We start from the raw sequence: 137,154 nt of genomic DNA on the forward strand, positions 1-137,154 counted from the left end.
GGATCCCAGGCACGTACCTATGCACTGCTCATCAAGTCATGCTGTGGCAAGTGTCCCACATAAAATAGAGGAAGATGGGCACAGATGTTAGCCCAGGGCCAGTCTTCCTCACCAAAAAGAGGAAGATTGGCAACAGATGTTAGCTTAGGGCTAGTCTTCCTCACCAAAAAAAAAAAAGGTTCTTTAGGGAAATGAGAATGAAAAATTTGAGAAACAGTGCTGGAGAGTCTTTTGCCAAATTGGGAATGCCTAAATTAATTCCATTTTAGTGATAATTCAAAATCCCTGGATGAAACAGAAAATCATGGCAATTATATTTCTAACCAACGTATCTGTGAATGGCTCCCATTCTTTGACCTTTGTTTCTCCTAGCAGAAGTCACTAAAATTGTTCCAGTGTAAGGAAAATTCTAGGATTAATTAAAAAAAAAAGTTTATGAATTATTAAGTTTACAACACATACAGAAAATACAAACCAAGAAAGTAAATTTATTTAAATTACTAAAATAGCTTTTAAAGTCATTTACAGATCAGCTGCTACAATTATTTTTCTTGAAAGATATAAGTAACATTAATTACTTTAAAATTATTTTGGTCAGTGAAACATTTAATAAAAACATTTGCTTCTCCATATAATATATATGTATAAAATAAGCCTTCTTAAAAACTTTTGTTTTAGAATCCTCTATAAATCAGATGACCTGTCTTTTGACGGTCAGGAAGGAATTACAATAAGGGGTCTAAATTTATGAATACTGGTAGTCCTAGTGGGAAGAAACTAGACCAGACTCTACTACCAGTCATGGGACCCTCAAAAGGTAAATGATGAAGCCAATGACTCGCTCTAGTACTCTAAAAACAGTATTTTCATTTAAAGGTTTGTAGACAATAAGAAAACAAGGTGGATCTAGAATTTTAAGATTCTAAGAAACCAAAGCAGTTGATAGATAAGAAAGCTGTTATAGATGCAAAGTTACAACTGAAATACTATAATAGTAATGTACAGTAGTACATTTTAACATTCTTCATATACGGTATAAAGTTTACTTTCTTTTTGGCTTGAGGCACTCAATAAAATCTATCAGGTACATAGTAAATCTTCACATTTGTTATAAGGGCGCCATTCAAGGACTTAGACTACTACAAGTGGACACGCAGAAAATTAAATCCTTCTTCAATAGTGCAAGAAAGCTGGTTAACAAATGGTTTACCAATTCCCGAAATTATATATCTTAACTCAAAACAATAGCTTCAGGATATGTCCAAAATAAACTGCTCTGAATTTATCTACCCTTAAGAGTCAAATGGACAAATATACAAAACTTCATGATATACATGCTTCAAAATCCTTAGGAGAACCAAAAATTTCTTAAAGGGGAAAAAAAACATGTGAAAAACAAATCCCAAGAGAATTCACTGAGAATGGAGTTCATATAACTAAGTTTGACTAAGTCTCAGTGGCTTAATTTAACATTTCATCTTGCAGACTTTTTTCTTCCCCTTTCCTTCCCCATTCCAAAATTTCTCTCTTTTCCCTTGCTTCCTCCTCCTGCCTTCCAAAAACAAAGGAAAAAAAATCCAAAAACACACTCAGATGACCTTTTATTACTTTCGTTCCTATAAGCAGAAGCTGACTAAGGAACTCACACCTAAATGATATAAAAGAGAACAAAATGGGAAAACCCACCAGTTGCATTTAGGGAGCTGTCCTACTAATGACTCAACAAACTCGGTGAAAAATCTAAGTTAAAAAACTGGGAAGATTCATAGGAAGAGACCTACTCCCTCCCACTGGTCATATCATAGCAATGATTCAGCACAGAATCTAAATAGATCCTCTATGGGACTGCATATAATTCATAGTCCTCAGACACCATTAACACAGATCTCATGGAAATAGAGAAATGATTCTCTCAAGTAACAGATTAGGTTGAATATATGATTTAGATGTTCCATGTTTACATAAGAACTTAACTTCCTTTAAAAAGAAACCAATTCTTTCAAAAAGAGCTCTGAATCTGGTCTCTGGTTAGAAAGTCTGAAAAATTCTCAGAACTTGAGACATGATTTTCTCTTGTATCATTCCTTATAAGCAGTTGCCCCTTTCCAGGGCATTTTCAGGCTGCACAGGCAGGACTAAGTGAGAAATACGGCTCCAGAGCCCACTCAATTTGTCTGGATCCATATGTTTATAGGAGTTGGGTGTGTCCGAGTTGGTGAACTTGACTTTGAGGAAATCCCTTACTTTTTCTTCAATTTCCTTTAGGCCTAGACTGGTTCCAAGTGTCTCCTCCTCCAACAACACAGTCAGGACTAAGGCTACATCTTTGAAGGCTGCATTTTCATGATCACAATACTTATAGAAGATCAAAGTGGAGCCTGCAGGCAGTGACTCGAAGCGGTGTACCACAGCTGCATTCTGGCCATTTCTGAATCCATCGCTCAGTTCCCGATCTACCTCTAGTTTGACAGCATCACTGTCTCGAGTAGCTTTGTCTGCCCCATCAATCCGGATGGCACGGACACTACGGAAGGAAGAGTAGGCATCAGCGATCTGTTCACTTAGACACCTGAGTGCTTCTTCAGCATCTCGGGCAGCAGTGAGCAGCAAGATAGCAGGCTGAGGCCGAGGTTGGGAACTATTAAGATGTTTTTCCAGGAATGTTAGGCTCCTTTTCCATAGCTTCTCATCTTGACCTTGGTACTTATCCATAAGTTGTTTCATCTGGTTCTGGAACTCCTGAACAGCAGTGGTTTCTACCTCAGGAGTACGAGTGAACCAAAAGCTCCCAGTGGCGACAGCAGCTATCAAAACAAGTGGCAAATACAACTTCATCTTGACAAAAGATGCATTTTTGGGTTGTCTAGTGACTTCTGCTCAGGAAAAAAAAAATGACAGATACAAATATTATTTTCTTAGATTCAAGGGCAAGTGACTTTTAAAATCAATATTAATCTTTATAAACATTAGATAAAAGAGAAAGAAATTTAAAAAAGGGAGCTGATAATTTACTTTCTTAAAGATATAATTTCTCACGCTTTCAAGAAAATCTCACCCAGAGGTTTTAAAGTTATGTGTATAAGTATGCATACGTCTCTTCAATATCAAAATGATAAAAAGTCTCAGAGGAAAACGTAGAATTTAAATATATGAAATAGCATAAGCAAGTCAAAAATAATATAATTTATAAAATTTATTTCTAAATTAAAAAAATTTATTTAAAAATTTATAAAATTTATTACTACTGCTAATATTTGGGAGGTAAACAATATTAAAAGATACTTCATAAAATATTTTTTAATTTAGAAACTCAGAGTTTACTTGGCTAGTTATCCAAGGTGGAATGTGTTTAAGGCATATAAAGGAATAAAGAAAAAGATGTACTATAAGTGAACATCTACCATATATGATAATAGCTAGCTGTCCCTTTAATTGCACTGATGCCTATCTTTTGTGGCATGCAAGTTAACACTGGTAGAATTTAGTCTGCAACTCATCTCTAATTATTATTGGCAATAATTATATCAATTTACTTTTATCTAGTGCTTTTCAGTTTATAAAGCACTTTCTCATATACTACTTCATTTAATCATTTAATATGTTAGCAACAGTAGTACTTCCACACCTTCTATTTATTGACTAACTGCTTTTGGATAATAATTGTACTACAGACCTTTTAGAGCAACAGTTCTCAAAGTGTGGTTGGTGGGGTATCTCGAGATCCTTTCAAGGGGAAGGTTATCCTTGAGGTTAAAGCTATTCTCATAGCACCAAGACATTATTTGACTTTTTCCACCACATTGACATTTGCATTGATGGTGCAAAAAGCCATGGTGGGAAAATGACTGATACTTTAGCATGAATCACAGGGCAGTGGCACCAAAATGTACTAGTACAGTCTTTGTATTCTTCATGGCCATTCATTCAAGGTTATCAGTTTCACTTAAGAATGTCTTTCATGAAGCAGTTAAAATTATTTATTTTATTAAAACTCAACCTTTGAGTATAAATCTTAATAGCCTATGTGAAGAAATGGAAAGTACACATAAAGCACTTCTGCTGCATAGCATACTACAGTGGTTGTCTCCAGGAAAAGAACTTTGTGCAACTGAGTTGTAAGATGAACTAGTGCTTTTTTCATGGAATTTTTACTTGAAAGAACAAGTGACAAACTGTGGTTAGTCAGACTTGAATATGTGGCAGACATTTTTTTGAAAATGAACAAAGTGAGCCTGTTGCTTCTGGGAAAACAACTGACAATATTTGTTACCAATTATAAAATTCAAGATTTCAAGTGAAAATTAGGATTGTAGAAATATTTTATCTGCCACCATGAACTTGACAGCTCCCAATACTTAAAGACTTTTTTGTCTCGAGATTGGTGGTGATATTAACAAATGTGATCTTTTTATATTGTGTTATAAAATGTCTCAACATATGGAAGATTTACATAACTTTGTGAACCAATATTTTCCAAATGACCAGCCTATGACATTCCATTCAAAGTACAAGACCAATGGATTTTAAAGTAATAGAATACAAGTTCATTAATATGATTTCGTATTTCACATTTCAAATAACATTTAGAAACTACCACTTGTTGAGTCTGAGTTTTAGAGAGTATCAAAAGAGAATATCCACAATTAACTGAAGACAATTAAAATCCTACATATCTGTATAAAGCTGGATTTTCTGCAGATACTTGAACCAAAACAATACACTGTAACAGACCAATGCAGAAGCAGATATGAGAATCCAGCTCCATTTTATTAAGCCAGACATTAAAGAGATTAGAAAAAATATAAAGCCATTTGTCGTTCTTCTTACTAAATTATTTAAAAATAAATTTATAAATCTTTTTAAAAATCTTCCCTTTTAATTTCAAGGTAAATATGGACAGGTATAGCCCATATTAAAAACAAAGCTCTTTGGGCCGGCCCCGTGGCTTAGTGGTTAAGTGCGCATGCTCTGCTGCTGGCAGCCCGGGGTTCAGATCCCGGGCGCGCACCGACGCACCGCTTGTCCGGCCATGCTGAGGCGGCGTCCCACATACAGCAACTAGAAGGATGTGCAACTATGACATGCAACTATTTACTGGGGCTTTAGGGGAAAAAAAAAAGGAGGAGGATTGGCAATAGATGTTAGCTCAGAACTGGTCTTCCTCAGCAAAAAGAGGAGGATTAGCACAGATGTTAGCTCAGGGCTGATCTTCCTCACAAAAAATAAATAAAAAAAAAAAAAAATAAAGCTCTTTGGGGTACTTATTAATTTTGCTGGTGGAAAGTGGTACTGAGACCAAAAAGTCTGAGAATCTGTTATTTTCTTGGTACTCATTCAGGATAATAAACTGGCTTAGAGAATTAAAGAAATTTGCCCCAAGGCAATACAGAAGGTAAGTGGTCCAATATAATTCAAATACAGGTCTGTGGACTCTAAAACCCATGGTAATCCCATTATGTCATTCTATGTGCTGTCTTTCTTTTGAGTAAGCTAGTCTTTTTGACTAGCAAATCACTCAGTTGATTTCAGTAGCTTTACTTATTAACTTTTACTTTTGGCCTTATGGACAATAATGTGAAGGAGAAAAACCAGATGTTGTTTCATATAGTTTGTCCTTAAAGAATTTCACTGCTAGTAAGATATCTACTTTTTCCTCTGAAGTGCTTAAAATACAATTCTTCACATAGCATTAAGTTATTTTGCTATCAAAAAATTTAAAAACAATTATGGATCACCAATATAAAGTGAGTTTAAAGACTCATTTTATAAGAACTGAATAGACAAACTTACGTTGGCTGGAGGTTGATGGAGACCAGTTTCCAAGCTCTGATTTCCGATTGCTGTCATCTAAGGATAGGAGTAATAAAGACTATCAATTTATGTTTCATAATTTAAGTATTTCCAATAGAGAAAGAGAATACAAATTCCACCAGGAGAAAATAAGGCAGAGATTAGCCAAAAACAGAAGAAAAAGCAGAACATCTGAGTGCCCATTAGGCTGACAGTTCCTTGAGACACAAGACCTATTTCTTTCATAATTATTCGCGGCATGTAGTGGTCAAGTACAAAGCATGCTTAGTACATTAGTTTTGTGAGAAAGCTTTGAAGTATTTGACCCAAATTACTTAATGGGAGTGGTGAAACTTGGGGACAAATAAGAAGATAAAGAAAATAAGCACAAGTATAATAAAAGGTAAAAGAAACATATCATATACCATCTGAAAAACTGCCATATATTGAACTCCTGCCTGGTGATGATGCTGTAAAGAGGGGAAAAAGGACAAAATATGGATTACGGATTCCTGAGCTATCTAGATAAGGGGTTTAACATAAAACTCAATCTATTTTTTTAATTGATGTCTTAATAGTTTATAACATGGTGAAATTTCAGTTGTACATTATTCTTTGTCAGTCACCATATAAATGCCCTCCCTTCACCCCTTGTGCCCACCCGTAAACCCCCTTGTCCCTGGTAACCACCAAACAGTTCTCTCCGTCCCGGTGTTTGTCTTTCTCTCCTTGGCTTATTTGGCTTAACATAATACGCTCCAAGTCCATCCATGTTGTTGCAAAAGGGACAATTTTGTCTTTTTTAATGGCTGAGTAGTATTCCATTGTATATATATACCACATCTTTATCCACTCATCAGTCGAGGGACACGGGTTGCTTCCACTTCTTGGCTATAGTGATTAATGCTGCAATGAACACAGGGGTGCATAAGTCTCTTTGGATTGTTGATTTCAGGTTCGTTGGATACATACCCAGTAGTGGATAGCTGGATCATAAGGTATTTCTAATTTTAATTTTTTGAGGAATCTCCACACTGTTTTCCATAGAGGTTGCACCAGTTTGCACTCCCACCAGCAGTGAATCAGGGTTCCCATTTCTCCATAACCTCTTCAACATGTGTTGTTTTTGGTCTTGGTGATTATAGCCATTCTAATGGGTGTAAGGTGATATCTTAGTGTAGTTTTGATTTGCATTTCCCTGATGATTAGTAGTGTTGAACATCTTTTCATATGCCTCCTGGCCATCTGCATATCTTCCTTGGGAAATTATCTGTTCACATCCTCTGTCCATTTTTTGATCGGGTTGTTTGTTTTTTTGTTGTTCAGTTGTGTGAGTTCTTTATACATTATGGAGATTAACCCCTTGTCAGATATATGATTTGCAAATATCTTCCACCAGCTGGTGGGTTGTCTATTCATTTTGATCCTGGTTTCACTTGTCTTGTAGAAGCTCTTTAACCTGATGAAGTCCCACTTGTTTACTTTTTCTTTTGTTTCCCTTGTCTGAGTAGACATGGAATCTGAAGAGATCCCTTTATGACCAATGTCAAAGAGTGTACTGCCTATATTTTCTTCCAGGAGTTTTATAGTTTCAGGTATCACCTTCAGGTCTTTGATCCATTTTGAGTTAATTTTTGTGTATGGCGAAAGAAGATGGTCTACTTTCATTCTTTTGCATGTGGCTGTCCAGTTTTCCCAACACCATTTATTGAAGAGACTTTCTTTTCTTCATTGTATGTTCTTAGCCCCCTTCTCAAAGATTAGCTATTGTAGATGTGTGGTTTTATTTCTGGGCTCTCAATTCTGTTCCATTGATCTGTGTGCCTGTTTTGTACTAGTACCATGCTGTTTTGATTACTATCGCTTTGTAGTATTGTTTTGAAGTGAGGGATTGTGATGCCTCCAGCTTTGTCCTCTTTTCTCAGGATTGCTTTGGCTGTTAAGGGTCTTTTGTTGCCCCATATGAACTTTAGTATTCTTTGTTCTATTTCCGTGAAGAATGTCATTGGGATTCTGATTGGGATTGCATCGAATCTGTAGATTGCTTTAGGTATTACGGACATTTTAACTATGTTTATTCTTCCAATCCATGTGCATGGAGTATCTTTCCATTTCTTTATGCCATCATTGATTTCTTTCAATAATGTCTTACAGTTTTCATTGTATAGGTCTTTCACCTCCTCGATTAAATTTATTCCTAGATATTTTATTCTTCTTGTTGCGATTATAAAATGGGATTATCTTTTTGAGTTCTCTGTTAGTTCGGTATTAGCACATGGAAATGCAACTGATTTTTGTAAGTTGATTTTGTACCCTGCAACTTTGCTGTAGCTGTTGATTATTTCTAATAGTTTTCTGATGGATTCTTTAGGGTTTTCTATATATAGAATCATGTCGTCTGCAAATATGAGAGTTTCACTTCTTCATTGCCTATTTGGATTCCTTTTATTTCTTTTTCTTGCCTAATTGCTGTAGCCAAGATCTTCAGTACTGTCTTGAATAAGAGTGGCAAGAGTGGGCACCCTTGTCTTGTTCCTGTTCTCAGAGGAATGGCTTTCAGTTTATCCCCATTGAGTATGATGTTGGCTGTGGGTTTGTCATATATGGCCTTTATTATGTTGAGGTGCTTTCCTTCTATACCCATTTTGTTGAGAGTTTTTATCATAAATGGATGCTGGATCTTGTCAAATGCCTTCTCTGCATCTATTGAGATGGTTTTTACTCCTCATTTTGTTAACGTGGTATATCACGTTGACTGATTTGTGGATGTTGAACCATCCTTGTGTCCCTGGTATAAATCCCACTTGGTCATGGTGTATGACCTTTTTAACATATTGCTGTATTCAGTTTGCCAACGTTTTGGTGATGATTTTTGCATCTATATTCATCAGCGATATTGGCCTGTAGTTTTTCTTCTTTGTATTGTCCTTGTCTGGCTTTGGTATCAGGGTGATGTTGGCATTGTAGAATGTGTCAGCAAGTGTTCCATCTTCTTCAATTTTTTGGAATAGTTTGAAGAGGACAGGTACTAAATCTTCTTTGAATGTTTGGTGAAATTCATTCAATTTTATCAAAGAAGCCATCTGGTCCTGGACTTTTATTTTTTGGAGAGGTTTTTAATTACTGTTTCAATTTCTTTACTTGTGAGTGGTCTATTCAGATTCTCCATTTCTTCTTGGTTCAGTTTTGGGAGGTTGTGTGAGTCTAAGAATTTATCCATTTCTTCTAGATTGTCCAATTTGTTGGCATATAGTTAGTTTTTCACAGTGTTTTCTTATAATCCTTTCTGTTTCTATGATATCGGTTGTAATTTCTCCTCTTTCATTTCTAATTTTATTTATTTGAGCCTTCTCTTTTTTCTTAGTGAGTCTGGCTAAGGGTTTGTCAATTTTGTTTATCTTCTCAAAGAACCAACTCTTTGTTTCATTGATCCTTTCTATTGTTTTTTGGTTTCAATTTCATTTATTTCTCCTGTGACTTTTATTATGTCCCTCCTTCTGCTGACTTTCGGCTTTGTTCTTCTTTGTGTAGTTCTGTTAGGTGTAGTTTAAGGTTGCTTATTTGGGCTTTTTCTTGTTTGTTAAGGTGGGCCTGTATCGCTATGAGTTTCTGTCTCAGGATTGCCTTTGCTGCATCCTATATGAGTTGGTAGGGCGTATTTTCATTTGTCTCCAGATATTTTTTGATTTCTCCTTTAATTTCATCAATGATCCATTGGTTGTTCAGTAGCATATTGTTTAGTCTCCACATATTTGTCACTTTCCCGGTTATTTTCTTCCAGTTGATTTCTAGTTTCATAGCATTATGATCAGAAAAGATGCTTGCTACGATTTCAATCTTCTTAAATTTATAGAGGCTTGCCTTGTTTCCCAACATATGGTCCATCCTTAAGAATGCTGCACGCGCACTTGAGAATGTGTAATCTGCTGCTTTTGGATGGACTGCTCTGTATATGTCTATTAAGTCCATCTCGTCTAGTTTTTCGTTTAAGTCCACTATTTCCTTATTGACTTTTTATCTGGATGATCTATCCATTGACGTAAGTGGGGTGTTATGATCCCGTACTATTATTGCGTTGTTGTTAATATCTCCTTTTAGGTTTGTTAATAGTTGCTTTATATACTTTGGTGCTCCTGTGTAGGGTGCATATATATGTATATTTGATATGTCTTCTTGGTGGCGTGTCCCTTTTATCATTATATACTGCCCCATTTTGTCTCTCATTACCTGTTTTATTTTGAAGTCTACTTGACTTCAAAATATGAAGTATTTTGAATACTGATATGAGTATGGCAACACCTGCTTTCTTTTGTTTGCCATTAGCTTGGAGTATTGTCTTTCACCCTTTCACTCGGAGCTTGTGTTTGTCTTTCGAGTTGAGATCTGTTTCCTGGAGGCAGTATATTGTTGGGTCTTGCTTTTTAATCCATCCCGCCACTCTGTGTCTTTTGATTGGAGAATTCAATCCATTTACATTTAGAGTGATTATTGATATATGAGGGCTTAATGTTGCTATTTTTTTGTTCATTTTCTGGTTCTTTTGCAATTTCCTTTGTTTCTCGTCTCATGTGTTTCCGACTACCAATTCAGTTTGGTAGTTCTGTATGATGATTCTTTTAGTTTTCTCTTTATTTATTGTATGTGACTCTGTTCTGATTATTTGTTTAGTGGTTACCATGAGGTTTGTATAAAAAAATCTCATGGATAAGATAGTCCGTTATCTGATGACCTCTTATTTCCTTAGACTAAGTCAATTTGATCCCTTTCCTCTTCCCCTTCTAAGTTATTGTTGGCACAACTTATTCCATCTTGTGTTGTGAGTGTGTGTTTAAAGTGATGAGGTTATATTTATTTTTGGTGTATAAAACTCAATCTTAATCCTATTTTCTACCTCAACTTGATTCAAATATTTCTTCTGGTGCTTCTAGCCATTTCAAATACCAGTAATACAAATTACATTAAAAAAAACTTTTCACCATTTCTGTTAATAGACAAGTAATTCTGTTTTAGATTTGTGGTTAAACAATAGATTTCAAAAATAATTTTCTCACAACTCCATCAAATCTCTACTTCCATCATTACTTTAGAAAACCAATTAAAAACTATCCCAACTCTTTCCTTTTTCCCCAAATCCTTCTTGGCATGGCTGCAGATTTTAATATCTAAGGGTTTTCAGAAGGTGGAGAGGCTGAGTTACTCATTTGTATGACCTACATTTACCAGTAATGCCATATATCACTTGCCTGGAGTTCTATAACTTTTTTATACAAAAGGACCTTTCTGGTGTTTACCAACAGCCTTCATTTGAGAAACATTGGACTAAATTGGAGGAATACAATTAGCACTGCTAAGATACAGAAATAGCCTTATTTTTGGTCATATGACAAGAAACCTCAAATGAAAAAAAAGGACGTCAGCCTTAACTCTAAAGGCATGTTGTTTTACAATTACTAATTTAGCCTAGGAAACTACATCATTTAGGAGCTTCTAAGTTAGGTCTCCAAAGTTACAACTGTTATTACTTAAAAAAAAATCCATCAGACAATGTTTATCTTGAATAACTCTTTCCATGATTGCAAAGATCAAATGAGATAATACTATATGAAAATGCTATACTATGATGATATTAATGATGAAAGATAGCTATTATGTAACATATGTAATATTTATATATCTCATAGAACATAAAATTAAGAAAACAAAATTAACACAAACAAAATTAAGAAAACAATCCCATTCACAACTGCATCAAAAAGAATAAATACTTATGAACAAATTTAACCAAGGAGGTGAAACACTTGTAGACTGAAAACTATAAAAAAACTGATGAAAGAAATTAAAGCAGATACAAATAAATGGAAAGTTGTTCATGGATTGGAGAATATTCTTAAAATGTCCATACTACCCAAAGCAATCTACAGATTCAGGGCAATACCTATCAAAATTCCAATGGTATTTTTTACAGAAATAGAAAACAACGCTAAAATTCATATGGAACCACAAAAGATCCCAAATAGCCAAAGCAATTTTGAATAAGAGGAACAAAGCTAGAGGCATCACACTTCCTGATTTCAAAATAGATTACAAAGCTAGAGTAATCAAAACAGTATGGTACTGACATAAAAACAGACATATAGACCAACAGAAGATAATAGAGAGTCCAGAAACAAACACACGCAGATATGGTCAACTGATCTTCGACAAGGGTGCCAAGACTACACCATGGGGAAAGGATAGTCTCTTCAATAGATGGTGCTGGGAAAACTGGTTATCCACACGTAAAAGAATAAAACTGGACCCTAATCTTATACCATATACAAAAATCAACTCAAAATGGATTAAAGACTTAAACATAAGAACAGAAACCATAAAACTCCCAGAAGAAACATACGGAAAAAGCTTCTTGACATTGGCCTTGGCAATGATTCCTTGGATATGACACCAAAAGCACAGGCAACAAAAGCAAAAATAGACCATGGGATTATGTCAAACTAAGAAGCACAATGAAATATGTGATCGGGATTGTGTCAAACTACAAAAGCACAATGAAATATGCGATTGAAATTATAATGAGATATCACCTCACACCTATTAGAATGGCTATTATGAAAAAAACACAAAAGAGCGAGGTATGTGGATAGGATGTGGAGAAAAGGGAACCCCTGTACACTGTTGGTGGGAATATAAACTGGTGCAGTCACTAGGGAAACAGTACGGAGGCTTCTCAAAAAATTAAAAATGGAACTACCATATGAACTAGCAATCCCACTTTTGGATATATATCTAAACAAATTGAAATTAGCATCTTGAAGAGAAATCTGAACGCCCATATTCACTGCAGTAATATTCACAATAGCCAAGACATGAAAGCAACCTAAATATCGATTGATGGAGAAATGGATAAAGAAAACGTGGTGTATATATACATACAATGGAATATTAATCAGCCTTAATAAAGACAGAAATCCTGCCATTTGCAACAACATGGAGGACATTATATTAAGTGAAATAAGCCACACACAGATGGACAAATATTCATGATACTGCTTATGTGAGGAATCTAAAATAGTCAAATTCATAGAAGTAGAGAGTAGAACGGTGGTTGCCAGGGGCTGAGGGAGGGGAAAACGAGAAGATATTAGTCAAAGGGTACAAAGTTTCAGTTATACAAGATGAATAAGTCCTAGAGATCTACTGTAGAGCATAGCACCTATAGTTAACAATACTGTATTGTATATTTAAAACTTTGCTAAGAGGGTAGATCTTATTTTAAGGGTTCTCGTCACACATACAAAAAAAAAATAATAAACAGAGGGTGGGAGGAAACTTTTGGAGGTGATAGATATGTTCACAGCATAGACTGTGGTGATGGTTTCATAGGTGTATACTTATCTCCAAACTCATCAAGTTGTATACATTAAATACATAAGTTGTACATATTAAATGTATGTCAATCATACCTCAATAAAAGGGCTTTAAAAAACCATATGAGGATGGCAAGTGAAAGAGCATATGAAACATATTGTCTTATTTTTTTATTTAGAAAAAAGAATCCATCAAGATAATGTTTATCTTGAATACCTTACTTCATGGTTACAAAGATCAAATGAGATAATATACGAAAAGCTGTTAAGTGCTCTTCTATGATGATTTTAATGATGAAGATCGGCTAAATAACAGTTATTATATAACATATATAATTTTATATAATTCATAGAGCACAAACTTAGCAGGGTATATACTGCTGAGGCAGGGCATTGTTTAAACGTAATCTCTATCCTTCTTATTAAAAATATTATTAGAGACAGTAACAAAAATCCCTAAAAAAAAAGATCTTTTTAAAAGCTAAAGCTCAAGTTTCCCAGTCTGAAGAGTATGGTAACAATCAATCACTCTATAAAAGTCAAGAGCAGAGGACACAAATCTTTCAGAGTTATTATTACTGGTTATTACACAATAGATTGTTAATAATAAATAAGCATTAATAATTACTTGTGGTATTTAGACTTAAAAAACTGTGTTCACATATTTAGGCTCAGGAGAACGACCAAGTTATAGGCACTATTATCTCTACTTCACAGGTTAAGATCACTCAGTAAGCAGAAGAGCTGGAACTGGAACCCAAGAGCTCTAACTCCAAACTCTCCTCTTTTCTCTACACCACTTTTAGAGACAGGTTCCAAAGCATGTATATTAATGAGGCGTGGACTCAGAGGTCCGACCTCTCCATAAACATTCTTCCCTAGTCTCACTGTTTTAGCACCTGGGAAACAGGAAAAACAAGAGAGTGGTTCTATCTTCCCCAAAAGGTTAGGATACACGCAGAAACCTGAACTGGGACTTGTCTACCCAGGGAAATGGTATTAACACGGGGTGACAATAAGGATCCAAAGTCCCAGGTTCTTGAAAACCTAAATCTAAAAATAATTTTTTTTCTCACTGAAGCAGGCAGAAATGTACAGTTAAGACAATGAGATATGAAATTTGGAATGCTAAGGAAAAATTTTTTTTAATGATCTTGGATTGAAGAAGAATCTATAAGGCTGTTTGAAAATCACTGCAGTCTTCTACTTTCATTGAAAATATTTCCTTCCTGTTCATCATTCTTATCTTAAAGTCCTCATGTGGTTAAAGGTTTAAAAAATTCTGTTATCTGCACCTTAATGTGCAAATTTCTGGTATATAATTTCTATATAACTCTCAAAGCCCTATATATATAGTTGATGGCTATCATCAGTATACAACCATTTAAGCAATAATATACTAACTTAAGAAAAAGTAGGAATGCAAATAGATAAAATACTAAAAATTAGCTATTACTTTAGCAACTAAAAAGATCTATTTCTACATTCTAATCAGATCTTCAATATAACTATTTTCCCTTCTGCATTGCATTTGTACAATGTCTTATTAGAGAAAATAAAAATTATGCAAACATTTTTGATAACAATGTGTACTACACTTCACTTATCAAGAAGTAATTTATCTGATATTAATTACTCAGAATATATAGTTAAGAACTAAGAAATAACATAAGAAGTCTTCAGAGACTCATCAAGTTGTGTACGTACTTAAACTCACCCACAGTCATAGTACACATACTTAAATTCACAAATTTTTACTTCCAAGAGTATCTCTCACATCTTCAAAGTAAGTTTTAATTTTTGATATTGGTTATAAACATAATCCTAATAAGCTGAATAATTAATATGTAGTTTCCTAACTATAACAGGTCAGGAAGAGCAAACTATAAGAGGAAATGACCTTCGAATAGCAGGTACATACTCACAGCAATAAAAAATGACAGCCAACAACAAGGCAAGGGCAAAAAGCTATTTCAGTTTTAGACAGCTGAAGACCTATGTGCGGTAAAACTTCACTGCTGGGAAAAAATGAATTATGATCATTACTTCTTTATTGATGGAAAAACAAAGTCACAGAGGTCATCTTGTCCAATTAGTTAGTCATTTCATAAGCAAGAGATATATGATGGGGATTTTTATTATATTATCTAAATAAAAGTAAGGGGATACCTGATGACCTTGAGATCTACTGTGGTTAGATGAGTAAAGAAGGAACAGAGATTAAGGGTCACTTAAGGCATGGATTTTTTTTTATACTGTTAAGGTTTAATGTGGACACACTGCTACAGAAATTATGACAGACACTGAATTCAAAGTATGATTGTTTCATCACATCTATTTATGGTATTTCTTAAATTCTGTCACATTTAATCTATCCTAAACCTAAACACAAAAATACAATTTGTGGATTTCAGCTTTTATTACTTAAAATAATGGGTACGCAGAGCTGCTCTAAATGGGTATTTATATACAAGTAAACAAAGTCTGCTAAAAATAAAACACAGGTATCGTCAAAAGAATAGAATTTCATTATCATGTACAAATTGTACTGCTGCTAGACAGAACTGACAACTTGTCAAGTCTAGTCTCATCATCCACTGGTTTTCTCAGACCATTATCTACACTTTACACCCAGTCCATCGCCTACCAGTCCAAGCAGATGGAAACAACTAAACTAGTAATCATAGCTGTCCTTTATTAATGAAACCACAAATAAGCTAAATGCTTATCTGAACAACTAAATATTTTTGTAAAATAATAATCAAGAAAATCAGCAAATAAGGGGCCGGCCTGATGGCATAGCAGTTAGGTTTGCACACTCCACTTTGGTGGCCTGGGGTTCGCCGGTTCAGATCCTGGGCACGGACCTACTCACTGCTCATCAAGCCATGCTGAGGCGGCATCCCACATAGAAAAGCTACAACTCTATAACTATGATACATAACTATGTACTAGGGGAGAAAAAAGAAAAAGAGGAAGACTGGCAATAGATGTTAGCGCAGGGCCAATCTTCCTCAAAAAACAAAAAAAAAACCAGCAAAAAAAATTATTTCAATAACAGTAGAGATTTATCAACTTACTTTGCATCCCTGTCCTTATTCTCGGGGTTGGTTCCACCCATTCCTGAGGGTTTTTTTGATATCCCGAGCCTGAAGCAAATACATAAATCAAGATATCATTTCACATACTTTGAAAATGTATACCATACTCCAGCGTTATAAGGTAAATTTATCAGAAAGGCAAAACAAAGACAGGGAGGAAAACAACAAAAGCAATAGGTTCAGAAATAAAAGACAATGTCAAAGGATCACATCGATGAGGATTAACCGCTTCCCACAGCAAAACAGGCAGCAAATAAATACATAATCACCTAATAGACAAAACCATGTACAAGTCCTTTGCTCTGGTCCATGAGAATGACTGGGTTCAATAAAACTTGAATTTGATTTCAATGTTATTTATAAAGAAAAAGTTAACCATTTACTCTTGCAAATAAATTACTTTTGGTAAAAATAGTTCTGAACACGTTTCCACATCACAGAGTAATTATTACATATAGTACCAATGTGTGGTGGATTAAAAGGCAAAGAAGGTAAAATGACCTAAGATCCTATTCAAACTTTTTGCTGCAGAATAAGACAGGGTTAGAATTGGTTGACTGATAAAAGAACAGATAATCAACCACTTACTTAGCACTGTAGATTGCTTATCAAGAGCTGTGAAGTCTCGATCTGAAACAGAAAACAGAGATAAGCTCATAGAATACTTGGAAATAAAAACAATGACGATGTTGCATAGACATTTTACTTGCTTACTATGGACACTAAAAACCAAAAGCAAGAATAAAAAAACTTTTCATTCATCAGCCCCAAACATATAAAATATATATATATTTCCCCCCTTTTCTAAACTTCAAAATGTTCAGGAATTGCATAATAAGAAGTCAGCTTTAGGATCAATACCATCAAAATAATGGCTAAATGTATTGAATGTCTATCAGGTATAAGTATAATTTTACTTAATTCTCACACTTTATGTGGTAGATATTATTATTCTTATTTTCAAAATAAGGAAACTGAAATTGATAATTTACCCAAGATCACACACCTAAAAGTAGCAGGGCTGAGATACAAACCCAGGCAGTCCATATATAACGGTATATACTAATATATAAGCAAATTTACGGACATTGCAAAGTAGTTATGCAATGAAAGATGCTACTTCAAGTTTTGGAAAGGTATTTAAGGATAACTGTAAAATGATACAATGAGGTAATTAGAAAATGATATTACAGGGGCCGGCCCGGTGGCGCAAGCAGTTAAGTGCATGCGCTCTGCTGTGGTGGCCCGAAGTTCGCCGGTTCGGATCCTGGGTGCACACTGACACACCGCTTGTCAAGCCATGCTGTGGTGGCGTCCCATATAAAGTAGAGGAAGATGGGCATGGATGTTGGCCCAGGGCCAATCTTCCACAGCAAAAAAGAGGAGGATTGGCAGATGTTAGCTCAGGGCCGATCTTCCTCACACACACACACACACACACAAAAAAAATGATATTATATACAATTATAACAAGGTGAATTTCCAAATCTGCCCTGAAGAAACGAATTACTTTTAACCATTGATACAAGTATCAACGTAAATTTATTTTCAATTTTATTTTTTCTATATACAAATGTAATATATGCTAGCTGTAAAAGAAAGGCATCATTCTACAAATGTGTAACTTAAAATTCATAAACATCTATTAAATGCCTACTGTGTGCAAAACATTACACGTAGGAATTCCAGGGTGAATAAGACAGACGGATATATATTCTTAGATTTATTTTCAGTCTATACTAACAAAATACTTGTTAAAAAAGTAGACACATTTTTTATATTGTCTTTCATCAGTTCTAAGAAATACTTTTTAAAAAACAATTCTGAATTAGGGCTGTATCTTATAATCAATGGTATGTCACAGTTTAACCGCATAGTTTTTCTTCCCCGGTGATACATAAAATCAATGGTATCTTAGGTTCAAGGAAATATATCTTGATCACTTAATCAGTAGCATACAAAGAACTTTCATAACGAAAAGTATTTCATTGCATGAGTGTACCATAATTTATATAGGCAGATACATTTAAGAGCTTCCAAAGATCAAAGATTTAGAATAACAAAGGGCAAACATATAAGATGATTAATTTTCCACAAATGATTTATTTTTGTGTTTGAGCAGCTTTTGAGATATAGATATATAGTGGAATTCTATGAACACAGTGATTATAAAACCAATTTCCAAAGACTTTTTCTTTAAAAATAGTCTCATATCTTAAAAAAGGTGATGTGGAAGGAAAAATAATGTCCTTGAAGATTTTACATACAAGCATATTTTCGGTTAATTAATAATTAGCACAAATTCTGGGACCTGATTTGAAAATAGAAAAAGAAAAAATACTATCATTTCTGCTTAACCTAAGAAATACACATCCATTGTAGATAATCTGCAAAATACAGGAAAAAAATAAAAGGAAAAATGTCACCAATGATTCTACCATCCTGAACAAATTGTTGTTAGCATTTTAGTAATTACTTTCTAATCCTTTTTTGTGTGTTATATTTTCTCAACATTTTATTATGAAAATTTTCAAAACTGTAAGCAAGGCTGTAAGACTTACATACCCACCACCTAGCTTACCATTAACTTTTTACTATACCCGGTTTATCACTTATTTAATCATCCTTCCAAACTTTTGCAATAGAGTTGAAATCATACTGCATAAAAAATTTTATATCCTTATTAGAATATGTCCATATAAGTAGGCTCAAACTATTACATCAATTAATTAAACTAAAAACCATCAACAAATTTATATGGCAAACAAGGATATTCAAACAAATCACAGAAAGCAGTAGTTTTTTGCTTTTTAAATTCTATTTCAAGGTTTGGTACAGAGATGACGAATTCAAGAAGCAAATTCAAGATGCAGGATGAGTTTTTTTAGCATTCACTATACCTCTTTTTCAACATTTACATTAAACTGCAAAAGAGGATCTTCAAAAACAAATAGCATTTGACCACGCACACAAGTAGTCTTTTAAGAGCGCAACAAGGTAAACATGGTTTTACTTACTTTGTGATAACTGCCAACGTGATTCTGAACATTGACTTGATGATCTGGTGGTTTGATCTAAAAAATAAAAAAGACATATAGTACAATATAAAGCATATTTAACTTTTTAAATACACATTTTACAAGAGAACAATGAGTAATCAAAAGAGCAAAAGTATTCAGATAAACCCAGGGAATTCAACACTTGGGTGCATAATTTATTTTAAAAAATAGCTTCCAAAGAGTCAGGCTGTATCTAAAATTTTAACTAATTAATTACCTGTCTTTTCCCTAACCACTTTTTAAAGAAAAAAATATATAAGGTATAGAACACAACATGAGGTAAGGGAGATAATGAAACCTTTGAGTTGGGGAAAATTTTGAAAGTTTATAATAATGGATCTTCTTGAAATCATTAATACCCATTTTTGCCTTAAATTTTTCTTGCAAGTGGTCAATATATTATCTATTTTAGTCTACTCTTCATAAAAACTTTTTTCATATAAAAGTGGAATTTATAACTAAATCTGTTTAAAAGTGATCAGATGGCAGTTTTGGAAACAGAAGCATTTGACACATTCAAGTGTGGTGCCTAAACATTTTTGTTAGTGTACTCTTATTACTAAAAAAATTTTAAGCATCAATCTCCAAAACATATTTCTTTCCAATATTACATACATGCATTAACTAATGTGTTATGTATATTATAAAACAGACAAAAACAGACATTGTTAAATGATGAAATAAAAAAATATATACATGACATTCTAATATTTTCTTCCTGCATTCCAATCAATCTTCTTGTGACTCTTCAGTGATCTCTGGCCCAGAAGATAATCTAGGAAGATCAGTATTCTTCTTAATATGCCTCACCTCTTTGTTCTTTAGCTAGAGTTTTCTTCTGCATGTAGGTCTGTGTGCTTCAATAAGAATTTATTAGAATTCTAATGGGATCACAGAGCCTGTGGTTTATGTAGTTTCAAAGAGCTATGTGCTGGTAGCAATGGCACCAAACTTTTGGCTGTATGAGTGGCTTAATTAATCTCTACTTTTAGAGCTTTATGTATACATATATGAAAACTAATAACAGCACTTAATTTGAGTGTTTTGTATGTATCAGGTATCTTCTAAGTGCTTTACACGTATGAATTAATTTAACCTCACAACAACCCAGATGAGGAAACTGAGGAACACAGAAGTTAAGCAATTGCCTGAGGGCACAAACCTAGTAGTGGAGGAGTGAAACCCAGGGATTCTGGCTCCAGAGCCCATGTTCTTAACCACTATGCTAGAATGTTGCATATCTCCTTTGGGATTTCTGTATCAAGAAAGAATGGGGAAAATTGAGGAAGAGTGGGAAATATATAGGATACCAAATGCCCATAAACCAGCTTATGAGCTTATTTTTAAAGTGGAATGATAAAGTAAAACATAGGAATTAGAGAAATTCTCAAAAGGTAGTGAGGGAAAAATGGAGAATTACTCTTCCACGGGAGTAAAATATAAAATTTTCATAACTTACAAAGTTTACAAATCCATTTAGCATCTTCTTAAGCTTCAAATTGGTAGTTTTTTCTCTTTAGTCAATTCTTTCATTGAATAAACTTAAACACAAATTCACATAAACCACCAGAACTATAATGACTAACTTGGTGTGAATTTGAACAATCCAGAGATAAAAGTAGTTATCTAAGTACATTTAAACTTCCTAAAAGCTAACTAACACTCCTGATGGTGTAGTAAGTACCAATGCCAATGTGATCAGGCTCTCTATGAATTTTTTTTTAAAAGCTACAAATAACTCTTCTTTAGAGCACAAAAATTTCTTATATTCCACAAATGTCAAAGCAGGCTAAAAGCGATTTGTTTAGATATTACATGACATTACATTCTTAATCAGATGTACGCATGGAGTCAGTAATTTTAATAAATATTAAAAAGTACACTTTTCAAAAAGTACTTTTAATAAAATATTTTATAATAGTTTTTAAAAAAGCAGATTCACAGAATATCTTCATATTTTAACTAAAAAGACAGCTCCTAAGATAAAAGTCATATTACATAAAGCAATGTTACCTTCAAAATTAAGAGAATCCCCGGATCTGACCTTAACACTGTCACTGCTGTCTCGATCATCATCTTCAGTTTCTCCTAAAAAGTAAAGAATACACTAGTATAGTCTTTATTCTAATGCTCTTAAAATCTGGATTAAAAAACAAAAACAAGTAATTCAACATTAAAATGAAGCCCTTTTAATGATCAGATATAGAATCAATACTTATTAGGCTGACTATTCTGAATCACAAAGTTCTAAATAAGCTAAACTTGAGTTTATTTATTGTATGTTCTCTGAGGCACATAATTATATCCCAAACAGATATTCAGAGTAATATCTCTAAGATTATATTCTGAGGCTTTGATTAGAGTCAAAAAGTAAACAAATGAGCATTAAATAGTGGAAAATTTTACCTGGGGGGGGCACTATATATACACACTATATGTGTGTAAATTCAGACAAAATTAGTACAAGCACGCATGTGTATTTGTATACGTGTGTGTTTGCAAAACCCATACACAAACATTTCAGTATGCAGGTGACTAATCTCAGATTCTGATGGGCTTAAAAATGGACTAAATTTTACTGTACTATTCCAACAGAGACTGCTTAAGAGAATTTGGAAAAGCAATTTTATTTTTTTTGCTGAGGAAGATTTGCTCTGAGCTCACATCCGTACCCATCTTCCTTTATTTTGTGTGTGGGTTGCCACCACAGCATGGCTGCCAATGAATGGTGTAGGTCTATGCCCAGGAACTGAACCCGGGCCACCAAAGCAGAGCATGCTGAATTTAACCACTAGGCCACGGGGCTGGCCCTGGAAAAGTAATTATTTTAATACCATAATCAAAGGCCAGCACATGCCAGAAACTGAAAATATTAGCTTTGCTTAAAAATATTAATTCAAACAGACAAAAGATGCTTAAAATGCACACAAAGCCTATCATCACTCATTCTGTCCTATTTTACCTGTCCACCTAACAGTTCAGATAAGCATGAACATATTTTCTGAAGAAAAAGACACTATTTTCTGCTCTCATTCTTAAATACTTATCAAAATTGCTTCTCACCTTAACAAGAAAAGATTTAGAATATATTGCATGATATTTTAAAAGAAAATACCTTCTTCAGAGAAGTTGACCTTCTGTTGGACACTGGTGGCATCTACAAGAGAAAAGTATACATGTTGTATATGACATCAAAAGCTAAAACTTAGGAATAAATAAGAGCATCTAATTTAGGAAAGTGAACATAAAAACATACCAACTAAACTTTTTTTTCTGTTAAATCATAAAAAAAGGAATCTATTATTTTCCTCGAGGGTATTTCAGAAATAAGTCTGATACAAATTAGAATCAGAAAGAGTTCATTCTTCCTTCAGTACAGAATGAATTGTACTTTTAGAGTACTCTAAAATGTAACCTGTGTTTGCAGAAAACATTAAATTCTACATTGACAAATATTCCAGTCCATATAGGTTTCCTATATTCTCATTCTCCTATTTGTCAGATTCTCTATGCTCCCTTTTTTTTTTTTTAATTTTTAAAGATTTTATTTATTTATTTATTTTCCCCCCAAAGCCCCAGTAGATAGTTGTATGTCATAGTTGCACATCCCTCTAGTTGCTGTATGTGGGACGCGGCCTCAGCATGGCCGGAGAAGCAGTGGGTCGGTGCGTGCCCGGGGTCCCGAACCCGGGCCGCCAGCAGCGGAGCACGGGCACCCAACCGCTAAGCCATGGGGTCGGCCCTCTACGCTCCCTTGAAAAGCCTACCATACAGGGAGAACTGACAACCAGTTCTTTAATGCGTGGGATATCCAAAAAGGAAGTAAGAAAGGTAAAGAAACTCTCTTTCTAGTTCCAGCAGGTGCATACACATCACTATTTCTCAGAACTAGAGAATCTGGACAAAGATAAATGAGTGAGAGGTACCAAACAAACTTCAAATGCAGTATTTTTACATGGGCTATTCTGAAATTTCTTTATTTAAATAAAGGGAGATAACCCAAATGCAGGCATTGCACAACTGGGCTAAAATATTGCTGAATGATCATATGAGAAGAAGTAGCATGAATGAGACTCCGTCCTCAAAGCTGAAAATTTTTGTTTCTTTTCAGCTTTTTCCTCTATTGATTTCAACCTCTATTTGTGTTTCAAAGGAGAAAACAAGTATTGTGGAAGGCAACTGCCAACACATTATATGGTGAATTTGGAAATATCTTCTTCAAATCAGTTTAATTACATTGGTATAATACTAGTTAAACTACTCCTACTCAATAGTGGCAAGTTCAAACCTCTGTGAAATATACTTGCCAACATTTTTGCTACAGAAAAAAACTAACACTGAGAAAACTGCAGATAATACTATGTCACTCTTAAAAAACTAGAATCGGGTATATTATGTGCTATTTTAATCTACGATCCTTAGGGAAACTGTCCTTTCATTTTCTCTTTTTTCAAGTAGAAAAATGGAAAGTCCAACTTGTCTTAGTGCCGTTCTCTTAAAATATTTTTTATTAGTATTTCCATTCATACAAAAAGGTATTGTTTCCTTGCTGAAATTTAATTTTCTAAATGCATAACTATTATCGCATTTTTTTTGTACAGCAGTTTACTTCATTCATTTACACAACTATTCACATAGCATGCAAACAAAAGATGTTTTCTTAAGAGTCGATGGTCATGTCTTAGTTATTATCTTAATAATATTAAGTCCTTAATATTTGTATGGTGCTAGTTAGTTTTCAAAGAAATCTTCATGTCTGTTATCTGATTCCCATAATGTCATAAGGGAATACTCTCATAGGTAAGGCTCATAGATACTAAGTAACTTGTTTAAGGGTGTCAGGACTAATAAGTGATAAAAAAGGACGACTTCTGATTTCCAGTCTACTACCCTTCTATCACTGCAGCAGTCGTGTTCATAACAGCACAACTGTAAATACTCAATAATTTTTTTTATTAAGATTTTCTTAAAGCAGTTTTAGGCTCACAGCAAAATTAAAAGGAAGGTACAGAAATTTCCCATACACCTCCTGCCCCCACACATGCACAGCCTCCTCCACTATCAACATCCCCCACCACAGTGGTACATTTGTTACAACTGATGAACCTACACTGATGAACTACATCATAATTACCCAAGGACCATAATTTACATTACAGTTCACCCTTGGTGCTGTACATTCTGTGGGTTTGGACAAATGTATAATGACATGTATTCATCATTGTGGTATCACACAGAGTATTTTCAATGCCCTAAAAATCCTCTGTGCTCCCCCCATTCATCCTTCCCCGCTCTGAAACCCTTTTGAACCACTGATCTTTTTACTGTTTCAATAGTTTTGCCTTTTCCAGAATGTAATATAGTTGGAATCACAGTGTGTATCCTTTTTAGATTGGCCTCCTTCACTTACTAGTATGCATTTAAGGTTCCTCCATGTCTTTTCACGGCTCGACAGCACATTTCTTTCTAGTGCTGAATTATATTCCATTGCCTGGATGTACCACAGCTTATTTATTCATTTACCTACTGAAAGACATCTTAGTTGCCTCGAAGTTTCGGCAATTATGAATAAAGCTGCTATAAACGTGTGTGCAGGTTTTGTGTGGACATAAGTTTTTAACTCCTTTGGGTAAATATCAAGGAGTGTGACTGCTGGATCCTATGGTAAGAATGTGTGTAGTTTTGTAAGAAACTGTCAAACCATCTTCAAATATTGTACCATTTTGCATTCCCCCTCGCAATAAACAAGAGTTCCTGTTGGTCCAGGTCACTGTCAGCATTTGGTGCAGCCAGTGTTCTGGGTTTTGGCCATTCTAATAGGTGTGTAGTGGTTATGTCATTGTTTTAAACTGCATTTCCCTGATGACATATGATGTAAAGCAACTTTTCACATGCTTAATTGCCATCTGTATGACTTCTTCATTGAGGCGTCTGTTAGGGTCTTTGGCTCGTTCTTTTAATCAAGTTGTTTTCTTATTGAGTTTTAAGAGTCCTCTGAATATTCTGGATAACAGTCCTTTATCAGATGTGGCATTTGAAAATATTTGCTCCCAGTCTGTGGCTTGTCGTCTCGTTCTTTTGACATTGTCTTTTGCACAGTGGAAGTTTTTAATTTTAATGAAGTTCAGCTTATCAATTATTTCTTTCATGGATCATGGCTTTGGTTTATATCTAAAAAGGCATCACCATACCCAAGGTCATCTAGGTTTTGTCTTATGTTACCTTCTAGAAGTTTTATAGTTTCATGTTTACATTTAGGTCTATGGTCCATTTTGAGTGAATTTTTGTGAAGGATGTAAAGTCTGTGTCTAGATTCATTTTTTCACACGTGTATGTCCAGTTGTTCCAGCACCATCTGTTGAAGACTGTCTTTGCTCCAATGCCTTGCTTTTGCTCCTTTGTCAAAGATCAGTTGACCATATGTGGGTCTACTTACGGGTTCTCTATTCTGTTCCATTGATTTATTTGTCTTTTCTTTTGCCAATACCACACTGTCTCAATTACTGTAGCTTTATAGAAAGTCTTGAGGTTAAGTACTGTCAGTCATCCTATTTTATTCTCCTCCTTCCATATTGAGTTGCCTATTCTGGGGCTTTTGATTCTCCATATAAACTTTAGAATCAGTTTGCTGATATCCACCAAATGACTTGCTGGGATTTTGATTGGGATTGCAATCTATAGATTAAGTTGGGAAGAACTGAGATCTTGACAATACTGAGTCTTCCTATCCATGAACATTGACTCTCTCTCCATTTATTTAGTTCTTTTTGATTTTACTCACAGTTTTGTATAGTTTTTCTCACGCAAATCTTGTACATATTCTCTTATATTTATATTTTATTTCATTTTGGGGATGCTAATGTAAACTGTATTGTGTTTTTAATTTCAAATTTCTCTTACTCATTGCTGGTATATAGGAAAATGATTGACTTTTGTATATTAAACTTGTATCCTGCAACCTTGCTAGAACTGCTTATTAGTTTCAGGAGTTTTTTTGTCCATTCTTTTGGATTTTCTATGTAAGATGATCTTGTCATCTGTGAACAAAGTTTTATTTCTTCCTTCCCAATCTGTATACTTTTTATTTCCTTTTCTTGTCTTATTGCATTAGCAAGAACCTCCAGAACAATGTTGAAAAGGAGTGGTGAGCAGGGACATGCTTGCCAGTGTCTGATGTTAGCACAAAAGTTTTAGTTTCTCACCATTATGATGTTAGCTATAAGTTTTTTTTTGTGGATAGTCTTTATCAAACTGAGAAAGTTTCCCTGTATTCCTACTTTACTGAGAGTTTTTATTATAAGTGGGTATTAGATTCTGTCAAATGCTTTTTCTGCACCTATCAGTTTCATCATGTGATTTTTCTTTTTTAGCCTGTTGATGTGATGGATTACATTAATTGATTTTTGAATGCTGAACCAGTCTTGCATATCTGGGATAAATCCTACTTGGTCTTAGTGTATAATTCTTTTTGTACTTTTTTGGATTCGATTTTCTATTTATTCATTCATTCATTTATTTATTTATTGGTGAAGAAGATTAGCCCTAAGCTAACATCTGTTGCCAATTCTCCTCTTTTCGCTGAGGAAGATTGGCCCTGGGCTAATATCTGTGTCCATCTTCCTCTACTTTATATAGGATGTCGCCACAGCATGGGTTGACAAGTGGTGCATAGGTCCGCGCCTGTGATCCGAACCTGCAAACCCTGGGCTGCCGAAGTGGAGCATGCAAACTTAACCACTATGCCACCGGGCTGGCCCCTGTTTTCATCTTTTTAACCTAAGCTGCAAAGAATGTACAGATAAATATTTAAATACAATCTCATGATGAATCAGCAGCATCTATTACAACATAAGTTTTAATCTCGTTTCCCTCTTTTGTTATTCAGCTTCCTTTATTTTAAACTTCTTGGCTGCTACATGTTGAAAGTTAAAGCATTTTAAAATTTTAAAAAAAAGGAATTACTCTTCCCTATGCTCATGGAGAAGCTTTGAGAAATTAAAATCCTATTTGGAGCAACAATACTCTTTATAAAAAGAGTTATTAAAAGAAATTATAAAAGCTGTGGCTTTAACAAATACATAGACAAATGGCAATAATTAAATGTGCTTTTAAGGAGGTGTTACTTTTCCAACAACCTCAGCCAATTAGGAAAAGGTGCTTTCAGAAGTCCTAGATCTTTATGTTTGTTGTAAGAACAGATCACTTACAACTACCTCCTCTGGTGGACACCAACCACTAATTGTATCACTTTCTCCTGTTTTTTTTTTTGGTGAGGAAGATTAGCCCTGAGCTAACATCTGTTGCTAATCCTCCTCTTTTCGCTGAGGAAGATCGGCCCTGGGCTAACATCTGTGCCCATCTTTCTCTACTTTATATGGGACGCCACCACAGCATGGCTTGACAAGCGGTGTGTAGGCCTGCGCCCGGGATCCGAACCTGCAAATCTCCGGCCGCTGAAGCTGAGTGCATGCACTTAACCACTACATCACTGGGCTGGCCCCTGTATCACTTTCTTTTGCTTGGCCACAATTTTTAAGGAAAATACAAAGTTTCAGGTACATTTCTACTATAGACTTTCCTATTCCTAGAGACTTAAGGAATGTATTGGTGTGAGAAGTGAAGGGTACTCAAGGAAATATAAACTTTGCTTACTTTGTGTTTTGTCTGAGGACAAAGATATGAGGATTTCATAAATGCTTTCTCAAAGGGAAGACTAGATGGAATACAGGAGTCACTGTGTCTCCTGTCTTCTCATGCTGTCAGTACAACCCAGTATGGAGTGTTACAATAAATCTATATCCAGGCAAGTGTGTAACTCTCTGAATTTACTCTTAGAACAAACAAATGACAATCTGGGTGATTTGCTATCTTTAATCCTGCCATTGGTATAAATCAAGGGTCAGTAAACTTTTTCCATAAAGGCCCAAATAGTAAATACTTTAGGCTTTGTAAACCACATAAGGTCTCTGTCATAGATCTCTCACAAATGTAAAAATCTTTTCTTAGCTCATACGCTGTACAAAAACAGTATTGCAGGTCAGGGCCGGCCCTGTGGCTTAGCGGTTAAGTGCGCGCGCTCCACTACTGGCAGCCCAGGTTCGGATCCCGGGCGTGCACCAACGCACCGCTTCTCCGGCCATGCTGAGGCCGCGTCCCACATACTGCAACTAGAAGGATGTGCAACTATGACATACAACTATCTACTGGGGCTTTGGGGAAAAAAAAGGAGGAGGATTGGCAACAGATGTTAGCTCAGAGCCGGTCTTCCTCAGCAAAAAGGGAAGATTAGCATGGATGTTAGCTCAGGGATGATCTTCCTCACAAAAAAAAAAAAAAAAAAAAGAATGGTACCTTTAAGACTATTCAATGCCAATCATGCTTTTTATTTATTTATTTTTTTGTGAGGAAGATCAGCCCTGAGCTAACATCCATGCTAATCCTCCTCTTTTGGCTGAGGAAGACTGGCCCTGAGCTAACGTCCGTGCCCATCTTCCTCCACTTTACATGGGACGCCGCCACAGCATGACCTGACAAGTGGTGTGCCACTGCATGCCCAGGATCCGAACCCGGGCCGCCAGCAGTGGAGCACGCGCACTTAACCGCTATGCCACGGGGCCGGCCCCCCAATCATGCTTTTGAGAAGAGTCAGAGTGCGGCAGCAGAAAGGAAGAGTAAAGAATTACTTGGGGATATCACTAGTATTCAAGCTCCATGAATAGCCATTTTATATACTCCAAGATGTACTAACATTACTATAAAAAGAATCAGAGGGTGTCATTCTCTACATTAATCTCACAGAAATTTCCTTTAAACTGGAAAGCACTTTAAGTTAGTTTTTATTATAATGTACTTATAAAAATGATTTCTAAATTTAGAATAGAAAGTAAAAGTGCTAGATTATTTCAGTTCCAGGTTCTCTTCCAATTAAGAGTCTATGACTTGAAAACCTTGTTTTTTCAATTTTTAAATAGAGCACGTAAGAAACTCTGGTGGGTAAAAGTACACGATAAGCTGCAAACTGCAAGGATCATTTTCAGTACGCAGACATTATAAATCCTTAAGTCTCTAAAGAAATTAGCTTGAACTTAAGTAAAAGACGAATTTAAAAGAAGTTGTAACTATTTATAAAGAAAAATGAAGCTTCTTTCCTCTTGATTCATCTCCAAATTTAGAAAAGAATTGTAACTTAAAACTAAGTCCAACCACAATCAATGTAGGTTCACTTAAAGCCACAGATCTTGGTATCTCATGTTCTACACCAAGGCAAATACTGAAAAGAATTTAAACCAGTTCAACAAACATAGCAAAGGACACTGAGCTTACTATAAAAAACACCTCAAATTCACTTTGTAAATGAAGAAAAAACCTTAATTAGTAAGTTGATATCCCCTTTCCCTCAATCGTGTGAATTTAACAGAGTCTAATATAAACTAAAATGTATTGGTTATCACATGTTCTTACACGAATTTAAACAATAACATAACGAAAAACATCGTTTCAGACAGAATAAAAACCAAGGCTATTAAGAAAGGCCACAGTCATAGGGACACAGTGTCCCGCAAGCTGAGATAACGAACAAAGTAACACTCTCGAGGCAGTGACCAAACGTGCATGCTCCTGTATTCTACTGATAATCAGAACCCTCAAAGAGAACCCGTAAGAATTAGAGGCAAACAAACCTAATTCAGTCGTTTTAGTATTTCCATTTGTTTTGCATGCCGAATTTGCAACAAAGAAAGCAAGAAAATGATTAGAGCTTAAAAGGAAATGCGTTATATGGTTCTTTACCACAGGTTCATCATCAAAACCTTAACAGATCTTTATCATTATAATACTTAAAAGGATAGCTATCTATCAAAAAAACCCAACCTAATTCTTTCTTAAAGGAAATGACTGACGAGGAGTAGAAACCTACTGTGAAGATAAATAAGCTTCCTTTTCAGTTCCCATGATAAACCATCCTTATGGGCCAAGGGACTCTACAAATGAAGTAGAAGTAGACTGCTTGGAATGACTCTTTAATAGTCATGAGAATCAACTTAAGGGCAACACTTTTTTAAGGTTTTAGTCAGAAAGAAATGTAATTGAGGCAGGGACATTTTATAGCCCTGAGCCACAAAGCCTCAGTCTTGAATTTTTGTTAGCATTATACGGGGAAGAATAAAAAATCCCTGGCCCTGGTTTAAAATCATGATGCTAACAAAAAGAATCACAGCAACATGTTAAGAAACAACCTCTTAAAAAGGAGGAGGAAGCCCTTTAGACACTTATATGGAAAGATGTCTCAGTATGTTAAGCCAAAAAAACAAACAATAGGTGAAGAAAAGAGTATTTATCAGGCTAAAATTTGTGTGGAAAAAAAGGAGGAAAAGATCATTTATACATGAATATCTTTATATCTCCAAAAAATATCTCTAGAAAAATACCTAAGAAATTGACAACATTGGTTGCCTCTGTTGAGGAGACTGGGTGGGTAAAGGACAAAGGGGGCAGGAAGACTTCTCACTGAATATTTATAGTAACTTTTGAATTTTGAACCATATGAATACATGGTACTTACCCTATCGAAAAATAAAATTGTATTTATAGAAACTTTAAACCAACAGACAACACAATCTCTTACCAGATCTTGAGCTTCTTAGAGGGGGTCTACACAGGTTGATTATAGGATCTTCACTCATCATTAATACAGGAAGAGAAAACATTTAAAAAAATATAAAATGTCAAACATACTGGATTTATTATACAACCATCCATTTATTCAACAAAGGTTTTTCTGAGCTTTTCATTATGCTAAGTATAGGAATACAATAGTGAACCAGAGACAAGTTTCCTGCCATAAAAAAATTTATAGACTTCATGGAAAAATTCATAATTTTTCTCAGCAGATCATATTTGTATAAAAGGAAAGGAATATCAAATAAAATTCTTCTAAATTTCTCAATTAAGAACCAAAATATGTACTGTAACAACAACTCAATTATCTATTCCATTTGTGGCTTACCCCCACTGTGGATTATTTCCGGCATATTTTAATTTTAGGATTAACTTCCTGACAGTTAATACACTCCCTCCAACTATTTAACCCCGTGCACGTTCAGGAAATGCAAACTCTAATTTTAAATAAAATGTTAATGTTAGCCAGAGTTTGTTTCAGACTGTCTATGATTCAATGAATAAGGTTAATGGGGAAGACCATCAAATAAATTGTTAACGTTTGCATGGAAAACCAAGGAGTGTTTTCTCAAAGAGCCTCATACAACATAATCTAAAACCCAATACATATCTAAATTTCGAAATATTATATTTTGTTTCATTTGTCTCTATAAAAAAGCATTATGTTTGGTTCTATATGAGAACTGCAAAAACCACATTCTGAATTGGCTATCACTGGCCCCCTCCATCACACTGACTGCCTATATTTGTTTTTACAAAACCGACTTAACCTAATTTCTCCTTTACAGTACCTAAAAGAGAAATCTTGAAGGGAAAGCCATTCATTTGTTCAAAAAAATACTTACTGAGCATGTTTTTATGCATCTTAGAGATGTAGAAAAGCGATTAAATTGATCTTATGTAGCTCAAAAAGGCAGAACTAAGATCAATAAGAAAAAGTTACAGCAAAGTAGGTTTTAGTTTAATATTAAAAAAATTATTAATGCTGTCTCCAAAACAGAACAGATAGTGAGGGAATGATTTCCATATGACTGAAGATGATCAGGCAACGTATGAATGGATGTTAACAAAGGGACACCTGCACTAACAGAAACTTTGAATAGATGACTTCCCTAAATCTTCCAGCTATAAAATTCTATGAAGTACTTTTCTCAGTTGTTAGCATTTTACACACCACGTATTTAGAACTTACATAAATAGCTTTAAAAATAAATCTTGTACATGTCCATAATCCCAAGATGATAACTACCTTCCTCTTTTCTCCTCTGAATTTCCACTTTTCAGGTTTAATTAAAACCTAAAGCTCAGTCTATAGATGTCAATTACTATTTCAGTTCCCATCTTTCAATTAAGAAGCATCTCCTGTATGCTCTATTATATACATAGCCTTATATAAGGTACTTGAAGGAGCCAGAGTACCAGACAGAGGTATTAGAGTATAAAATAGCAAGTATCCTCTTGTAGCAATCTCCTTCCTGTGTCTGCTTTTGCTCACCACTGCACCCCCAGCATCTAGCATGGGGTCTGGCATAAAGTAGATGCTCAATAAATATCTGGAAAATGAATGAATGCTGTAACTAAAGCAGCCAAAGAATCAAATGTTCATGACAAAATAGTAGGCATTCAAAGATATTTGATTATTTATCTAGAAACCATAACCATTAGAACAAAAGTATTTTTTTAACTTTAGGAAAAGAAAATGAAATTTTCCTAATATATTTTTAGATTATAAAATCAGTTTCATGATTTCCAGAAAAGAATGAATCTGGCCATAGAAGAGCAGTTATATATGTATATGTGGACTGAACTGATTAAACAACTTAACGGCTATTTTAATGTGAAAATAATTGAATTCTGGAACTTCAAACAATGAGAAGAGTTCAAACTGTATCCCTGTTCTAAACTAATATAATCAACATTTTTCATGACTTCCAAAAACAGGATGACAAATGACATAGTTGTCTTTACTAGGTTGTTTTAGAAGTTTGTCTTTACTAGGTTGTTTTAGAAGGTGGCTTATGTCTTTATTCTTAAGGGCGTCTTTGGATAAATTTCTTTTAGACTACACCCGTGGTTACTACAATTACAGCACTATTCTTAATACTAAAGTTAAACTAAGTCTATGATTCTACGACGAAGAGGAAGGGCCTATCCTTAAACCCGTACTTAAAGCAATCCTCCATCAGAGTGACTCACTCTTATTTAAATAATTCCTGTTAGACAGACTTTACAAGCATTTACTTAATAATTCCTTAAACTCTTTCTCCTTTCATTAAGAGGCATGAGATGGGAGCATGCCAAGTGCTAGATGCAATATAATTTTTAAAAGCACCTTTTATAGTAAGAGTACTCTGAGTATCCTAAATCTCCCAAAGATGCACATATCCTTATTTCTAGTTATATTGTATAACAGTGTGCTATTGATATATTCCAGGTAATCTATGCATGGGTTCCAATCTATCAATCATCTATACAGCCACTCACTGCTTTACGATGGGGAGATGTTCTGAGAAATACGTCACTGGGCGATTTCATCATTGTACGAACATCATAAAAGGGTACTTACACTAACCTAGATGGTATAGCCTACTACACACCTAAGCTATATGGTACTGATCTTACAGGACCACTGTCGTATATATGGTCCTGTCATTGACCGAAACATTGTTATGTGGGGCATGACTGTACTGAGAAATGTTTTGTCTTCTCCATTTCCAATTATAGCGTACGCTTCTTGAGAAAAAGAAATGCTTAAGCAAAATTTTATGAACTTCACATCTCTTGTAAAGTGCCATGAGGAAAACAAAAACCTTTTATTTGTATATTTTACTATGTATAAAGTGATTTTGCATGTATGGTATCATTTCCACAGTGGCCTTGTGAGTTAGACAGGGCAAATCATATAGATAAAAGCCTGAGGCTGAAGGTGGCTGGGTAACTCAACCAATGTCCAGTGTTCTTTCCACAACATTATGCAGCCATGTACCTCAGTAGCAGTCCTTAAATATAGGCCTAATGTGAACTTCAAAAGACAACCGTTCAAGACATTCTATTACATAATAGTTTTATAATGGTCTATAGGCTACGGTCTTCATTACATCAAATTAGTTAACTCCGTAATTTTTATGAAGTTATTCTAGATTTTAAAAATGAGACATTTTTGCTTTTCGAGGTATAAAGGACATGCAATTAAATCTATTATAAATAAAACTTCAAGAATATGTGGTTTTTCCAAATGGCCTGGAAAATCTGATTATAGCATCTATTACTCAAAGTATTGTTCTAAGATAGTTTATAATCTTAACACAGTAACATAGGCTGTTTAAGGAAGTAAGCACAAAAGGTGTGTTTATTTGGAATGGAACTTGAGCCAGATATACTTTATTCTAAATTGAGAATAGAATAGTTCAATTTACAAAGCATAATCTTATCAGAAGCAATGGATAAGGAAATAAGTCAGGATATGGGTAAAAAAAAAGCCGGGGATGATCAGTTTCAATAGCTATAATCATTTATTGTTGTGGGACTTTCCTAATATCAAAAAAACTGAAAATAGGGACCAGCCCAGTGGTGTAGTGGTTAAGTGTGTGCACTCCACTTTGGAGGCCCAGGGTTCAAGGGTTTGGATCCTGGGCGCAGACTGAGGCACCGCTTGTCAAGTCATGCTGTGGTGGCATCCCATACAAAGTAGAGGAAGATGGGCACGGATGTCAGCCCAGGGCCAATGTTTCTCAGCAAAAAGAGGAGGATTGGCAGATGTTAGTTCAGGGCTGATCTTCCTCACACAAAAAAACCAAAAAAACAAACAAAAAAACTGAAAATAAACGGAACTAAAACCCAACAATACTAAGATTAATAACTAAACTTAATCCTTTCTCCTGCTTTTCAAAATAATTTAAACAGTTTTTACAACTTCAGTAGACTATCAAATGTAGCTTACTTCCATGTTATATTGATACTAAGCTGCAAATATTTTTACATTTTAACATCTCTGAAATTGGGAACATCATACAATATATGGCATATTACAGTTTAACTGACAGCATTTCTTCCTTCTAGGCAGTACATAAAACGATAGTGTATCTTACAACTGATGCTATCTTAGATTTGATGAAATATAGCATCAAACTGACAAGATTGACCGTATTGTGTCATGATTTTACTATGCAGAACATTTAATCCATTTTAAATGGAAGGCAGTGTAACATATTCATTCACTCAACACTTAGACTTTACTGAGTAGCTAATTATTACATAGGAGAGCCACAGTGAGATACTTGGGGAAATGAAAGGAGAAGACAAGCCTGGGTCTGAATTTTGGCTCAGTCACATATAGTGTAATCTTAGGCAAGAGTCTTAGCTACTCTGAGCTCCAGTTTTCTCATCTATAAAATGGGTATATCTATCATGCATAGTTATGTGAATGAATGAACTAACACATACAAAGTGGCTGGTAATTAGTAGATACTCAACTATCTGCCCAGTCTTTTCTTGACCCATGCCTGTACTGCTTAATTCCATAAACAACCTATGAAGCAGATTCACTGAAACTCTGAATGAAGTATGATTTGGGACCCTTGATGAACTGGCGATAATCTGTACATAAAAAAAAGCTGTCAGGTAAAGAAAAAAACAAAATCACTCTTCTCACCTGGAGTTTCTTGTGTTCTCCAGATAGTTTTCTTTGAGACTGTTTGGCTTACAACAGTATTTGAAGATGGTTCATCCTCTAAAGAATAGACATGAAAATTGTCAAAATTCAGAATATATGATCTAGGTAGAGATTATGCATATTAATAGCAATATATAAGCAGAAATACAAGTAATTCATTTCTTTAGAAATGTGTAATTAGGTTTAGCAAAACTTAAGAATTTAACTAGTCAGAAATACACACTCTTAAGACAATATAAAAATAAACTATTCACCACTGATGTTTTACAACAAAAGTATATTTACTTTAGAAAATTTAAAAGATGGGCTTCTTGTTGTTAGTGCTGTGGAGTCGATTCTGACTCCTAGTGACCCTGTGTACAGCAAAGCAAAACCCTGCCCAGTCTTTTTGGCCATCCTCTCACCTTCGGTGCTGTATCAGACAATGCTCTGTTGTTATTCATAGGGTTTTCATGGCCAATTTTTTTTGAAAGTGGGTGCTCAGGTCCTTCTTCCTAGTCTTAGTCTGGAAGCTCTGCTGAAACCTGTTCACCGTGGGCGACCCTGCTGGTATTTGAAATATCGGTGGCATAGCTTTCAGCATCGCAGCAGCATGCAGCTGCCACAGTGTGCCAACTGACAGACTGGTGGTGTGGTTCCCAGACCAAGAAACGAACCTGGGCCTCAGTGGTGAGAGCCACCAAATCTTAACCACTAGACCCCACCAGGGCTGGCCTAAAAGATGGGGTAGAGTTTCACTAATGATGTGGAAAAAGCAGAAGAGTGAAAAACGTTTAGATTCTTATAGACGTACTAAAATTGAGGTAAAACCTTTGTGTGTTAAAAAAAAATTAGCTAGTATAACTGCACTAGGCTCTGTGGGAGAGTCAATACAATGTAACACATATTTATTGCCTACTATGTGGAAAGCATTCTTCCAGATATTGAAGGAGATACAGAATTAAGGCAACTACTAAAGTATAACAAGGCCCTTCAAATATATATAACAGGATCTGTCTTCAGGAAGTTTATCTTAAAAGAGAGAGAAAACTCATATATATGGGCTAACCTGTCTTGAGTTGTTACATCCAATAGTAACTTACATATCTTTAACACAAAGTTTCCAAAATCAACACATCTTCAAATGTGTCAGCAGGTAAACGTGCAGTCCATTACTCTGAACTGAAAATCTACCTCCTCTTCATATCCATCAACGGTCTACCACTAACTATGTAATCCCATTGTGATTCAAATCCCCTGATTTTTACCTCATAAGTGCCTTACATGGGGCTAACATGCAACTTCACCTATGTGTGTTGGGGGGGGAAGGCAGGGTGGGAGAGGATGGATTAAGGAAGTTGATTCACCTGTGACTTACCTAAAACTATATACCTTGTCAGCATCCTTTTGGCCCATTCAGACGAAAACTAATTAGAGTCGTGCTTTGTCAAGCTCCTTAACCACTGAAGTTACACTGAGGGCCCCCAACGTGGCGAATTTCTGGCAGAGACCACCACACTGAAGAGAGAGCGATCAGCTCAAGTTTATCAGACAATGAGGAGCTTCAAGTTCAGGATAAACGACTTACCCCGTTTCAGGTAAGTATTTGGGTGGGGTCTCAAGTCAATTCACCAATCACGCTATCCCTCCAAACGCCCACTCACAAAATTTCCCCTCCCTCTCCCCCCACCTGGGTAGTGACGGAAAAGGAAGGAAAGGTTACATTAGAACCACGCTTCTCAACTGGGGACTTCTGGCCTCAGAGTTAAAGGAGGAAATGGAAGTGGCTTTGGTAGACACATCCGCAAGAGAGAGAGGAAACCGCAATGAAACCGAGCCTGGAGTGATTCGGCGTCCCGCCTAACTAGCCGTCCCCCGTGAAGGCCCGCAGAACGAGGCAATCCCGACACCCCTAAATTGATGCCTCGGGACGGGCAGAGCTCCGCGGCTCTGCCCAGGCCGCCCCGCAAGACTGCCTGTCCAGTCCTCCCGCCCGAGCCTCTTTCCCGCCTGCGCTTGGGCGGACCCCACGTAAAGGCGCACGTCCAGGGGGCGGGGGAGCCCCGGAGCCCCGGCGGGGATGAGTGCCGGGGAGGAGCCCGCCCGCCCGCTGCACGCCAACATCCCACGCGTGCCCGCTCGCTCGCTGGCTTTCGGCTGAGACCGTTACCTCCGCCGGCCTCACCTTCAGAGGAATGAGAGTCCCGTATCCCTCTCCTGGTCGTAACCGGAGACGGCTGCAGCGGAGGCTGCAGTGAGTGCTGCTGCTGTAGGCGAGTAACCCTTCGCGTCTGCATCTCCTCGGCTTCCAGACGTCGCAGCTGCGTCCGCCGCCGAGACCGAAGGTAGTAGGCGCTTTCTCTCACTTCCTCTTTCCCAGAGTCGGGCCGGAACTCTCGTAGCGGGATTCGTCTTCCCACCGGGGACTTTTCTTTGGCCACCCGGGGCTCGAAGTCACCGTACACTTCTGGCGGCTCTTCTGAGAACCTCACTTCCCGCCGGCCGTGGCGCGACGGCGGAGTTCCGTACGCAGGCGCATTACTGCCGCCGCCATTTTGAGGGGCGAGCCGGCATCTTCTTTCCCGCAGCGGGGCCCTGGGCGTGACGTACCATGCCCATTCTTCCCTCACCGGCTCCGCCCGCCGCCCCTCGCCCGCCATAGTTGTTGACGTAGCTTGAGTCGACCGCGAAGATGGTTTGGGGGCCCCTAGATTCTCCAGCCGTCGATGGCACTGGCTTTTCGGGGCTGTTGGGCGGTGGTCGCGGCCGTCAGGGAGGTAGTTGAGAGTCGCCGGGGCCGCCGCCTGCGTCGTCGCTGCTGTGCTGCAAACCTGCCTCTGGGCCCATGGTGTGTCCTGAGGGCTGTGGGAGAGGCAGTGCCTGTGCTGGGTCAGCTGCTGTGGGTCACTCCCGCCTCCTGGCTGAGGGCACCAAAGAGGAGGAGAAGAGGGAGGAGGACGTCGCTGTCCTTGGCCTTGGAGGAGGGAGGGAGGAGACGACGGAGAAGGGACAACTGACGGGGCAGATTTCCTCTCCTAAGCCCAGCTGCTCGTGGCAACTGTTGCCCGAAAGCAGGAGACGCCCGTCCTGGCGCCCAGTGCCGAGTGTCTGGGAAAGGCCGAGCAAGACGGGGGCGGAGGAGAAGTTTGCGTCCTCGCCCCCTGGCTGTTGCGCAGTTCTCCTGGAACCTTTTTGATGGACTGCTTCCTTAGCCATGCCTCTTCAAGTGTCCCTAGCAGAGTGAGGATAAGAAAGATACTTTTGCAGGTCTTATATCTTTTCTTGGAGAAATTTTTATTTTCAAGCTCCTTATGAAGGCAGGTATCCAGTTTTAAATTTAAGTGACCTGTTGCGAGTGTACAAAATCGTACCTACAGGCATACTCGGGTGGATTTCCATTTGCAAAATGTACGCAGAGCAAATAGGCTCTTATTCTTGGCTTTCGTATAAAGGCTCTGTGCCAGCAGCGCTCTTCGGAAACCTTGTTAGCGCTGTGTTACGGGCAGTGAGAAATGAGCAAATACTTTGCTTAAAGCCGCGCTGTCTTTTAACTTGTGATCCATTATTTTTACTTTGATTCTGGGCATGACTTGAAATACTGCGTTTGATTTAGGGTTTCCTGCGTTTAGTTTACTAAGAAAGCATGATAACTGTTTGTTTCACCTCCGTATACCATAGTTACAGATGTGAATAATCTGCAAATATCTAACCAAATTTAGACACACCGAGGGAAAGTTAAGTTAAAGTCTGAATAGTTACTGAAAAAAAGATTAATGTTACCTTCAAATATACACGCTTGTCTTGCAGGACTTTTCTGTAATTGATTTTAGTGAATAGATTTAAAAACTTGTAACTTATACCAATTACAATGAATGATTTTGTAAAGTTTGAAGGTATTTGTTTATTCTATCAAGTCTTTTAAACCCCTTCTAATGTTTTTGAGCGACTCTTGCTCAAACTAGGCACAGATTTCAATTTAATGAAATATTAAGGTGTACTGTGTTTTCACTAATAGTCTATAAATTTGGCCCCAGACACAAGGAATTACATACTTTAGAGAGTCACCTAGGTTTTAGCTTGTTAGGGATTTAGTTTAGTTTAGGTTTGTTTACAATATACAATATAGCCAAAGAAACTGGAGAAACAGTAACAAGGGAGATGCTTTTTTTCTTTTTAATCATTTATCTTAAGGGAAAATTAAAAGTGTATTCTTCTTTGTCAGCTTGAGTTAGTATATTTGGAAAATTTGTGAGAATTAACTTTTCTGACAAAATGCTGAAGAATATAGATACTTGGTAATACCTGGCTTTTATTTACTTATGTTTTAAGTAAGACTTTCTCTATAACGTGCCTATTCTATTACTCATTATTAACATATAATAGTAAAAGTTCCGTAATAGATGTAATTATTAAAGGATATAAAACCTCATAGTATTAATGTGCAAAGTTCATATTATGTACATTAATGCGTATATTAAGAGCCTCTTTAAAACATTTACCAGGACAAATGACTAAACAGAAATTTGGATACAGACTTGTGAAACTTAAGTTTGGGGTATACTAAAAAAGAGAGAAAGGACAAGAGGTTCTGCATATTATTGAACAATCAGAGAAGATGAGAGGTTCTACGTATTATTGAATAATGAGTACATGTGTTATTTTGTAATTAAAAATGCTTGTAAAGGCTTAGGAATGACTTTCCAAAGAAACGAATCATGAGAATCTTAAAGAAGAATCAGAGGCACGGTAACTGGAACATTAACATGTATATTTGCTTAGGATTTTCCGTCTTTTGTCTAGGTAATAAAACTACATAATCCTAGCTCTGCCATACCTGCCTCCCACACCTAGCAACCTTACAAATACCAACTTTAATAACAAGTGTGAGGTAAAGCTAAACTCTCATCAAACCAGATATTCTGCTGTAGATGTTTTCCAGACTACAAGGGTGGCCCAAAAGAAGTGACATTGCAGAGACAGACTCATAGCCTATATTATAAGGGAATTGCGGAGCCACTAATACGAAGAGGAAAATACTAAGAGGAGCTCTGGATGTTAGACAGTTACCTTGGGAATTTGAGATACGTGGAGGAATTCAGTGAATCGAAAGAGAAGACAGTTAAGAAAGGAAATGATTGTAAGAAAGAATACATTGATGTTAATAAATATATGAATTAGTGAGTGTATTCTTTACCAAGATGTTTAATAAATATATGAATTAGTGAGTGTATTCTTTACCATTAGGGAATTTGCCATATATTAGGTAGGAGAGATATACTACAAATTATAATTTAGATTAAATGATGCGTTAATTTATATATCTAGCTGTTAGGCCTAACTCTTGACACTGGATTTCTAAATAAAGCAGCTATTTTAAATGAAACATTTTATTTTAAAGTAATAATTTTTGTACATGAGTTTTTTGTTTAGAGTAGGCAGAAATACAATTATTTACAGATAAAGCACTGTCAATTTATTGTGCATAATATGCACATTTCTGGTCAGATAGGGAAATAAATAACTGGGGTTTTATCTTAGTAGAAAGAGGCAACATTGTTATTTTTAATAAGGAAAAGATGATTAAAATATTAGAGGAAGTAAATTAAAGACATAGTAGTTGGCTCCATTTATTCCCCATTCTCACAAGTGACAGAAAAAGTATTTTAAAGACTTTATACGAATGAAAATGTGTAGCTGGAAATGTTATACTGAAATTAAGAAAATTTAAACTCAGTGAAGTGAATGGAATATAATAAATATTCTTCCGCTTATTCTCTGTTGAATTAGAAATTGCAGTCAATTATTAAACATCATCTAAGAGTGTTTCCAAATCCTGTGACTTCTGCCAAAAGAGGATGATTGAGAGGTGGAGGCACTGATACATGAAGAATCATTTATCCAATAAATATTTGAGTTTCTGCTGTGTACAGTCAGACCATGTTGTAGGTGCTGGAGATTCAACAGTGAAAGAATAGACCAAAGGCCAAAAATCCTCCCTGCCTTCTTGGAGTTTATATTCTATGGGAGTCAGATAAAAAATCAAAATAAGTAAAATAGTGTGTTGGTCAGAAGTGTTACGGAAAAAAATGAGGAAAGGAGAAGTGAGATTTTGAGTAGATTTCTTCTATATTGTCTTGAATTGGTGTAGGTCGGGAACAGAAGTTTTAGATTTACTTAACTTTGCCCCTAGCCAATTATGTGTTCTTGGGTAGATTGCTTGCCATCTCTCCGTTTTCACATTTGCGAAATTACTAGATCAAAATAATAGCTACTCTTTATTCATCATTTACTACTATCATTTAGCAGACACCGTTAAGTACATTAGCGCATTTCCTCACAACCACCTTATGAGGTACGTAGCGTTGTCCCCAGTTGACAGGAGCAAACTGAGGTTTAGATTAAGCAACTCGTTTGAGGCCAAGCACCTAGTAATGGTAGAGGCCGGGTTCCAAGTGTGATGTCTGACTGGTGCTTGCCATCATCATTGGGTAGTGCCTCTCACTGTGTTGGTTCCATGGGTTCTTCCAGCCTATGCATTCTAGATCATTGTAAGGGTTAGGGTCGTCCGATGCGCTGCGGAGATGCCTGCTTCCCGTCAGACAGCAGCACGGGAGCCGGGACGGGTGGTTCTGCTGCGCGCGCTCACCACGCCTCTTGCTCTGGCGGGGCTGGCTGCGGGGGAGTGGAGAGACGTGCGTGCGGGCGACTGGGGAGGAGGAGGAGGGGCCGGGCGACTACCAGTCCCGGCATTCCGCGGGCCCTCCCCGCCCGGAGGTCACCGTCACGTCACGTGGACAGGCACAGGGAATACGTTCTGTTCCGCCGCGTCGGAGGGGTGCAGCCTCTGGTTGTGGGGCAGAAAGAACACGCGAAGGGCTCCGCTGACATTGACAGTGGACGGTTTAAAACCTCGCTAGGATTTGTAAGTAAACAAAATGTATATACAACCTTTCCATGTTTTAATGTTTGATCTGATATCTGATTTCGAAACATCTTTCAGAAACGATCCCTCCCCACCCCCACCTCCCTACTGCAAAAACCCTAAGCGGAGCAGATTGGGGGTATATTTTTGTTTTGTAGTAAAGAAAGATAAACAGAACCTTATAAACCTTAACACTAAGATGGGAATAAATGTTTGGTTTGGACTTTGAGAAGGGAAGCAGAATTCCTATAAGGCTCAGAATGTAAACGGGGAATCAGACTACCACTGTAGGTGGTGATTACTTCCCTTTACCTCTGCCAGACAGGATCCCGTCTTTGGTCATCTTAATCCTTATGAGATAGTACCCCCCCCCTTTTTTTTAGCTTTAGTGGTGCTAAAAAGGGCAAAGTTTTGAAGTTTTAGTAAGATTCTACAATTACCATTTTTCTTACATATTATATATGTATTCCCGATTGTATTTCATACCCAATGAGAGTTTACCCCTTTTTCCTTCCTTCACGGAAGTGTCTAGCTCTCTACTTTATCAGTAGTGCTTAATTGTTAGACTTTATATGCAGATGCAGAAGTGTTATCTTAATCTGCTTCAACATACTGTTTTTGTTTCATTTTTACCTGTCTTTAGGTTTTAAAACATTTTATTTTGAATCTATATGAGAGATCCTTTCCTTGTCTCTATTTTTTAAGTATTAGGGCGGTGGCAGCTATCCGTATTTTTCAGCTTTATTTTTCAAGCACATGATTAGTATATAAACGGCCAGTGGAAAATCATTTAATGGAAAAAGGATCTTAATGGTAGGAGAACTAAAAATGTTCTTGGAAGCCTTTGTGTGGATTAGAACAGCTTGAAAAACTGACATTTGCTATAAAACTTTAAGTGAGAGCCTCTCAATAATGTTTATTATGCTGAATCCAGAGCCCACAAGTTGGTTACCGGTTTTGCTGCTGGTTTATCATGTAACCATGAGTGATTCATTTAAGCTCTGTTTCACTTATTTTTCCTTCTCAGTGTAGAGATGATAATACTAGCCTGAGAGCTTCTATAAATCACAAATAAAGTAGCTTAAGAATATAACCAATTATTTGAGGATTATTGGATATTTTGATATGTGTTGTGTCTTGTATATAATTTATTTTTGCCCAAGAAGTCATTTTAAACTGTATTCCATGGAAATCTACATTTCTTTGAAGTGCCACTTGAATTTCCTGAAGAAGAGTTTGCTCAGAGAAGCCTTGTCTGATTCACACTGTTTTTTGTTTAGAATTTTAATTGTGTTAAAGTGTCATTAATACTCTATATCTTATGACTACTACTGTGTCCCACATGAGATAATTTAATATAGTCATTATACTTTTTCATAAATTTGGCACAGCACATCAAGCATTTGTGAATAAAGAAGCGTGTCCCCAGCGTTGGTTATGAGCATAGACTTTGGAGTCAGAGCTGAGTTTGAATTCCTGTTCTGTCCCTGTGTGACTTGGCAGGTTGTTTTATTGCTCTGACCCCATTTCCTCATCTGTAAAGTCCATAGGGTTATTTGGAGTATTAATGGGATAGTTTAAGGACTCAGTAAATGGAAACTGTTATTACTAATTGGGCTACTTTCTTCTTTACTAATATTAAAGGAGTTGGCACTTGATTTTGATAATCAAAATAGAAAGGAAAATTCACCTATAATTCAACTAATTTTGATAATCAAACTAGAAAGGAAGAAAATTGACCTATAATTTTGCTACCTCAACAGATCAAGTTGTTTTGATTTTTATATACTTTTCCTTTAGCCCTCGACCATAGGTATACATAATGTAAATGTAATAACATTTTTGAAAAAAGTCAAATTTAAAACATTGGTTTGTTAACTTCTGGGGACTTTGTTTTAATTATATAAATAGGGCTTTCTGGTTCTGCCTTTATGCTGATCTACTAGTGAAAAAACAGAACTTTTTTAGCACAGTTTCTGCTTGCTTTCCGCATTCCAAAAAATAAAACCTCTAGTTGCACTTTTATTTAATTGTTCTAATAATAATTAACAGTTTTTGAGGACTTCTTTTATGCCCCTGTAGTGGTAAGTGCTGCACATTATGTTTTAACCCTCACATGAAAGGTTTAACCTTTCATCTAGGTAGCGTAATTCCATTTTGTGGTTAAGAAAACCAAGGCATAGAGAAGAGTTCACCAGAGAAGTCGGGTGCTGGAGCAGCTGTTCAGGCCTGGGCAGTCTGACTTTAGAGGGCAGTGCTGCAAGGGTTTTATATTTGTACATTTGCTATATGGATGTTAGGTGATATACGTAGGCAGGAGTTGATTCTGGAGGCTGACTTACAACTTCTATGTATAAAGGTAATAATATTTGTACTTTATAACTACTGGGACCACCATATTTTAAAAAAATTTTATAGGAAATTAACAAAGAAGAATAGGGAAGTGTTTAGTGCTTTAAGAGATGAGGCATTTACCTATAGTTTTATTAGTTGTGGTAGTGAAAACATGATGTATACACAAGACAAGTGATTAAGACTAAATTTTCGCTTTTGCTTTATTGGTGATAAACATAGTAAAGTAAACGTTGGGTTTATAGTGAAGGAAAACTAACTTTTCTTCTTTAAAGCAGTGTTTCTTAAACTTGATAGTAAGCATCAGAGTCATGTGGTGAAGCTGTTAAAACACAAAATCCTGCACCAGACTCTCAGATTCTGGTCTAGTAGGCCTGGGGTGGGGCCCAAGAATTTGCATTTCTAACAAGCTCCCAGGTGATGCTAATGATTTCGAACTCATGAATTTGGTAAGAAAACAAATATTAGTGGTGGTTGTCCAGATTGCTGGCCTGGCAGTGAAACTCTAGGAATAATGCGTGCCCAGCTCTTGGTTTTTAAACACTGTTCTCAATAAAAAACCAGAGGGGCCGGCCTGGTGGTGTAGCGGTTAAGTGCACGTGCTCCGGCGGCCCCGGGGTTCGCAGGTTGGATCCTGGGTGCGGACTGATGCACTGCTTGTCAAGCCCTGCTGTGGCCGTGTCCCATATAAAGTAGAGAAAGATGGGCACGGATCTTAGCCCAGGGCCAGTCTTTCTCAGTGAAAAGGGGAGGATTGGCATCGGGTGTTAGCTCAGGGCTAGTCTTCCTCACACAAAAAAAAAACAAAACACAAATTTTTGGAAAAGTAGTTGATTCCAGGGCTGTGGCAGGGAATATACAAGATGAGCCTGGAATATCTTGTGATGCTTGAAATTAAGGAAATGCTCAAAGAACTTTTGGGGCTTGTTGAAAGGACACAGGAGGCAACTTGAAGGAGCTCCTAATGGCCAAAGTTGGAACAACTTGAGCAACAAAATGTATAATGATAGTATTGGATATTAACCCATAGAATAAAGTATCCATGAGTCCATACTTACGTAGTTGAATAAATAAATAGAAGAGAAGGGACACTCTTTCTTACAGAAGAATTCTAATGAATAAACATGGAAAGCAAGAAATAGAAAATCACCATTAGGCAAACAGCACTGTAGTAGTTATTGCAGACAAAATTCACTTGTGATGCTAGTGGGCGAAAGTTTGAGGAAAATCAGGATAATTGCATAGTCTCAAAGTAATTCCCCCAAGATAATTATTAGCTACCAAGGAAAAATAGTAACTTGGCAGTGGAGATACCACATTAACCAACTGATTGAGGTTAACGTCACCAGTAATAAGACATATGGACGTCATGAACCAGTGATATGATGCAGTTAGAAGAACACAACATCATTTCTGTGATGTTATTCTTGCCAAAAATGCATAACCTCTTTATCTTTCTGTACGTGAGAAAACATTAAACAAACCCAAATTGAGGGACAGTCAGCAAAATAACTAATCGGTATTTTTCAAAAGTGTCAAGGTCACAAAGACCGGGAAAGGTCACCAAAGACAAGTAAAGACTGAGAAACTGTCACATATTGGAGACTCAGGAGAATTAATAACTAAATGCGATATGGGATTCCAGATTGGACCCTGGAACAGAAAAAAGACATTAGTGTTGGAACAGGAAAAGGACCATCAGTGGAGAAACTGGTGAAATTTAAACAGTCTGTAGTGTAGTTACTTGACTTGAACCAATGTTAATTTCTTGGTTTTTATATTGTACTTTAATTTTATGAAATGGTGACTTTAGGAGAAACTGGATAGAGGATATAAGGGAACTCTGCCCTATTTTTGCAACTTTTCTGTAAGTTTAAAATTAGTTCAAAATAAAAAGTTTAGTAAAAATGTGTTGATGTAGATACTCAAGGTGATTTAGGGGAGTTGAGCTAAAACTGGGAATCAGTTATGCTCCCCACTATCAGAAATCTTAGCAAACTCTTTGATCTTTTGTGCACTGCTTTTTCCCTCTATGCAGTCAGCCTAAACCTGAGATGCAAGTCAAGGGAGTTGGGAGGTAGTAAGAAAGGTAAGAAAGAAAGGAAGATTTTCTGTGCTCAGAAAATATATATAGTATCTGAACTGCTCCCAGCACCCAGTCCCTATGTAAGAGACAGTTCCCTGAGGAAGTAATGGGGGTGCTTTTTGTTCCTAGTTTGGTACTTTTTCAAACTCCTTTTGAAAAATATGAAATAAGTACAGTTAGTGAACATACTGGGAAATGAGTGGGAAATTGTGAAAATAATACTATTGACATATTATGACAATGGATATGGTGCAGAGGAGTGGGCAAGACTTAGAAACTTAATTTTAAACACAGACATAAATGTGTGGTACAAGTATAGAAGTACCTAAGCGTGGCCCGAGGTCTCCCCATTGAAAGCTGCATATTGGCCTTAAAGGTTTGGCTGCTGGTGTTTTAAACTGCAACTGTAGATAGAATTTGAACCATGGACTTTTAGTCCATTAGGGCAAGGTAGATTGAAATGTACCAGTAAATTGCTAAACCAGTTGTTCCCCTCTATGGTATGCTAGCAATGCACACGAACACCTGTTTTGTTTGTCAGTTCCTGGGGTAAAAGAACATTCTGCAGCTGTTTTCTAACTCAGGATCATATTTTTCTTTCAGCTTATCTGTTCTTCATAAGAGGGAACAACAGTGTGTGTGCTAAACAGTGTTAAAGATTGTCATCCATATGCCTTCTCTCAGTAATCTCAAGACTTTGCCAAATTACAAGTAGTTCCTCGCAAAACAGGCTGAAGACTTTTTCCAGGAGCATTTATTTTTATAATATATTTCTAACAAAGAATTATTTTAGATTATGTGATTTTAAAAAGATGAGTGATTCCTTTCTTTTTCATATTCCTTAATCTCCCATCATCTAAATTCCAAACTAGTTATGAAATAGGAAACTACTAAGATTTTACTTAGTGTATGAAGCTTATCAAAGAAACTGTCTCATACAAAAAGTAGTTTTGATTATTAGCCTTATAATACTCTATGGAAGAAAATATTTAAAATGGGAACTCAACAAGTTTTAAAGCATTTTTTTTTCTGTGTGCTTATCTTTTGACTTTATATATCATGTGAGGAGTTGACTGAGGCCTAAGTCTAAGGGATATATTTGCCTGGAGAAGTCACCCCAATCCTGACTCAGACGGCAACTCATATTATCCTACCACTGAAAAGAACAAGAGAAATTTTCTCTGTCAAAGGCAGATTTGAGCTTGCTTACTAATATCCATTCAGGAAATAGCAAAGAATAAAATAGAATCAGAATATTTAGAGATGATAATTTTTAATATGTATTAAGCTGCCATTGTTAGTAGACATAAATTTCAGTGGATTAAACAGAACTGCATTTTCTATTTTGGTGTTAGAGTGCTATTTTCTAAATTTTTTTCTAATAGAGTTTCAGGAAGAATCTTAAATTCAGTTCTCAGACACAGAAAACCTGATTTGGATTTTTCTTTTATATAGCATTTGTGCAGTAGCGAGGCTCTAAACTTTGGTTTTTGCCCACAGTTGTTGGTTAGAAGGTTTGTTTGAAAATAAAGGCCTTCCAGCTTCTTCTGTGGGCCTTCCTGAATTTGTCATGATCTCTCCAGACGATCTTTTTATATCCATCTAAAAGCCTTTAGCCTTTACCTAAAGCATTGGTTCCAATCTGGATTCCCTGGACACACTAGAAGTCCTGTAAGATTTTTCTCTCTGTATCCATAGTACTTGGCATTGGGCCTAGTACATGGTGGTTTCCTCAGTAACTTAAACAATTATGTTTAATAATCAGTAAAGTAATGTTTGTTCTCAAGGTATTTTCAGCATTTCTACAAGCCTAATAGTAATCATTTATGTTCCTTAAATCAACTTCTTTTGATTTAAGCTAATGGAGTTGAGGAAGGAATAAATCCAGAATATCTAAGTCTCTCCAACTTTACCATATAGGCATTTTACATATTATCTGTAATTTAAAACCTTGAAAATTTCTAAACCAGGGTTAGTAGCACTAGTTTTCTTGTTTTATTAGAAGTTGTGATTGACAGATCTACATCTCTAATTAATAAAAATGAGAAAATGAAATTATTACAAGAATGCTTGTTGTTTAGAGATCCTTCCAGAATGAGATCTGGGGAGAGGGGTGCTAGGGATAAAATTTGCCTGAGGTAGCAAAATGATTAGGAACCATTAATGCCTAATGGTCTGAACCATTTCAGATTCTTTGGGGAGTCTAAAAGTATATACTCTCTTTCCATAAAAAAAGTACATATATACATAAAAAATTTTATATATGATTTCAGAGGATTCAGGACTCCCTGAAACGTATCCTAGATCTTTTTGTGTGAAAGTGGACAACTATGAGAGATGATTTCCCCCACCCGCACCTCAATATATGCATACAATTGAAGAGTATTCTGCAGCTTTGAAACAGCCTATGAAAGAGCTTTCTAAAGTTTAACTGTCACTGCTTCAGAAAGGTGCTATCTTACAGTGGCAGAGTAGAGCCTCTGGAACCAGTCTGTCTGGATTCAAATACTGATTTTTCTATAACAACCTGTGTGACCTTGGACAAGTTGCTCAACCTCTCTGTTTCCTTAGCTATAAAATGGAGTATTGTAAGGATTGCATGAATTAATACATGTAAAGCGCTTAGAACAGATAGTGGCATTCAATAAGTGTTAGCTATTGTTATTAAGTGTTATTATCTCACAGAGGATTATGTACTTTTGAATACCTGACCACGTGAGTTTCTCTGGGTTGTGTCTTGCCTGGCAGGAGGATGCCTTTTTCTAACACACCATGTGAAATAACATCCTTGCACACAGATGCATGCTTTGTCGAGTATGCCAAGATAAACGTTCTTTTACATACCAGCATTAGGCAGGCCTCTTTTGCCTTATTTCTATGAAGAGATAGTTGCTTATGATTGTATGAGAGAAACAAAGATCCATATCCTCCTGTAGGCCGCCTCTTTTCCTCAACGTATCAATCACCCGCTTTGCCTCTGAGCAGAGTAACTGCCTGGGCTCTTCTTGTCCGTAATGTGCAAGGTTGGTTTTCCTATTGATCTCTTTTTCCAGGCCATTGCATTTTGACTCTACTCTTGTTTTTTTTTATTATAAAATACTGAATAGCGATTATGTAAGCTATTAGGATTTATGATACAGTGAACATTCTTGTACCTTCACCCCATTAAAGAAAAAATATTTCCGATTGTCTTTGAAGTGCTCTGTATACCCTCCCCATCCCATCCCTTTCCCTCTCCCATCAAAGGTAATAATTATCCTTGTGCTTATCTTTCTTTTCTTTTTAGCTTTATTGCATATTTATTACTAAACAATATATTGAAACTTTATATAAATGGAAACTGTGTGTGTGTGCGTGCATTCTTCTGCTACTTGCTTTTTATTTTTTAGCTCAATATTATATTCTTGAGTTTCATCTATGTCTAGATGTACAATATTCCATTGTGTCGCAATACCTCAATTTATTTATGCATTCTACTATTCATGGACATTTTGGCTATTATTTTGCTATTACACAACAGTACTACCATGAATATTTTTATTCATGTTTTTAAATGCACATGTGCAGCTGTCTCTGGGGTATATAACTAATAGTGGAATTACTAAGTTACAGGAAATGCACACCTTTAGCTTTACTAGATAATGCCAAATTAATTCCAGAAGTGGTTGTACTGATTTATGCTCCTATCCTTAGGGTATAAGGATTCAAGTTACTCTTTGTTCTTGCTGTTTATTCATTCAAGAAATGTTTATTGGGCACGTACAGAAGTAAGTAGAAAAAGAAAAAGCACCATTCTCAAGGAGTTTATATTTTAGTGGTGATAAATAGCAAAAATACTTAGTATATGAAAATGGTACATGTTTTATGGAAAAAAATAAATAAAGCAAGAGGAGGGATATCATCTCACTGCTCTTAGAGCCATATAGGGATTAGAGACTGAGGGGATGAAGTATAACCAGGAAGCTCTGGGCTTCATGTGGTGATCTGCATAAACAGAGATACAGGTATGATGAGATTGGTTGGTCATGATGTTTTCAAGCTGATAATGGTAGTGAAGCTGTAGGTGTGTGAGGGGTTGAAGTTTGAGAATCTTGCCAGGAGCATTTTCGGGAGGCCCTCTTCACTCATCCGTTAGTGATTAGGCTAAGGAATGAGTGAGGAAACTGGTAAAAGGTGATCTTATTCTGCACACTTAGTGCTTTGGGGCCCCCTTCTGACTCTTGCCGATAGTGATTTGGAGAAGACCGGGGGTGGGGTAGGGTGGGGTGGCGGGGTGGTCTTGTCTGGAACATATGGAACACTAGAGTTCTGTTGATTGAGGAATACTTGGAGCTCTAGTGTTTTCTTGACTCTTGAAGTTGGAGAAATGAAGGTTGGGGGAAGGGTGGGTTTATTCTGAGCATTTGGAGCTTTAGGGCTTCCTCTTGACCCTGTCCAGTGGAGATGTGGAGTCCTGAGGGAGGGGTGGTTTTGCCTAGAGTATGTAGAGCCCTCATTGTCAAACTTGTTAATTTTTGCCAGTCTGGTGGGTGTGAAATAGTATCTTGTTGTGGTTTTATTGCATTTCCCCTTTTCACTCTAAAAATCCAAAATTCTATATATTTTCAATGTTAGACTTAGTCATATAGCTTTACTACTAACTTTTATGTTAAACCCCATGATGGCCTGGATTTTATTCATCCTCTATCTGTTCTATGTACTAGATACTCAAGATTTCCCGGTTCAGCAACTGAAACTTTTACTCTAGTGGCTCTTGTCAATACACCCTCAAGGAAATCTGTTATGCTCTATGTTGTCACCACAAAGGTAGTGGAGTCAGGAACCCTAGCTTCTGTTCACTCTGCTAGAGGAGCTGAATTGATAGTCCTCACCCATAGATTGTTACCTAACCTCAAAAAACACGTCAGTATGTCTACACTGACTCTCTCACCTCATCTGGGGCTCCCGTCAGAATATTGGCCCCATGTTGCAGCACTGTCAGATGCTGCTCTTCAGTTGCCCTTTAAACTTGCTGTTTTAAAATCTGAGAGTCACAGCTGCTATTGATAGTCTGTAAGGAAAATGCTTTGGCTGACCACAACTAAGGCTGTAACTCCCTTTGCTTTTCAAGCTAAATCTTTATACAGTTTTAAGACGTACGCCTTCCCCAGTGTCCCGTAGTGCTCTCACAGGATCAAGCCTCAGAATTCACAAAAAGAACACTGGAGAAAGGCAGGGTATACGTTGTACTCTGATGATCTGTGGCACTCCCTGGGTGGCTGTGTAGTTGTTCCATACGTCCTACTACCCCACCTTGTTTACTTGTTACATTCAGCATCATGAAGGAGTACAAAGATGGTGATAGCATCTGCAAATTCCAACTGATTTATTATATATTTTCCAGGAATTGCTCTGGACTATGCCATACTTACCTTCTTAAACTTACAACTTATCTATAAAGATAGATATAGGCAATGAGACATGCCTCTCTTGGTTTCTTTTTCAGCCTTCAAAAGGATTTCGTCCAACTTCTTATGGTTAGCTATTAAGAATATTATCTAATAGTTCTGTAAGCTTTTTCCTGGATATATTGAAGTCTGTTATGGAAAGGCTGTTGCCATTGTTAATGTTATCCCACACATGATGGGAATACCGTATATAGCACCCATTTCACAAAAGAGATAGACAAGAAATCTCAAAGTTTTACCAGGTTAAACAGAATTATACAGACCTTATTATTCCCAAAGTGCAAAAGGAGTAGAAAAAAGAAATATAGTCCTAAAAAATAATTAAGGTAGTACAAATCTTAAATAAACCAAAACCCTTCTAGTGCCCAAATAAGCATAAGAATAATTCCCAACAGATAAATTGGTTTGAACCCATATGAAATTGTCATGGGGAAACCCATGAGACAATTTTCATCCATCTTGACTGACCCAAATGATTTCCAAATGCATGTTTCTGATAATATTGTGAGCAACTCAAAGCCCATATGAGTCGTCTGAAGTTTTATCATTTACAGGTATGTGAAGCATTCCCAGACCCTCCAACCAACTCAACATCAGCTACTTCTCTGTGACTGGGTCCTGACTAAGGTCCTCCCACGAAAGACTTCATTGGATCCACGCTCAAGAGGAATCTACCAGGTTTTCCTGACCCCCCTACGTCGCTGTAAAGTGCCAAGGCCTTAAGACTTGGGTACGTGTATTAACAACGGCAAGAGTGCCAGCGCCCACAAAAGACCCATTGGACCTGTCAGCTCCTCTGTTTCAGCAAGCAGACATAATAACTTACCAGCAAAGCAGAGTAAGCCAAGTGCCTCTGCGTCACACCACCAACTGATAACACACAAGAAAAAGTAACTAATTTAGACTAGAGCCCTATCTTTTCTTAAGAAGCTGGGATTTGAAGGAGCTATTCTGATATCTGCGCTGCTTAGTAAGTGGCTGATAACATTATAGACTGGATTGGTCCCTGAGTTCAGAGACTGAGTTGCAATTGAGTGAAAAATAGACAACGAAATCGAAGAATTGCACGGAGGTGCAGGCCAAATTTAACCGTCTCCAAGTATTATTGGTTGGACTGAGAAATTGCTAAAACAAACCTGTAATAGGACTGGTTATTTGGGTGTCTCTCTTTGTCATTGTTGCCTCTTAACTGTTACATTGCTTTCTGTGTTGTCTATCTAGCCCAGATGTTCTCAGATAATTCACATTGCCCTGACTGTGGGCAGCAGTGGTTCCCTAGTTTAGAACTAGGCCATTGGTTGTACCAAACTGAACTTGTTGAAAATGAATGTTACCAAGTATTCTTAGACCGTATTAACAGAGCTGATTATTGCCCTGAGTGTTATCCTGATAATCCTGCTAATAGAAGCCTTGTTCTTCCTTGGTCGTTCCCACTCGAGTGGGCTCCCCAAAATCTCACCAGGTGGACCTTTGAAAAAGCTTGCCACCCATTTCTTCTGGGTCCTCCACTGGTTAGAAAAAGGATCCATGACTCCAGAGTAGCTGGCTTTAACCCTGCATTACAGTTAATCTTGACCAGAACAGACAAAACCTTAAACAAAAAACTTGGCCAAAACAAATAACTTCTTAAACAGTCAAAATCATGGAGACTCTAGAGGTTTTTGTACTAGTAGCCCAAGGAAGATAGAGAAGTGACTCCTTTCTAAATCTGATCCAGACTGTCACTACTTTGGGGAACTGCTTAAATTGTTGTATCTGCTTCCATGGTCTGTGCATATTTGGTTAAGCATGATTTTAATCAGTATTCCAGCCAGACTGTTGATCTAGAACCAGACTAATCCATGTTCCCTATGTTTTGAAATTAGCTTACCCCTCCTAAAAAGCTCCACAGCCTAGTTATTGACATATGACAAGGGAGTCCTGAAGGAGAGGCCCCATATTGTGTGCACCATAATGATATTTCTAGTGATAATTTTTGTGGGAAAGTATCCTCATTGTAGCTGGATTCTAGATTATTCCAGTAAAACAACTAGACATTTTAATAAGAGACTACATTGTTCTAACTTCCACTTCTTATACATTAATCAGTGATAATGATATATATAAATATAATTTATTCATATGTAATCATTTATTCATTATTGGCTCTATTTGGCCCATCCTCAGTGGCTTTGACATTATTGTTAACTGGTCACTGTCAGAGAAATCACTTTATCAGGCAACGCCTACATAGGTTACACAGAAACATGCAGAAAATCTGCACTTACTTGGGTGTACATAGGCAAAGACCATCTTGTCTTTGTGGTGACTGAACTTAGAATGTCCTCCCCTGGAAATGGAAAAGTACCTATACTATGCGAGAGGTGACAAAAGGAGTTACCAAGCTTGACGCCGTATATATTATGAACAGTCTAGGGGAACCATCTTAGAACTAAGAAGCTGCATTCTGGTCTTCACTTGTTCATGAGAATCATGGAACCAGATTTGGGCTTAAGAAACTTAGAAAAAGCTGTTGAAAACATCTCAGAGGCCACTGAACAATTTTAAAATTCCACCTAAGATGCTAGATAATCCATTGCTTGTGTAGCAACACAACAATGTTCTCAAGGTCCTGTTCCTTCTTTCTTTCCCCTCTGGAATCCTTATCGTGTTGGCTTTTTGTCCTCCTAGTTGTTTGCTCAGTGAGTACAATGTGGCTTGTTGCTGCTCCAGACATTTCAATCCCAATGAAAGGCTGGAAGTAGGGAGCAAAAAGCTTCCTCCTTTCAAGTCTCTGTCTTTTATTTGGGAAGAATGTCTTTCTCAAAAGTCTTTTGCAGATTTATTCTTACATGTCATTTGCAGGTACTGGTTCACAAGGGAGTCTGGGAAGCCTGGCCAAGGGGAATGGGATTGGCATTGCCTTAGTAGGCACGTTGTCTCCCCTAATAAAATTAGGACTGTTTTAGGAAGGAAGATGTGAGAAATGAATGACTGTTGGTGTGCAACAGATTATGCCTGCCATATGTTGTGAAACCTAAAGTTATTTGTTAGTCTATGTAAAGAATGTACCCCAGAGATCTACCTTGTATTTGCCTTATGTCTATCATGATATGAAGTTCTCTCCTGTTATATTGCTGAATAAACTGTGTGGACTGCTAAACTGAGTGAAGACTAGTTAGTTTATTAACACGTGGTTAAGAACTTCACTATCCTAAAGCTCTTTCGACAAAGTAAAAATTTACTTTGAGGTATCGCTTTTGAGGATGGTGTTATGATCAATATTTTTCAGATACATAGTAAGAAACTATTTCTACATATGGGCAATTTTAAATATCAGCAAAATAGAGCATCTTTTGCTTTTGTTTTAACCAATCTCTCCTTTAAATAGTAAGGACGAATTAAATGGATTTATACCATTGATTCCAAATCAATACCTGGATGAGCTTGTGAAAAAATGCAGATTTCTTGATCTTACAGAAATTTTGATTCCTTAGGTTGCTTGGGGCCCAGGAATTTGCATTTTATGAATAGTGCCTCCAGAAATTGTTATGCAGGTGCTCTATGGACCATACTTTGAGAAATACAATAGCAGCATATTCATGGTGTTTATCTGGCTTAAAAGGATGAGAACTGAGTACTCTTAATACTGCAAGGTAGTGGTAGATAATGTGCTTTGCTGGTGACATACAAAGAGGTTTCACATCAGACTGAAGGTCACTGTTGATATTTCAGGTTATAACTCCATCACATTTTTCTCATTAATTAAAATAATTGGAACTGTTGTAGCCCTCCCCCCAAACAGTTCTTTTTTTTTTTTTTAATTTTTTTAATTTATTTATTTTTTCTCCCCCAAAGCCCCAGCAGATAGTTGTATGTCATAGCTGCACATCCTTCTAGTTGCTGTATGTGGGACGCCACCTCAGCATGGCCGGAGAAGCGGTGCCTTGGTGCGCGCCCGGGATCCGAACCCGGGCCGCCAGCAGCGGAGCGCTCGCACTTAACCGCTAAGCCATGGGACTGGCCCCCCCCCCCAACAGTTCTGTGTGGTGTCATTATAAGCTGTGTGAGTATATGGGCAAGAGAAACGAATCAAAAATATTAATTTTAATATTACATTAAGAAGGGTACTTTGCCTTCAGACATGATCATATTATCACATACCTGTTCTATGGTTAGCTCTTAGAAATAACTTCGTGTGGTCGAGTTCATAAAATTGAGCAAGGGAGAAAATTTAGAAGGCTTTGGAGCTTTTCAGCGTAGGTCTTTTTAGTATGACTTCACTTAGCTTAAAATATTGCCGATTATTCTAGAATACTCCACTACATAGTTATGAATAATGAATTTTGAAGTATAAGTATGTTCCTGAAGTTCTCACGACAAATGATCTGGAGGATCTTATCCACTATTTTAGATTATATGAGCCATATTAATCTCCACTTTCATGCTAGAGAAGAGTTGATAATGTTACTTATGTGTAATGGTGGCCATTTCTGAAGTGACTTTTATAACTACTTCCTGTTATTTTATGGCAGACCTGGGAGTGGAAGGTTAATGGAAACATGCTGGGGCAGACTGGGAAGAAAATATCTACTAAAGAGGAGGCTGTCCTGGGTTGTGGGTGACTGAGTTAAAATTCATCTCTAAGTTATAGGAGAAGGAAGCCCAGGCAAGCACACAGGCAAAAAAGAATTCATGACATTCAAAGAGTACGTGGTGATTGGTATGTTATAGATATCTGCAAAAGTGAGATGAGCCATACCCCTTCCATCTCTTCATTCTCCCCTAGCAGCCCTGAGTCTCCATGGAATCTTGGGAACACAGCTTGAAAACTGTTATAGAGGAAAAATAATGGCCTTGCAGCCAGCTGACCTGGGTTTGTCTTCTAATTCTAACACTGTTAAATGGCGTTGGGCATCTTAACCTCTCTCTATCCAGTTTCTTCATCTGTGAAATAGGTATTGTAATAATAGCTACCGTTGTAGGGCTTAAATGTGATAACATACGCCAGTCATATGGCACATAGTAAGTTTTTAGAACTTTAGAACAGTACAGGAGAACAAGGCAGAAGTTAAAACCAGGGATAAGGTAGAGTCTTAGTTTTAGAACAGGGATTAAAGCCAATTGTTAGAACTCGATGCTGAATTATCAAAAACTTCTTAAATCCCTTCCAAAAAGGACAAGATTAATCTTGGGACTGAGTTTGAGCCTGTAGTGTGAGTAAGATGGTCTTAGGTGTAAAGATTAAGAGGCCTGGAGGGACTGATGACCTGAGGCAGACCCTTGTCATGTATTTTAGGCCCATTTATAATCATAATGATGGTAGATGTAATTGCTACATGATTTATTATATCACCTGAGACTTTCCACAACACTGAAATAAGCAGTTTGAGAAAAGGTGAAGGACATGTGCAGATTCACTCAGGTCGTATGTGCTAGAGTTACAATTCAAACCTAGATCCGGAGTGCTTTGTGTTATGTTTACTATAAGCTTTTTTTTTTTAGTGTCATAGTTAAAAGCCTGGGTCCCACAGCCAGACTACCTGAGATCAAATCCTGACTTTGCCTTTACTACCTGTTTGTTCTCGGGTAAGGTTCTTAACCTCTCTTTTCCTCATCTGTAAAATAGTAGGACTATTAATAGTCCATACATCATAAGGTTGTTGTGAAGATTAAATGAGTTAATACACAAAGTGCTTTGAATGCTTCCTGGCACAAGGAAGGTACTCAATAAATGTTAGCTATTACTGTTGTGTATGTTTTATATGTTATTTGTCTCCACAGCAGGATTATAAATTGTTTGAGGGCCAAGACATCTGCTGCTTTTTGTCCCTAGAGCCTAAAATGGTGTCATTCACTAAAATACAAGAGTGTTAAAAATAGAAAAGTATATACTTGTTGGGCCCTGACTGCCATACATTTGTCATGATGGCGTTTATATCTAAACTACCAACCTGGATTGACTGATTCTCTTTTGTCCTTCTTAGTTGCTGAACTTCTAATTTCGCTGTCCTCCTTTATTTATTTATTTATTTATTTATATCTTAGTGTTGCAGATACTAGTGCTTCTTAATACCTGCCTCTTACCTCTTATCCAGGTCATCCCTTCCCCTCACCTTCTTCGGTCCCCATGGCGGGACTAGAGGTTTTCAGGATGGAGTGGAGGCTGGATGAAGTCCTGTTGCTCTCCCAGCTCTGATTTCCCTCTCACAGGCAGCTTTTCCTTGTCCTGTCTCCTTCCACCTGGTTGTGACAGAATGTATGGGAGGCTGTGGTTGAAGTGTGCCTCTGTAATGTAAGTTCATTGCGTGAGGGCTCACATTTCTCCACAGAAGCTAATATATTTTATTTTACTACTCATTTAAAAAAATTAACAACATCGAACATATATAAAAGTGCAGAAAATAACATTCACCTGTGTACCCAGATCTAAAATACATTAATATTTTGTCACATTTGCCTCATTTTTTTTAAAAAGATACTTTACAGATACAGTTGAAACCCATTCTTGTTCCCATCCTATTCCTGTCCTTCCTTCTGCGGAAGTGAGCACTAAATGGAAGTTGGTGTGTATCCTTTCTATTCATGTGTTTAACTTTTAACTTTTATATGTATTTAAACAATGTACAGAGCAATAAAAAAGATTCAAACACTTTCAAAACTTTATTACTCAGTAACAAATTTATATATAAACATGTAATATGCATCAGTTTGTGGAGTTACCCTTACGTGACTGCAGTGTAAAGGTCATCTGGTGTACCAGACAGTGAACACCTACTAGCTTGTCAAAGCATTTACCATTGGTACAATGAGATGGAACAGAAAAGGTACATCTTAAAAGACAGAGCACAGGGCAGCCACATTTGCAGTGGAAAATTTGTGTTCCTCTTTAGAGAAGACCTAGGAAGTCGAAATTAAGGCAGGCATCCCTCAACCTACCATCTGGTGCGTTCTCAATAATTGGAGGATAAAACTTTACAGCTTTAACCTGTTTCAAGCCCTCACAGAGACGGTTAAAGCAAAATGATAACAAGTTTTTCTACAGATTTCAGGGTCACAGGGAAGTGGAGATAACTGCCAGTGATGAGGCTGTTATTTAAGTGGAAAAATGAATCATCATAATCTCCACATATGGGGCACTGAAAACCAACATTTCATGATTGAGCTTGAAAGGGATTCAGTAAAAGTAAATTTTGTGCCATATGAAGCACCTGGGTCTCTATCAGTTCCTTTTTGTAAAAGATACCACCAAAGTTATCTCTTTTTTGGACATGCTCCTGGAATGGTTTTTCCTACAGCTGTGAAAAGTCTCTAACAACCCCATTGTCCATCAGGATGAGGCTCGGCCTCACTTCCATTATGCAGTCCAGAGGTTCCTAACGTACGCATTTCCTGGTATGGATTGGACACTGTTCAAAAGATTGACCTGCCCCTGGGACAGTGGCCTCTAGATCTCCAAGACACCCCACCATGTGACTTCTTGTGAGGATGTGTCAAGAACCTCCGTGTTTGTACCACTTCTTACAGCCTTAGGGGAATACCGTTTCAGCTGTGAGCAGTGATATATCACAAAGGGTCTGAATGAAATGGGCTACAGGAATGATGTGTGCCTTGTGACGAGAAAGGTGTATAATGAGCATTTGTAAGATTACAGAAATATCTGATGGTTCCTTTACAGATTGTTTTTTGGCTGCAGCCTAGTTACCAAGTAATACATTTTTGAAAGCATTCAGTTCTATTTATTTGAAATAAAGTTTATTGAGGATATTCTACGTGCAATAAAATGTACAGATTTTAAGTCTGGTGACACATGTAACCACCACAATAAAGATATGAAGCACTTTCATTACCCCAAGAGTTTTCCTCATGCCGTTTTCTAGTCAGTACTCCTTTCCCCAGTAACCACTGTTTTCTGTCACTGTAGGCCATAGGCAAATAACCATTTGCTTATTCTCAAACTTCATGTAAGTGGAATCATTTGGCCTTTCCTCTTATGTGCAGCTTCTTTCACTCACCACGTTTTTTAGATTCATCCATGTTGTGGTGTGTAGAGTAGTTGGTTTATTTTTATTCCATTTGTTTAATTCTTTTTAAATCACCCAATGTAGTAGTGTTTTATGTTTCTTAAATTTTATATAAATGCTGTAATACTGTACTTTCACAGATTTTTGAGATATGTAACTCATTAATTGCCATATATAATATTACATTGTAAGAATATGCCACTATGTTTTTATCTACTTCCTTGTTTATGGACATTTAGATTGTTTTCTCATTTTTCCTCTTTTTAAACAGTGCTGCTACAAACATCATTGGCACTTGAGCAAGTTTCCCTAAGATATATACCTAAAAGCAGAATTGCTGATTTGTAGAATATGTGTGTCTTAACTTTACTAGATATTGCCATACTGCTCTCCAAAGTTGTGGTGACAGTTTACCTTGTTGCCGATAGGGTTTAAGAGCTCTTTCTATCTCCAAATCCTTACCAACACTTGGTATTGCCTAACTTTTAAATTTTTGCCAATCTGATGGTTGTGAAATAGTATTTCATCATTAATTTGTTTTGCATTTCCTTGACTACTACTCTTCTTCGATTCGTTAGACTTTTAGGTTTCTTCTTCGTTTAACTACTTGCTCATCTCTTTGCCCTCTTTTTTTTTTCATAGTGTTGTTTGTTTCTTACTGATTTTGGGCAGTCTTTGTATATTCTGGATATCAATCTCTTGCTGATATTTTTCTAGTCAGTGAATTCATCTTTTAACTTTGATTTTGATGATTTGTATAGAAATTAACATTTTTTAATGTGATCACATTTGTCCAATTTTCCCTTATGGTTTGTGTATTTCATATCTTGCTTAAGAAACCCTTGACATTATGAAGGTATTTGATATTTTCTTCTGAAAATTTCAAAGTTTTTCTCTGTACATTTAGGTTTTTAATCTGGAATTGATTTTTGTGTCAGGTGGGAGGTAGAAATTGAATTTTTTTCCCATTTGAGTAGTCAGTTGTCCCCAAACTATTTATTCATTAATTCATTCTTTCCCTTTTGTCACTTAGCCACTTTCCTTTATATATGTGTGCATATATTTCTTGGCTTTCTATTCTATGTATTCTGTTTGTCTATTCTTATACCAATACCCTATAGTTTTTTTGTTTTATTTTTATTAAAGTTTATAATAAGTCTTGATATATCTGGTAAAGATAACTTCCCTCCTTCTTCAGAATTATCTTGACTCTTCTTAGTCCTTTATTGCTCTTTGTGAATTTTAGGATCAGCTTGTCTATTTCATAAGAAACGTACAACAATCAAAAAGTTGTCTTGAGATATTGTTTCAAATTGCAATGAATTTAGAGATTAATTTGGAAAGAACTGACATCAATGGTTTTGAGTCTTACTGTCTATGCACATGATGTACTTCTCTACTTAGGTGTCTTTTTATGGTCTTCAATAAAGTTTTATACTTAGCTCTCTAAAGCTGTTTTTTTTTAAGCAGCTTTATTGAGACAGAATTTACATACCATAAAATTCACCCCACTCTTAGGTCTTGCATATCTGTTGTTGAATTTATTACTAAGTACCTTTTAGTTTTTATTACGAGGTACCTGGTAGTTATTGTGAATAGCATCTTTGCTTTCTAAAATTTTTGTCACTGGTGCATAGGAAACTTTTTACCCATTGTTTTCTTGGTTTGGGCTGGCAGAAAAATATCTTTTAAAGAAATCTGAAAAGGACTGGGACTTTTTATTTTCTGTCATGAACTAGGATATGAGAGAAACCCTCACTGCAACATATGATGGTAATGCAAAGGAGAGCTGGAAGCCCAGTCCTAGGAGTTTGAAGAAAATAAAAGGGTGACAAGGAACCCTCAAAATCTGAGATGTGTTCCTAAGGGTTCACACAAGCAGAAAGGAAGCCTATGCCTAACTCCTCCCTTCCCTTCCAGTTTTATAATTGGCACCACTCTTTATTCACACATTCATTCATTTATTCATATACTTTTTTTTTTTCTGGTGAGGAAGATAAGCCCTGAGCTAACATCTGTTGCCAATTCTCCTCTTTTTTTGCTGAGGAAGATTGGCCCTGGGCTAACATCTGTGCCCACCTTCCTCTACTTTATATGTGGGATGCCTGCCACAGGATGGGTTGATAAGCAGTGCATAGGTCTGCACCTGGCATCCTAACCCGCAAACGCGGGGCCACCGAAGCAGAATGTGCAAACTTCACCACCAGGCTGGCCCGTTTATTCATATGCTTTTTAGTTAAAATATGTAGTTCTTACTCTATGCTGGGCACTGTGCTAGGTATTTGGGATTAAAAATTTTAACTTTTGGGGCCGGCCCGGTGGCACAAGCGGTTGGGTGCGCGCGCTCCGCTGCGGCGGCCTGGGGTTCGCTGGTTCGGATCCCGGGCGCGCACCGACGCACTGCTTGGTAAGCCATGCTGTGGCGGCGTCCCATATAAAGTGGAGGAAGATGGGCACCGATGTTAGCCCAGGGCCGTCTTCCTCAGCAAAAAAGGAGGAGGATTGGCAGATGTTAGCTCAGGGCTGATCTCCTCACACACACACACAAAAAAATTTTAACTTTTAAAACTAAATTTTAGGAAAGAGTGTGCTGAGAAAGACACAAAGAAGGCCAGTTGGCTAACCTTTAAAGTAGACTATCAAAAAGAAAATGTAACACTTTACAAAGCTCTTTCACATGTATTTTTTGTTTGTTTTTCATTGTTTTTTGTTTTTGGTAAGGAAGATTTGCCCTGAGCTAGCATCCATTGCCAATCTTCCTCTTTTTGCTGAGGAAGATTAGCCCTGAGCTAACATCTGTGCCCGTCTTCCTCTATTTTGCATATGGGACGCCGCCACAGCATGGCTCGATGAGCAGTGTGTAGGTCCTGCCCCCTGGGATCCAAACCCATGCACCCCAGGCCGCCAAAGTGGAACGTGCAAACTTAACCACTATGCCACCGGGCTGGCCCCTTTCACGTGTATTTTTGTATTTAGTCCTTATAGCAATCCTTAATCATTTTTACAGATAATGAAGGTTAAGTAACTTTGGATAGTATTGTTTTTGACAAAAAATAAGATTTAACCATAAAATGATATAAAGTTGTTATTGCTTATAACTTGCCTCTGATTTTGATTCCTTTTGTATATAGCTCATAATGATTTATATATCAGTCTTCTTTGAGCTCCACATAAAAAAGCATCATATAAAGAGATATCTGTCTCCATATTTTATAAAAGAATACTGTGAGAAAACCACTAAGAAGGCAATGACAAAACTCCAGATGTGTATTTCTTACTCCTAATACCAAGGCAGCCATCTTAGTTTGCAGGTAGCCCCTGTGTGTTGTTACTTGTTAATGATAAGTGAAAGCTTCTGATAGGCACTCTGAGGAATGTATATGGGACAGAAATTGAAGATACAAAGGAAATCAGCGATTAACTCAGCAGTGACTTAAATTTCTACTCTTAGATTTACTTTTTATTCCAGTTTTAAACATGTTCTCTTTAAGATTCTTTTCACTTGGTCTTTTTTTCCAGCCACACTGGAATGTATTAGGAGATTAGGCAGCTATGCAAGGTTAATAATCTGAAGCTTTTTTTTATTTGCAGTCTAGAATTTGGAGTATGATTCTCATGAAAACCAGAAAACATTTTTTCTTCACTAGAAAAGTGTCAGAGAGGAAATACTACTCAGATTAGGCAAATTTAATAAATAAAGCTGAAATTGGCGTTTCTCTTATGTATGCATAAAAAGTCACTTAATTTTTTTCATTTTATTTTAGTCACTGTATATATGCCTTGTTTCGTGGGTCCACGGGAAGCATGAGTCTGTTGGGACTTGGGACAAGAAGAAAACAAGACATCTTCACAAGGAATACCAGACAGTAATAAAAAGTATCCCAGAGTCTGAAGAGATAGAACACAAACATGACCGACAGAGGACTTAGGGATCCTCCAGAGGGTAAGACTAGTTTGTACAGCACTGCGCTTTGTGCTGTAGAAAACTAGGGCTGTGCTAAGAGAGAAAACCTGTGATGACTAAAACCTGGAATTTGGATGTAAAAAAGAAGTTAATTTCATTGATTAATTTGTTATGATTATTCTTACTCTTTCATATTTACTGAATTTTACTACAATACCAGACCTTAATTATAAGGAAGATTAATGTTTTAAAGACTCCAATAATAGGAACCTATAGTATTGGAAAAATACATCTTAAAAAAATATGGTAGACAAATCCTTAGAGTTATATTTTTAAAAAATCAAAAAAACTGTGATGTGCTATATATTTAGAGGGGATCTTTCAATTATAGGGAAAGATGAGATTTAAATTCTTCATCCTGCTTATATGTGTATGTAGGAGATATAAACAAAATGTGAAGTAGATTTTTCTGAAGAGAAGAAGGGCGTATTTACTTAAATCTTTTATTAAGGATGTTTTTAAATATATAAAAGTAGAACAGTATAACGAACCCTCTTGTACTCAGCGTCTGATTTCAACTATTACCTACATAATGCGGATCTTGTTGCCTGCCTTGGAATATTTAAGTGCAAATCCAAGACATTATATCATTTTACTTGTAAATAGTTTACACCTCTTAAAAATAGATTTTTTTAAAAAACATAACCAAAATAGCGTTATTACACCTAAAAAAGAAATTATCCCTTAATATCATCACATATCCAGTCAGTAGTCACATTTCCCCAATTGCCTCATAATCTTCTTTTTTCTTCACAGTTGGGAGTTTTTTTTTCCTTTACATTTGGGCCAAATGCTGCATTTGATTGATATATCTTTTAGGTTGCTCTTTTTTTTAAGCTTTATTATAGGAAATTTCACACATATGTAAAAGTAGAGAGCAAGATAAAATGAATCCCATGTACCCATGAAACAGCTTCATCTGCTGTCAGCATATGGCTAATATTGTTTCATCTATACTCCCTCACTTCTCCTTTCCCTCATAAGATTTAATTGAAGCAAATTCTAGACGTCATGTAATTTTAGCCATAAGCACTCGAATACTTATCCCTAAAAATTGAGGATTCTTTTTTTAGTGTGTGTGAGGAAGATTGGCCCTGAGCTAACACCTGTTGCCAATCTTCCTCTTTTTGCTTGGGGAAGAGTGGCCTTGAGGTAACATCTGTGCCTGTCTTCCTGTATCTTGTATGTGGGGTGCTCCCACAGGATGGCTTGATGAGTGGTGTAGGTCCGTGCCCAGGATCCAAACCCGTGAACCTGGGCCAAAGCGGAGCCCATGAACTTAACCACGATGCCACCGGGCAGGCCCCAAGGATTTTTTTTTAAAAACATTATCACAATGCCTTTATCATACTTAAAAGATGAATAATAATTCCTTAGTATCATTAAATATCTGGTGTTCAAATTTCCCTGATTGTCTTATAAATATTTCTTTTAAAAATTGGTTTGTTCGACACTGGATCTAAATAGTGTGGTTCACATATTGCATTTGGTTGACATGTCTCTTAAGTCTCTCTTAATCAATAGGTCACCCTTCCTCCTTTTTCTTTTCTTGCTATTTATTTTTATTTCTTGCTGTTATCAGAGGAACAATCTTTTGTCCCTTGGAATTTCCCACATTCTGGGTTTTGCTGACTGCATTCCTGAGGCATAATTTAATATATTCCTCTATCCCTGTATTTCTTGGAAACTGGTAGTGAGCTCTCGGAGCTTGATCAGATTCAGGTTCATTTGTTAGGCAAGAATACTCCATAGGTGGTATAGGTGTACTTTCTGTTGTGTTGAATCAGGAGGTTAATAATACCTGGTTTTCCCTCTTTTTGTAATGTCAAGATTGGTCACTGGGTTCAGCAGTTGTCAGTCTGGTTCAGCTGTTATAAGATTCTTCATCAGCCTTTTGCATAATAGTTTTAGTTGCTATTGGTGATCATTGCATAGATCCATTATTTCATTAAGGAAGAGGATGTATTTAATATAACCAAAAGTTGGTTCCATCATTCAAAAGAGTTTTACATTAGTGTTACTTGTTAGATATATTAGCATGGTAATAAATTTGTTTATTCATTAGCATTCATGTTTTTTATTAACATGATGATAAATTTGTTAATGTTTAATGGAAGTCAAGAGAAGTAATGTTTAAGAAAATTGCCTTGTGAACCATAAAAATCTATATAAATATTAATTATTATTAATCAGGGACCTTGTTAAAATACAAAAATATAGGAAAATTTTTTTCAATAAAAATTATAAATTTTTATCTCAATAGACTCTCAGAAGGATTTGGAAAATGACCCATCAATAAATTCTCAGGCACAGGAGACCACAGTCACAACAAGTACCACTGAAGAAGCTCAGACCCCAAACCCTGCCTCTGGTCTTAACAAAGACCACCAAGAGGTGGAAACAGTAGGTCCAGGAAGTGCAGATACAGGTGATCAATCAGAAAGTCCAGATGAAACAAATGATGGGAAATATCCAAAGGATAAAACAGAACATGAGAACAACCAGAGTTTTCAGGATGGAGAAGAAAGGCACCCCGTCCATTCAGAAAGTCCCGGTAAAGACCCCTTGGATCCAGAACCCGACCGTTCTCCAGGTGACAAGGGAGGAAGAGAAGGTGCACACGTAGGGAGCAGCTCTGTAGCCCTCCCTGAGGAAGCAAGCGACAGACCCGGAGCTTCACAGGAGCCACTTGCTGTTGACCCTCAGGATGCCCAGAGTCCTGGTCATTCCAGTGTGCCGCTGGAGAACCAGGAGAAACTGAGGAGGCGACCGCAGGTGCCAGGTGAGAGAAGCCCCTGAACTTCTGTCGTGTTTTGTATTGCTGTGTTACTGAGAAGACAGCATGGGTCAGGGTCCTTCTTTTCAGAGAACTTCTCTTTCCTTCATAGGATTAAGGCCTTTGTGCCTTTCCCAGGGTCACATAAAGAAACACAACTGAGTTGAGATTAGAATGAGGTTTCTCATCTTCTAGACTAGCTCATTCCACTATATTAAGTTGCTTTCCACCACATAAACTGCATTTTTTAAACAGTGCTTTTATTTATTTACTGTTCATATTAATACAGACTGATAAAAAAGGCCATGACTTTTTAAAAATTCACCTCTGGCTTTTATTTCTTATGAGCAAATTTTCACTTAAATTTTTTTTTTTAAATCATCTTCATTGAGGTATAATTAATGTACATTAAATGACACATATTTAAGGTGAACAATCTGACATAGGTGTACTCTTATGCACTGAATTGCATAAGCCCTCGATTCGTATGTTGAAGTCCTAACCTCCAGTACATCAGAATATGACTATATTTGGAGATAGGGTCTTTAAAGAGGTTCACTTAACAATTTTTTAAATCTTTTATTTTTTGGGAAACTAAATGCTACATAAATCAAGAGATGGGTATATTTAAAAACCAACATCAATGGTACAGTGCCCTTAACTCAGTCATATTTCAGTTTTATAGGACTTGGAGCAAATCCGTTAATTTCTGTCTACTTGATTTTCCCCGCTTGTCTATGAAGGAGGACAAGCATCATATCTTCCCTTATGAAGATAATAGTTGCATTGTGCTAAGTCCTTAACTGGAACTCAAGAGATGTGGATTTAAGAGTTGGCCCTTCCACTTGCTAAGGTCACTTGGGTGACCTCGGGCAAGTCTCTTAACTTCCTGCTACTGTACTTCAGTTTCCTATTTATAGAATGAAGAAGTTGGACAAGATGATATCCAGCTGGTCTTTTCCAGCTCTCACCTTCTGTAATTGTATGTGTGGATTTATATTTTATAAGTATTTTATAAGTACTCTAAAGAGCTCAGTCTGAAATGCCTATTTGCCAGTCCAAAGGAATAAAAAAAGAAGACATCTGTCCATTAGGGACTTGACTAAGGGCTAGAAATTCATGTTTCACTGTAAATCAATGACTGATCTCAAATATATGTTTTATTCATTAATCATTAGAATAGTCTGTAACTTCAGTGAAGACAAGGACTATATCTCTCTCATTCTTTGTGTTTCTTTGGCACCTGGCACAGAGAAGCAACTTTGTGAATATTTGTTGAATGAATGAATGAATGTGATTTGTATGGACCATTTTCTGCCATCAGAATTTCACCGGTATGCAGGTTCACTGAGTAGAGGAAGAAAACATTGTTTTAAAAATGCAGTTTATGTGTGGGAAGCAGCTTAATATAATGGAAAGAGCTAATCCAAGAGATGAGAAATCTTGTTCTCATCTCAACTTGGCCACATCTCTTTGTGTGACTTTGGGCAAAGCCCTTAATATCCCTGGACCTTTTGTCATGATAGGTAAGGTGGGAGGCCGGAGTAGGTGGTCATTAACGATCCTCAGTCATTAGATTCTGTGATGTGATATTTTTAAAACCTGCTTTTTGGTGTGATATGACTAAATGAACTATCCATTATAGGTAAAAATGATTCTACTTTATGTTAACCGAGTATGCTGTTTGAGTTGTTCTTCCAGTAAGGGTTTTATGGGCAATACTCAGCTTTCACTCTTGTGAGGTACCTGGCTGGGGTCAAGCACACGTCTAGACTCTAGAGTGACTTAGCTGAGAGTTCTGCAAAATACTGTCCTCCTCTTCACCCACACGTTTTAGATTGGTGTCTCACCCCACACCTCCATTTTTGCACAGTTCATAAATTTCCTTAACCTTATATTTCTTGCTTTGCCTACCTCCTTCACTAAGAGGTTCAAACTTGCTTTTGTAAGCTACAGTGATCTCTCCCGTCTCTAAACTTAGTGCCTCTGTTATTTGTATACCCGGGGGTCTTGAGGAGCCATGTGAGTCTTGAACACTGGAATTAAAGTGTCATTGTGTTGAGTCTGTGTACAGCTAACATTTCTTAAATCCCTTCTTAATTTTGTACATTTTGTCGAATCACATTTTAGATAGGTTTGGCTGCAATATTAGGATGCGTGTTTTTTTATCTTTGACATAAGGACCAGTGAGGAATTGTGAATGTAGTGACAATATCCTTAAGTGAATTTCACAGCACTTCATTTTACTCTTCTAAGTAGAATAAAAGGAATAGTGAGCCTTAAGGAAAAGATAGGAAAAAAGTTAGGTTTGTATAAAAGAAAATTTTTCAAAGTATAGAAATCCTCTCAGTCAAATAATCCTTTGGTTTGGTAAGAAATATAAAGGTATATAGTACACACTCGCACTAATGTGCTGTCTAAAAATAATGTTCCTTTTTTTCTCCAGAGGCTGTAAGTCATCAACAAGAAACACAAAAATTGGAAGAAAACAAAGAGAATGCACAGGATACCTTAAGAAAGCCTAATAAAAAGGATTTTTGGACTTATGGTGAGAATAAAACTAGTCTTATTGCACTGTTGATTCACATTCAGAAATCCTCAGAGAAAATACCTGGAAAACTAGCAGATTTCAACAGTATTAACATATTTTTTTAAAAGTGTTTGATAGTAAGTAATAGTAAAATACAGCAGTAGAGCTTTAGAGATTTTTCCTTTGGGGTGCCGGCTGATATTTTGCCATCCTTAACAAAATGGGAATTCCCACAGGAGGAAGCGTTTTTCGTAAACAAGAGACTGAAACTGGCTTTTCAATTAGAGTATTAACTTCTCAAGTGGCATTTTTACATTTTGACCCTTTAGGAAAAAATGGCCTGTTACAGGTATAGGTACTTTGAGAAGGTGGAAGAATATCCTGATAGTTCATTTCTAAATCACATCATTAGTTACAGCAACAAATACATAAACTTAGCTTTTACCTTTTAACAAAGAGATTGTATCTTCAAGTAATTAAATCTAAGAAATTACAGAAAAGGTATTTCTGGTAGACTTTAATAGCAGAAAGTTTAAATGATTTAGGCTAAAGAAACCACAACTGGTAAAATCTGACAATATCTCTACCTTGTTTCAGTTCACCACACAGGCTTTATTTCTGACTCACGTTCTCTCTAATTTTGTCTTTTGTTTTCTCATTCTCCGACAGGCTCTACCTTTTGTATCTTCCTAGTTGTGGCTCTTGTTTTGCTAAGTTCTATTACTAGCTACTATTTGTCTCCAGGCCAGCAAGTGTCTAAAAATCCAGCTTTGGAGGCCTTCTTGGTTCAGTTCAGCCAACTGAAGGATAAATTTCCAGGCCAGAGTTCCTTTTTGTGGCAGCGAGGACGTAAGTTTCTCCAGAAGCACCTCAATGCTTCAAATCCCACTGAGCCAGCCACCATCATATTTACAGCAGCTCGAGAGGGAAGAGAGACCCTGAAGTGCCTGAGCCACCATGTTGCGGATGCCTACACCTCTTCCCAGAAAGTCTCTGCCATTCAGATTGATGGGGCTGGAAGAACCTTTCAGGACAGTGACACAGTCAAGCTATTGGTCGATATGGAGCTGAGCTCTGGATTTGAAAATGGCCAGAAGGCTGCAGTGGTACACCACTTTGAATCCCTTCCTGCGGGCTCCGCCTTGATCTTCTATAAGTATTGTGACCATGAGAATGCTGCCTTTAAAGATGTGGCCCTGGTCCTGACCGTTCTACTAGAGGAGGAAACATTAGAAGCGAGTGTTGGCCCAAGGGAAACAGAAGAAAAAGTGAGAGATTTACTCTGGGCCAGGTTTACCAACTCGAACAGTCCCAAGTCCTTCAACCACATGGACTCAGACAAGTTGAGTGGGCTGTGGAGCCGTATTTCACACCTGGTGCTACCCGTGCAGCCAGTGAGGAACATAGAAGAACAGGGGTGTCTTTGATGAGCTAAGCACGGAGTTGGTTATGGAAGGCATGGGTTTATTAAAAAAGTTAAAAGCCTTCCATTTATGTGGAAAGAGATTGATGAATGTGAGGAAAGCACAAATGAGCTTATTTTAGAAAATAATTTTTCATTTTTTACTTTTTGTAAAATCTTTCTAATCTAGGCTTGACAAAGCTAAAAAATTTGACCAGATTTTTTTCCCTTGCCTGTCAAGGAAATCAGGTTTGAAATATACCATGGTATATGTAACTGAGGAATTTTTTTTAATGCAAAAATATAGCAACAGAATCATTGCACAGGAAGAGACTCTTCTCAGAGTAGCTACAGAGTGATTTTTGTTTTCTTGAGACTCTGAAGAGCCTTTTGGATAGTGTTTGGACTTGGACTAAAGCAATTACAGTTATGAAGCAATGATAATTTTTAGAAAATTTTTCTATTACATGTTAAATATTTTAATAACCTATTGTGAGATTACATCTTATACTAATTTGCACTTTTGAATAGTATGAAAAAAAAAGAAACAAATTCAAATACTTATCTAAAAACTATATGTAAGGCACTGCTTTTATTCCGTTAAGGAGCTGAGGTAAAAGCAGCTATAGTCAAGAAGTGTTATTAAAAATTGGAAACAATGGGGAAATTGTTTATAAGCATTGGAAATAAAGAAATTCCAATTGGCTATATCTTTACTTCAGCTTTCTTGAATGATTTAGAGCAGTGATTTTTAAGGTGTGTCTGCTGGCACCTCTCTACTTTGTATCAGAGCAGTTCTACTTTGACTTTTTTATATATTGGGATTCTCTATAAGATTTAATGGGAGCAAAGAGTTCCACTGATAATGAAGTTTGAAAACCACCCATTAAGTGAAAAGACATCTTAGAAGATAGGAAATGGGTAGAAAAAAATGAGTGTATTATAACTCATGAGTAGGAAGAGAATGAAATATAGGTTTATTGTATAGACATGCTATTTATGAAAGATAAAGACCTACAGATGAACAGCAGAATGTATAAACTCGTATTTATGTATATTTCTGATGCTTTTGTTAATTTCTGTTAATCATCGTTTCTGTCTCCCCTGGATGGAGTTTTATGATAGCCTAGGATGACAGTTTTCAAGTGACCTTTAAGCAGAAGAGATTCTAATAACCAATTAAGTACTAGATTCTATATGGGCACATTGGCATAACTTGACCAAACTGTTTACTTGTTATGCAGCAATGGAACATTATGTAAGGTAGCTTATTTCTTGACTAGCTAGTTAGAAGTACTGTTAGGTTAACAATTAGAGAAATGCAAGAGATGTTACACTTAGAGGAAGTAGAAATGTTGGATAGATTCTCAGAGGTTTTAATGGCCAATATTAATTGTTGGACCATGTTGTGATTGTAAGAAAGATTGAGAGCAGTGTTTATGGAGATAGTAGTTGTTTATTTGCTTTTTAGCTCTGAAAGCAGAACTCTAGTAAAATGATCTTGATCTAACGAAGGGTCTGTTCCTTTACATGATATACCTAGGAACTATTGCCATGATCCTGGAATACTTCCACTAGGTTTTGGTCTCTCTGCTGCTGTGAGAGTAGAGTATGTGTGTGTGTATATGTTTATATATTTTTAAGAAGTCACATGATTAAAGTATGGGAGGATTTTCAGAAACACTAAGAAGATAGAGGGATTTTTATTAATACCTCAGAAGGAATCACAAAGACATGGGGGAAGAATCTATTTGAAAATATCTGTCACAGGAAGAATACATAAATCTGTTCTAAGGCCTTTCGTTGTGCTCAGTTGGGTGTAGGGGCATACCCAAAGGAACTGTTTTCATTTGGGACTCTGTGAAGGAATCTTCCAATAGATTTGAGGAAAGACCTGCCTGAACAAAAAGTTAAATCACAGTGAATATAACATCAGCATCAATCCAATATAAAGTCAGAGAAAATTGAAGAAAAATCTATATACCATATTCAAATTTTTTTGTGTTTCTAGATCTCAGATGCTAGCATTACATCACACAAAACCAATGGTGCCTTGTAGAACTGTTCCGTTGGCCTGCTGATCTCTGCTACCTCAGATCGATAAAGAACTGGTATGAAGTGTGCACATCTGATCTGTGTCAGCGACTCAGAGCACAGTTGAAACAAATATTCTTGTTATTCATTCAGTTGAAGGTGGTTTTTCATCATTTCCTTTCAATATAATTTAGAAAAATTTGAAAAAGTCGCAATTTTTTTACTGTTTAGCCTTTGTTAAAACACTTTTCCTTCCATGTCTAAGTGCGGTCAACTGAAACTGTTGTCAGTTTTCTGTCCAGTATTTCAAAAATCATTTTAAAAAGAAGCAGTATATTAGCTCTGGGACTTATGAATAAAATGATAGTTTTTAAAGCATAAAACTATGTATTTTTTAAATGTACAAATAATTAAAATCTGTTATCTAATGTACTCTTAGGTTAATTTCTATTCAGTTGTTTCTATTTTTTTACATTTTTCAAGTTTCCAAATTTTCTTTTGTGTATCCAGTAGTTCACCTTTCATTACTGTAATAGATAATTTGCTTATTTGACTTAAAGCAATGACTTGTGTGCATGTGATACCATACGTGATACCCAATCACCATGTAATTATTATTGCAGAACAACTCTCATTACATTATATATTAATATCAATCATTTCTTGAGTAATACCAGAGTTCTGGAAGCAACTGGTGGAATCAGAAACTGTCTCTGGAATTGAGTTTTTTCCCCTGTAGGTTAAATTTTAGGTTTTCCAGTTAGTTGCCAAGGCAGAGAAGTTCTAGAGGATTTACGTGACTAATGCTGTTGTTTCTATTTCTGTTTTTTAAATCAATAAAATAATGTAAATGTACTTCATTTGGAAGCCACCATGCTTACGGTGATGAATAAGGCCCAGTGTGCCTGTGATCCACCCTCCTCCAGCTAATGACCCAGCTGAACAGTGCTAGCTGCTGAAGTGGTTTTGACCCTTTGACAGTTTTTAATTGTTTGATTTACAGTTTTATCTGTTAAGGACAGGAAGCATAATGAGCATTGATGTTAAAATATAACAAACATATTAAATATGGCTTGTGAAAGTGATAATAATTCAGCAAGATGATCTTCACCAGGACCGTATTTGCATGTATCTGACCAAAGTTTTTATGCAGCATATACAGGTGTTTGGTACTTCAAAAACTAATGTTAAATGGAAAATATAAAATATATCCAATTAGGTTACTGTTTAATGGGAATAAAACTTATGTCCATACACAGTTTATCTGTAGAGAAGTACTTTCAAATAGCAACATGAAACCTTTTTCTTTCACCATTTGAAAATAAAACATAACAATTGTAAAAATAAACTGGTACATCTTTGTAAAGCCCTCAGTATATCATTTTATAAAAGTAGTTTTCAATCTGTTTTTCAAGTTGAATATGTAGTTAAATGTGAATCTTCATTTTAATATTTTGTTCACCAATCTGAGCATAATATATTTTATTTTAAAATTGGTTTACAAGTCATATTCGTTTTGTTTTTTTCAAAATTAAAGTACCTTGACCACTGTGTAGCACTTGTTCAGTAGGAATGTTGTTTGTCTTTATATATGTATTGTGAATATTATTAATGATTACAAATCACTTTATCACAATTTGTGGAAATATGATGAAATGAGTATTTTAAAATTTGTCTAAGGGTATCTATGAGATTTACTGAGGTTTATGAGTCATGTAGGAAATACTTATTGTGAATAGTAATATATTTGCAAAGAAGATGTTATCAGTTCTAGAGAGAACTAAATGAAGTTAAGATACCCATGTAAAACAGTTTCTCCAGATAGCTTTAAAATATGCCTTATTCCTATTTATGTTCAGGTTTAGGTGTTAGGTTGTGAAGTACCTGATAATGTGGGCCTAAATTTGCCTCATTCGGACTGAGACTTGGCGATTAAAACTCATTTCCAACTAGGGCCGGCCCTGTGGCTTGGTGGTTAAGCGCGCGCGCTGCGTTGCTGGTGGCCTGGGTTCGGATCCCGGGTGCGCATCGAGGCACCACTTCTCCGTCCATCCTGAGGCTGAGTCCCACATACAGCAACTAGAAGGATGTGCAGCTATGACATACAACTATCTACTGGGGCTTTGGGGGGAAAAAATAAAATCTTTAAAAAAAAAAAAAAAAAACTCATTTCCAACTAATATACTGCCCTATTACTTCTGTATCTATACTCATCGCTTCTCAACCTGTTTTAAAATATGTATATATATAATATATATAAACTAGTGAAGAGTACTAGCCTTATCCAAATGGCCTAAGAACACAGTATCCCCTAATCTGTAAATAATCTGTAAAAATATAAATAATTTAGTCTTCAGTGCCTTTCCTTCCAGTATAACCTGCAGTGTCTATTTCAGCTTGTTTTGATGTGTTTAAAAATCTATAGATTGATTCCTGTATTGGGAAGTGATCTCCCACTTTTCCTCCTTGAGGCTCATAAACTGAATTTTCCCTTGGCTAAGAGCACTTACCTGAACCAAAAAGAACATTTCGTACTTGGGAAGCAGTGGGCTGAGTAACACTGCGGTCGCATAGCGCTGGCGGGAGGAGGTTATGCTTGCCACCACTGGCCCACAGCAGTCACAACCTTCCTTCTCCCTGGGCCCAAAGTGGGCCTCCACATCATCAACACAGAGCTCCAGGCAACTGCTCAAGAGTTGATCAGATTACAGGAGATTTAAATCTATCATAAAAGAAAGAAGCAGCACGTTGACTTTTACACCCAACTGCATTTTGCTTTTTTTCTGCTTAACAAAAAATAAATGGGCTTTGCCAGTATTAATGTCAAATTTCTTGGCATTCCCCTTTTTTCCTTATGTAGCCATGATTGCTTTTACATTTCTTATGAATGTTGAAGAATGTGCCTTATTCAAATTAGTTGTCTGGTTATTACCAAAAATAAATCATCTTAATTTTTCTCAGTTGACTGATTCTTGATTAAAGTTCTGAAATAGCAAATTTATAGAAATGGGCATGTGGTCATTAATGGTGGGAAAGGAAACTGCCGTTGGTTGCCAATAAGTTCAAGAGCCAAAGAATCCCCTGAGGGTGAGGTGGCACTCGTGGCCATCTGTGAAGTGAACCAGTGTCGACACTGTGCCTGGAATCTACTGCAGTGCTCCTTTAGCATTCTTCTTGTGCTAGTCCTACTTAAGGAGGCTTTTTTTTTGTATATAAATGTTCATAGCAGCAGTATTTTTTTTTAATTGATGTCTTAGTTTATAACATTGTGAAATTTTGGTTGTACGTTATTGTTTGTCAATCACCATATAAATGCCTCCCTTCACCCCTTGTGCCCACCCTCTAACCCCATTGCCCCTGGTAACCACTATACAGTTTTCTCTGTTCATGTGTTGGTTTATATTCCACATATGAGTGAGATCATAAACGGTGTTTGTCTTTCTCTTTGTGGCTTATTTTGCTTGACATAATACCCTCCAGGTCCATCCATGTTGTTGCAAATGGGACGATTTTGTCTTTTTTTTATGGCTGAGTAGTATTCCATTGTATATATATACAACATCTTCTTCATCCAATCATCAGTCGAGGGACACTTGAGTTGCTTCCACTTCTTGGCTATGGTGAATAATGCTGCAATGAACATAGGGGTACATAAGCCTCTTTGGATTGTTGATTTCAGGTTCGTTGGATAGATTCCCAGTAGTAGGATAGCTGGATTATAGGGTATTTCTTTTTTTTTTTTTATAATTTTATTTTATTATTTATTTTTCCCCCAAAGCCCCAGTAGATAGTTGTATGTCATAGCTGCACATCCCTCCAGTTGCTGCATGTAGGACGAGGCCTCAGCATGGCTGGACAAGTGGTACGTCGGTGCACGCCCGGGATCCGAACCCTGTCCGCCAGCATCAGAGCGCGCGCACTTAACTGCCAAGCCACGGGGCCGGCCCAGGGTATTTCTATTTTTAATTTTTTGAAGACTCTCCGTACTGTTTATGAAGAGGCTGTACCAGTTTGCATTCCCACCAGCTGTGTATGAGGGTTCTAAGGAGGCTTTTTGTTTTTTTTTTAATTTTATTTATTTTCTTTTCCCCCAAAGTCCCAGTAGATAGTTGTATGTCATAGCTGCACATCCTTCTAGTTGCTGTATGTGGGACGCAGCCTCAGCATGGCTGGAGAAGCGGTGCGTCGGTTCGCGCCCGGGATCCGAACCCTGGGCCGCCAGCAGCCGAGCGCGCGCCCTTAACCGCTAAGCCATGGGGCCGGCCCTAAGGAGGCTTTCTGAGTAGGAGAGAGAGAGGGGTTATAAGTAGAGCCCTGGGAATTGCTCCTAACCTGGGGTGTGCTGATTGGGAATGTTTTTCTTAAGTGTGGACATCATTCAGTTGTGTGTTGGGAGTGGGAGAGGCCAGAGTGTGTTAAGAATTTCTGCCTTATAATGTTGTCAAACCAGAATTAGTAGAAGCACCTGAATACCATCTCGGCCCCTCACCCACCCTTCTCCCAGCTTTCTGCCCCAACTATTCTATACCCAACTACAAACAACAGATCTATTGAAATATTTTATAGAATAGTTTTCCACCAAATCTGAATTCAATTTTGAAACCCCAAAAGACTTACTCTTGCATTTTAGAAAAATAGGCACTCTCAGGAGTCAGCATATCTTAGAATATGCGTTTTCAGTGAAATAGGCTAAAGTCAAAGGATAAGATGAGCCTGAAGGGAAAGAACATAGGATTTCCCAATATTTATTCCAAACATCCACAGAAGGTTTGCAGCAACGTGATTTTTTTAATACATAAACTCACCACTAGAGGATGTCACATACTTCTCCAAATACATTGAAACATACTAATGGCTTGATACTGTGAAAACTGATTAATAAGGGAGAGAGGTGCTATGAATTAGTTACTGTAGGAGTTGTAATTTAAACAGGGTACAATAAAAACGACATCAAGTCTGAAGTTGCAATCTGAGTCGTGGAATGTTTGATACAGAAGCTGACAAAGATTCTTTGCTTGACCAAACTTTAGGCTCCTAAACCTTCTCCAAGGCCGATCTGTGCCCTTCCTTATAAAACCCAGTTTTAGAAAGAACCCTGCTAAGTCACCTTAACCAGAACCAGCACCCTCGATATCTGATCAGGTCCCTCATCCTCCAGCATCCCTCAGGTGATGTCTGATCCCCTGGCCTGCCTTCAGCAAGAATCCTGTTAGGTCAGTTTAGCCAGAACTGTATTTATCCCTGATGTTTCCTCTTAGTAGTTTTCCTTCCCCTGAGCACCACCCTGCTCCTTGGCTATAAATTCCCACTTGCCCATGCTGTATTTGGAGTTGAGCCCAATCACTTGCCCCCACTGTAAAATCCCGTTGCAGTGGTCTCTACACCTATCACGAGGGTCCTGGATAAAGTCTGCCTTACCATCTTTAATGAGTGTCATTGAATTTTTTTTTCTTTAACAAAGCAGCTTCATCAAGCTAAACTAAGAAAGGATCTTAGCTACTGAGTGAAGAACTTAGCTACTTTAAGAAAAGGAAACAGAGTAGGCACATCCCGTTTTGTGTATACACAGGGCATGCTTTACTGAGGATTCCACCCACATGGTTGTATGATTTTAGGGCCTGCAGAAAACCCCCATACACACACACACTAAAAATGAGACACGTAAACTTTTTTGACCTGTAGCCTGACAATTTCTAGGATCTCTAATTTTCTAATATACAAATCAATATTTAAGATGAACCAACCATTAAGTAATGCCTTTTATTATCATATTACCTGAGATGCCATTTTAAGTTCTCACTTTGAGTTGGCATCCCTCTGTAACTCCAAACACATAACAATAATAGATAAAATATTTCAAGAGAAATGTAAAAAGAGCCAGGCTCAAAAACAAGAGATGCATCTTCAAGGATCAGAAACAGAATAGAAACAAAGTGGTGAGTGGGGCTGAAGCCACAGGCCTGTTGGACCCTACATCCAGTCAGGCAGAGGCTGCTGGGCACCTGGAACTAAGAGGACTCTACGTGAGGCATACGGGTCTGGTTATGTAAGCAAGATGGCTTGTTGGCAAGCCCTGCAATATTGGTATTGTTGTCTGCAAATATTCGGTAACTCTTGTTTCAAGCAGCCTTTTAAAAAGCATCTTGTTTGAGTGCTTCATATACGTATGCTACAAGTCAGTTTCATAATTTCTTATATGTCATGTAGTTTGTCTTTGGCTGAAGAAGATTAATTTGAATGTGCTCCACTATGTTTCTGCTTATAGCCAGTAATTCTGTTACATGATATGGGGCTATATTACTCACCAAACATGTTACTGAGCCATGGGAACAAACATTGTGTGCTCCTGGTTACTAAGTCGCCATGTTGGTTCTATTGTCAATGACAATTGCATCACAGTTTTCCATTCTCTGTATATTTCTTCAATCAGATTTTTACCATATTGCTTCCTGAGTGAGATCCAGAAGTTTCTCAGAAAGCAGGAAAAGCAGAAGCATGGATGAATTCATCATTAATCCACCATGCTGTCAAAACCTCTACTGGTTGTTTTCACATGACCAAATAGTCCTTTTGTACATAATACTGAATATTATTTATAATAATATAGAGCATTTATATTGCACTTTTCTTCATACTCTGTATTCTTTATTATATCTGATACATAGATGTTCTTATACATAATTTTGGAATTATTTACTGCCCATGAAATTTTGAGGTGGAAAAGTTTTGACATCCTATTTTGTGTGTGTGTGTGTGTGTGTGTGTGTGTGTGTGTGTGTGTGTGAGGAAGATCAGCCCTGTGCTAATATTTGCCAACCCTCCTCTTTTTTTTTTTTTTGCTGAGGAAGACTGGCCCTGGGCTAACATCCGTGCCCATCTTCCTCCACTTTATGTGGGACGCCGCCACAGCATGGCCTGCCAAGTGGTCTGTCTGTGCGCGCCCGGGATCCAAACCGGCGAACCCTAGGCCGCAGCAGTGGAGCGCACGCACCCAACTGCTTGCCCCACCGGGCCGGCCCCTTGACATCCTATTTTTAATGCATCCTTACAAGATGTGAAATATTCCTAATAGGACTTTTTAAAAAAAGACTCATGGCCTAAATGGAAATAAATGCATAAAAATTAAATGCAGTTTCAAAAGACTACTTTGTTGAGTAATAGCACCCCAAATAATCATAGGAAGATTAGAATTATGAATCTCTTATCTGCTTTGTATTATTTACATTTTCCCCAGCTTTACTGAGGTATAATTAACAAATAAAATTGTATATACTTAAGTTGTACAATGTGACAATTTGATATACACATATACTGTAAAATGATTGCCACCTTACATAGGTATCTTTTTTTGTGTTGTGAGAACACTTAGGATCTACTGTCTTAGCAAATTTCAAGTATACAGGACAGTATTATTAACTATTGTCACCATGTTGTACATTAGATCCCTACAACTTATTCATCTTATAACTGAAAGTTTATACCCTTTGACCAACATCTCCCTATTATTATTTACATTTTAATAAATGGTGTTTGTCTTTAAAAGATTATAATGTTATTTTCCTAAAGATATCTCTCTTAATAGTCATAGCTACTGTGAATTTATTTCCTTGTTTTCAAGTACGTAATTTTATGTACAATAAAATTAACAATTTTCACAATTATAAATTGTGAAACAATAAAATTATGTATTATAAATTGTGAAACGATAAAAATTATGTACAATAAAATTTAAAATTTTCACAATTATAAATTATTGCAGCATTTTACTCTTGCAATAATGATTTATTAAATGATAGATTTTCAAATCTATCACATAAAGTGATTTTCACTCCAAGTTACATTATATACTTCATTTATATATTTGAAAGTGAATATTCAGATTTAACAATAAATCTGAATGACATGCTTTATTTGAATTACTGTAGCTGTTCAAACATCATTTATTGAGAAACCATCTTTTCCCCGCTAATTTGAAATGTCACTTTGTCACATACTCAATTCCCATATATATTTGTGCCTATTTTTGAATTTTCTATTCTGATCCATTGATCTGGCCATTAGACTTATTAAGTACCACACAGTTTTTTTTGTTTGTTTTTTGTGAGGGAGCTCAGCGCTGAGCTAACATCCGTGGTAATCCTCCTCTTTTTGCTGAGGAAGACCGGCTCTGAGCTAACATCTATTGCCAATCCTCCTCGTTTTTTTTCTTCCCCAAAGCCCCAGTAGATAGTTGTATGTCATAGTTGCACATCCTTCTAGTTGCTGTATGTGGGACGCAGCCTCAGCATGGCTGGAGAAGCGGTGCGTCGGTGCGCGCCAGGGATCCGAACCTGGGCCGCCAGTAGCGGAGTGCGCGCACTTAACCTCTAAGCCACCAGGCCGGCCCCCACACAGTTTTAATTATTGTAGCTTTAATATCTGGTGGTGGCTCACTTATTTTCTTTTCAGAATTTTCCTACCATTATAACCTATTTTTTCAAATGAACTTCAAAACTACCTTGTCTAAAAAAGATTAGTATTTTTCATAGGGAGTGCATTAATTTTTTTAATAATCTGTTGAGAAATTGGCATCTTTATAACTTTTAGTCTGCATATCCAAGAAGCAAGCAAACTGCTTAGTTTGGGTAGCCTTGTTTTTATGATTAGACTGTGGCTAGAAGAGGCTAGAAAATGTGTTTTTCAAATCTAAAAACCCACATCTGGTGAAATTCTAACTTTTATGCTATAAAAAATATCAATTTTTTGATACCCAAATATGAAAGATAAGAGTGGGCATTCTCTCTTTCCAGCGGTGGGAGAGTTCCTTCCATTACTTGGAAGGGAGGAATATTTATTTATTTATTTATTCATTCATTCATTCAATCATTCATTCATTCTTTGGAATCACTCAATTCACTGAGGATCCTCGCAGAGATAAATACTTCTTGTGTTTCTCCCTAACTGCCAAAGTTCTCTGTGGAAGGAAGCTCCTCCCCAGTAGAATTCTTATTATTTTGCAAATAATGATGAGTAATAGAACCTCTATGAAAATATTTATTCCTAAACTGAGAATATAAACACTTTACCAAAGCCACTAGTGGTCTTTAGTTCTTCTCCAGGTATTCCCAATCTCGTTACCTTCTTGTCCCCTCTCCTGACTTTTTTGCTGTCTGTAATCTTAGGTGTGAGGCTACACATTCAATTCAATGAATATTTCCTGAATGCCCACCATGTGCCAAGAACTGAGCTGAACATTGGCTGTTTCAAGGACAAAGGAGAAATAAAAACCTTCACAATGTTTGGGAGACTATTTCTTTCCACTCCACGGTTTGTAATCTTAAATAGGATCTTTCCTCATCTATCTGTGGGAAATATGACTAAGAGTATACATGTTTGACAGAATCTCCTTTTTGCTGACAATCAGAGACCCATAAACAATATGCTGTGCAAAGCCTGAAAGCAGGAGACCAGCATTTTGGGGCTCCATAGCAGCATGCTTTCAAGAGGATCCAGGAGGAGTACCCAGCCCTGCATTAGAGATGACTGACCCCACCACCACCGTAGCAGCAGACGATGTTCACACCTATGATTTGGGCTGGTTGTCCCAACAGGTTTTCATGTACAGCACCCAGGTACAAAACACAGAGAGAGAATGCAAACGTGCCTCTGACACATCTGAGGGGGTGACCCTATCAGGCCCAATGGGGATGCGACAGCTGCTCTGCAGAAAGATGTTAAAGAGATGTGATCTGAGGGGAGAGCAAACTGGGTGAAGACTATGAGCAGGTATTGTCAAGACAGCATTCAGTCCCCATCATTTTGCCCTTCCCTACATCTTGGTGGGAATCATCAAGCATAAGTTTTTGTCACACAAAACCCTAAAGAAAGACTAGTAGGATGGCTTGTTCATGTCCATAGACAGACTTATGCAGAGGAAGAATGAGAACTTCTAGATTTATGTTGTTTAGTGTTTTAATTAACTCTCCATACACCAACCCCACCTGGTAGCATCAGCTAACAGGAATTTTCAGTCATCTAGAGAATACACCATATTAAAAAGCAAAAGGAAACAACTTTATTTTATGGGAGGGAGTGGGGTTTGCAGATATATTTGGGAAAAATTAGTAAATGGCCTTTTGCTTACCATTTTTGCTCTGTTTTCTTTTTCATCCTTTAATGCCCAGTGGTCTTGGGATCACATGTTTCATCTAATGTTTAGAGCAGATGTCTGTGGGAGGAATAGAATTGCCCCTGTGGAAAAAAACACAACTCTGCATTGTTATTTAAAATTTGCTCTAATTTAACATTCTTAAAATATTGAAAAGTGGAGCAAGCACTAGTTCCTTTGCTGTGGGGTGACGCTGATGAATGAGGGTGACCCAGTGAGCTGTGAGTATCTTGTGGTGGAAGGTGGTCTCGCTGAGCAGTGCCTGCCTGGTTTGATTATCCCCTCCTCAACTGCCATCTTTAGTTGCCTGGAGGAGGTGTACCAAATTCCACATTCTCTTCCTCCTCAAGCTGCTGTGAGCTGGTCATGATCTGGCCTCATGGCCACAGCCAAAGCAACACACTGACAGGGCTTTGGCTCTGTCAGCCACGTGGGTACAGACACAAATGCATGCATGACCAAGGTCTGTTACATTTGGTCCAGCACCTGTAAACATACTTTCTTGTAGAATCACAAAGCTACCATACACAAAAATTAACTCCAAATGGATTAAAGAGTTGAATGTAAGACCTGAAACTATGAAACTTCTAGAAGAAAACATAGGCACTACGCTCTTCGACATCAGTCTTAGCAACATATTTTCAAGCACCATGTCTGACCGGGCAAGAGAAACAATAGAAAAAATAAACAAATGGGACTACATCAAACTAAAAAGCTTCTGCACAGCAAAGGAAACCATCAACAAAACGAAAAGACAACCTAACAATTGGGAGAAGATATTTGCAAACCATACATCTGATAAGGGCTTAATCTCCAAAATATATAAAGAACTCATGTATCTCAACAACAAAAAAACTAACAACCCAATTAAAAAATGGGCAAAAGACCTGAACAGACATTTCTCCAAAGAAGATATACAGATGGCCAACAGGCACATGAAAAGATGTTCAAAATCATTAACTATCAGGGAAATGCAAATCAAAACTACAATGAGATATCACCTCACACCCGTCAGAATGGCTATAATTAATAAGACAGGAAACAACATATGTTGGAGAGGACGTGGAGAGCAGGGAACTCTCATACACTGCTGGTGGGAGTGCAAACTGGTGCAGCCACTATGGAAAACAGTATGGAGATTCCTCAAAAAATCAAGCATAGAACTACCATATGATCCAGCTATTCCACTGCTAGGTATTTATCCAAAGAACTTGAAAACACCAATGTGTAAAGATACATGCACCCCTGTGTTCATTGCAGCGTTATTCACAATAGCCAAGACTTGGAAGCAACCTAAGTGCCCATCAAGGGACGAATGGATAAAGAAGATGTGGTATATGTACACAATGGAATACTACTCAGCCATAAGAAACGATGAAATCCAGCCATTTGTGACAACATGGATGGACATTGAGGGTATTATGCAAAGCGAAATAAGTCAGAGGGAGAAGGTCAAATACCGTATGATCTCACACATTAAGTAGTAGATACTAACAACAACAAACAAACACATAGAGACAGAGATTGGATTGGTGGTTACCAGAGGGGAAGGGGGGGAGGGCGAAAGGGATAATTAGGCACATGTGTGTGGTGATGTGTTGTAATTAGTATTTGGGTGGTGAACATGATGTAATCTATGCAGAAATAGAAGTATAATGATGTACACCTGAAATTTATACAATGTTATAAACCAATGTTACTGCAATAAATAAAAAATTAAAAAAAATAAATAAAAAATAAAGATAAAGTTAAAAAAAAAAAAAAAAGAATCACAAAGCTGTAGCAAGTCCTGCATCCTCCATCTGCTTCTTACCCATCCTGTAGCCACACCTGTGTCTCCTTGGTTAGTCCTCTGTGGCTCCAGTATCTAAGAAACTGACACTCCAGTGGGAATGAGAACCATTTTTATTTTTTTATTTATTTATTTTTTTTTTGTGAGGAGATCAGCCCTGAGCTAACATCCGCCAATCCTCCTCTTTTTTTTTTTTTTTTTTTTGCTGAGGAAGACGGCCCTGGGCTAACATCGGTGCCTATCTTCCTCCACTTTATATGGGACGCCGCCACAGCATGGCTTACCAAGCAGTACTTCGGTGCGCGCCCGGGATCCGAACCAGCGAACCCCGGGCCGCCGCAGCGGAGCGCGCGCACTTAACCGCTTGCGCCACCAGGCCGGCCCCCCATTTTTATTTTTTAAGTGCCTTTTTTTATTTTTTATTTTTTTAAAATTTTTTGTTTATTGCAGTAACATTGATTTATAACATTGCATAAACTTCAGGTGTACATCATTATACTTCTATTTCTGCATGGATTATATCACGTTCTCATGTTCACCACCCAGATACTAATTACAACCCATCACCACACACATGTGCCTAATTATCCCTTTCGCCCTCCCCCCTCCCCCCTTCCCCTCTGGTAACCACCAATCCAATCTCTGTCTCTATGTGTTTGTTTGTTGTTGTTAGTATCTACTACTTAATGAGTGAGATCATACGGTATTTGACCTTCTCCCTCTGACTTATTTCACTTTGCATAATACCCTCGATGTCCATCCATGTTGTCACATATGGCTGGATTTCATCGTTTCTTATCGCTGAGTAGTATTCCATTGTGTATATATACCACAGCTTCTTTATCCATTCGTCCGTTGATGGGCACTTAGGTTGCTTCCAAGTCTTGGCTATTGTGAATAACGCTGCAATGAACACAGGGGTGCATGTACCTTTACGCATTGGTGTTTTTCAAGTTCTTTGGATAAATACCCAGCAGTGGAATAGCTGGATCATATGGTAGTCCTATCCTTGATTTTTTGAGGAATCTCCATACTGTTTTCCATAGTGGCTGCACCAGTTTGCACTCCCACCAGCAGTGTATGAGAGTTCCCTGCTCTCCACATCCTCTACAACACTTGTTGTTTCCTGTCTTGTTAGTTATAGTCATTCTGACGGGCGTGAGGTGATATCTCATTGTGGTTTTGATTTGCATTTCCCTGGTAGTTAATGATGTTGAACATCTTTTCATGTGCCTGTTGGCCATCTGTATATCTTCTTTGGAGAATTGTCTGTTCAGGTCTTTTGCCCATTTTTTAATTGGGTTGTTAGTTTTTTTGTTGTTGAGATACATTAGTTCTTTATATATTTTGGAGATTAAGCCCTTATCAGATGTATGGTTTGCAAATATCTTCTCCCAATTGTTAGGTTGTCTTTTCGTTTTGTTGATGGTTTCCTTTGCTGTTCAGAAGCTTTTTAGTTTGATATAGTCCCATTTGTTTATTTTTTCTATTGTTTCTCTTGCCCGGTCAGACATGGTGCTTGAAAATATGTTGCTAAGACTGATGTCGAAGAGCGTAGTGCCTATGTTTTCTTCTAGAAGTTTCATAGTTTCAGGTCTTACATTCAAGTCTTTAACCCATTTTGAGTTAATTTTTGTGTATGGTGTAAGGTAATGGTCTACTTTCATTTTTTTGCATGTGGCTATCCAGTTTTCCCAACACCATTTGTTGAAGAGACTTTTTTTTCTCCATTGTATGTTCTTGGCTCCTTTGTCGAAGATTAGCTGTCCATAGATGTGTGGGTTTATTTCTGGGCTTTCTATTCTATTCCATTGATCTGTGTGTCTGTTTTTGTGCCAGTACCATGCTGTTTTGGTTACTATAGCTTTGTAGTATATTTTGAAATCAGGGAGTGTGATACCTCCAGCTTTGTTCTTTTTTCTCAGGATTCCTTTAGCTATTCAGGGTCTTTTGTTGTTCCATATAAATTTATAAATTTTAGGATTCTTTGTTCTATTTCTGTGAAAAATGTTGTTGGAACTTTGCTAGAGATTGCATTGAATCTATAGATGGCTTTAGGAAGTATGGACATCTTAACTATGTTAATTCTTCCAATCCAAGAGCACGGAATATCTTTCTATTTCTTTATGTCTTCTTCAATTTCTTTCAGCAATGTTTTATAGTTTTCCGTGTACAGATCTTTCACCTCTTTGGTTAAGTTTATTCCTAGGTATTTTATTCTTTTTGTTGCAATAGTAAATGGGATGGTATTCTTAATTTCTCTTTCTGCTACTTCGTTGTTAGTGTATAGGAATGCAACTGATTTTTGTATGTTGATTTTGTATCCTGCAACTTTACCATATTCATTTATTACTTCTGAAAGTTTTCTGGTGTATTCTTTAGGGTTTTCTATATATAAAATCATGTCACCTGCAAATAGTGACAGTTTCACTTCTTCCTTTCCAATTTGGATCCCTTTTATTTCTTTTCCTTGCCTGATTGCTCTGGCTAGGACTTCCAGTACTATGTTAAATGGGAGTGGTGACAATGGGCGTCCTTGTCTGGTTCCTGTTCTTAGAGGGATAGGTTTCAGTTTTTCACCATTGAGGATGATATTAGCTGTGGGTTTCTCATATATGGCGTTTATTATGTTGAAGTACTTTCCTTCTATACCCATTTTATTCAGAGTTTTTATCATAAATGGATGCTGTATCTTGTCAAATGCTTTCTCTTTATCTATTGAGATGATCATGTGATTTTTATTCTTCATTTTATTAATGTGGTGTATTACGTTGATTGATTTGTGACTGTTGAACCATCCCTGCATACCTGGAATAAATCCCACTTGATCATGGTGTATAATCTTTTTAACGTATTGTTGTATGCGATTTGCTAGTACTTTGTTGAGGATTTTTGCATCGATGTTCATCAATGATATTGGCCTGTAATTTTCTTTTTTTTGTGTTGTCCTTGTCTGGTTTTGGTATCAGGGTAATGTTGGCTTTGTAGAATGAGTTAGGAAGCTTCCCCCCCCCCCTCAATTTTTTGGAAGAGTTTGAGAAGGATAGGTATTAAGTCTTCTTTGGATGTTTGGTAGAATTCACCAGGGAAGCCATCTGGTCCTGGACTTTTATTTTTGGGGAGGTTTTTGATTACTGTTTCAATCTCCTTACTGGTGATTGGTCTATTCAAATTCTCTACTTCTTCTTGATCCGGTTTTGGAAGGTTGTATGATATCAAGAATTTATCCATTTCTTCCAGATTGTCGATTTGGTTGGCATATAGTTTTTCATAGTATTCTCTTATAATCTTTTGTATTTCTGAGGTGTCTGTTGTAATTTCTCCTTTTTCATTTCTGATTTTACTTATTTGAGCCTTCTCTCTTTTTTTCTTGGTGAGTCTAGCTAAAGGTTTGTCAATTTTGTTTATCTTTTTAAAGAACCAGCTCTTGGTTTTATTAATTTTTTCTATTTTTTTTTAGTCTCTATTTCATTTATTTCTGATCTGATTTTTATGATTTCCCTTCTTCTACTGATTTTGGGCTTTGTTTGTTCTTCTTTTTCCAGTTCCTTTAGGTGCATTGTTAGATTGTTTATTTGAGATTTTTCTTGTTTGTTGAGATAGGCCTATATTGCTATAAACTTCCCTCTTAGAACCGCTTTTGCTGTATCCCATAAATTCTGGCATGGCGCATTTTGATTTTCATTTGTCTCCAGGTATTTTTTTATTTCTCCTTTGATTTCTTTGTTGACCCAATCATTGTTCAGTAGCATTTCGTTTAATCTCCACATATTTGTGGATTTTCTGATTTTCTTCCTATAGTTGATTTCTAGTTTCATACCATTGTGGTCAGAAAAGATGCTTGGTATTATTTAAGTCTTCTTAAATTTATGGAGACTTGTTTTATGGCCTAATATGTGAACTATCCTGGAGAATGTTCCACGTGCATTTGAAAAGAACCTGTATTCTTCGGTTTTTGGATGGAATGTTCTGTATATATCTACGAGGTCCATCTGTTCTAATGTGTCATTTAAGGCCAATGTTTCCTTATTGATCTTCTGTTTGGATGATCTATCCGTTTGTGTAAGTGGAGTGTTAAATTCCCCTACTATTATTGTGTTACTGTCTATTTCTCTTTTTATGTCTCTTAATAATTGCTTTATATATTTAGGTGCTCCTACGTGGAGTGCATAGATATTTACAAGTGTTATATCCTCTTGTTGGATTGTTTCCTTGATCATTATGTAATGCACTTCTTTGTGTCTTTTTACAGTTTTTGTTTTAAAGTCTATTTTGTCTGATATGAGTATTGCTACCCCAGCTTTCTTTTCATTGCCATTCGTGTGGAGTATCTTTTTCCATCCCTTCACTTTCAGTCTGTGAGTGTCTTTAGGTCCGAAATGTGTCTCTTGCATGCAGAAATATATATAGGTCTTGTTTTTTTATCCACTCAGCCACCCTCTGCCTTTTAGTTGGAGCATTTAGTCCATTGATGTTTAAAGTAGCTATTGATAAGTATGTACTTACTGCCATTTTTTAACTTTTTTTCCCTCAATGTTCCTTCTCTGTTCCTTTCTTCTTCTCTTGCTCTCTTCCCTTGTGGTTTGATGGCTTTCTTTAGTGTTATGTTTGGGTTCCTTTCTCTTAGTTTTTTGTGTATTTATTATAGGTTTCTGGTTTGTGATTACCATGGGGTCCATATACAGAATTGATGGTCTCTTTAGTTTGACCTCTGTCTGAAAGCTCTACTCTTTAACTCCCCTCCTCCCACATTTTATGTTTTTGATATCATATCTAACCTCTTTTTTGTGCATTTGTATCCATTACCCTCTTATCATGGAAATAGATAATTTTTCCTATTCGTGGTCTTCTCTTTTCCCCTTAAATAAGTCCTTTTAGCATTTCTTGTAGTATTGGTTTCTTGGTGAAAAAATCCTTTAATTTTTGCTTGTCTAGGAAACTTTTTATCTCTCTTTCCATTTTGAATGATAACCTTGCCAGGTAGAGTATTCTTGGCTGTAAGTTTTTTCCTTTCAGCACTTTAAATATATAATGCCACTCTCTTCTAGTCTGTAAGGTTTCTGCTGAGAAGTCAGCTGATAGCCATGTGGGGTGTCCTTTGTATGTAACTTGTCTTTCTCTTGTGGCTTTTAGGATTCTCTCTTTATCTTTAATTCTGGACATTTTGATTATGATGTGTCTTGGTGTGGGCCTTTTTGGGTTTATCTTGTTTGGGGCTCTCTGTGCTTCCTGTACCTGGATGTTTGTTTCCTTCCTTAGGTTAGGTCATCTATTATTTATTCAAATAGATTCTCTGCCCCTTTGTCCTGCTCTTCTCCTTCCAGGACACCTATAACACTGATGTTAGTGTGCTTGATGTTGTCCCAGATGTCCCTTAGACTGTCCTCACTCTTTTAAATTCTTTTTTCTTTTACCTGTTCATCTTGGGTGATTTCTTCTAGTCTTTAGTCCAGCTCACAGATCTGTTCTTCTGTATCCTCCACTCTGCTTTTCAGTCCCTCTAGTGAATTTTTCATTTCCAGTAATGTATTCTTCATTTCTGATTGGTTCTTTTTTATATTTTCCATTTCTTTGTTGACATTCTCACTGAGTTCATCCATTCTTCTCCCAAGATCACTGAGCATCCTTAACATTCTTTGTTTGAACTCTCTGTTGGGTAGGTTGCTCATTTCTGTTTCAGTTAGTTCCTTTTCTGGGGTTTTGTCCTGTTCCCTTACTTGGAATGTATTCCTTTGCCTCCTCATTTTGCCTCTTTCCCTGTGCTTGTCTCTATGTATTAGGTAGGTCAGCTACATCTCCTGCTCTTGGACAGGTGACCTTATATAAGTGATGCCTTATGAGGCCTGTAGTGTGCTTCCTTCCATTCTGAATGTTCCAGGGGTGACCCCTATGTGAGCTACATGTGTCCTTCTGTTGTGGCGTGTTTGCTTTCCCTGTAGGTACCCAGGGAGGCTGAGCTATGCTCCTGGCCAGCTGTTGTAATGCTCAGCTGCTTGTAGTTGTTGTGGGCCCTTCAGTCTCTTTATCAGGTGTGGGGAGCCCCAGCACAGTTGGCTGCAAGTTCTAATAGCACATTTGTGTTGCAGTATTTCTTTTAAGTGAGTAGGCCCCCAGCATGGCAGGTTGTTAGGCTCAGGGGCTTACAGTTGCTATAAGCCTCCAGCCTTTAGGTCTCTTGTCAGCTCTCTGAGGATTGCAGCTGGGTGGGGCTGACCTCAGGCATGGGAGCACCCAATTGTTTCAGGCTTTGGAAGGTGGGGCAAACCCCCTATGTGGGTCCTTGAGAAGCACAAGTCTTCTGCAGCTCACAAGCCCCACAGCCCACAGGTCCACACACACAGTCAACACAGTCCTGCCCCGTGTGCATAGTCCAACCTCCTGAAGTGGACCCAGTCTCTCCACGGTGAGAACCCCACACACTCCACCACTGCCCCACACTCTCCACCTGCTCCTTGTGCACACCCTGCCCCACTGAAGTGGGCCCTGTTGCCAGGCTGCAGAGAATCCAGTCACCAATCTATGCAGGCCCACAAGTTGCCTGAGGGTGTGTAGTTGGGTGGCGCCAGTCCCTAGGGTGGGCTGCCTGCCCTGCTGAGCTGGACTAAATTGGTGCTCTAGTGGGTAGGGCAGACCCTGGGCTAGCAGGCCCCACGCAGAACTCCAATGGTGTCTGTGTGAGCACGCCCACAGCAGGCCACAACAATGGCTGCTGCCATTGTCCCAGTCCCTGGAGAGGTCTCACCTCTCACTGAGATGCATTTAGAGCCTATCAGGTGAGTCTCTTTTCACCAAAGCACTGTGCACCTTTCTTTCTGGTGATTTTAGGTTGCTTTCTGAAATGGGTGAATTTGTGCATGGGCCCTTTAAGAGCTGGTTTTAATTTCTTTCTGAACCAGCTTTTCTGGGGGAACTCCCCAATGTTTTAGTAGCAGGCAAAGTCAGATATTATGCCATTCGTCTCAATTGTGCTGGGTCCACAAAATGTCCACAGCAGGGGCACTCCCTGGCTCAGGGCACCACCCCTCCAGGGAGGGCTGCGTGCCTTTGGGCTGTTCCCGGGTGGCTGTGAAGTGCTGCAGCTGGTGAAGGCGGTGTTTTTTCTCTCCAGAAGGGAATTTCTGCCTCTTCCACCTCAATTAGGATTGTCATTTGTTGCAGGAGTTCCTCTTATCCAGTTTTCAGTTCTCTCTCAGGGGTAATTTTTCCATGAGTAGTTGTAAATTGGCTGTGTCCACGAGAGGAGGTGAGTTCAGAGTCTGCCTATGCTGCCATCTTGACTCCTCTCCTAAGTGCCTTCTGCTTAGGTATTTTCTGTAGCTCAGTCTTCCTCTTCCCTTTTGCAGAGAAGCAGCAGGGGCTTGGATTTTCTGAGAGGAATGAAAAGACGAAGTCAAGCCCCTGCCCTTGAACATTTACAAGTGACTGACTTCATAATAGTTGCCAAGCACCAGTGGGTCACACTCTGCCAGGGCTGGCTTTGCCCTGTAATGACACCATAGACTCCAGGATTGTCTGATTATCCTTCAGAACTGGGCACTTTTTCCCCTGTCAGAGAGTTTCTGTGGTCATGCATCGAGGTGGAGGTGGACATAATGACCTCAGGCAGTCTTCGGGCCTTGGACTCTATCTCCTAATGGCCGAGATCAAGTCTTAGAGTCTATCTTCTTTCATCTATTGGCTCTTTGATTCACCACGTTATCTATTTCCACCTTCTCCAGGCTCTAGCCTTTCATCGAGCACATCTTCTGCATATCTGCACCCATTTCTGGTTGAATTTCTGTCTCTTCACTGTCTACAAATTGCCTTGATCAGTGATTTCCTGCCCCTAGTGACTAGGACCCATATGTTATTGACTGAATGCTTGTGTCCCCCCTAAATTCATATGTTGAAATCCTAACCCCTAATGTGATAGTTATTAGGAGGTGGGGCCTTTGGGTAATGATTAGGTCATGAGAGTGGAGCCTTCATGAATGGGATAGTTCCCTTATAAAAGAGACCCCAGAGAGCTCTCTTGTCCCTTCCACCATGTGAGGATACAATGAGAAGACGGCCCTCTGTGCACCAGAAAGTGGGCCCTCACCAGACACAAATCTGCTGGTGCCTTGATCTTGGACTTCCCAGCTTTTAGAACCGTGAGAAATAGATGTTTGTTGTTTAAGCCACCTACTCTGTGGTAATTTGTTGTAGCAGCCCTAACTAAGACTCCACCCTTAGTAATTTCACTCTTTTCTCTCTAGCCTGAGGACAGGAAAGTCTGGCAGGAAAGAAGCGTTGAGGCTGGCAGATGGACCTACCCCGTCTCTGACCATGGCCAGTCTGAGAACACCAACTCCATCTCCTACTATGTGAGTCTCTACTATGTGTTTTAGTCCAGGGCAAGTAAATACTTGGAAGGGTATAGTATTTCACCTGTGAAAATCAGTGTGTTAATTTTCCACCCTAGAGTATACTTTCCATTTATATTTTTCTAATGTCTAGCACAATGTTGAGCACCTACTGTAGGGTCCCCCCAAAATGTTAGTTGAATGAACAGTTTTGCCTATGTGAGCCCTCCCCTCTAATGGGTATTTTTAAAAATCTGAGCCCTTTTGGCCTTCCTGCCTATGTCAGGTTAGGAGCACTTGGGTTCACCTTAGAGTAATAGCTGAGTCACATGGGTCAAAGCTGTGGACACAGCTGCAGAGGGAACTACCTGGCTCACCAAAGGAATGATGGCTTCTGGCCACTTAACTTCTTATATAACCTTATGCAACACACAGATTCCTGAAAGTTACACACGAGTCTGATTTCTGACAATCAAGTTGCTTTGTCTTCACTGAATTTTTCTGACTTCATTTGATTGGACTTGGGTAACCAGTAGGTTCTTTACACTTTGGCTTTAAATTTCTTTGCCTAGAAGTCTCTAAGTCAAGAAGCTGTAGGGGAAAAGGGGGCTTGCAATACTAAAATGATTGACATGGTCATATAGTCTAAATTCCTCGTTTTACAGATGGGGAAACTGAGGAACTAAGTGACCATCTAAGGCCACATAGTTATCGACACAAAACTGAAACCGGGACCTAGATCCTGAGCCCTAGGCTGCTGCTCTTTCTGCTGTGGGGAAACCCAGCAAGTGAACTAGAGAAGTACAGTATTTAAAAGAACCTAGTGTGACATCAAAAACATAGAATGTGGTGGGTGGGGTGGGAGGAGGGTAAAAATGTAGACCTTTAGAATGTGTTTGAACTTAAGTTGTTATCAACTTAAAAAAATAAAACTTCGGGGCCAGCCCAGTGGCATAGTGGTTAAGTCCGCACCCTCTGCTTCGGCAGCCTGGGTTTTGCAGGTTCGGATCCTGGGCACGGACCTATGCACCGCTTATCAAGCCATGCTGTGGCAGGCATCCCATATATAAAGTAGAGGAAGAGGGCACAGATGTTAGCCCAGGGCCAATCTCCCTCAGCATAAAGAGGAGGATTGGCAATGGATGGTAGCTCAGGGCTGATCTTCCTCACCAAAAAATAAAAAATAAAAATAAAAAATAAATAAAATGCCCAGGTGTAAGATAAATATGTCCTAGGGATGTGACGTACAGCACAGTGATTATAGTTAATAATACTGTATTGTATATTGGAAAGTTGCTAAGAGAATAGATTTTAAAAATCTCATCACAACAACAGCAACAACAAATTTGTAATTATGTGTGGTGATGGATGTTAACTAAACTTCTTGTGGTAATCATTTTGCAACATCTCAGTAAACAAACAAACAGATAAATAAAACCACTATTGAACTTTCCTGTGATGGGAAAGATTGCTGTTTGCCCCAATTTGTGGCTGTATCAGCGTTCCGGACTTGTTCCGCAGAGTAACCCTGCTTTGAGGTGCTTACTGTCTAAAGCACCAAGACGGCAGGACTAGCCGCCTGGCGGGGGCCTTAGTGGGAGCTGAAGGAGGGGGCTGAAGGAGGCCACAGAAGGGAGGCCCCACTCTGGTGTTCACCGGGTCCTTCCACGGTGCTGTCCTCCTTCCTCCCCTGGCTCAATCCTCCTCTGCTTCCCACGTCCCAGGAGCCAAACAGCACCCCATGTGCTGGACAATCCAGCTACTACCAGATGTGCAGGCAGCAGGTAAGGGCCCTTCAGTGCTTCCAGCCAGGCCCGAGGGCCTCTGTGGGGTCAGGAGCAGAGGAGGCAGGCTGGGCAGAGCCACCAAGCAGGGAAGGCACAGGAGCAGGGCCTGATGTGGAGCTGGAGGAGGAGGGATCCACCCCACAGTCTCCACGGGGTGGGCTGGGAACGGTGTCCACACCCTGGTCTCAGGTTGTACAGATACTTGCTTGTTCCCCATGCTGCTGCTTAAGGGACAGATCTTCTGTTGCTACTGCTGTACTACGAGGGGACTGTCCTTGCTGTGCCAAGTCCAGGGAGATAGCCATGGCTTTGTGTGTTTGCAGCGCTGCCCGGACTACTGAGAGAGCTGCAAGCAGCAGCAGAGCTCCAGTTTCCGTGCCGAAGCCTTTGGGAGGCACCCCTGTGGATGGATGATGCTGCTCTACCCACAACAGTCTGTGACCCCTGAAAAATGTGCCCACGAGGAAAGCCAAGCCTTGATCTCCAGATTGGTGGCTCTAGAATCCCACCTTTTCACAGCTGGCTATGGAAGCCAGAGGGATGGTGGGATCATTTTGCATGAGTTGATTTGGAGGAGCTCCATTCTGGAAGAATCTTTAAATGACCAACTTGTTTTGTTAGAGTTGCTCGTGGTTGGAAAGTAAATCCCAAAAGGGAGGGAGCTTAGTGAGGAGGTGATAGAGAAACTGGAAAACTCAGATGTTACCAAAGGAGTGTAGCTTTGAATGCTCAGGACTTTGTGCTCCAGATCATGGAGCCCATGCAGAAAGCTTTGGCAGCTCTCCGAGTGGTCCAAGCTACACTCCCTAGCAGGCAACCTTGCCCAGATTCCCTGGAGTTACCCACTTTGTTGCAAATTGACTGTGGCATCATTTTCTCCAGGGGCTCAGACTGCAACTTCATTAAATCCCTGCTATCATCATGTGCTTGGGTGTAAACGAAGCCCCAGTGTTTCATCTTCTCAAACGCTGTAACCTAATGCCACTTAAAAGACGCGTTTAAAGGGAATAAGGGGCGTTCTTTTCTCTCTGAACTCAAATCTTTTCTCGTCTTCTCGTATTTATTGTATTGTTTTGTTTCTTCCTCTCCCCTTCTGAATACATCTGTCTCTTTTAAAATATTAAAAACGGCCTAATGAAAGGGAGAAATGCATCCTCCTCCGTTTAGCACACTTTGGTGACTGCGAACTGTGTGCAGCGCCCTCTGCTGGCTGCTGGGGCTGATGCAGTGGTGAATCAACCCTCCATGAACAGCTTGTCTTCCAAGGAAGGTAAACCATATGCCCAGCATCAGCGCTCCAACCTAGAATGCCACAGAGAGGTGGAGAGAGGATGTTTGGGTTATCCAGAAAAAGGGTAGCAGAGGAGGAAATCACTGAATCATGGAAAAGCTTTGAAGGACAGGTCAAATTTGGGCTGGTGGATGTGGGTGTGTGGAGTCAGTGTTGTAATTGAAAGTCATTTCAGGTGGGATGGATTATTCCAGGATCAAGAAAATTCCTGTTTCGGTTTTTTTTTTTTAAAACTTCGTTTTAGTGGAGGAGGCATGGCCCTTTTCTGGAAACCTGATGCACATGAATTTACACTGAATCCCAGTGGGTTCATGGACCTCACGTGCATTCAAAGGGGTCAGTTGGTTGAGATCCCTGTGGAGAGTCTGGTGATGCTAGTGTGCACCTGGTGTCCTCTTCTCTGCTCCCCTCCCTTCCCCTCTCTGTGGCCTGTGCTCCACCTGCTGTGGCAGTCTGGGGACCTGGGGACCATGAGGTGGTTGCTCAGTGGAGCAGGCCCAGTGCAGTGAGGTCTGCAGCTGAGCTAAGAAGGCCACCTGGGGACCTGTGAGTGATCTGCCTGAAGCCTCTACCATCCGTCCCATTGGCTAGCACAGCCCAGGACCTGAGTGTGCTGACAGCCAGAGAGGAAGGGGGCCAGGCCTCCGAGCCACCCACCCTACCACCGCGAGTCTCCACCCGCTGAGCCTTGCACCTCCCTGCTGGTTCATTCTCTCCACTGTCCAAATCCTCTTCCTTTTCATCTTAAAATATGCTGCCTGCCCAGGCCTCCCGCTACGTTCCCCCCGAATGGGCTGTAAAGCTATATTCCAACCCTTTTATCTTTGGAGTTTCCTTGAAGCCAGTTTTTGCTTAGGAGATTTATTTTATCATGGGAGAAGGGAAGTGATGATCCCTCATCACCCTGCCTTCCTACAGGTATACTGAGCTCCACCTTTCTGGCAGGACCGGCAGGATAAGCCTACATTAAAACTTGGTTTTAACACAAAAATAAAACATAGCTGTTAAAAATAATTCAAACACGTACAACCCACCAGCTAGGAGAAGATATTTGCAAATCATATATCTGACAGGGGGTTAATCTCCATAGTATATAAAGAACTCACACAACTGAACAACAAAAAACACAAACAACCCTATCAAAAAATGGGCAGAGGATATGAACAGACAATTTTCCAAGGAAGATATACAGATGGCCAACAGGCACATGAAAAGATGTTCCACATCACTAATCATCAGGGGAATGCAAATCAAAACTACACTAAGATATCACCTTACACCAGTAAGAATGGCTATAATCACCAAGACAAAAAAAAACAAATTTTGGAGAGGATGTGAAGAAACAGAAACCCTAATTCACTGCTGGTGGGAATGCAAACTGGTGCAGCCTCTGTGGAAAACAGTACGGAGATTCCTCAAAAAATTAAAAATAGAAATACCTTATGATCCAGCTATCCCACTTCTGGGTATTTATCCAAAGAACTTGAAATCAACAATCCAAAGAGGCTTATGGACCCCTACGTTCATTGCAGCATTATTCACTATAGCCAAGATGTGGAAGCCACCTAAATGTCCCTCGACTGATGATTGGATAAAGAAGGTGTGGTATTTATATACAATGGAACACTACTCAGCCATAAAAAAAGACAAAATTGTCCCATTTGCAACAACATAGATGGACCTGGAAGGTATTATGTTAAGTGAAATAAGCCAGACAGAGAAAGACAAACACTGTATGGCTTCACTCGTGTGTGGAAGATAAACTAACACATGGACAGAGAACAGTTTGGTGGTTACCAGGAGGGGAAAGGAGTTGAGGGGTGGGCATGAGGAGTGAAAGGGCGTATTTATATGGTGACTGACAAATAATAATGTACAACTTGAATCTCACAATGTTATAAACTATTATGATATCAATAAAAAAATTAAGAAAAAAAGAAGGTGGAGGTTTTTGACAAACAAAAAAATAATAATTCAAACATGAATGGTTATAGAGTTTCTGTCTGGGGTGATAAAAAAAGAAAACAGTGGTGCTGGTTGCACAACATAGTGAATGTAATTAATACCCCTGAATAGTACACCTCAAAATGGTTAAAGTTGTAAATTTTATGTTATATATATTTTAAAATTATTTTATTGTAGTCATATTGGCTTATAACATGTAAATTTCAAGTGTACATTATTATATATCAGTTTCTGTATAGACTGCATCATGTTCACCACCAATAGTCTAGTTTTTTTTTTAATTTTGTTGAGGTCATAATAGTTTATAACATTGTGAAATTCAGTTGTACATTATTATTTGTCAGTCACCATATAAATGTGCCCCTTTACCACTTATGCCTACCCCCGTTTCCCTCTGGTAACCACTAATCTGTTCTCTTTGTCCATGTGTTAGTTTATCTTCCACATATGAGTGAAATCATACAGTGTTTTGTCTTTCTCTGTCTGGCTTATTTCACTTAACATAATACCCTCCAGGTCCATCCATGTTGTAGCAAATGGGACGATTTTGTCTTTTTTTATGGCTGAGTAGTATTCCATTGTACATATATATCACATCTTCTTTATCCAATCATCAGTCGATGGGCACTTGGGTTACTTCCACATCTTGGCAATAGTGAATAACGCTGCAATGAACATAGGGGTACATAAGTCTCTCTGAATTGTTGATTTCCGGATTTTGGGATAACACCCAGTAGTGGGATAGCTGGGTCATATGATGTTTCTATTTTTAGTTTTTTAAGAAATCTCCATACTGTTTTCCATAATGGCTGCACCAGTTTACATTCCCACCAGCAGTGTATGACGGTTCCATTTTCTCCACATCCTCTCCAACATTTGTTATTTTTTGTCTTGGTGATTATAGTCATTCTCACGGGTGTAAAGTGATATCTTAGTGTAGTTTTGATTTGCATTTCCCTGATGATTAGTGATGTTGAACATCTTTTCATGTGCGTGTTGGCCATCCTTATATCTTCTTTGGAAAAATGTCTGTTCATATCCTCTGCCCATTTTTTGAGTGGGTTGTTTGTTGTTTGGTTGTTGAGTTGTATGAGTTCTTTATATATTTTGGAGATTAACCCCTTGTTGGATATATAGTTTGCAAACATTTTCCCCCAGCTGGTGGGTTGTCGTTTCAGTTTGTTCATGGTTTCCCTTGCCTTGCAGAAGCTCTTTAGTCTGATGTAGCCCCATTTGTTTATTTTTTCTTTTGTTTCCCTTGCCCAAGTAGATATGGTATTTGAAAAGATCCTTCTAAGATCAATGTCAAAGAGTGTACTGCCTATATTTTCTTCTAGGAGTTTTATGGTTTCATGTCTTACCTTCAAGTCTTTAATCCATTTTGAGTTAATTTTTGCAGATGGCAAAAGATAATGGTCTACTCCCCATTACAAGAAATACTCAAGAAGGCCCTCAGGCCTGAAAAAAAAGAAGAGAAAGGGAATACAAAGCTTGGAGCAAGGAGAAAAACAGGTAGAATAAATCAGAAAAATAGTAGATCTTTACCGGAATGGGTTAGCAACCACTTAAATACCAAAATCAAAGATCAAAGGAAGGAAATCACCAAAAATAAATATAACCTCATCACTGTAAACACACACCCACAACACAAGATAGAATAAGGTATAACAAGAACAACAGAATGACTTAGAAGGGGAAGAGGAAAGAGATTGAATTGACTTAGTATAAGGAAATAAGAGGCCATCAGATAATGGACTATCTCATACACAAGATTTTTTATACAAACATCAAGGTAACCACTAAACAAATAATCAAAACAAAATCACATATGATAAACAAAGAGAAAACTAGAAGAGTCATGAGACAGAACAACCAAACTGAATTGGCAGTCTGAAACAAATGGGACAAGAAACAAAGGAAATGCAAAAGAACCAGAAAATAAATGACAAAACAGCAACATTAAGCCCTCATATATCAATAATTACCCTAAATGTAAATGAATTGAATTCTCCAATCAAAAGATACAGAGTGGCAGGATGGATTAAAAAGCAAAACCCAACAATATGCTGCCTCCAGGAAACACATCTTAGCTCTAAAGACAAGCACAGGCTCAGAGTGAAAGGATGGAAGACAATACTCCAAGCTAATGGCAAACAAAAGAAAGCAGTGTTGCGATACTCATATCAGACAAAGTAGACTTCAAGATAAAACAGGTTAAGAAAGACAAAGAAGGGAAATATATAATGATAAAAGGGACACTCCACGAAGAAGACATATTAATTATAAAAATATATGCACCCAACATAGGAGCACCAAAATACATAAAGAAACTATTAACAAACCTAAAAGGAGACATTAACAACAACACAAAAATAGTAGGGGATCTTAATACCCCACTTACATCAATGGATAGATCATCCAGACAAAAAGTCAATAAAGAAACTGTGGACTTAAATGAAAAACTGGACGAGATGGACCTAGTAGACATATACAGAGCACTCCATCCAAAAACAGCTGACTACACATTCTTCTCAAGTGCGCATGGAACATTCTCAAGGATAGACCATATGTTGGGAAACAAAGCAAGCCTCAATAAATTTAAGAAGATTGAAATCATAACAAGCATCTTTTCAGACCATGATTCTATGAAACTGGAAATCAACCACAAAAAAAAAAAAAAACTGGGAAAGTGACAAAAATGTGGAGATCAAACAACATGCTACTGAACAACCAATGGATCATTGACGAAATTAAAGGCGAAATCAAAAAATATCTGGAAACAAACGAAAATGAAAAGATGCCATACCAAATCATATGGGATGCAGCAAAAGCAGTCCTGAGAGGGAAACTCATAGCAATACAGGCCCACCTTAACAAAGAAGAAAAAGCCCAAATAAGCAACCTTAAATTACACCTAACCGAACTAGAAAAAGAAGAACAAACAAAGGCCAAAGTCAGCAGAAGGAGAGAAATAATAAAAATCAGAGCAGAAATAAATGAAATTGAGACCAAAAAAAACAGTAAAAAGGATTAATGAAACAAAGAGTTTGTTCTTTGAGAAGATAAACAAAATGGACAAACCCTTAGCCAGACTTACTAAGAAAAAAAGAGAAAAATCTCAAGTACATAAAATTAGAAATGAAAGAGGAGAAATTACAACAGATACCACGGAAATACAAAGGATTATGAGAGAATACTATGAGAAATTATATGCCAACAAATTGGACAATCTAGAAGAAATGGATAAATTCTTAGACTCCTACAACCTCCCAAAACTGAACCAAGAAGAAATGGAGACTCTGAATAGAAGAATCACAAGTAAAGAGATTGAAAGAGTAATCAAAAACCTCCCCAAAAATAAAAGGACCATATGGCTTCTCCGGTGAATTTTACCAAACATTCAAAGAAGATTTAATACCCATCCTTCTCAAACTATTCCAAAAAGTAGAGGAAGATGGAATACTTCCTAACTCATTCTACGAGGCCAACATCACCCTGATACCAAAGCCAGACAAAGACAATAGAAAGAAGGAAAATTACAGGCCAATATTGCTGATGAACGTAGATGCAAAAATCCTCAACAAAATATTGGCCAACCGAATACAGCAATACATTAAAAAGATCATACACCATGATCAAATGGGATTTATACCAGGGATGCAGGGATGGTTCAACATCTGCAAATCAATCAACATGATACACCACATCAACAAAACAAAGAAAAAACACATGGTCATCTCAATAGATGCAGAGAAGGCATTTGACAAGATCCAACATCCATTTATGATAAAAACTCTCAACAAAATGGGTATAGAAGGAAAGTACCTCAACATAATAAAGGCTATTTATGACAAACCCACAGCCAACATCATACTCAATGGGGAAAGACTGAAAGCCATTCCTCTGAGAACAGGAATGAGGCAGGGCTGCCCACTCTCACCACTCCTGTTCAACATAGTACTGGAGGTTTTGGCCAGAACAATCAGGCAAGAAAAAGGAATAAAAAGAATCCAAATAGGCAACGAAGAAGTGAAACTCTCACTATTTGCAGATGACATGATTTTATATATAGAAAACTCTAAAGAATCCATTGGAAAACTATTAGAAATAATCCACAACTACAGCAAAGTCGCAGGGTACAAAATCAATCTACAAAAATCAGTTGCATTTCTATATGCTAATAATGAACTAACAGAAAGAGAGCTCAAAAAGATAATACCATTTACAATTGCATCAAAAAGAATAAAATATCTAGGAATAAATCTTACCAAGGAGGTGAAAGACCTATACAATGAAAACTACAAGACATTATTGAAAGAAATCGATGATGACATAAAGAAATGGAAAGACATCCCATGCATGTGGATTAGAAGAATAAACATAGTTAAAATGTCTATATTACCTAAAGCAATCTACACATTCAGTGGGATCCCAATCAGAATCCCAATGACATTCTTCACGGAAATAGAAAAAAGAATACTAAAATTCATATGGGGCAACAAAAGACCCCGAATAGCCAAAGCAATCCTAAGAAAAAAGAACAAAGCTGGAGGCATCACAATCCCTGACTTCAAAACATACTACAAAGCAATAGTAGTCAAAACAGCATGGTACTGGTACAAAAACAGACACACAGATCAATGGAACAGAATTGAAAGCCCAGAAATAAAACCACGCATATATCGACAGCTAATTTTCGACAAAGGAGCTAAGAACATACAATGGAGAAAGGAAAGTCTCTTCAATAAATGGTGTTGGGAAAACTGGACAGCCACATGCAAAAGAATGAAAGTGGACCATCTGCTATCGCCATTCACAAAAATCAACTCAAAATGGATCAAAGACCTGAAGGTGAGACCTGAAACTATAAAACTCATAGAAGAAAATATAGGCAACACACTATTTGACATTGGCCATAAAGGAATCTTTTCGGATGACATGCCTACCCAGACTAGAGAAACTAAAGAAAAAATAAGCAAGTGAGACTTTATCAGATTAAAGAGCTTCTACAAGACAAATGAAACCAGGATCAAAATGAATAGACAACCCACCAGCTGGGAGAAAATATTTGCAGAACATATGTCTGACAAGGGGTTAGTCTCCATAATATATAAAGAACTCACACAACTGAACAACAAAAAACAAACAACCCGATCAAAATATGGGCAGAGGAAATGAACAGACACTTCTCCAAAGAAGATATACTGATGGCCAATAGGCACATGAAAAGATGTTCAACATCACTAATCATCAGGGAAATGCAAATCAAAACAACACTAAGATATCACCTCATGCCCGTTAGAATGGCTATAATCACCAAGACAAAAAACAACAAGTGTTGGAGAGGATGTGGAGAAACAGGAACCCTCATACACAGCTGGTGGGAATGCAAACTGGTGCAGCCTCTATGGAAAACGGTATGGAGATTCCTCAAAGAATTAAAAATAGAGATGCCCTATGATCCAGCCATCCCACTACTGGGAATCTATCCAAGGAACCTGAAATCAACAATCCAAAGAGGCTTATGCACCCCTATGTTCATTGCAGCATTATTCACTATAGCTAAGAAGTAGAAGCAACCTAAGTGTCCCTTGACTGATGATTGGATCAAGAAGATGTGGTATATATATACAACGGAATACTACTCAGCCATAAAAAAAGACAAAATCGTCCCATTTGCAACAACATGGGTGGGCCTGGAGGGTATTATGTTAAGTGAAATAAGCCAGAAGGAGAAAGACAAACACTGTATGATCTCACTTATATGTGGAATATAAACCAACACATGGACAGAGAAAACTGTGTTGTGGTTACCAGGGGCAATGGGGGTAGGGGGTGGGCACAAGGGGTGAAGGGAAATATGTATATGGTGATGGACAAACAAAAATGTACAACCCAAAATTTTACAATGTTGTAAACTGTTAAAACATCAATTAAAAAAAAGATAATGGTATACCTTCATTCTTTTGCACGTGGCTGTCCAGTTTTCCCAACACCATTTATTAAAGAGACTTTCCTTTCTTCAGCTGTCTGTAGGTCTGTGGTTTTATTTCTGGGCTTTCAATCCTGTTCCATTGATCTGTGTGTCTGTTTTTGTAACAGTATCACGCTGTTTTGATTACTATAGCTTTGTAGTATATTTTGAAGTCAGGGATTGTGATGCCTCCAGCTTTGTTCTTTTTTCTCAGGATTGCTGTAGCTATTTGGGGGTTTTTGTTGCCCCATATGAATTTTAGGATTCTCTATTCTATTTCCGTGAGGAATGTCATTGGGATTCTGACTGGGATTGCATTGAATCTATAGATTGCTTTAGGTAGTATGGACATTTTAACTATATTTATTCTTCCAATCTATGTGCATAGAATATATTTCCATTTCTTTGTCATCATCAATTTCTTTCAATAATGTCTTATAGTTTTCATTATATAGGACTTTCACCTCCTTGGTTAAAATTATTCCTTTGTATTTTATTATTTTTGTTGTGATTGTAAATGCGATTATATTCTTGATTTCTCTTTCTGTTAGTTCATTATTAGCACATAGAAATGCAATTGATTTTTGTAAGTTGATTTTGTACTCTGCAACTTTGCTGTAGTTGTTGATTATTTCTAATAGTTTTCTGATGGATTCTTTAGGGTTTTCTATATATAAAATCATGTCGTCTGCCAACAGCAAGGGTTTTACTTCTTCAATGCCGATTTGGAATACCTTTTATTCCTTTTTCTTGCCTAGTTGCTCAGGCCAAAACCTCCAGTACTGTGTTAAATAAGAGTGGGCACACTTGTCTTGTTCCTGTTCTCAGAGGAACAGCTTTCAGTTTTTCCCCACTGAGTATGATGTTGGCTGTGGGTTTGTCATATATGGCCTTTATTATGTTGAGGTAATTTCCTTCTATACCCATTTTATTGAGATTTTTTATCATAAGTGGATGTTGGATCTTGTCAAATGCTTTCTCAGCATCTATTGAGATGATCATGTGGTTTTTATTCCTCATTTTGTTAATGTAGTGCATCACATTGATTGATTTGCAGATGTTGAACTATCCCTGTGTCCCTGATATAAATCCCACTTGATCATGGTGTATGATCCTTTTGATGTATTGCTGTATTCGGTTTGCCAATATTTTGTTGAGGATTTTTGCATCTATGTTGATCAGCAGTGTTGGCTGGTAGTTTTCCTTCTTTGTGTTGTCCTTGTCTGGCTTTGGTATCAGGGTGATGTTGGCATCGTAAAATGTGTTAGGAGGTGTTCCATCTTCTTCAATTTTTTGGAATAGTTTGAGGAGGATAGGTCCTAAATCTTCTTTGAATGTTTGGTAGAATTCTCCAGAGAAGCCATCTGGTCCTGGACCTTTATTTTTGGGGAGGTTTTGGATTACTGTTTCAATCTCTTTACTTGTGAGTGGTCTATTCAAATTCTCTATTTCTTCTTGGTTCAGTTTTGGGAGGTTGTATGAGTCTAAGAATTTATCCATTTCTTCTAGATCTTGCAATTTGTTGGCGTATAGTTTTTCATAGTATTCTCTAATAATCCTTTGTATTTCTATGGTATCTGTTGTAATTTCTCCTCTTTCATTTCTAATTTTATTTGTTTGAGGCTCCTCTCATTTTTTCTTAATGAGTCTGGCTAAGGGCTTGTCAATTTTGTTTATCTTCTCAAAGAACCTGCTCTTAGTTTCATTGATCCTTTCTACTATTTTGTTTGTTTGTTTCAATTTCATTTATTTCTGCTCTAATTTTTATTATTTCCCTCCTTCTGCTGGCTTTGAGCTGTTTGGTCTTCTTTTTCCAATCTGTTAGTGTAGTTTAAGATTGCTCATTTGAGATTTTTCTTGTTTGTTAAGGTGGACCTGGATTGCTATGAATTTCCCTCTTAGGACCGCTTTTGCTGCATCCCATATGAGTTGGTATGGTGTATTTTCATTTCATTTGTCTTCAGATACTTTTTCATTTCTCTTTTAATTTGTTCAATGATCCGTTGGTTGTTCAGTCGCATGTTGTTTAGTCTCCACATATTTGTCACTTTCCCAGTTTTTTTCTTGTAGTTGATTTCTAGTTTCATATCATTGTGGTCAGAAAAGATGCGTGATATGATTTCAATCTTCTTAAATTTATTGAGGCTTGCCTTGTTTCCCAACATATAGTCTATCCTTGAGAGTGTTCCACATGCACTTGAGAAGAATGTGTATTCTGCTGATTTTGGATAGAGTGTTCTATATATATATCTATTAAGTCCATCTGGTCTAGTTTTTCATTTAATTCCACTATTTCCTTGTTGACTTTCTATCTAGATGATCTATCCATTGATGTAAGTGGGATGTTAAGGTCTCCTAATATTATTGTGTTGCTGTTTACATCTCCTTTTAGGTTTGTTAATAGCTGCTTTATGTACTTAGGTGCTCCTGTGTTGGGTGCATATATATTTATGAGTGTTATGTCCTCTCGGTGGAGTGTCCCTTTTATCATTATATACTGTGCCTCTGTGTCTCTCACTGGCTTTTTTATCTTGAGGTCTAGTTTGTCTGATATAAGTATGGCAACACCTGCTTTCTTTTGCTTGCCATAAGCTTGTAGTATAATCTTCCATCCCTTCACTCTGAGCCTGTGTTTGTCTTTAGAGCTGAGATCTGTTTCCTGGAGGCAGCAAATTGTTGGGTCTTGTTTTTTAATCCATCCAAAAGACTCTCTCTCTGTCTTTTTGTTGGAGAATTCAATCCGTTTACATTTAGGGTGATTATTGATATATGAGGGCTTACTGTTGCCATTTTATCACTTGTTTTCTAGTTCTATATTTCCCTTATTTATCATCCCATGTATTTCAGACTACCAATTCAGTTTGGTAGTTCTCTATGATGGTTGCCTTCATTTTCTCTTTATTTATCACTTGTGTCTCTGTTCTGATTTTCATTTAGTGGTTACCATGAGGTTTGTATAAAAAATCACATAGATGATATAGTCCATTTTCTGATAGCCTCTTATTTCCTTAGTCTAAGCTGATTCCATCCCTTTCATCTTCTCCTTCTAAGTTATTCTTGTCATAACTTATTCCATCTTGTGTTGTGAGTTTGTGGTTAAAATGACAAGATTAGAGGTATTTTTGATGTTTTCCTTCCCTTTATCTTTAATGTTATAATTGTTTGCTAACCTGTTATGATAGAGAGCTGCAGTTTTCTGATTTTGTCCGCCTATTTTCTTGCTCAAGGCTTTGTAAATGCTTTTTTTTTTTTTTTCCATGTATGAGGGCCTTTTTGATCATTTCTTGTAGAGGGGATCTTGTGGTGATAACTCCCTTAGCTTTTGTTTATCTGGGGAAGTTTTTATTTCTCCATCATATCTAAAGGATATTTTTGCTGGATAGAGTATTATTCTTGGCTGAAAGTTTTTGTCTTTCAGAATTTTAAATGGCAGAGATGGGATGTGAACCCAGGTCTGTTTATTTTATTTTATTTATTTATTTTGTATTTGTTATTGTTTTTTGAGGAAGTTTGTCCCTGTGCTAACATCTGTTGACAATCTTCCTCTTTTTTCTTTTTTCTCCTCAAAGCCCCAGTACATAGTTGTGTATCATAGTTGTAGAGTTGTAGCTCTTCTATGTGGGACGCCACCTCAGCATGGCTTGATGAACAGTGAGTAGTCCATGCACTGGATCCGAACCAGTGAACCCCGGGCCACCAAACAGAATGTGTGAATTTAACCACTATGCCACCAGGCCAGCCCCATTGTCTTTCAGAATTTTGAATATATCATTCCACTCTCTCATAGCCTGTAAGGTTTCTGCTGAAAAATCCACTGAAAGCCTGATAGGGTTCCTTTGCAAGTTATTTTCTTCTGCCTTGCTGCCCTTAATATTTTTTATTTGTCATTGACTTTTGTGTGTGTGTGTGTGTGTGTGTGTGTGAGAGGAAGATCAGCCCTGAGCTAACATCCATGCCAATCCTCCTCTTTTTGCTGAGGAAGACAGGCCCTGAACTAACATCTATTGCCAATCCTCTTCCTTTTTTTTTCCTCCCCCTTTTTCTCCCCAAAGCCCCAGTAGATAGTTGTATGTCATATAGTTGCACATCCTTCTAGTTGCTGTATGTGGGATGCCGCCTCAGCATGGCTGGACAAGCAGTGCATCAGTGCGTGCCTGGGATCCAAACCTGGGCCACTAGTATTAGAGCACGCGCACTTAACTGCTAAGCCATGGGGCTGGCCCCCGTCATTGACTTTTGCCAGTTTTATGACTATATGCCTTGGAGAAGGTCTTTTTACATTGGTATAGTTAGGAGTTCTATCAGCTTCTTTTACTTGTATTTCCAGCTCCTTCCCCAGGTTTGGGAAGTTCTCAGCTGTTATTTCTGTGAACAAGCTTTCTGCTCCATTCTCCCTTTCTTCTCCCTCTGGAATATCTATAATCCTTATGTTGCATTTCCTAATTGAGTCAGATATTTCTCAGAGAATTTCCTCATTTTTTTTAGTCTTAGTTCTCTCTCTTCCTCCATCTGAAGCATTTCTATATTTCTGTCTTCCAGAATGCTATTTCTGTCCTCCAGAATATCAGCTTTATTTTTCAGGGAGTCCAGATTTTTCTTTATCTCATCCATTGTGTTTTTCATCTCCACTATTTCTGATTGGTTTTTCTTTATAATTTCAATCTCTTTTGTGAATAATTCCCTCTGTTCATTAATTTTGTTCCTGGTTTCATTGACCTGTCTATCTGAATTTTCTTGTAACTTGTTGAGATTTTTTATGATAGCTATTTTGAATTCTCTGTCATTTAGACTGTAAATTTCTGTGCCTTGATTGATTTCTGTGCGCTTGTCATTTTCCTTCTGCTCTGGAGTATTAATATATTTCTTCATAGTGTTTGATGGCATGGATTTGTGCCTTCCCATAGTGATAGTATCTGGTTGCCAATTCCACCTGCCACCACTAGGGGAGGGGTGTCAGGAGCTGTGTATTCTGAGCCCTGACACAATTCCTAGTGTCTGTACCTGTCCTTTGGAATCTATGCTGGCAGGGACCATCTGCGATTGCTGTCTCGCTTGCTCACAGCTGCTGCTTTTCTAACGTGTGCGTGGATGCTCTGACTGACCTGCTGAACTGGAGGGCTGGGTGGGGGGAGGGACGCTTTCTTTTGCATGTGCAATCCCAGGGGTGTTCTCACTCTGCCCATGCTATCTGCTCTCTTGAGGTGCCAGTTTGACGAAGACATCCCCGCAATAGCTTAGCCTCCTCCGTGTGGAGCTTTCCCACAGGCTGTGAGGGAACTTGGAGAGCAAAGGTGTTCCTGTGGAGAACCACATCTCCCCCCCTCTTTTCTCAGAGCTGTGCACCTGAGTTGCTGCCAGGGAAGAAGAGGAGATCCCCTTACCTCCTTCCACTTCCTACCAGGGAGTCCAGCACCTTCACCTTCAGATGCATGGCTCTGTGGGTCTCTCAGACGTCTTTTGTGTTGTGTGAATGTCCTCTGTTGGTTTATTTAAATTTTTATTTATTTATTTATTTTTCCCCCAAAGCCCCAGTAGATAGTTGTGTCATAGCTGCACATCCTTCTAGTTGCTGTATGTGGGACGTGGCCTCAGCATGGCCGGAGAAGCAGTGTGTCGGTGCGTGCCTGGGATCCGAACCCGGGCCACCAGTAGCAGAGCGCCCGCACTTAACCGCTAAGCCACAGGGCCAGCCCTCTCTGTTGGTTTATGAATGTCCTTTTCATTGTATCTTGGGGGCAAGTCTGAGGGAAGAGTTCACTCTGCCATGATGCTGACATCACTCTCTACCAATAGTCTAGATTTTATCTGTCACTATACATATGTGCCCCTTTACCTCTTTCACCCTCCCCCTACCCCCCTCCCCTCTGGTAACCACTAATCTGTTCTCCTTATCTATGTGTTTGTTTATCTTCCATAAATAAGTGAAATCATACAGTGTTTGTCTTTCTCTGTCTGGCTTATTTCGCTTAGCACAATACCCTCAGGGTCCATCCATGTTGTCGCAAATGGAACTATTTTGTCTTTTTTATGGCTGAGTAGTATTCCTCTGTGTGTGTGTGTGTGTGTGTGTGTATATATACCACACCTTCTTTTTTTTAAAATAATATTTATTTATTTATCTAGTTTGTGTGTGTGTGTGTGAGGAAGATCAGCCCTGAGCTAACATCCATGGCAATCCTCTTTTTTGCTAAGAAAGACTGGCCCTGAGCTAACATCTGTGCCTATCTTCCTCCACTTTATATGGGACGCCACCACAGCATGGCCTGACAAGCAGTGTGTCAGTGCACACCTGGGATCCGGACCTGGGCCGGATGCACTTAACCGCTACGCCACAGGGCCGGCCTCCCACCACACCTTCTTTATACATTCATCTGTTTTTGGGCACTTGGGTTGCTGCTACATCTTGGCTATTGTGAATAATGCTGCAGTGATCATAGGGCTGCATATATCTCTTTGAAAATTTTATTTTGTGTTCTTTGGATAAATACCCAGAAGTGGAATAGCTAGATCATATGGTATTTCTATTTTTAATTTTTTGAGAAATCGCCATGCTGTTTTCCATAGTGACTGCACCAGTTTACATTCCCCTAGTAGTGTATGAGAGTTCCCTTTTCTCCACATCCTCTCCAACACTTGTTATTTCTTGCCCTGTTAATTGTAGACATTCTGACAGGTGTGAATCAAAACTACTCACTGTAGGTTTTATTTGCATTTCCCTAATAATTAGTGATGTTGAACATATTTTCATGTCCCTGTTGGCCATCTGTATACATTTTTTGGAGAAATGTCTGTTCATATCCTCTGCCCATTTTTTGATTGAGTTGTTCATTTTTTTATTGTTGAGTTGTTCCATGTATTTTACCACAACAAAAAAAGTTCTAAAAAAAATTTATACAATATGAACCTATTTTGGTTGACACTGTTTTTCCCTGTAATCTTCTGCCCACTGCCCTGTGGGGAGAAAATTGCTTCACGCCTGTAGCATAGAAGGCCCTTTGCCTGTGGAGAGTCTCCCAGAGAGGCCCAAGGGCAGCCATGTCCCAGCTCCAGAGCTGGAAGGATTCAAATGTGGCAGCATCTTAAGAGACTCATAACGTGCCCAGGTGACCACTCTCAGACAACTCGGCATCTCTTACAGTTGAGGATCAGATCAGAGGTCTCTGCAGGCTTCCCCCAGGACCCTGCTCATAGTGGGTGTATGTGTGCCTGCATGTATCACCTGGAGTACACCCTCTAATCTCAGGCACAGTTTTAGTGTAATTTAACTCAGAAAAAAACCTTTTTGAAATGTAGAGTCACAAAAATCAAAATAATGATAACAAGACATACATTGAAAACCTTTGTTTCTGCTCCCATCTCATTGAGTCCCCACTCCCAACAGGAAACCATTTTTATTAGTTTTTTATGTATCCTTCCAATGTCTATCTCAGGCACATTTTATATTACGACTTTTTCCCTATTTAGAATTCTCAATTCTTAATTTTCCTCTTTTGGGTTCCTCCTCATTCATTGTCACCAGCTCATGCCTCTTCCTCAGATGGAGGTTCTAGGGACCAGGTGGGATGGGAGGGAGGCAGAGACAAGAGATGGTGAGGGGACTGGGGAGAGCCTTGGTACACAGGGGCCTGGAGTCTGGAGTCTTCTGATCATTCTAGATCCCTTTGGTTGGGCCCTCTGTGTTTGGAGAAAGTATTCAGAGGACTTCGTGAGGAGTGTCAGGCCTCTGCTTTAATTTTGGGATGTTTAATTAGACCCAGAACAGAAATCCTCTCAGGGAAGTGGTCCTTTGTTAGGATGTAATTCCCAATGGGTAGAAAACCTCTGCCCCAAGGGAAAACCCAGCCCAGAAGGACTTACAGATCTCAGGAGGGGTTGGAGTGGATGTGGGACCTGGCTGGTGGACAGGCCAGCACTGGACCCCCGTGTTCCTCCAGGTGCTCAGGTGCCTGTGTCAGGGCTGGATGAGCTGTGTCATTTGTGGAGACATGGAAGGGACCTGATCTCAGATGCCTAGTGCAATCCAGCCACCAAGCCTCTGGATGTTCACCTCTGTGAAGACCACAACTGTCCTGCTCCCTGGGTGGAGCAGGCCTGGGAGCCAGTGAGTCTGGGCAAGAGGGCTGCCTCACCTACCCCTCAACTCCTAGCTGTGGCTGGGGTTCCTTGCTGGTGGTAGTGGTGGTGTGTGTGTGTGTAGAACAGGGAGTGGGGACCAGTTGATGACAGGATAAAGAGGAAGTGGGGGAGCCAAGTGCTTCCCTGGAGACCTGGACAAGTCCTCCCCCAGGGACCAGCCACCCTTGGAAAAGGCCCTCCTGGGGAAGCCTGGGATTTTGGGGGACAGTCTTCTGGAGAGGGGTGACTTCTGCCTTCGTTGGGGCACAGGCGCCAGATGGATGTTCATCTCCTAAGCTTCAGGAAGAGTTCAGGGCTGCCAATAATTGGGTTAAAAAGCAGAAAATATTATCCTTAAGAATATTCATGATAAGTGTATTTATCCTGAATGTATTCAAATACGTTCATTGGACAATAATTTCACAGATTTGGAGAATGTTGAGCTTTTCGTAGCCTGCGTGTGGCTGCTTTTAGAGATTAGGAACAAGGAGGTGGAGGTGCCATCCTCCATCCTCCTCCTGTCCCTCTACCCAGGACTCTGCCCTGCCTCAGGATTCCTGCCTGGGGAAGATTTAGGGAGACCCCTCCCTGGGGTTTGACGTCTCCTCAACTATACTGCTATTGTGGGTAACAGTACAAACTGGTCATCTGGAGAGGCCTCTCCCTTTGGTTGGCCCCGTATGTTTGGGGAATAGTTCAGAGGACTTTGTGAGGAGGGTGAGGCCTCTGTTTAACTTTGAGTTGTTTAGTTAGATCTGGAACAAAACTCATGACCAAAGTGTCAAGGAGTACGTCTAAAAAGCACCCTGTAAGCCCCTTAAGAACAGGGAAGAGGGAAAAAGGCAGAGGCACTATGAGCTGCTCCGAAGAAGCCCTGTCCCACTTGCACCCACAGGAGGGCAAGGAAGAGAGATGAAGGCAGGTGGTGCAGGAAGCCCGTTGGTGGTGCTTGGTGGGCTGTGCAAATCCTGCCGGCCATCCCCCTCCAAGGGTGCAAGTGGAAAGGGCATGGGAGTGGTTTGACACTCTCTTACGGAACCAGAACAATTAGGCCCCAGAGTCTTATTTCCCAGATTTCAGTCTCCTAGCACCAGTCAAGCTGCCTTAGCTCATCTTGAAGTGGAAACAAGTCTGTGGATATGACATTACCTCAAACAGCTTAGAATTATAGAAAATTTGCCTAAAGTCATATAGTAAGTAGTGTGATAAGAACAGATGAACAGGAGCACAGCAGGGTTGCAGAGTTGGCACAACCATTTTGTAAGCTGAGTAGAGAAAGAGAACTTTGATTTTGTTTCTTAGGAAGTTCCCATCCATTGGAAGGAGGGGATGTAAGTGATCATATAATGGCCAGTCAGGGAAATAGAGTGCCCTGTGGCCCAGGGGTTAGGGTTTACGGTGAGGCCGTCATTTCTCTTTGTTTCTCTTTGTTCTCTGTGGACCCAGGCAGGACATGAGGAGGAGGATTCAGGGCAGAGTGAAGGTGAGCCCCACAGAGCCGACACTGGGAGAGGCGATGGGGACGTGGCAGGTCCAGTCCTCCAGCTGGTTCTCCTTTGGTTTCCTAACTCTGTGAAGATGCAGATGGTGTCCTGCAAAAGCACATTCCTGTCCTTCCCTGCCAGACAGCGGGACACCCTCCCTCCTGCCCTTCTTCCCTGCTCTCACCTTCCCACTGACGCCTGGAATCTCTTGTCCACTCCTGGTAGCAGGGAAGCCAGAATGTTTAGCAGGTTCTGAGTGAAGCCCAGCAGGGCCAGGGATGGACAAGCCAGGGAAGTCCAGGCTCTAGAATAAGGGCTGGAAGTCCTCTGGATCCCTTCTGACCTGACTTTCAAACCCAAGCCTTGAACTTGGAAGCCAGTGAAATAAGAAGCACAGAGCCAAGCTGAGAGCTGTGCTCTGAGTTGGAATGTGAATACTCTCCTTCATTTGTTCAGTTTATCAGGGCAGATGTGGGGCAAAAATGCAGTCCTAGGTTGATGGGAGCCTTGGTCCCTCAAAGAGTCACAGGCTGTTATTGGGGAGGGGGCCTTCCAAATGAAGAGAGAGGCAGTAATAAGCAGACAGGTGGTCCCAGCAATGCCTGAAACAGACAGGGAGAGGAGGCGAGGGAGGAGAGCCTTAGGAAAGGCCTGGGGGGGAGTAGACATGAGGAGTTAACGTGGAGCCCTGAGGAGCCTCCACCCCGAGGCCTGAGCAATCCCAGTTTAGGGCCCTGCTGCCCCCAGTCCTCAGATTTGGGTCCACCTGAGAATCCTGCTAATGACAATGGCTACGGTGTGTGCCAGGCTCACTTAATTTTCACAACAGTGGAATAAGGTAGGCATTGTGATCTCAATTTTACCCATAAGGAAACTGAAACACAGAGAGGTCCTAAAAGTTGCCTAAAGTGACGCAGTAAGTGGTGGAACCAGAGTTCAAGCTGAAGTCTGATGCAAAACTCCAGCCTCTGACCACTGTGACTAGATTGCTGCATCTGCGGGGGGGTTAGGTCACAGGGAGAAAGGAGATGACGGCTTTGTGACCGGGGAGCTCTTCTTTCTCCGATTCCTGCTGTGCCCAGCACAACACCAGCTGTGCCTGGGGATGAAGGTCCAGAGGGTGCTGTGCGCTGTGCACCCTGAGGCACACTGCAAAGGCACCCAGAAGCCTGAGGTGCAGGCAGCGTCCTTCAGGAGCTCGTGTGCTACTTGGTTCTCCACAGGGGGAGGTGCTAGGTGGTGGAGGAGGGATGGCCACTGGGGCTGGGGGGCTAAGGTGGTGAGAGTGGCCAAATGGGGAGAAGAGAGGAGCAGCCCGGGCGGCTGAGGAGGGTGGGAGAGGTGCTGGCCGTCCTTGTCACTGTTGTCCACAATATGCAAGGACAAGGAGCGTGGGCCATTTCCATTCTGAGCAAGTAGAGCTGGAGGGAGCTCGTTATGCCTTTTCTTGCTGCTGCGCTGCCCAAGAGCCCCCGGCCTTACATGTTTGTGGTTCGGTGCTCTTCCCTTGGACGTGACCAGTGGGCTCTGAGCAACACTTGTGAACTTGAGTGTAGAAAATGGATGAGAAGTTTTTATGGTGGAAGAAGCTTTTCTCTGAAGTCCCCGCAGAAAGCCCCGGGACAGGGTGAGGTTTTGGGGATCTGGGTTGGCTTGATGCAGCTTATGGTCCTGATGGTGTCTAGGGTGCCAGGGGCTGAGTTTGTCAGAGAGACCCATGGGTGTTGGGGTGATGGGCCTGTGATCTTGCCCATGGCTTCTGCCCTTCCCTCCTCACCCCTTTGGGCCTGGACAGTGGACTTGTGACCTGGGGCTGAGGCTGAGGGTGCTCGGGTGATACCAGGCAGAAGAACTGGGCCAGGACTATGATCCCACCACATCGCCCGAGGCCGTGCAGAGGTGTCGGGGCACACCTGCCTCATCATGTGCTGGTGAGAGGCGGGGGTGGGTGGGCGGGAGTGGGCTGCTCTGCAGGGGTGGAGGAGATGGCTTGAGGTTGGGGTGAACGCAGTGATGACAGATTTGCTCAGAGTTTCTGTTCCCAGAAGACAGTTGGTGACAGAGCTGTGGCCAACTGTCCCCTGGGCTGAGGGTGAAGCTGTGCCCCGTGGTGCTACTGGAAGGCCTGCACCAGCACCTGCCGGGCAGAGCATCCTGAGCTCCAGAGGCCTGGGTGCTGGACTGCTCAGGCCACGCCTCTCGCTGCCCACCCAGCTGTAGTCAGGGCTCGCTGTGGCCCTGTGATGGGGAGAGGGCATCTCTCTCTCTCTCTCATACACATTCATGGGCGCACACACAGACCCATCCTCACCCTCATCCTCGCTGCATTCTCCCTTGCACACACAAAACTATTTCCTGGTCCTCAGGTCTTTACTCCATACGTCTCCTGTTTTTATAGTCTCTGCTGGGGTTTAAGCTGAGAATTTGGTCCCCAGACTCTCCTCTTCTCTCCCTTTCCAACATGCAAAAGCTGGCTGTATGACACTCTGGGTCTCCTCAGGCTTCAGAGGTGATTTGACCTCGAGCTACAGATGGGGACACCACAGGCCTGGAAGGTAAGTTTGAGGTGGGAGCAGGGAGGAGGGCTGAAGCCTGGTGGCTCCCCAGTGAGGCTTCCCATCGTTGGCAGGGCCACTTCCACCTCAGGCCATGGCAGCAACAAGACTTCAAGTCCCCTTTCCCAATAAAGAACACATCCTCCCTGGAAGTGAGCTCTGCCTGAGGCAGTCGGGGGATAGCAGGCACCATAGCAGAGGGATTTGTTAGTGTGGAAGCAGGAGGGGAGGGGAAGCTGGTGGGTTTTGGTGTTGAAAATGGACATTCTGGGTGATGAAAAGGAACATGCACTCTTAAACCATGCCCAGCTGCTCCCTCCCCTGGTGAAGAACAGAAGACCCTGTGGGGTTTCTATTTCAAATTCCTCATTTATTTTGACATTCACTTGGTTGTGACTCCAAGTTATCAAAGATGCAGGACAAGAAATCTGTAGCAGGAGTAGTGAGGTGGAGGTGGAGACAATATGGCGGAGAGGGCTGGGTGTTCCCCCGTCCTTCCTTCTCTTCCTGTTTAGGGTGCAGTTTGAAAAGTGTCCACATGGTGTCCCAGAGCGCAGACTCCACAGCTGGACAGTGCAGCGCACCTGAGCGCGGTAAGCTGCTTCTTCCACGGGCCAGGCCCTCCCAACAACAGGGAGGCGGCCAGGCAATCTTGAGCCTGTGCCCTGAGCGATGGGGGGCTGTGGGAGAGAGCTGTGGCCCCCCGTCTCTCCAATGCCCCAAACCCAGATTTTGATTTGTGGGTTGACAGAATTCGGGCTGCGGAAGCTATGGGAGGAGATGGGACTGCACAAGATGCTTTGCACTCAGGGACCCCAGTAGATCAGGGGCAAGAAGCGGGTCATGGTTAACGGTTGTCTTGATTTCTCCAAAGGCCGGCGGTATGAAGACATTCTTACTTTCTGCTGAGGGAGGACAGCCACTGCTGTGGTCGATTGGCTGTGGAATTCCAGGGCAGCAAGGCACTGGGGCTGGCGGTCAGGAAGCGGCGAGGGCGGCCAGGCCCAGCAGCTCACATCTAGGGTGTGCTCGTGGCCCAGTAAGGGCTGGTGGGGGCATGGGATATGGTAAAGCTGCTGTCCTAAGCTGCTCCCTCTGCGCTCAGAGACAGATCTCACTACCTCCACCTAGAGTCGCCTCCTGGTAGAAGAGAAACGTTACCATTCGAGGTCACTCAGTAGGAGGGTCAGACAAACATGCTTGCTTTTCACTGACAATGAAAATTGTTTTGCCTGCTAGTCCTGTGTTTTACTGTGGTCTTTGGTCTGTCAACACGCATCCCTGCACACAGGATCAGGCAGTTGGCAAGTGCATCCAGCCCCTGCAGGGATTAGGGCAAGAGAGAGTGGCCCGGCCGGCAGATCTTCTCAGGAAGTCTGGCTTCGTGGAGCACTTAAGGACCCTCAGAGTCCATCTGCGCAAGTCTCATTTCCCTGGAGAAAATGGAGTCTCAGAGAAGATAAGTGACTGGTCCTAGAGCTAACGAGTGATCAAAATGTGACCAGAGCTAGGTCCTCTGATTCTCAACCCAGCGTGCCTTAACTACAGATGGAGATGCAAGGTGACAAGTGCCCGAACAGAGTGATGCAGAAGTTGTGGAGAATTCTCTCCCCCTCCCACACTCCCCCAGCTGCCCCCTGCCCTTTCTCAAATGGAAAATCAAGATTGCAGCAGATGGGCCTCATTCAGAACTCAGGAGTGGGTGGGGGTTTTGTATGTCCTTAGAAGGGGGGGCAGCCACCCCTTACTGCTGAGGCAACTGGAAAACTCACCAGATGCATTCACTCAATTAGCATAAGGCCACGGCTGAGTTATAAGCAGGGAAGTGGGAGGTGGACTTGGGGCTGGAGTGAGACAGCAATAAATAGGCCCTTACCCGGAGACTGGGGGCTGGGGCAGCAGAGCGAGGGCAGCGAGTGTGGAATCCAATTGCTAAGTCAAATCCCTCCCAGGAGCGAGGGCTGCTGTCCCTGGTGGAATGAGTGGTCCACTCTATAGTGTCCTGGGTGGAACAGAACTCCGGGCCTCTAGAGGGGCTTATGTGGCTTCAACGGCTGCAGCATCGTCCCATGGGAGACTCTCAGGCCGTTCAGTACCAGCCAGCTGGTTGCTGTGGGGATTGGCAACCATAATCATATTTCGGCACATGCTGTCTGGGGTCAGATTTTTCTTTCTAGTTGGTACATCAGAGACCCTTCCACTCTGCAGCTCCTGAAGGTGGCAAAGACCCCTCTGTGTGCTGGTGGTGACTGGTGTGTGTGCACGCCCCTGAGAACGCACATGCCTTCACAGGACTGCATCCACGCACACCGCTCAGTGTGGTGGACCAGGGCCCCGGAGACCATCAGCAAATCTCACTCACTAAGCTACTCGAACTCCAGTAAGAAAACTTGAAAAGGATTCTCCAGCAGGGACAGCTGGTTCCCGAAGCAGAGAAAGAGGATTTGCGGGGAGACAAGGTTAGACAGTCACTTTTTGGTGCAGACCCCACAAATAACCTTATGCCATGGCCGTTAAAGTCAACTCGACGTGTCCCATGAGGAAGGGCGCAGATACAGATCTGGCGTGTTCAGGAACCAATACCCGTATTGGAGCAGCTACAGGACTGCCGTCTCTGCGGTCACCAAGGTACAAAACTAGATTGTCAACTAGCTCTGGGATGCGTTTTAGCAAGTCCTGAAGAGGTCCCTTCACACCGCCTCCTTCCCAAATTGTGCCATGTCCTAGTTCTCACCTTGCCCCTGCCCCTCATCCTCTTTTCTTCTTTCATCCTCCAAGGACTCTGGAAGCCTCTGGTGCCTTTGCTTAGCTCTCCCTGGTGCTCCTCCCCTCACAGTCCGCAAAGCCGGGGTAGGGGAGAAGTGAGAGGGTCGTGGCGGTGCAGGGCTGGCCAGAGGAATGTCCCAACAGAGAAAGTGGCAAAGCTGCCAACTCCACCTGTCAGGCCCTCACCTCTGGGCCACAGGGTTGGAACCAGACCCTGCCCTGGTTCCCAAAGCACTCAATAGCTTGAATCCTGGTGAACCCTCCACTGAGGGGGCAAGAAAAGCCAAAGAAACTGAGACAGTCCTTACAGGCTGTCAGAGGGGTCATCGCTGCCCCCATGGCTCCTGCTGGGCCAGCAGCTTGGTGTGTGTGGGGCTTGCGGGTGAAAGGGGTTACACGTCTGTGCTAATAGCCCTTGGATTGGTGAAGGCCTCGCGCCCAGGGCCTGGCCACGTCACCGGGTAACTCTGGGGTGCTGCCAATTTGAGGGCTGGAGGGCCCCCCTCCTTGTAGTACAAGGGAGCAAAGGAGAGCCTCTCGCCTCCACCCCCATTGGGCACCATGTCAGCCGTCCGTATGTAAAAGGGGGAGCTGTATGGGGAGCAGGTGGCACAGTGGCTGGCTGCCACCCCGCACGGCTGGCCGCAGGGCTCGCCGGTGAGAGGCGCCAGGCCGCCTCGGCCATCCAGGGCTTGGGAGCTGCAGGCATTGCATGTGGGGCCTCTGGGGGGTGTGGGCAGGTCGTGCTCCTCCTCCTCCGCCTCCTCCTCGTCTGCATCCTCGGCTCTGCTCTTCTTGCAGCAGTAATACTGGGGGGAGAGGGGGGATGCTTGAGGGCCGAGGGCTCCCTTTTGAGTGTGCCAGGCACCCACGCCCCTGCCCCATTGAGGACCCTGTGCCCGGCACTTTGTTGGTGCTAGAGATAGAACTCAACACCAAGAAGCCCACATTCCACAAGTGTATATCCCAGCCTTGCAAGAGGGTTACTTTCCCTTTTCCTTCCCTCTACTTCGCATTGCATTAACTCCAGCCCCAAGTTGAGGGAGGGAGGGAGGGAGGGACACACAAATCATACTGAGGACAGGGCTGCTGGGAGCAGCTTTCAGAGTCTTCCCAGAATGGTGCCCTGCCCAACACTCCTGAAATTTCAGAGGTGCAGGAGACACAACACAATGACCCAGTATCTTCCCAGCATACTCTCTTTGGGTGCCCTGAAGGGTGCAGGGCTGCATGGCTCCCTTCTGACCGCCTCCCAACTCCCAGCCCCCTTGCCTTACACCTCCCACATTCCATAGCTCTGGGCTTTGTCACCCTCAAAGTGGGCATCCAGTTTCTGCCCCCATAATGAGGAAGTGGTTTGCCAGTGGCCTCTGGCCACAGGCCCAGTGGACTGACCTGGAGCCTACAGTAGCACAGGACAGCGATGATGCAGAGGAGGATGACCGTAGCTAGGATTCCGCCAGTGATCACAACCGTTCCCGCTGTCATCCGCCCGATGCCCCATCAAACTCTGCAAAGATATGTGTGGAGAGGTGAGCATAGGCATGGGGCAGGGCAGCCCCTGCGGATCTTTCTGCACAGCTGGAGATGACTTTGCAGGGGGGCCCTGAGAGCAGCCGGAGCAGAGAGGGCCCTGGGCACCAGGACACCAGGGGCGTCCTGAAGACAGAGGGTGGTTGTGGCGCAGGGCCTGGGCCAGCCAACCCAGGGGCTTCCAGCTGTGGAGGGAAGAGAGGAGGCTGAGCGCTAAGTGAAGTGTAATTTAGTCTGTGTGAAGCACTGAGCAAGCACTCCGCTGGTTCTCTCAGTTGATCCTCACAGTAACCTCTTGGGACAGTTATTAACTATCCCTGTCTCACCCAGGATGAACTGAGGCTTTGGCTGGTTTGGCTGGGATGCCTAGCCTGGTTCACCCCAACGGCCATGCTCTTCATCGCTGCCCTCCAGGGCCCAAACACCAATGGTCCCTGAGCTTTTGACCCCAGGCCACGGATCTCAAGAGGTTCCGCCTGGTTCTGCCCTGGCTCAAACGCACACTCCTTTTGTGGAAAACAAGCACAAGGTGAGCCCAGAGGGAGCGGCAGGTGGCATTCGACTCCTGGAAGGTTGTGGCGAGGCTGGGAGACGGGTCCTGGCTAATGGAGGCTGAACTAATGGGACAGAGGTGAGCTCTGGAATCTTCCAGCAGATTCCCCTTTTGGGCCACTGAGTGGGGATTTCCGAGCCCCCCAGGCACATGGGGACCAAGGCTGGCTGTGCCAACGGAGCAGGCGGGTGGGAGGAGACTGGCATCTTGAGGATGGGAGAGTGACCATGGGCACTTACATTCAGTAAAGATAACGGTGACCTGCAAGACAACAAAAGGGACGGAGATGTTGGAAGAAGCGTTACCCCCTGAAAAAGGCCCCAAGGGTGGATTGGTCCCTCCGCTCTACCCCACCTCATCTTGCCTTCCTCACTGTGTGCTCTACCATCAATAAGCCTGCAAATCCCAAATCTGGTTCTCCAGCTGTGTCTCCAACTGCTCGGAGACAGACATTTCACTCGGATGTCCCACTGGCACCTCGAACTCGATTATGACAGGCTAAGTCATCACCCTCTCTCCGAATGGGCTCCCCTCCTCCGACCTCTCCATCTGTTAGCGGTTCCCCCAGAGCTGCTCTGGAGGCTTCTGCAGTTGTTCGTTACTCAGAGGGCAGGTGGGGCTGGAACGCATGCTGCACTCTGCTCTGAAGCCGTGCACCTTGCTGTGTTCACCTGGCGGAAGGGGCACCTTTCTCTTCACCCACCGACTCCATCTGCTCCTCCCCATCATGCTGCATGCACCCCAGCACTGCTTCTGGTTCACTCAGAGGTGCTCACAGTGTGCTCTGTGGACCACAGCACGGGCAGCACCTGGGAGCGGGTAGAAATGTAGCATCCCAGGCCCCATCCCAGGCTTGGTGAGTCCGAATCTGCATTTAACAAGGCCCCAGGCGATGACTTTGCACATTAGAGTTTGACAGTGCCACGGGGTGTCCCCTAGTTGTCCAGACCTTAAAACTCACGAGTTCTTCTTTGGCTTCCCCCAGTCTTCTGTTCTCTACCTTAGTGAAGACTCCTTGCATCTCGTGCCTGCACTCCTGCAGTGGTTTCCTAACCCGGCTCACTGGTTTGTCTCCGAGCACCCTTTGCGCCACCCACAGTTTAGCCTTTCACCAAGCCCCAATGCCCCTTAGTCCTCCAGAGCCTTCCCAGTGTCACACTGCCCGCAGGATACATGGATCTGGACACGAATTTTTAGATGGAACTTCAAAGGCCTTGCCTCGCCCCACTTCCCTGCATGCTCCTCACCAATGACCTTTCCCTCCTCCCCTCCCACTGTCCTCCTACAGGAATCCTCTGCCTCTCAGGCAGTCCCAGTTCTTAGGAAGCGTATAGCCTAGTGATTAAAAGACACTTAACATACTTTATGATATGGCATACACATGCAACCAGATACACACAGACCAGGGGCTGTGGGAACACGGCAGGGGCAGGAGGCAACTAACTACTGGGGGAAGGATCCGTGGAGGATGCTGTGTGTGAGCGAATCCTAGCAGCTGAGTGAGAGCTTGTCCAGCAGACAAGGTGGAGAGGGCAGAACAGACAGTCCAGAAGTATGAAAGAACGGGGGTTCTGGGAACTGTAAGGAATCTGGAGAGGCCAGGACAGGGTGGGGGGTCCTGGAGCCCCCTTGGGGAGGCTGTAAGCCAGGCGAGGAAGTGGGATTTAATGCTCAGGGTTGCCGGGGGTTCCTGCAGGCTTTCAGTAGGGGAGGGCGTGACCTCGCTTCCTCCATCCACTTAAATCCTGCCCATCCTTCAAGGCTCTGAGAAGCCCACCCTGACCGGCCCATCCAGATGCTCTCTCTCTTTCTGGACTCCTACTGCAATGCCTTTCTATGTGCCACTTTTCAAATCCTCTCTTGGTAGGATGCTTATCAACTTTCATATGGGAACATCTTGACTCCTCCACTAAATTATGAGTCTTTGGGATCAAGAATTGTGTCTTATACTGTTTCCTGCCCCCTGCGGCATTATACACAGTGCCTGGCACATAGCGGGTACTTAATAAAAGTCTGGTAATAATCTCACTTCTCATGGTCTGGCATTTCTTTCACAGGCTTGGCAGTTATGACTCTGATCTACCACCAGGGGGCAGCAAGTTCTATCTCTCAGCTCACATCCCATCTGCAGCCTTGAGCATCACTGTTAAGACCAATTAGACTCTGCCCAGATGCATGGGGAACTATGATTCAGGGGTTCACTGGGGCAATCGGTGGGGGGCAGATGAGCCTCAGCTTTGGGAGGATTTACGTGCCTTCACTACAGCATCACCGCACCCTGCCCTCTTCCCCTGCATGCTCACCACTGAGGGCTGCTTGAGACAGAGAGGCCTACGGAGTGACCTGAAGTTGCAGGAGGAAGCAGTGAGCCACTACTGAAAGTTGTGGCCTAGTCATCTGGGATGTGCCCAGCCTGTTTTAGGAGACAGGGAATTATGAAGCCATGTAAGAACAGTGCCCTCCCTCCTCCTGCCCTCCCCTCTTTCAGTACCACAGAGGCTGTACAGCAGAAGTGGCCTGGAGATGCGGCACATGGCAGTGCAGGCAGAGGCACGGGTCTGAAGGCCCAGGTTCAAGGCCCAGCTGTGCCACTTAGCAGCCACCCCATCTCAGACACTGACCTTCTTTCTCACTTGCAAAAGAGACATTAACAAAAAACTCAGCTTACAAGTATAATGGTGAGGAAAAAGTGAGATTCATGTATGGGAGGGCCCTCTGTAAACTCTAAAAGATCCTCCAAACATGGTTATTTGTGGGGAAAAGGAAGGCTAGGCATTTTGTGGCTGCTGAAGTCTGGCCTTATAATCATAGGCCAAGAAGACGTGTGTAAAGGGCACACGTAAAGTGAACTAGCCAGGTCCCAGCCAGTTCCCCTGAGGGCCCAGTACTAACAGTACAATTCAGCATTTAAATTCCCACATGCAGTGGCTCTCTGTGATTTTAGGTGGGCTCAGGTTCTCTTTGTAACTAGATGCAAATGATAACAATAATTTCCTGCATGTAAACAGCATTCTACAGTTTACAAAGTGCTTCCTTTTACATCCCCTCTGTGATGGGCAAGCTCTAAGATGGCCCCAAAGAGGCCCTGCCTCCTGGCAGTCATGCATTGTGGGCAGGTACGAACTGTGACTGGCTGCTGACCCACAGAATACAGCAAAGGTGATGGGATGTCACCTCTGGGAATAGATTATATAAGATTCTGACTTCCCTCTTGCGAGCCAACACTCTCCCTTGCTGGTTTTGATGAAGAAAGTTGCCATGTTGGGGAGGCCCATGTGACAAGGAACTGAGGGTGGCCTCTGGTCCCCCGTCCAATGGACAGCAGGAGTTGAGGCCCTGAAGCCAACGGCCCCAAAGGAACTGAACAATCACATAAGTGAGAGCAGAAGTGGATCCTTCCCCAGTTGGGCTTCCAAATGAAACTCCAACCCCAGTGGACACCTTGAATGCAACCTCATGACAGACCCTGAAACAGTGGCCCCAGCTAGCCGTGCCTGGATTCCTCACCCACAGAAACTGTGAGATAATCGATGTGTGTTGTTTCAAGCTGCTAAGTTTGTGGTAGTTTGTTATGCAGCAAAAGATAACTAATGCACCTCCTTTGAACTGTACAAAACCCCACATGCAGGAGGGGAAGCCAGACCATTAAGTGATTTGCCTGAAGTCATACAATAGCAAGTGTCTGAGTCAGGACCCAAGGGCCAATGCTGTGGAGTTTCCATCATACCAGCCGCCTCCTGGTTAGTGTCCGGGGACAGGAGAAAGAGGGCCCTATGCTCCCTCCCAGGACCTAGCAGATCTGGACAGACGATTCAGTGGTGACCAACTCAGGGACTGAAGGCAGCCAAACAGGACAAACCTGTTGCCCACCAAAGACTCCTGCGGCCTGCCCTCTGTGACCAGGACTATCTGGAGCCCCCTCCCCACCCAGGGCCCAGGCACCCTCTCCAGAGCCTTACACTTACGTGAAACAGCTGGAGCAGCGATGGCTCATTCACTCAGTCTGCTGCGCCTGAGCAGATAGCAGTTGGGGGTGTGTCATGGCCAAGGGCGTCAGTCCCTGCCAGAGAACAGAGGGGAAGGTCAGTGAGAGCTGGAGGGGGAGGCTGGGAGGACAGACAGGCTTGCCTTGGCACCTGCTTGTGACCCCATGACTCCGGAGTGGAAGTCCCCTAAGGGGCTTGTTTCTTGACTTCCACAGCTGCCTCAGTCTCTGAGGCCCCCAACCTAAGACCTGAGGACAGACCTCTAAGGCCACATCCTATCCCGTCCAAGGATCCTGTCCTTTCCCTCAGTGCTGCTGTCCAGAACCCTCTGCCCAATGCAGGCACAGGATGCTGGGCAGGAGGCTCTGCCTGTTCTGGGAAGTGAGGCTCACTGGGGGGAAGGGAGTCCAGTGGCCTCATTCACGCTCCACTGGAGAATTCTGACCTGTCCCCTTATTGCCTGCACGGCTGATCCCTCCCACTATGGCCCACAGACCTCTTTTCCATTCCCTTCTCCATTCTCCCCTGTCCAAATTCCCAGTGCCCAAAGCTGCACACTCTTTTCCCTTACTCCAATATCCTGACTTCCTTCAGGTCAACATGCCAACTGGACAGTCAGATGAACAAGTTCTGCAAGATGACAAGATTATCATGTGATGACAAGATCATCCAACTGTAGTGCTGATGGAGGAGGGGGAGGCAGGACCCAACTGAAATTTTTAGAAATCCAATTATTGGGGGTCCCTTCAAACCAAAATTCTTTAAATATCCACTCCACATTATTTAGAAGAGAGCCTGGGCCCTACCCTGGGAATCAGGGAGTGGGGAGAGAAAGGACGCCCTCTGGTGGTGATGCTCAGCCCCTGCTCATTGTCCTGAGGAGGGCAGGCCCCACTGGGTGTGTGTTTGTACTGGGGGGGGAACCCAACCATTAACCAGATTCACAGAGCCATCTTCCATGGGGACAGGCCAGACCACCTCCAGGCTCTCTGCCTCGGCCAGAAGCGAGAGGTCAAAGGACAGACGTTAGCATGTCTCAGGGACTGGTGCTCATCTGAGGTCAGCAGGTCTCAGGAGCAGAGCTCCGGAAGAAGTTGAGAAGGAGCAGACGTTCACCTACAGAGTTGCCCATCTCCTTCACCTCCCTTCCAGATCTAGGCCTCAATACTGTCTCCACCTCCTGCCTTGGGTGTTGTGGGCACTCAGGCTTTCTTTTCTCAAAGATGTTCTCATGTTCATTAAAACAGAAGACATATGTAGCTGGATGTCAGAGCGAGACCCTTCCTACCTAACTTTTGATTGAGATGCCAATTGATAGAAGTCAGAGGACTAAAGTGACTTCAGGACAGGTCCCTCTGCCCTCCATGTGCAGGGGAATGTACACAGGAATGTAAGAATGTCTGTTTCAGGATCCATGAACCCTTTCCGCAGCTTTGTAAAATAAAGATGGGTCAAGAATTTGGTGGAGACTTGGTGAGGAAGATTTCCTTGGCAAGAGCTGTTGCTGAGCCATAATCCCTCACTCCAACCCCCAGGGGAGAGGGCCACAGTGCTGGAAAGGGCCGGCTGTCTTGAGTCCTGTCCAATAGTGCCACCTGGAAGCACGAGAAGACCCCAGTTGATGAGGCTGGAGGTGGCCTCCAGATGCCCAAGGCTCGGCAGGAGTTGCAAGAAACACCTGGAATAAAGCTGTCATGCTCGCCTGGGTTAAGGGAACAGCAGGAGAGTGGGGCCCAGCAGGGACCCTCAGAAGAGCCCACAAAAACATTTACAAAAGCAAGAGACAGTTTTAAGAGTCTCTAACCAGTAAGCATTCCCCATTTCAATCCTGGAGGTAGGGAAACAGCAGCTCTTGGGGGTGGCAGGAGGGAGGGCCAGAGTAGGGGGTGCAAACAGCAAAGGGATGTGGCCCACCGCCCAAGTCGCTTCTAGCCTGAAGCTGATCCAAATGGGAGGAAAGGAGAAGGATAACGTGGTCAGATTGGGAGAGTTTTGATTATTATTTGTGACTGGCATTCTAATTTCTGAGTCAAGACCACATCCATACCTTAGAGTGACTATAAGACCATCACCTAAGAGGGAATGGAAAAGCAACAGGACTGGCCCAAGTTTTATCTAGGGCAGGGTAGATTTCTCCCACTGAATACATTTTAAAGCAAAGAGATGCTCAAAGAAAAAAAATCAAAGTTGCATTTTCAGCGCAACCCATGCAACATGCTTGTTTAACACTGCAATTACTTATAGAAAAATGATCCGTGGAAATGGAAGGTCTAAGAGATCTGGCCCAATAGCTTTATTTTGTAGATGAAGAAACCGAGTTCAGAGAGGACAAGTGACTTGCTTAACCACACACAGCAAGATAAGAGACAGAGCAGGAGAGGTGTTGGGAGTGGAGCCTGCTGGCCCCAGGCCAGGGTCCTGCCATTAGCACACTGTCTCTCCTTCCAGAAGATCTGCACTTATTTCACCAGGAGCTAAGGTATCCCCTGAAGTAGGGTTTCTCAAGTTGGCTTGATGGTAACAATCACCTAAGCCACAAGTTAAAAAATGGAGACTCCAGACCGACTGAAGCAGCATCTCCCAGGGAGGCGCCCGGGACTCCGTGTTTTTAACAGGTTTGAGTCTTACCATCTGGCCCTTTTGGGAAATGATGTAGGAATGAAGGTCTTTGGGAGGATTTCAGGCTGGAGGCAGCAGGCGAGGTGGGTGACCTTGCAGAGCCTGTGGCGTCACCTGCTGCCCATAACAAGACGGGCTCCGGATCCTGTGTCCTTGGGGCTAGTGGCCCAGAAGGCAGGAGGAGGAGGGGAATGCGAGGAGAAGCGTAGGTACATGGTCTCTGGGTGGGATGAAGCCTATAAAGAGGTCAGGATGGGGGTCCTTAAAGGCCATTCTTCTGGTGGAGACTGGGGGGGCATTAAAAGCCACTCTGATAGAATGGGTTGGGAAATGGGTTTCCCACTCCCCACAAGGCCAGGGGTCTGTGCTCTCTCTGAAGGGCCCCTGCCCTCAGTGACTTCAACTCTCTGAGACAGGGTCCCCTCCCTCACTGCCCTAGCAAACGCTGGCAGGATACGCCAGCTGCAGCTGCCAGCAGCACATGTAATTAATAATCGGCTGCCCCCTGCTCCCTACTCGGCCCCCTTAGGAGTACAAGTTAATTGAGTGGGGCCTTAGCACCGGCTGATCTCAATTTCTTCCGATGCAATTAAGCCTTTGCCAATCATTTATTAACTCATGAAATTGACACAGCAGGTTAGCAGCCTCGGAGAAGAGGAACAGTTTTCCTCCTGGTTACCTGTCTTCCAGACAGCAATCCTCAGGCAAGGCTGGCAGAGGGGATCGAAGGAAGGGGTTCCTTTTACTTTGATTGTACTTATGGCCATTGCTAAGCCCTGACCTCCAGGATGAGGGTGTGAAGAGTCGGTGGCCAGATTGGTTCCTTTGCCCCAGACGGGCAACTACAGCAAAAAACAGGCATTTGCCCTTTGAGAAGGGGCCTCTCTAAGAGATACAAGGAACCCTTGCAGATCATCAAGGGAAGAAAAAAGAGAACCCCAATGTAATAATGGGTGATGGACAGGTGGCTTATGAAAGAGGACCCCAAAAGGCTAACAAGAAAATGAAGAGATGCCCAAACTCACGAGTAATCTGAGAAATGCAAGTTGAAACCACAATGAGCTATCAGTCTATGATGGTAGGACTGGCAGAAAATGGGAAGCTGGATAATGCAAAGTGTTGGAGCAGATGTGGGAATTTAGGGGCACAGCTGGTGGGGGTGTAGCTCGGGCAACTGTCAGGGGAGAGACCTGGCACTACTGGGTCATATTAAGTTCACACATACCCCACGAAACAGCAATTCTGCTCCCAGGTCTATGTCCCCCAAATTTCTCGACACATCCATAAGGGGTCATGTGTGATGATGTTCATCACTGTGTTGTTTATGTGGCAGGGACCTGGAAGCAAGTTCAGTGATCATCACTGGGGAGGGAAGAGGTAAAATCAGGTAGATGCACACCTCAGAGGATGACACAATACTGAAAGCAACCGGCCAGACGGACCATCGCTACACATAGCAACAAGGATAAATCTTAGCGTGGCACCAAGTGAAAAAACCAAAAAACCCAGAATGAGATGTAGAATACTGCTTACATAAATTTAAAATACAAGCATATAGATCAATAATTCACATTTTCAAGAACACATACTAAAACAAAAACAAAAAAACAAAAAAAATCCCCAAGCTCATAGATACAGAGAATAGACTGGTGGTTGCCAGAGGCCAGGGGTGGGGGAGGGAAGAAATGGGTGAAGGTAGTTAAAAGGTACAAACTTCCAGTTATAAGATATGTAAGTCATGAGGATGTAATGTACAGCATGGTGACTGTAGTTAATACTACTATATTTACTGCATATTTGAAAGTTGCTAAAAGAGTAGATCCTAAAAGTTCTCATCACAAGAAAAAAATTTTTTTTGTAACTCTGTAAGGTGACAGATGTTATCTAGACTTATTGTGATCATTTCACAATGTATACAAATATTAAATCATTATGTTGTATACCTGAAACTAGTATAATGTTATATGTCAATTATACGTCAATAAACAAAAACAAAAACACATACCAAAAAATAGATACATATTAAATATGTTAGAATGGGTGACGATGGAAGGAGGAGAATGAAAATGGGAGTAAGAATAAAAGAGAAAAAAATAAATAAAACAAGAGAGGGGCCTTGCACAGACCAATGATAATGATAACGTGGAGCACTGAGAAGTAATACTGAGTATTATTAACTTAATCTTCTGCACCTGAGGTCCAATTCAAACAAAAAAGAAAGGGGGCTCTCACCGCCCCCCCCACACTGCCTTCTATGATTGACTTAATGCTGCACATTTTTACTTGACCTTCCTGTTTGTCCTCAGGTAACTGTATTTGTTGATACACTGGTGTCCTGTGGGTGTATTTTGCTTCCTTCATTAGATTATAGACCATTTGAGGGCACAGACTTGGAATCCTGCGTCTTTGTAAAGCTCCATGCCAGCTGCCTGGTGTTCTGCACATTCTAGACACTGGGATGGCAGGTCTAATGCACGTGGAGGGCTGTTCCAACACATAGCCTTCACTCTCATCTCTTCTGCCGTGTATAGAAGGAGCACTAGGCTAGGAGTTCCAAGATTTGGGTTTAAGTTCTATCATTTACACGCATTACTTGGGTGACTTTGGACAATTACTGATCTCCTTGAGGTTCCTCTGTAAACTGAGAGTAAATGATAGACCTTCCCTTACAGGGTGAGGATTAGGGGAAAGGGGGACGGTTATTTAAAATTATGCTGCTGTCTAGAGAGGGTGGGTGTTGTTCCAAGGACTCAGGGTCCTGCAGTCCTCTGTGCTGCTAACAGAAGAGATGGCCCTTCATGCTCACTCGTCCCTTGATGAGTTGGCTATGCCAAGGTTTGGGAAGAGACCTGGTAAGAGCTGGACCACTTGGCAAAATAGAATGCGAAGAGTTTATTGGTATATACGGTGGCAGGCAGACCGGTGAGGATGGGGAGAGGAAGCGAGAGGAGCCAGAAAAAAATGGCTGAGGCTGGGGGGCCCTGTTGATTCTCTTGGCCAGTTAAAAATCCCAGCAGTCAGTCAGTGTAAAAGGGTTTTAAGATTTGGGAAGTCTCTAAGCTTTTTGCGCTATCTTCTCAAATTGTCGGTAACTCACAAATATGAGTGATATTTTTCTCACTTGTGGCAATCAGATGAAGGGGCATATGGTGGAACGCAGACGACACAGCAAAAAAGGAATTCAGCAGACACAGGAGTTTAGAGCCAGAGGTGACCATGAGAATGACGGCCCTTGGGACAGATTTGGGGCTTCCTATGAGCCCTGTAATTGGGGTCTGAGCAAGTCCTGCCCAGATCTTTAGAACACGTGACCCCGCTCATATGTGAGTTATGCCTGAGGCAATGCGTGTGAAGATAGTTTGTTGTTCCTTGTCCATTCTGGCCTTGTCCTGCCACTTTATCTGAGAGGCTCCTGATCACGACCTTGATTAGCGTTCTGGCTGGGACGTCTGTCTCAGCATGATACTGTGGAAACTCTGTGCTAGTCCCCTCATTTATTCTTCATCTGCTCATTACTGAGCACACTGCCTGGCACTGAGCTCACCTCAGGGACACAAAGATGGTGAGGCAGAGCGCCCTCAAGAAGCTCACAGGGTGGGTGGGGGGCTAGTAAAGAGTAGTGGGCATGGCCTGTTCTCAGGTCCCAGGACCCCAGGCCTGGCGGAGCCTGTGCAGTCCCTAGCAGACCACCATAGTCGTGAGCCTGCCAACTCCCCGGAGAAGGCGTAGCTGCTTGTCCGGTGCTCGGGGTTATCAGTAAATGTTTGCTGCAAAGAAACAGCAAAGACAAGGGGGCCCTCTCCTCTCAGCCTGGGGCTGTCCCGGAGGTGCCGCCTGCATCCTTGATGTCTGTCAGAGGTGAGGCTGAGCTCACCTCCTCCCTGACTGGGGTGGCACAAAGATGGGCCACTCTGCATGGCCCCTCAGTAAAAACTGGGCTGGTCATGGAAGAACAGTGGGTGCAGGAGTGCGGGCGCCCTCACACCTGTAGAGCCTGAGAACCTGGCTATGGGCCCCTTGGGCTGCGGAGGGCATGTGCCTTTATCTAAAACCCCATAAGCACGTTGCTTTGCGTCAGCCCCACCTCACAGCTTTCCCTGAGCTCCCTTCCTGCAAACCCCAGTTGCACTTATAGGACACAGGTGGGACTTAATTACGTATGTGTCATTTTGGATGGGTGTGGGCTATTTTGTGCAGATGATCCTTGCCTCTGCAGCTGTTGAGGTCAGGGTTCCCGGTCATGCGTCTGCTCTCTCTGCTTCGGAGAGACAGGTGTAGAGGCCAGTACACTTGTCAACGGCTTGGTTTACCTTGGACTTGGCTTTGTTTCCTTTTCTGCCTTTCAAAACAACGTTCATCGCTGCTCACAGAGTTTTCCTGTGCTTCATCTCGTTGGATCTCCAGGCGCGGCAGTCTTGGATTTTTCTTCTTTTACAGAAAACATTGAGTTCAGAAAGGCCACACATACAGCTATTTTGGGGAGAGCTAGGTCACCCTGCCCGCACTGTCCTTCCATGACCAGCACAGTTTTTGCCGTGTGGGAACATGGAGAGTGGGCCATCTCTGTGCCAGCCCAGCTCTTCTGACTCCACATCCTGTGCTCTTTCCCAGCCTGACCATTCGCAGGAGGGACGGGGGCCCCATGGCCTGTGTTGTGGGAAGGGGTTTGCTTTTCCTTTTCACAAGGTGCGTTGTTCTGCACCATAGGCTGAGAGTTCTGTCCATCTGTATTTGATGTCTACTATTGTTTGGAAGGTGATCGAGATCCCCAGGCAGCAGGCCTCCAGCCCAATGACTGCTCAACAGGCTTGTCAGGAACGGCAGAAGCGTCTGTGGGGTTTGTTTCTCCTCTCTGGCAAGAAGTCAGTGGCCTGGAAGAGATCCAGATAAGGACACAGGCCACTGAAGGGACGGAGAGTTTGGTTTCTGAGGCCAGATGGCGACAAGGAGGGGTATGGCATTAGGCTAACAAGTCGGCCAGAGGGAGCTAGCCTGTGGGGACTGGTCACAGGACTGAGAGTCGTGCATCTCAGGGTGGCAAGAAGTGGGAGGCTTGCTCGAGGCTTTCCAAGGGGGACAAGATTTGAAGTAGGGAAAAAATTATACCAAGGAAAATTTTGAACAAATCCAAATTACATCACACAGGACACAAACAAGTGTAACAGGGAGATCTGGAAACTGTCAACCCACAGGGAGGCTTGGGGAGCGTTACTGAGCTGCTCTGCTCTTCCGTCTTCCAGCCCAAAGGACCTGGCCTATTTCTCCCAGTTGGGTCTGACTGGGCCAGGCTGAGGGCAGCAGGAGGGTGGGAAGTCCAGGGTGGGGCAATGCAGCTTCTGAGTTTGGGGACCTTAAAAAATGCATCAGGGGCTGGCCCCGTGGTCTAGCGGTTAAGTGCGCACACTCCGCTGCTGGTGGCCCGGGGTTTGGATCCTGGGCGCGCACCAATGCACCGCTTGTCCAGCCATGCTGTGGCAGCGTCCGGTATCAAGTGGAGGAAGATGGGCACAGATGTTACCCCAGGGCCAGTCTTCGTCAGCAAAACAATAGAGGAGGATTGGCGTGGATGTTAGCTCAGGGCTGATCCTCCTCACACACACACACAAAAAAGCATCAGGATTTATTCAGAATCCTTAATCACTTCAGAGAAAACATTCTAAAATGGGCAAGCATGCCTTGAGGAGGACTCTCAAAAGTCCAGTCGCAGGTGATCAGGTGAAGGAGGCAGCGGGCCTTCTGCTGCGTGTCCAGGAGGGGGCAGCACTCCATGGAAACCACAGGAGAAGACCAAGGGGAGGGGCCTTCAGCGAGGGCTCGCGGCAGAACCGGCTGGGCAAGCCTAGCGCAGACACAGCAGGGCCTGTGAGTCGGTCAGCAGAATCTGCAAGGAAACATCCGACTGTATCGGAGCAAAACTATCCTGGGGGAAGGGGTTTGCTTTTCCTTTTGGCCACACGGATTGGAGCTCCCACCTTCACTTAGTGAGCAGGAAAGGGAAATTCACATCCAACACACCTCATATTCTCAATAGCTCACACACACACACACACGCTCAAGTCAACTGCACACCACAGTATGTGTGGTTCCTCTTCCACATTCTGGGTGTAGTATTCTCAACTAATTCTTTGGGTGTCTTTGTGAAGTTCCAAGTCAAACTCTACCAAAAATTGACTTATGAGAGTCAATATCCTGGTGTGTAGAGAGAGTAAAACTAAGGAAACAGCACCTGTATCTCAACGGATCCCATTTCTGTCTGAGTTACACTCTGATTTCTCTGGCTGGGGGAGGGTCCTGTGATGGCTCTTACAGCTGAATCTTCATCACTTTGCTGACGCAGGATGGGGTGGGCAGGCTCGTGCTGATTCTAAACTGCGCCTTCTAACTCTTCCCAGAAGTGGAGCTCGAGGACAGCAGTCCCATTTCATCCTTTGGCACCTGAGGGCTGCAGCTGGGGTGGTGGGAGGGGGGGACTGCACGTGGCCAGCTTACCCATCGCAGATAAGCCTTGCTCTCCCAGAAGACAGGTTAGGAAGGTTAGGAAGAGAGCGACTTGACACTTCTTTTGTGTAACAGGAAAACATTTTAAGGTATAAAGTTTAGAGCCTTTCCCTCCTCTGCTTTCTGCTAAATTGTGTCTACTAGCTCATCTCCTGGACTGGGCAGATCTGGGGTAAAAGGTAAGTTGAGAGGTGCCATGCTGTTTGAATTTATGTGAGAAAGAATTTATGTTTGAATTTATTGGAGTAACTGACCTGAATACACTTAGACAATGAGAGGGGAGGAGGAGAAAACCAAGATATTGGGAGAGATGGAGATGGGGAAAGAGGATTTTGTTTTGTTTTATATATATATTATGAATGTAATTTCTCCTTTTAGGGGCCAAAATCTTCAATAAAGATTTAAATTACTTTCCAAGTATGTTTTGCCTATTGGATCTGAGTTTCTTCGAATGTGGCACATTGAAGAGACTGAGCCCACAGGGCAACTCTTCTTTTGTGGGTTATAATCATAAAGGAAGAAGACTTGTCCAAAGAAAAATAATCAGTAGGAATTACCGGCAACTCTCAGAGATAGGAGGATGCCAATTTAGTTCAAGTTGAAAAGAAAGACAGACAGATTAACATTTATGAACTTCCTAAATTTTAAGCATGTGTATGTGTGTGTGTGTTGGATGTTTTTCTGGAGAGGTAGTATATAGCTTTCGTCAGTTACCAGAGAGTTCTGTGACTTCAGAAAGGTTAAAGACCACAGAGTAAGATGATGTATAGGAAGGACGTAAAAGAGGAAGGGGATGGCTAGGAAGACAACAGCTGTAAAAAATAATAATAATAAAGGAGAAAGACTTCTGTCATGGGACCGGTAGGTAGATGAAGGAAGAATAATTAAATTTAAATCAGTTATGAGTGGCCAAGACAGGAAGTCATTTCCACGAACAAAACCAAGCCAAATAGGAGGGGAAAATAAAAAGACAAAGAAGACAGGGATTCGGTAAGAAACATGAACGATAAACATAATTAACTTAATAATAAATAACTTAAATAAAAAAATAACATAACTTAATTAAAAGTTTCTAGTAGGAAACCCTCTGGGACCAGCCCATGTCAGCAGTGGCTTAGGCCAAGGTCTCTGGGTCTCTATTTTTCAATCTCCGAGGGGGACATTTAAAAATAATCTCCTCTTATTTGCATGATCACTTCTTAATTTCATACATTTTTCCTACTTGCTACTTTGGGCTTTTCTTATCAATATCTTTGAATATTACTAATCAGGTATATCAACTCTTCCAGTGTCATAAATACTATAAACGTTTTTCCCAATATGGGCTCTTTTTCCATCTAAAAGTTTTAAATTTTTAGGGAGCTCTTTCGTCCTTTTTTCTTTCCTACTTTGTTTAAGAAGTTTTCTTGCACAAAGTATATATACTTTGCACTTGTACTTGCACCTTTGCAACCTTGTACTTGCACAAGGTTATATAAGGAATTTTTCATTTTTTAAAATTTAATTCTTCATCTAGCAGGGATCTGTTTTTGTATTCCTAGGGTTTCAGTTTTTGTGGTCTTTTAGATAGAGAGCCATTTCTGTCAGTTCAGCCTAATTTTCCTAGAACTAAGTTATCATTTTCAGCACTTAACAATTTCAGATTTATATTCAGATCTGTTTCTGAACTTGCTATTCAGTTCTATTTACCTATTTGCCTATAATTATCCCTATACCCTGTTTTCATTAACTTGCTTCATAATAAAATTTAATGGCTGGTAAGAGTATATTTTAACTTTTTACTGAAGTGCAACATATAGAAAGTGCACAAATCATAAATAAGGACCATGATGAATTTTCTCACATTGAGCACACCCATGTAACCAGCACCCCAGGAGCCTCCCCTGGAGCTCTGGCTTTGGGTCTGTTTTTACCCCAGGGCAGAGCTCTGCTGGTGGGCACGTGAGTGCAGACTTCCTCACGGCCACTGGCAGCTCTGCTGCCAGCTCTTGGGCCATAGCCATACACAAGGCCCAGGGCCTCCTAACAAGAAGCCAAGGTAGGTGAGGTTGTTGTGGCTGGGATATGATAAGGAGAGAAGTGTGGACTTCTGCTCCAGGGCTTTTCCACTTGGAAAGGGCGCTGAACCGTGTCATCTGTAAATGAGCAAAGAGGAAAAGCTAGTAAAGCCTGTAGCCTCTCAGTTTCTTCTTACCAACAGCAGGGAGAACTGGGCCATTGCCTTTTCAATCTCTGTCCAGGCTGGTGGGATTGGAAGTATCTGGGACACGGCCTCCTTGAGAGGGTGAGGAGCTACAGGTGAGTGCAGGGGCTGCTGCCTCCGTCCTCTTTACAGAGAGCTGCCAGGGGAGGACATCCAGCCAAAAATTGAAACTGCTCTGTGTAATATCGTAAAAAATTATTTCTCTGTTGCGGACAGGGGAATCTTTACGGGTGATACTGTGTTTAGGGAAATACAGGCAGAGCTTGGAGATATTGTGGGTTCAGTTCCAGACCACTGCAATACAGGGAATGTTGCAATAAAGCAAGTCACACGAATTTTTTGGTTTCCTGGTGCATGTAAAAGTTATGTTTACACTATACTGTAGTATATTAAGTGTGTGATAGC

General features: G+C 40.3%; 4 protein-coding genes across 10 annotated transcripts; 2 read left to right on the plus strand and 2 right to left on the minus strand.

Moving 5' to 3' along the window:
* Positions 1-468: 468 nt before the first annotated feature.
* TOR1AIP1 (torsin 1A interacting protein 1) lies at positions 469-38,408 on the minus strand. Its single transcript, XM_058539950.1, has 12 exons — positions 37,827-38,408; positions 35,642-35,719; positions 30,938-30,997; positions 29,994-30,038; positions 22,430-22,471; positions 21,328-21,402; positions 19,273-19,329; positions 16,844-16,885; positions 16,235-16,303; positions 6,216-6,260; positions 5,791-5,847; positions 469-2,873 (listed from the first exon to the last, which is right to left on the minus strand). Exons 1-12 carry the CDS (start codon positions 38,299-38,301, stop codon positions 2,086-2,088), a joined length of 1,833 nt encoding a protein of 610 aa, XP_058395933.1. The 5' UTR covers positions 38,302-38,408; the 3' UTR covers positions 469-2,085.
* On the plus strand, positions 37,919-73,405 carry LOC131404847 (torsin-1A-interacting protein 2-like). 7 transcript variants are annotated; one of them, XM_058539955.1, is made up of 6 exons: positions 37,963-37,986; positions 56,963-57,150; positions 64,216-64,394; positions 66,679-67,197; positions 69,638-69,739; positions 70,391-73,405. In XM_058539955.1, exons 3-6 carry the CDS (start codon positions 64,361-64,363, stop codon positions 71,146-71,148), a joined length of 1,413 nt encoding a protein of 470 aa, XP_058395938.1. In that variant the 5' UTR covers positions 37,963-37,986; positions 56,963-57,150; positions 64,216-64,360; the 3' UTR covers positions 71,149-73,405. The 7 variants fall into 7 exon arrangements, with proteins under 7 accessions (XP_058395939.1, XP_058395938.1, XP_058395936.1 ...); XM_058539954.1 differs by lacking the exon at positions 37,963-37,986 and adding an exon at positions 42,502-42,563; XM_058539951.1 differs by lacking the exon at positions 37,963-37,986 and adding an exon at positions 53,094-53,178.
* On the plus strand, positions 53,175-55,590 carry LOC131404850 (torsin-1A-interacting protein 2). The gene has a single exon (XM_058539962.1). It carries the CDS (start codon positions 53,675-53,677, stop codon positions 54,068-54,070), a length of 396 nt encoding a protein of 131 aa, XP_058395945.1. The 5' UTR covers positions 53,175-53,674; the 3' UTR covers positions 54,071-55,590.
* A 44,831-nt stretch (positions 73,406-118,236) lies between the features above and the next one.
* On the minus strand, positions 118,237-125,498 carry FAM163A (family with sequence similarity 163 member A). Its single transcript, XM_058539961.1, has 3 exons — positions 125,409-125,498; positions 120,753-120,867; positions 118,237-120,166 (listed from the first exon to the last, which is right to left on the minus strand). The coding sequence occupies exons 2-3, from the start codon at positions 120,843-120,845 to the stop codon at positions 119,750-119,752; spliced, it is 510 nt and encodes a 169-aa protein (XP_058395944.1). The 5' UTR covers positions 120,846-120,867; positions 125,409-125,498; the 3' UTR covers positions 118,237-119,749.
* Positions 125,499-137,154: the final 11,656 nt, after the last annotated feature.

The sequence above is a fragment of the Diceros bicornis genome, chromosome 4 (assembly GCF_020826845.1).
Source record: "Diceros bicornis minor isolate mBicDic1 chromosome 4, mDicBic1.mat.cur, whole genome shotgun sequence".
NCBI classification, from domain to species: domain Eukaryota; kingdom Metazoa; phylum Chordata; class Mammalia; order Perissodactyla; family Rhinocerotidae; genus Diceros; species Diceros bicornis.

Coding starts and splice junctions, on each gene's coding strand:
- FAM163A (XM_058539961.1), bottom strand. CDS start 120,845: ATGACAGCGGGAACGGTTGTGATCACTGGCGGAATCCTAGCTACGGTC. Junction 120,167..120,752: donor TGTGCTACTGTAGGCTCCAG/GTCAGTCCACTG, acceptor CTCTCCCCCCAG/TATTACTGCTGCAAGAAGAG.
- LOC131404847 (XM_058539956.1), top strand. CDS start 64,361: ATGACCGACAGAGGACTTAGGGATCCTCCAGAGG. Junction 64,395..66,678: donor ACTTAGGGATCCTCCAGAGG/GTAAGACTAGTT, acceptor TTATCTCAATAG/ACTCTCAGAAGGATTTGGAA. Junction 69,740..70,390: donor AAAGGATTTTTGGACTTATG/GTGAGAATAAAA, acceptor ATTCTCCGACAG/GCTCTACCTTTTGTATCTTC.
- TOR1AIP1 (XM_058539950.1), bottom strand. CDS start 38,301: ATGGCGGGCGAGGGGCGGCGGGCGGAGCCGGTGAGGGAAGAATGGGCA. Junction 30,039..30,937: donor TCTAAGAAGCTCAAGATCTG/GTAAGAGATTGT, acceptor TCTTTGTTGCAA/ATTCGGCATGCAAAACAAAT. Junction 16,886..19,272: donor ACGTTGGCAGTTATCACAAA/GTAAGTAAAACC, acceptor TTTCTGTTTCAG/ATCGAGACTTCACAGCTCTT.
- LOC131404850 (XM_058539962.1), top strand. CDS start 53,675: ATGTTCTCAGATAATTCACATTGCCCTGACTGTGGGCAGCAGTGGTTC.